The sequence below is a fragment of the Juglans regia genome, chromosome 7 (genome assembly GCF_001411555.2).
Source record: "Juglans regia cultivar Chandler chromosome 7, Walnut 2.0, whole genome shotgun sequence".
Lineage (NCBI taxonomy): Eukaryota > Viridiplantae > Streptophyta > Magnoliopsida > Fagales > Juglandaceae > Juglans > Juglans regia.
The window spans coordinates 29,462,800-29,606,978 of NC_049907.1; the positions used below are offsets into that span (position 1 = coordinate 29,462,800).

At 36.3% G+C, this 144,179-nt stretch overlaps 6 protein-coding genes across 8 annotated transcripts; 3 read left to right on the forward strand and 3 right to left on the reverse strand.

The window, feature by feature from the left end:
• The first annotated feature begins 7,525 nt into the window (after positions 1-7,525).
• Positions 7,526-30,167, forward strand: LOC108987587 (2-isopropylmalate synthase 1, chloroplastic-like). The gene is made up of 12 exons (XM_018960516.2): positions 7,526-8,303; positions 9,064-9,277; positions 9,363-9,443; positions 14,777-14,869; positions 14,947-15,033; positions 25,435-25,535; positions 26,022-26,055; positions 26,155-26,229; positions 28,720-28,803; positions 28,900-29,034; positions 29,381-29,526; positions 29,638-30,167. The coding sequence occupies exons 1-12, from the start codon at positions 7,579-7,581 to the stop codon at positions 29,768-29,770; spliced, it is 1,908 nt and encodes a 635-aa protein (XP_018816061.1). The 5' UTR covers positions 7,526-7,578; the 3' UTR covers positions 29,771-30,167.
• Positions 30,168-39,839: 9,672 nt separating this feature from the next.
• LOC108987594 (PTI1-like tyrosine-protein kinase 1) lies at positions 39,840-46,456 on the forward strand. The gene is made up of 8 exons (XM_018960528.2): positions 39,840-40,094; positions 41,451-41,631; positions 42,759-43,012; positions 43,857-43,983; positions 44,094-44,367; positions 45,425-45,557; positions 45,687-45,773; positions 45,888-46,456. The coding sequence occupies exons 2-8, from the start codon at positions 41,535-41,537 to the stop codon at positions 46,005-46,007; spliced, it is 1,092 nt and encodes a 363-aa protein (XP_018816073.1). The 5' UTR covers positions 39,840-40,094; positions 41,451-41,534; the 3' UTR covers positions 46,008-46,456.
• Positions 46,457-58,231: 11,775 nt separating this feature from the next.
• On the forward strand, positions 58,232-70,864 carry LOC108987593. The gene is made up of 4 exons (XM_018960527.2): positions 58,232-59,376; positions 60,937-61,201; positions 69,443-69,620; positions 70,170-70,864. Exons 1-4 carry the CDS (start codon positions 58,296-58,298, stop codon positions 70,674-70,676), a joined length of 2,031 nt encoding a protein of 676 aa, XP_018816072.1. The 5' UTR covers positions 58,232-58,295; the 3' UTR covers positions 70,677-70,864.
• Positions 70,865-73,969: 3,105 nt separating this feature from the next.
• LOC108987582 lies at positions 73,970-79,776 on the reverse strand. The gene is made up of 2 exons (XM_018960513.1): positions 74,461-79,776; positions 73,970-74,014 (listed from the first exon to the last, which is right to left on the reverse strand). Exons 1-2 carry the CDS (start codon positions 79,774-79,776, stop codon positions 73,970-73,972), a joined length of 5,361 nt encoding a protein of 1,786 aa, XP_018816058.1.
• A 4,682-nt stretch (positions 79,777-84,458) lies between these two features.
• LOC108987589 (vesicle transport protein GOT1-like) lies at positions 84,459-104,922 on the reverse strand. Of its 3 annotated transcripts, none has more exons than XM_018960519.2 (7): positions 104,767-104,922; positions 104,308-104,368; positions 96,298-96,389; positions 96,078-96,158; positions 95,853-95,950; positions 95,685-95,766; positions 84,459-84,693 (listed from the first exon to the last, which is right to left on the reverse strand). In XM_018960519.2, exons 2-7 carry the CDS (start codon positions 104,336-104,338, stop codon positions 84,655-84,657), a joined length of 423 nt encoding a protein of 140 aa, XP_018816064.1. In that variant the 5' UTR covers positions 104,339-104,368; positions 104,767-104,922; the 3' UTR covers positions 84,459-84,654. The 3 variants fall into 3 exon arrangements, with proteins under 3 accessions (XP_018816064.1, XP_018816065.1, XP_018816066.1); XM_018960520.2 differs by having other exon boundaries at positions 104,508-104,875; XM_018960521.2 differs by having other exon boundaries at positions 104,505-104,839.
• A 22,279-nt stretch (positions 104,923-127,201) lies between these two features.
• LOC108987591 lies at positions 127,202-142,453 on the reverse strand. The gene is made up of 7 exons (XM_018960522.2): positions 141,527-142,453; positions 136,777-136,832; positions 136,325-136,434; positions 136,055-136,214; positions 130,550-130,642; positions 129,540-129,671; positions 127,202-127,402 (listed from the first exon to the last, which is right to left on the reverse strand). Exons 1-7 carry the CDS (start codon positions 142,278-142,280, stop codon positions 127,337-127,339), a joined length of 1,371 nt encoding a protein of 456 aa, XP_018816067.1. The 5' UTR covers positions 142,281-142,453; the 3' UTR covers positions 127,202-127,336.
• Positions 142,454-144,179: the final 1,726 nt, after the last annotated feature.

Consider the following 144,179-nt stretch of genomic DNA (forward strand, 5'->3'; position numbering starts at 1 on the left):
CCGTTGACAGTTTGATGTTTAAAGGAAAATGTGTTCAAGAAAATATAAATAAAATCTAAAAGTTGAGAATTTGAAAAAATTCCATATCGCGTTCATCTTGTACAAGAAATTTCCAATTCAGCAAGCTTTCCTTTTGGTAATATAGAAGAGGAATAATAGTCCATATGATCTTGTATGCAGAATTTTCAATTTAAGAGAGTTTATTTATATCTATAATATATATGGGAAAAGTTAATATTAGTTTCGAGAAATATATTAAAAAAGAGCACACTCCACATTGCCTATATACTGTCGAAACTGTTCAGAATAAGCAACCAAGCGAGAACAAATTAATGAATTAAAGTGTAAATTAAACTCTCAATATCATATAAATTCCAAATAAAAAATTGCATATCAATACTAAACCAAAAAAATTAAATCAAATATTTACAGATCTGAAAATTTCCAGAAAAAAAAAATTATTACATAAGATAAATAAGACCTCAAAAAATGATTCTTAAGAACAAATGAACAATTACAGGGAGGACAAAAATATGTTAAAAAATAAAAAGATCAAACAAAACAATGGAAAGCTTAAAAAAAGTAAAAACCTTAAAACTAAATAACAGAGAATTCTAATTCTATCATATTTACATAACACAATTTTTATACTTTCATGTTCACATAACAACACTTGATAGTTAATAAAAAAAAAATTCAAACAAAACAAAGATCAAAGTTTTTTTTATCAAACTGTTATTTCCAATACAAAGAACACAAATGAATAGGATTTTTATCAGATGATGGAATAAGACCAACTTCTTTCATTTGAAAATTATCACTGCGGGCAATTACACTAAAAAACTTCATCATCTCATGAAAATCCTCATTATCTAAATTCATTTTTTTAGAACAAACAGAATAACAAATGTTATGCTTCATCCGATTGCAAGAATATATCATACAACAACCATAACATAGAAACTAAAGCATACACCACGCACAATCCAATTCATCAAACTGTTAATCCAAATAGAAAGAACATAAATAAGGAGGATTTGCATCAGATCATGAAATAACACCATAACAATTTCCTCTTTCATTTGAAGATAAAAAAATAAATCCTTGAAAAAGAAAGACAACAAGAAATCACATGAAAAAAAAAAAACCAACATTGCAACAAAAAATACACAAATGAAAAATATACAAACAGGAAAAAAAGAAAAACAACATCATGTAACCAATATAATAATAATGAGCAATGAAATACAAAAAAAAATTCTCGTGTCTCAGACTGACACTGTCATTAGAGCTGATTGCAACAAACAAAGTGCATCAAAACACTCACTTAAACCGGCTTTTAAAAAAATTAGCTTTAAATCTTAAAAAAACAAAGTAGAATTATCTTTCACGGTATAACAAACAAAAAGAATCCATATATTTCTTCCACAAACAAACAAATATTATCCATTAAATGATAAAAGATCACAGTCTTTTAAGGTAAAAACAAAAAATCATATCTTTCACCAAAACTTCTACAAAAATAAATAAATAATACCGCAAACATGGGACAACCGGACAAAAACCCACTTACCTCTTTTCAGAAGAACGAAGTGCATCATCGACAACGGGAAAAAAAAAATGCAAGTCTTAAAAAAAGAACCATTTGTATCGAATGGCTACAAAACCCCACCTAAACCCTGATTGCCTTCTGTGGAAAGTACCACAGACTGCAAATGGCCATCCAAGTAAGGATTATCCTGCCATATTGATAGGGTCCTATTAAAGCAAAACCTACAGCCTCCCTAAAAAGACCAAACCACCCCTATATAAATAGAAAAACACAACACTGCATTGTATCCAAAAAAAATAACTTCACACAACTCAAACTCCACAAAACAAAATGAATCAAAATGAGTCAAAGTTGAAAAGAAATTCCTTCAAAGAATTAAACCAATCAAGTACATAAATTCAAAGAGAAACAAAAACCAACAACAAAATCACAATTTATAAAAGGAGAAAACACACAAAAAAAGGTAGCTACACGGAGGACGACAAAATCACTATTCATGGCTAGATGTAGATAAATATAGATAAATTAATAATTACATGCAGTGCAGAAAAAGCCAGAAAAATCACAACATGCAAGCAAATAACATACAAAATGAAAGCAAATAAAAAATTAATAACACATGCAGTGCAGAAAAAGCCACAAAAACCACAACATGCAAGCAAATAACATACAAAATGAAAGCAAATAACCAAATAAAAACTGACTTCCATCTAACCACAACTAAAAAAACCTCCGACGCACAACATAAGAATCTACAGGAAAAAAATGAATATATTCACAATTAAAAATAATAAAATAATACAAACAAATTACAAAAGGTTGTAAAAAAAGGGAATACCAACTTGAAATAAAGGTCAAAACCAGTTAGTCATCATAACATCAAATGAACAAAACCATAATTTAAAAAAATAAAAATAATATAAAATAGTTATATACAGGAAATCCATTTATTAAAATCAATTCTATACTATATATTAATTTTATTTATAAATGCAGTCATAAAATTATAACAAAAAATCACTAAAGATTTGTACAGAAATGAAAAAAATTTGCAAACACAATCCTCAAACTAAATAGCCCAAAAATTTACATGCATCGCATAAAATTAATAACGCACACAGTGTATAAAAAGCCAGAAAAATCACAACATATAAGTAAATAACATACAAAAAAAAAAGCAAATAAAATATTAATAACACACATACTGTACAGAAAAAACTACAAAAATCACAACATGCAAGCAAATAACATACAAAAAGAAAACAAATAACCAAACATAAACTGACCTCCATCTAACCATACAACCAAAAAAAACCTCTGACGCACAACATGCAAAAAGATCTTAAATCAGAAGCAAATATTGTCCAATAAAAAAATAAAATCAAATGTAAATCTAAAACAATAAGGCCTCATTTGGATAGCTATTTCAACCCATGATCTCATTCTATCTTATTTCATCTTATTTTATTTCTAAACATCATTAAAATTCAAACACTTTTCAATTTCAAATTTTCAATTTTCTCATCTAATCATTACAACTTTTCTAAACTTCTAAATAAAACATAAAAAATAATTCAACTTTTTCAAATTTTAAAATAAAAATTATATTAAAAAATTATATTCTAACAATATTTTAATTTTATAATATTTTTATTCAATTTTTTTTCTTTCATTTTTTAAAACTTAATAAAATATTAATTTTAAGTTAAAATATTTTATTACTATTCACAAATTCCTTATCTCATGATCTCTGACATCTAAATGAGGCGTAAGAGTCCTGATCCATATATTGTTGATCATCATGATGACCTTCTTAGGAATTGTGGATTTAGAGATTCTTGACTTGGGCTTTTTGGCTTGTTCCAAATGGACATGAGATTCGTCTTGCTCAGTTAAGAAGTTAAAAGGAAAAAAAAACCTATATATATATATATATATATATATGCAGCCTCATTTTTTTTGTATACTCTTCCATGGAATTCATACGCCCAAAGAAATCACTTGAGACTTATACATGGTTGGCAAAGAGAGAATGCCAAAAGCTGGAAAATTGGTAATTATAAGAGATAAATTGTGCTGAGAAATGACATATAGCGAGACTAGGGCCATGGAGTGGACTAGGGCTGGGCTCTGACTCCGACGGAGTCGGAGTGCTCGTTTCCGACCTCCGACTCTGACAAGAGTCGGAGCCAAATTGGAGCTCCGACTCCGACTCCGAACTGGAGTCGGAGTCCGACTCCGAACTGGAGTCGGAGTCCGACTCCGATCGGAGGTCGGAGCTCCGACCTCCTATCGGAGCTCCGACATAAGTCGAGCGAAACTCTTTCAGAGAGGTTCGCTCGACTTCCGCTCGACTTTCGCTCGAGGCTCGACTTCCGCTCGACCTGTCGCTCGAGCAGAACTCTTCCAGAGAGGTTCGCTCGACTTCCGCTCGACATGTCGCTCGAGCCAATGTTCAATACAACGTGTGCTCGACTTGCGCTCGACACCTCGCTCGAGCGCAAGCGTTCAGTAAAAAAAATTTCGGAGTCGGAATCGGAGCTTCTTGGAGCTCCGACTCCGAATAGATATTCGGAGCTACTCCGAATTCCGATGACTCCGAAGAAGTCGGAGTCGGAGTCGGAGCGGAAGTCGGACGGAGTCAGAATTTTCGGAATTTTGCACACCCCTAGAGTGGACGGCGATCGAGCACATAGAAAGCGAGGCATTGAGGGGATCAACTGAGATAGAGTACGGCCTATTAGAGTCTTCGACTTCAAATCTTTGCTATTTTTTTTTTTTAAATGATAGTTATAATCGTGAGTGTGTAAGTGTTGTGTAATCATTTTAAAAAAAATGATAAATAATGAATCCACGTGAAGAAATAATAATTTTTTAATAGTAAATTTAATTTTTTTTTAAATAATTACACAATGCTTGTGTATTCTATGACTATATAAAATATTTCTTTTTTTTTTTTTTTTTTTTAAGTCTAGCTTCTACTCTAAATGGAGTCAAAGTTTCGATATTTTTGCTATATATACGGTAGTTTTTTTATTAGGGAAACTCCACTCCTCCAATATTTATGGCTTGGATAATATATCCATTATATAACACTATATATCTTTTGTAGGGGAAAAAAACTACGAAGTAGAGACTTATAGAGAGATCGATAGTTATTATTGTCCGATCGATATCGTGTGTAATTGGACGAAAGAGACGAATATGGGGTGACATAGTACTCCACCAATGATATAAATAAATAAAAAAATCAGAATGATTTAAACCCTTTTAATTAGCTGTGAGCCGGAATTTACAGGCCAGCGTCATTCATTTATTAGTTCTTAGCGTGCAAACTCTGGCACCCTCGATCTGCGAGAAGCGACGTGTAAACTGATCAGACAAAAACATATGAAGATGTAAAAAAAAAAAAAAAGATAAGACTAATAGATTCATCCAACGGACAGAAATTGCAGCCACAGATCGGGGTGCTATAATATGAAAAGTGGTAGCCCCATAACCCTCGCAGGAGAAACCAAGAAGACGAGGCAGAGAAAAGCACCAAATCTAGGATGTATGAACTTCAAACCCTCTTTTCTTCTTCAATTTGTCCTTCATCATGGGTTCTTCTATGATCTATTGATTTTTACCTGGATTATTTCCACTTATATATATTATTGGGTATGCATTTATTATTATATTGGTCCAGATTAATTAAGTCATGTACATGTGATGTATGGCCTAAGAAACCCTAGTAATTAAACACATTTGATTTTTTTTCCTGAATAGTAGGTTTAGCACTTGGAAAATTGAGCTCAATCGAATATTGTAGAACAGTTATTAATGTTGTTAGCAGGTCATCGTGTTTACTGGGAACTCGAATAGTAGTAATTAATTAATCAAGCAATTATGTAATGTTTCTTTGGACATTGATAGTACTGCAGCTAGCTTGCAAAACTATATATATATAGTACTTAAACAGCAAAAACTTTTGAAAAGAGGGAGGTAGCTAGCTAGGTGTTAGGGTTGTTTGTGTCTGAGAATCAATTCGGTGCAGTAGTACTTCAGATCGGCCTCTAGCTCCTTGCTTGATAGCTACGTACGTATATACTCTTGCCGTCTCCAACAAAAAGTCTGTCTGTCTGTCTCTCTGATCTGTTCCAATATTCTAAAATGTGACGATCGAATTCATTCATGTGGTATATATCCCTTCGACTTCTGCCCCATTTACCAATTTGTCTCGCAAGTGCTCTCTGAGAAATTGAATTGGGTTCATGCAAGCCACCGCCATGACAGATGCACACCGCATTCGGTAACGAGCGGCTTGAAGAGATTACACGTAGCAACTTCCAGAAAAAAGTAGTCAGAATGTATAATATAGATAATTAATTTATAGATTAATATTGGATCGAGATATACATTTGTTTGTCTGTAAGAGGTTGCTTCATTCGTTTATGCTTTGGTTCGGGTTGTTCCGATATTGTAATTGCAATCTTGGTGTCGTGTATAGATAGTACTGATGCGCATGTCTTGTGGCGTGCTGCGCGAATGCATGTAATATTTGGAAGAAGTTGTGTCTTGTTGTTGTTGCTTATGCGCGCATGATTATCGTATCGTAGTCTATATGCTGCCACGTTTTGTAGTTACATGAGTTTTGTATAATATATGTGAATTAATGTATATATACAGCTAGCATTATATAGCACTTTCAATGAAGTTGAACATACAGCTAGCTTACAAAGATTTGGCTTTTACGAAGGAATAATTTGCTCAAGGTATTATTTTTAAAATTTTGAAATAAAATATTATATTATAATAATATTATATTTAATTTTTAATTTTATGTCAGGTGTAATTAAACCACACTTAAGAATTTGGCTGTTACGTAGGCTGTAATCGAAGCAATCTACGGTGAGAGGACTAGTAAAACCTATGATTATAGAAAAAGGCTACTCTGCCTTTCCATTTTGTCTATTTTGTCAACTCTTTTTAATCTTTGGTCAAAAATTTTTTTTTTATTTAGTAATTAAGAAAATGATTTTAAATATATTAGTATATTTTTTTTATTTTTTAAAAATATTTAAATGTATTAAAAAAGGTGAAAAAAAATAAGAGTCAAACATTCAATCCAAACTGAGCCTATGTTTTTTTTTGTTTGTTTTTAAAGTATAAAAAGGAATCTAAGTTATTGTTAATATTTAATCTTTTTATTTTAAATCTTGTTTTCATTAGAATCAATATAGAATGTTAGCATACATTTGTTTTTATTTTATTTTTACAATTGATCTACTCTCACCAACTTCTGAGTAATAGAGATACTAATTATTAATTTTTTTTTTTTTTTATGAGAATCACTACGGTTTTAAAATTCTTATATCAATTTGAAAATGTATTTATAATGAGAATTTCACAATTAATCTTTTAAAAACAAAGTATTAAACGGGAGTGCAAATTGCAATGGGCTGGACTTTGACTGAAATTTAGACAAATTTAATAAGTTCACTATTATAAAAAACAATTCTACTACAGGTACTCATCTTTGGGTATCCGTTGCGATTATTAAAACGAAACCACACCGTTTTAATAATCCTACGTGGACTCTCGGGTACGCCGGGGATGCCCCTCCCGTGTACGAGCAGCATTTTTGTATAAAAAATATTATAATCAATTGAGGATATTTATTGAAAATAATGTTATTTTGTAAATTATTTTATAAAATAATTTATAAATAATTATAAAAATTATATGTGCATATTTTTTAACGGAAATAACTGGGCAATCTAACGAAAAGAACTCTTTTTGCAATTGTAACAGTATTATATGAATAATTTAATTATTCAATAAATATAATATAATAAATAATATAATTTTTTAAATATTAAAATAATAAGATTTTATTTAATTTTTAAATTTTATCTAAAATTATTTTATAGTCTAAATGAATTTTACTGTTCATAAATCTCTGGACTTTTCCTTGGAGGATCCATATTATAAGCATCTTTACTAAGTAGTGCGGCGGCTCTTACCCATTGCATCCCTCAATCACCATGGCCTCCATTTTCACAAACCCCAAATTCTACGCCACAACTCCTGCAACCTCCATTTCCGCTTCCGGTCCCTCCAACCCAACCATCCCGCACCACTCTCTGCTCCATTTCTCCCCCAAACCCTCCTCACACCCTCCTCCTTTCCCCAATGCCTCCGCTAGAAAAGCCGCCGTCTCCTGTTCCCAGCAACACCAAACCCCACCGATAACGGCTACATACCCCACGCCAAAGCGACGCCCCGAATACATCCCCAACCGCATCTCCGACCCCTCCTATGTCCGCATCTTCGACACCACCCTCCGCGATGGCGAGCAGTCCCCCGGTGCCTCCCTCACCTCAAAGGAGAAACTCGACATCGCCCGTCAGCTCTCCAAACTCGGCGTTGACATCATCGAAGCCGGCTTCCCCGCCTCCTCCAAGGACGACTTCGAGGCTGTGAAGGCCATTGCCAAGGAAGTCGGTAATGCAGTCGATAAGGACGGCTACGTTCCGGTCATCTGCGGTCTCTCCCGTTGCAATGAGAAGGATATACGGACGGCGTGGGAGGCGGTGAAGTACGCGAAGCGGCCAAGGATTCATACCTTTATAGCAACCAGTGCTATTCACATGGAATACAAATTGAGGAAGACGAAAACGGAGGTGATTGAGATTGCCAGAAGTATGGTAAAGTTTGCCCGGAGCTTGGGCTGCGAGGATGTCGAGTTTAGTCCCGAAGATGCTGGGAGGTTTGCATGCTTTGGTTCTTGCCCACTTCTATTGTCTGTGACTAATTCTGTGAAGACATTTTGTGCCATAGGCTATGGTATCTATTGGAGTTGTAAAATTATCATTTCTCTGTGCTAATCTTTGTTCCAACTTTTACTAATCGCTCTTTTGACTAATCCCTGGTATACTCCGTACTTGTTGAGATGCAATCCAAGTCCGGAGGTAGTTTCAAAATCGGATTGTGGAATGAAAATAGTGCGTTTGAAATTTTCCGTCAAGAACTCGCTTTTTTTTGTTTCGGAAGCGGGGCAGAAATTAAAAAGGCCATGCTGCTGAAGAACTTATAACTTCCTCGGTAAAGTGCTTGCGGTTTTAACTCAACTCATTTTGAAAAAGCTTAACTTGATTTGTTTTCTACATTTTCTCCTACTGTAAGTTTATTGTGCACGGTTTTCATTCATGGGTAGGAGTTTACGGTTATTGTGATGTTGCTAATGTAGTGCTGGTTCAACTATTTAAAGTAGCATAGAGAGGAATGACAAGTCTTTTCGTTCTTGCCAAAATTCGCCTACCAGGAGAGAGGAAAAAGCCCATGGGTGGTGATGTGTCTCTATTGTTGGCCATTTGCCATTGTATCTAGTATTAGAATGTAACTAGGTGTTTCTGTTGTATACTTCCTATGTACTTGGGCTTCACCTATTACATTGTGTTTAATAAAATTGTAACTAATAAAAAAAAAAAAGAAAATGTAACAATCTTCTGTTTCTTTCAATCTATCAGATCGGACAGGGAGTTTCTGTATGAAATATTGGGTGAAGTTATCAGGGCTGGAGCCACAACTCTAAACATACCTGACACTGTGGGTATTACTGTACCAAGCGAATTTGGAAAACTGATTGCTGACATAAAATCCAATACCCCTGGAATAGAAAATGTTATTATCTCAACTCACTGCCAAAATGATCTTGGACTTTCTACCGCTAACACTGTAGCAGTAAGTCAATCGTTTTCTTTTACTCAATTGATTGACCTGGCAAGACGATCCAATTGTACTAAGATCTAATTTCTTCTTTGTTCAGGGGGCATGTGCAGGTGCAAGGCAGCTGGAGGTAACAATAAATGGCATTGGTGAAAGGGCAGGGAATGCTTCACTTGAGGAGGTTAGTGTCTACTTTGTGTAATGATATAGGCCTGTGTAATCATGTGAACTTTTTCAGAAATGTGAACTTATCTAATTTTTGTAGCGTGGATACGTCTGATAGGGAGCCATATCAACTTATTTGATACTAGTTAGCATGCATGGATTGAAATTATGACATATTTAACTATGGATTAGAATGTATCAAGTGAAAACACGGTAAGTGTTTAATAGACACATTGCTTATAGTGAATCATTGTCATAAAATGAAATTAAAATTAAATGACGTCATTTTCCAATCCCAATTTCCATACATCCTTGTTTACAAGCATCTCTGTCTCCGTCTCTCTCTCTCTCTCCCCACAATAGCTTTTCTCTTGCTCTTTATTCAGTAATTGTTGGGATTTTCTTTTACTTTTGATTTCTTAAATTGATTCCTAGCAAAATTGGATTCTTTTTGTTACCTTATATGTCCTAAGCGTTATAAATCTACTCTCTATCCCTTTTGACTTAATTCTTATGTACTTCCTCACAATTTTTTTCATTAGTCTCAAAACTTGCAAGGCTATGTCAGACTCGAAGTTCTAGAAAAAGAGTAAGAAATCCTAGAAACTTGGGGAGCATGAAGTGATAACTTGTGCTGTGATATTCCTCAAGCTTGTCGGCATGGTTATTTAGCTTTTAACCAGGCAGTATGGCAAGAGATCACACGTAGTGCACAAGATGATTGGGTAGTCAAGGTGTAAGGCAAGAGCCCAGTTATATGTCTTTTTCAAAAAAATCTTTTTGATTGTCATGAATAATTTCAGAGTCTGTAAAATGATTTGACATTCACCTATATATGTACTTATTTTTTTGATAAGCAAGATAAATTGAATTTTCTGATAAATAAGAAATCTTTACAAATAATCCAAGATAAATATTTTGTTGAAGACAAAAAAGGGGGTTACCCCAGTATATAGGAAGTACACAAGAGATTTACATAACTAGCAAAAGGAAAAGATGGTAGAAGTTCTTGCAAATAGAAAATAGAATGAGCAACTCCATATTGAGCTGTTTTCCAATGATTCAAGGTATTAAGAAATAAGGACTTGAGATACATCACCAGCTTTTTGCAATCCTTGAATCTATGCTCATTTCCCCTTCCAAAGATGCCATAATAAGCATGATGGGCTCATCCTCTAGAAAGGTGTGCATTGATGATTACCAAACTATCCTTTCCAATATGGTAGGAGGTCCATAGCAAAGAAGGCATCTCTCAATCTATCCCAAAGAGGCCAAAGATCATATTTCATAGAATTCTAACACCTCACAATGTAAAAGAAGGTGATCCACCAATTCCCCACTCTTTTGTACCATGCAATATCAATGTAATCACTACAATGCCCCACTTCCTCATGTTGTCCAAGGTAGGAATATTTTTTAATGCTGCATTTTCAATGCCATTGAAAACCAGAAGTCCATTTTAAAGAGCTGTTTCACATATCCAAATTCTTCAAAGCGTCATGTGAAATTTTAGTTAAGACAAGTGTTAGGTTCACAAAGAGATGTCATATAAGTAAAGTTCACAAACTGATGTGGTTAAATGTGATGTACCACAACAAGTCATATCAGTTTGTGAACCATACTTCTGTGATATATCTTTGTGAACCAAACATTTATCTTTGGTGAATGGAAGCTCACTAAATAATAAAAAAAAAAAGAATTGACGTAGTGTGAGTGAGAATTTTTAAAATTAAATTTTTAAAATTAAGTGTACATAAGAGTATCCCACGAGTTATTGAAGTTAATCGGTTCCATCTATAACATATTAATAAGGAGAACAAAGAAAAAAAGAACACTCGTTTAGTTGGGTGCTAAGTCCCACATTGGCTATTTATTAGGTGAAACTGAGCTTTATAAATGATTCTTGGGAAGCTTCAGATTGATTCTTCTTTTTAGCGCTTTCCCTGGGTTTTTACAGTGGGTGATAGGGAATGCTATGCTATATTGTACTCTTACAAGATGTCCTTGATGAGGTGTCTCTAGTTAGGTGTCCCCATTGCCGTTTCCACCAGCTCTCTTTCTAGAATATTTTGCCATATTGTAAATGCTCCTTCTATATATTGAAATGAATGGAGTTGGGGCTGGACATATGAAACCAGCTTTTCTTTAACACATTTCTTGTCTTCCATCATTTGGTTGGCAGCCATCATGAGGTGACTTCTTTTTTTTGGTAAAAAATATTTTTTAAAGTTACTTATTGTACCATTCATAAAAACATCTATTTTCACATCTGACATATTCTCAATGGTCCCACCACTTTTACAAAACTCTATTAAACCCCTAACATAATTAAGGGTTTCAGATTGGAACCCTAAACTAATTTAGGGTTCCAATCCGAAACCCTAAAGTCACCAAAACACAAAAACATTAACACAAACATCACAAAACGCATGCACAAATCGAATCTCCACAGCACACAATTCACAAAGACACAATCCCATCCTCCATTTAATCTCATCCTCCCCCCAATCTCCATAACTCAAAAATAAATAAATAAATAAACACTTCGGAGTTTGGATTCGATTAACTTACCTTCGGCGACAGAGATGCAGACGGACGATGATGGCGTAGTGAGTACGATAGACAGACGACGACGAAGATGAGAGAGTGAGAGAGAGTGAGAGTTTTCAGAGACTCTGAGGGAACATAGAAGGGTGCAGGGGGCTCTTAACACTCCACACTCCATACTAGATACAAAACAACGTCGTTTTATGATTAGGATTTTTTTTAATATAAGTACATATATATATATATATACGAGGCGGGGAAAAAGGGGGCGGGGCCCCCTTCGCCCCTCGCCTTTGTTGGAGGCCCCAGATGTGGGCAGGGCCACCCGCCCCCGCATCTGGTGGCACGGAGCCCCACCCCGCCCATGCGGGGCCAGGACTAACGGGGGCTGGGCAGCGGGGTGCAGGGCCGCGCTGCCCACCCCTAGTTGACGTGATCATATGCTTTCTCCATGTCTTGTTTGTAAAGTATCCCGGGTTCTCTAGATTTAAGTTGTCCATCCAAAACTTCATTTGCAATTAAGACTGAATCTAGGATTTGTCTACCTTTGACAAAGGCGTTTTGCAGCTTCAAAATTACCTTTTCCATCACCGTATTCAACTGATTCGCTAATACTTTGGAGTGGATCTTGTAAACCCCCTTAACAAGGCTAATGGGGCGATAGTCTCTAATGTCCACGTACCCCATCTTTTTGGGGATGGGTGCTAGGAAAGTAGCATTAAGGCTTTTTTCAAAGCTGTCATTAGTATGAAAATATTGAAAGACCCGCATCAAGTCGCCCTTGATCACTTCCCAACAAGTTTGGAAAAAACCCATGATAAAACTGTTGGGGCCTAGAACCTTGTCACTAGCCATGCCACAGATTACTTTACTCACTTCTTCCTCCTCAAAAAGGCCTCTGTAACCACCCTGCACACTACTGATCAAGTGTTAAAAAAGTCAAACCATCCTCTTTCGGTCGCCAAGTGTGTTGTTTGGATAGGAGGTGTTGGTAATACTGTTCAATGTGATTCTTGATAACTGATTGATCCTAGGTCATTGCACTATCTGCCATCAACATGTCAATAGTGTTATTTCTCCTATGAGAATTAGCCACCCTATGGAAGAATTTCGTGCACTTATCTCCCTCGAGCCATAACGCCCTTGATTTTTGCTGCCAAGAGATCTCCTCTATTAATGTTACTCTTTCAAGTTCTGTGGCTATCTGGGTTTTGCAGGTTTTCTCAGATTCAGAGAGAGATCTTGCCTTCTCTCCCTCCAACACCTGTAGCTCCTCCAAGAGAGATCGCCTATGTTGCGTCACATTGCTGCCAAAAACTTGTTTATTCCATTGCTTTAAATTTAGTTTTAGTGCTTTTAACTTTCTTGCCATTATGAAGCTCGGCGAGCCTTGGAAATTGTAAGAGGTCCACCATTGTCTAACCTTGCCTACAAAATTGTCAGATTTTTAAAACGAGGGGTGAACAATTACATAAATAAGTACTCAAGCTCTTAAATTGCCCTCGCTGGCTCTTAAAGTCTGCAAATTATTCATTGTAAGGGATCGGCCATCTGATACTGAAAATTTCTCCCTGGCCCATGGTAGTGTCTAAGGCTGCGTTTGGGTAGCCTACATACTTCAGCACTTTCCAAGTATTCTCGTACTATTGGAAATACTCCACATGCCAAACAACTTAAAATACTCTCAATGGGACCCACAAACCCACTTCAATATCTACTCATAACTATTCACAAATATTCACAAATATTTATTACTATTATATATAAATAAAAATAAAATCACTATAATACTTATCACTTTTATATATAAATAAAAAATAAAATCAATAATATTTATCACTATTAAATAAAAATAAAAAATAAAATTACTATAATATTTATCGCTATTAAATATAAATAAAAAATAAAATCACAATAATATTTATCCCTATTAAATATAAAAAAAATAAAATCACTATAATATTTATCATTATTATATATAAATAAAAAAATAAAATCACTATTATATATAAATAAAAAATAAAATTACTATAATATTTAAATAAAAAATAACATTACTATAATATTTATCACTATTATATATATGAAAACAAAATCATTATAATATTTATCATTATTATATATAAAAATAAAATAAAATCACTACAATATTTATTAATATTAAAAAATCACTATAATATGTATTACTAAAAATAAAATCAGTATAATATTTATAAGATCCACACATTTTTTAACTACCTATCAAAAAGTCAACAACTCAACATACTTCATACATCCAAACAACTCAAAATACTCTCAATGGTACCCACAAACTCACTCTAATCTCTACTCATAACTATTTACAAATATTTTCAACACTTCTCAAATATTCTCACTACCCAAACGTACCATAAATTTTGGAAACCTTTCAAACTTTTAGCACTCGATTCTCACATCTTATCATTGAATGGACTTTGATCTGTATTGTATATCCTTTTATGCATTCTTTATTAGCAAATTGAACTGAGTTATAAGACTATGCTGAGTGAGATAAATTTTTTACAATGTTTTTGTCGTCTCATGCATCCTTTTGAAGTGCAATACCTAGGTTAAAGCCTATGAGCTCTAATGCAAATGGCACTTTGTTCCCCTTAAGATTTGCGTGGAGGGCAAGGTTGTGGGTTTAAGATTCTCCAAATGCATTTGTAATTTGCATTGGTTACGTATCCTTATATCCTTTCGTATTGTTTTAACCACTTTTTCTTCTGCATGTGCTACACTATCATTGTTTAAGTTGCTTTAACATGCTTTACAAATATATAGGTTGTGATGACCTTAAAATGCCATGGGGAGGTTCTGTTTGGAGGTCTTTATACTGGGATTAATCCCCGACATATCTATATAACAAGCAAGATGGTAATGTATCAAACACATTACACCTATTTTCTGGTTGATTGAATTCCCTTATGATACTTAATAGCTTAATTGTTTAGGTAGAAGAATACACCGGGATGCATGTGCAGCCACACAAAGCTATTGTTGGTGCTAATGCATTTGCTCATGAAAGTGGTATCCACCAGGTACATATCAACCGATTATCTCTATGAATGTACCTTCTCTGTTGTACATTTTCTTGAAAGTTAGTAGGAAGTTCTAGCAAGCAATCTGTCTTTTCTTAAAGAGTAATGCTACGTACAGTCATGAAATGCGCAAGTGTTGCGCAGTTGTTTTGAAAAAGAGTGAGATCCACTATTAAAAAATTAGTTTTTTTTCCATGTGGGTCCCATATTTACTCATTTCAAAGGGATTGTGTGGCGATTGCACACTCCACGACTGTAAATATCATTTCTCTTTTTGCAATTACATCTGAAGTACTGATTTTTTTTTTTGTCTATTGAGCTGAAATAAAATTTATGAGGCTTCTTGTGTCTCCCTTTCTTTTGAAAAGAGGGCCTTAAAGGTTGGTGTAAGTACAGAAAGATTATGGCATTGGATGTTGGTATCCTCGTAGATGAATTTAATTGGATTTACTAAGGGCTTTTGAAACTTTTCTTTGTCATGGAAACCATTTTTCAATTGAATGTTACAGAGATTGTGCACAACATATTGGTATGGCTGTATTTGTAGTAAATTTATAGCAGACTCCTTTATTATTATTTATAGAAGATTCCTTAGACTACTTGAACACTGGTTATCAAATTGATCAGCCCGGTCAAACTGTCATATCTCATGGCTGCAGATGTTGGACATTTGTAAGTGCACGCACTTTTTCATAATTAAATTAGGATAGAATCAGGCAAGGTGAGTTGCTCTTATGGTACTTCTTCAACCTCAAGCAAGGCAGTTCCAGTAAGGTGCTTGCCTTTAGCATCTTGTCACATTACATTTTTTGCTTTCTTAGAAGACAGTAAAAACCTAGTATATGATGGTTTGATAGTCTCCAAAGAGGGCTAGTTTTGTCCAGTTTGAAGCCATAAAAAAGGTTAGGCGTGTTGGAAATCGGAAAATGAAAAAGATTAGGTGGAACAAAAGACAGTAAAAAGGTGGAGTTGGAATTGTCAATGGACTGTAATTCAAATGATTCTTTATCCTCCAGCAAGAATGTTGAGTGGTGAGGTTGTACAATTGTCTATGGAATTTTGGAACGATTTTATGATGACGGACACATACCATTCCGCTCTGAATTATAAGGGCAGGAAAATTGGTTCGGTACTTGTTGTGATTGCATTAACTTCTTCTCTTGAATTTAGAACTCTAGGGGTTCTTCGTATTAAAAAAGAACTCTCAAGGATTCTTAACTGGAAAACAAAAGTTATTAATTGTTCTTTTATATACATAAAAAAATTAGAGTTTTGGTGCTACTAACATAAACATTCCAAGAGACAGGTAAAAAAGAATTCTGTTAACAAAGATTACATTTTGTTAATTTATTTATAAAACTTAATTGTATCAGATATTGCAAAACCCATAAGCTTCTCAGTTTTTCATAAAATTCTTAATACTAGAAAATGCAACATAAATGAAACTCTCTAATCATAGCATAAGGTTTGGAGCCTTAGATGAGACACAAAATTCTCATTTGATCTCATCCCATCTTATTCTCAAACTTAATTCAAATACAAAATTTTCAAATTAATCATTTCAACTTTTTCAAACTAATCATTAAAACTTTTAAATAAAAACAATTACAACTTTTTCAAATTTCCAAACAAAAATAATATTCTAAAACTATATTATTACAATATTTTAACTTGTATAATATTTTTTATTCAACTTTTTCTCTCTCCTTTCCCAAAATCTAAAAATTACTCAATTCAAACTATCTCATTACTATTCACAAACTATCTTACTATTATTCACAAAATTCTCATCTCATCTCACTTTCCAAACAAGCCCTAAGTCTCGATTTTCAAAGAGCTGAACTTGGGTTGCGGACCCATCATTGAACTCGATACTTGGGATTAGGGGTGAAAATCAACGCCAACCGACATCTGAAGAAATGGGGGAGCAATTGAGTGTAACCGGTCGATGGGGAGGAGGAAACCAATTGAGGCGATTCTCTGGCGGTTCTTGGTCAGAGTTCGGTTCCCCTAGCAGCGATATTCTTCTGAGAGAATAGAGAGAGAGAGAGAGAGAGTTGCAGAGGAGTGACTCGGGGAGAAAGTGACTGGGGAAGAAGACCCCATCTGGAAACGAAGTCCACCCACTTAAGTTTAAGTGGAATTGCGTTGTTTCATACATATTTTTTTTTATGCATTTTGAATAAAACGATGCCGTTTAGTTTAATACCAAACAACGTCATTTCCATTATGTTTTGTATACTTATAGGTGCAAAACGACACCGTTCTACTTAAATTTAAGTGGAACGACGTCATTTTGATTAGGGTATATTAAAAAAAAAAATAGTTTATGATATCGGCCGGTTCAGCGGTCCGGTCTAGCTTCAAACCAAGACCGAACTGCTGAACGTCGGTTCCTTCAAATTTCCATCGCATGCTGGCCAGTTCTCCATCGGTTCCAGCCGGTTCCTGATGCGGCCAGTCAGTGGTGGCCGGTTGCGTCGGTTTCTGTTCACCCCTACCTGGGATGTTTAAAATATAATAACAAACCACTGATAATATACATTTCTATATATATATATATATAAACAAACCATGATTCCACGACTCAGAAAGCAAATATATCACACATTATAATAAATAAGACTTACTTTTACACAATATGCATAAATCTTAACATCATACATAAACATCACATGCAATTCCTCACTACACGTGATTACGCCGTGTGTAAGGGTTGGCGATCTTAAAGATCACAATGCCAATCTACAGCCGTAGGTGGAACCCTATCAAAAGGAAGATGGACATCACTGGATTAACTCAGGTTCCTGTGGGTTAGGTGGCCAATGTGTGCAGCTTTGGCAGGTATTCTGAATTGAAAGGTGTCTTCCTCACCATTAAGTAATTAAGTATATGGGTCTTCCATTGGCAGCCACTTTAAGGCAAAGGCAATATGGGGTGAGATTATTTAGAGATAGAGCTTTGATTGGAGAAGTTGATGTATTTGTCCAAAGGTGGTTCACTTTGGTCAAAAGCAGCTTTTCTAACTTGCCCACATATTTCATGTTTCCTTTTCCACTTTCTACTAGTTTAGCTATGCGCATTGAGAAGATACAATGATAAGATACAATGAGATTCCCAACGGGGTGGATTAGGGGAAGGAGAAAAATACCATTTGATAACTTGTGCCAAGATCTTTTCTCCAATTTTGGAAGGTGGGATGGGGGTTTGTAGTCTGCTTCTATTCAACCATGCTCCATGTGGGGAGATAGTGAACTCCCAATATGGATGCTTGTGGGGAGGATGGTACAAATGAGGTACAAGGGCCGTACGAGGTAGGTTGATGGTAGACCATAAGGAAAGGTTGGGGAAAATTTTCTGTTCATATAGATTTGAGGTGGGAAGTGGATCAAAATCAGGCTCCGGCATGATATATGATGTAGAGATAGGGTCCTTAAGGAAGTGTTTCTGGATGTGTATCGTGTTGCTTGTGCTAAGGATGCTTCTGTGGTGGACAATTTGGAGATTTTGGGTAATACTATTCAATGGAATGTTAACTTCATTAGAACAGCGCAAGATTGGGAGAAGGATGCTTTTAGTGAGTTCTTTACTCTGTTATATTCCACTAAATGTTTTCATGATCAATAAAATTTTTGTTTATCGATAAAAAAAAAATATTCCACTAAATTTGAAGAGGGAGTGAAGACAAGATTCGTTAAGATTTGTTGGGCCCCCTCAAAGAGAGGGTTGTCAAAGTTCATTCTTTCTATAACATTCTCTATCCTCACGATAACAACTCTTCCCGTGGAAAAGCATTTGGTGGACTAAGGCACCTTAGTGAGTAGCATTTTTTTGTTGGACAGCCTCATTTGGGAAAGTTCTCGCAATGGATAATTTAAGGAAGATATATTTATATATATATATATATATACTCATAATAGATTGGTGTTGATGTACTAGAGGAGCAGGGAGTCCATTGATCATCTTCTACATCATTGTGAGATTGAAAGTGCATTGTGGAGTGACTTCTTAAGTCAGGTTAGAATGGGCTGGGTCATGCCTGAAGAATTATGGTTTGAGAAGGCTAGATGGCTGCCCACAAATTGTAGTATTGTGGAAAGTGATTCATCCCTATATTCCTCATTTGGTGTATTTGGAATAAAAGAAATAATCGAATCTTTGAGAACTATGAATGGACAATGGAGGAATTTTTTTTTTTTTTTTATTAGTAAAAGATCAATATTATATATATGAATGAAATAAGCATAGCCCATGTATACAGGAAGTATACGGAAGAACACCTAAATACATTCTACGTACGATAAATTAAAGACAAAAAATCATGAACATTGCCCCCCTGCAATACATTGGCGGAAAGCCAAGACAATAATGTGTGGAACAAATATTTCTTCAACTCGGCCAGCATGCGTTCCTTATCTTCAAAGCAGCGCGCATTCCTTTCCGTCTAAATACACCACATGATGCACGACGGAATCATCTTCCACACCATTGCCACTTGATGACAACCTTGCATCTTCCTCCAACAACCCAACAGGTCCACCACCCTCATAGGCATAACCCAAGCTAAATCAACCATTTGAAAAATCTCATCCCACAACGCCCTTGCTATCTTACAATGTAGTAAGAGATGGTCCACCAATTCTCCATTCTTTCTACACATGTAGCACTACTCCATGACTACACATCCTTTCTTTCTCAAGTTATCCGTGGTCAATATCTTCTCAAGGGCGGCACTCCAAACAAAAAAAACTACTCTAGAAGGCACACGAGACCTCCAAATATTCTTCCAGGGAAATGGAGTATTATCGAGATGTCAAGATGTTATAATACGCCTTCACTGTGCCTAACTTGTGATTGTTAGATCTCCATTTCAAACGATCACGATGTGCTATAGGGGTCCTTGTAGAATATAGTAAACTGAAAAAATCTGCAACAATAGATAATTCCCAGTCATGTAAATCCCTACTAAAGAGAATGTTCCACTGATACGAGCCATGAGAAAATAGTCGCACTTCCGCTACTGACGCCTCCTTATCAACTGCAATACGATATAGAATCGGAAAAGCCCTTTCCAAAGTTTGATCTCCACACCACATGTCCCGCCAAAAACTTATTCGATCGCCCTCACCAATTACAAAACAGATTTGATTTACAAAGCATGGCCACCCCTTCCTTATAAACTTCCATAAATCCACACCATATCCCCCTCTTACTTCGTTGGAACACCACCCTCCCCTAGCGACGCCATATCTAGCATCAACTGTTTTCTTCCATACTGCTCCCTCCTCCAAGTGATATCTCCAAAGCCATTTTCCCAATAAAGTTTTATTAAAAGTCCTCAAGTTACACACTCCCAATCCTCTATTCACAACTGAGACACAAACTGTTTTCCATCTAACCAGATGAAATTCCTCCCCCATGCCTCCCCATAAGAATGCCCTAAATAGTTTCTCCATCCTATTTACCACCCCTGCAGGCATAGGAAATAAAGATAGAAAGTATGTGGGGAGGTTAGTGAGTGTACTCTTAATAAGAGTGAGGCGACCCTCTTTTGATAAATATACCCGTTTCCATCCAGCCAATCTTTTCTCTATCTTCTCCACCACCCCATCCCACATAGCTCTATTCTTAAACGTTGCTCCCAACGGAAGGCCCAGATATTTCATTGGAAAAGAAGACACTTTACATTCCAGCAGGCTTGCTAAACTGAGGATATTAAGAACCGCACCCATAGGAGCCATTTCAGACTTACCTAGATTCACTTTGAGCCCTGACACTGCTTCGAAGCAAAGTAGCAATGTTCGTAGTGTTTGAATTTGGCTATTATCCGCTTCGCAGAAGACTAAAGTATCATCTGCAAAAAGAAGATGTGAAATGATAATAGAGCCACCAGAGCCATTGCCCACCTGAAAACCAGCTAAAAACCCTCCTCCAACAACAGCCTGCATCATCCTACTTAGCGCCTCCATGACTATAACAAATAAAAGTGGGGATAGAGGATCTCCCTGCCGCAAACCCCATGAACTATCAAAAAAACCAGCAGGTGTGCCGTTGACTAGAACTGAGAATCGGGCCGTGGAAATACAATGATGCATCCATGAATTCCATCTAACCCCAAAACCACACCTCTCAAGCAGGTATAAGAGAAATTCTCAGTTCACATGATTATACGCCTTCTCCATGTCAAGCTTGCAAACAACACCTGATCCTCCCTTCCGAAGTCTGTGGTCCAAACACTCATTTGCAATGAGTACCGAATCAAGAATTTGTCTCCCTCGAATAAATGCGTTTTGAGACTTGGAAATGATATGCTCTAGCACTGGGCTAAGCCGGTTGGCCAGGACCTTCGCAATAATCTTATACATGCTACTGATCAGGCTTATTGGACGGAAGTCCTCAATAGTCGAAGCCCTGTGTTTCTTGAGAATGAGAGCAATGAAGGTCGCATTGAGGGATTTTTCAAACTTTTGGAAAGAATGAAATTCATTAAAGACCTGCATTACATCACCTTTCACAATATCCCAACAAGTTTGAAAAAAATCCATTGAGAAACCATCCGGACCCGGTGCTTTATCCTTATTCATACCAGAGATGACCTTGTAAATCTCTTCTTCCGCAAAAGGTTTCTCTATATCACACGCTCTCTGTGAGTCAATTGCCTCAAAAGGCAAGGCATCAAGCTTCGGCCTCCAAGAATCCGATTCTGTGAGAAGGGTCTCGTAATTGTGTACTATATGGGTTTTCTAGCTTGGGAGGGGAAGAAATCACCTGAGAGTCTACTTGAAGCGACTCAATATCATTGTTACGCCGGTGTGAATTAGCCACTTTGTGAAAGAACTTAGTACACCTATCCCCTTCTTTCAACCAAAGGGCCTTGGATTTTTGACGCCATGAAATCTCTTCTGCCAACAGAACTCTTTCCAAGTTTGCCATAACTATAGCTCTTGCAATTCCTCCAACATTGCAGACTTCTGATCGTCAATATGACCAAACACTTCCAAGTTCCACTTCTTCAGGTCTTGTTTCAACGCCTTTAACTTGCCTGCTAGAATGAAACTTGGAGTACCAACAAACTGATATGATGACCACCAAGCACTCACCTTCTCTACAAACCCATCCGCTGATAGCCACATGTTTTCGAATTTGAAATACCGGCGACCCCTGTGAATACCCCCACAGTCTAAAAGAATATGGAAATGATCTGAGCTGACTCGAACTAACTGTTTCTGGCTTACTTCCTGATAGTGGGCTTCCCACGAGGGAGAGACAAGGAATCTATCCAATCTCGACCAAACCCTCCCGTTTGACCAAGTGTACTCTCCTCCTACCAGAGGGAGATCCATGAGATCCAGATCAAAGATAAACTCGGAAAAATCCACCATAGCCACAGAATTTCGGATATGCCCTGAACGTTCGCTAGGAAATCGCGTAATGTTAAAATCACCCCTCAAACACCACGACACTTCCCATAGTGAGTATAAGCCCGCCAACTCCTCCCACAACCTTCTCCTGTCCCTGTCCACATTAGGACCATAGGAACCTGCAAATGCCCATTCCCATCCATCAACTACATTTTTAAACAGCGTCGCAACCGAGAAATCTCCAATACACTCCTCAATCACCTCTACCACTCTTTTATCCCACATTATTAGAACTCCTCCTGAGGCTCCCAAAGAAGCCAAATAAGCCCAACCCACATACGAGCCCCCATAAACTTCGCACAATTCTTCTATCATTGAATTGTAACTTTGTTTCTTGAAAACAAACAACATCACCCTTCCACATCCGCAATAAAGATTTGATAAGAAGGCGTTTATTGCGATCATTGAGCCCACGTACATTCCATGATAAGATCTTAGGCTTTATAAGAAACTTAGATTGCCCCTCCCTTTCAATCTATCCCTTCCTCCACTCCCTTCCTTCGCATCATAGTTAATGGAACAGGTTAGCCGTCTAAGTTCTCTATCCTGCTTTGAAGCTGATTTGGAATGGCTAGCTTCAAGTGCTATAAGAAGGGCCTTGAATTGTTCTTCATAACCTCCAAAAGAAATCCCTATCACTGCTTGAATCTCCTCTACCTTCTTGAAAACCCAATTTGACGGACAACTCCCATATTTAGAGCTGGGAGGAAGTGTACACAGGGGAGTTAGAGAAACCCCCCCCTCTCCAATTCTATCAGAAGAAAATAAAGCCAATTCCGAGCTACAAGTTAAAACTGGTTCACCCCTGGATTCGGTCAAAATTAATTGGTTCACCATTGGTACATGCTCTGACATGTTTGACAGCACAAGCAACGCATCAGAGCCTTACCCCACCTCGTGCGACTGGCTCCGTGTCTTCAAAACCCCAGGCGACAACGACGAGAGATCATCATACGAAGACCCATCCTTTGCCGACACCTCTACCGACTAACCAATCACAGAGCCTATGCATATTGACTGAACAGATTCACCATGATGGTCGACGTTGTCCAGCGGTAGTTTTTGTATCAGTGTGGAGTCCGGCAAAACCCATATCGGCATTGCGGGAGAAGAGCACATTGTCTGGACAATGTCTACCAACTTGCCAACTTCTGTGCCGGAATGTAATGACTGTACAGACTCACCGTGGTAGTCGACGGTGTCCGGCGGAAGTTTCTGTGCCGGTGTGCCGGTGGGGAGTCCGTCAAGATGCATATCGGCGCCGTAGGAGGGATGCTCGTTGTTTGGGCCGAAACATCGTTCTGCACCCGAGACACCCATGCTTTCTTTGGGCCAGACTTCTGTTGACCAGGCCCAGGGCCCATTACGATCCTAGCCTGCACAGGATGAGCCTTACCCACCTGACCCAAACCCATCTTCATAACTTCTTTCCCTTTAACACATCGTTTAAGACTAAGAATATCTTCTAAAAGAAACCCAACCTTCTCCTCCATATCAGCCAACGACCGTAACAATATATCCTCATTTAGCCCCAACAGTTCACTTTCATCTCCCTCCTTTCTTCGCACAATCTCTGTATTGGATGTGTCTGGGACCACTACGTGAGGCAGTACCTTTTGCACCACCTCACGGTACGATCGTGAACCAACAACCATCGACGAAGGAGCACCTCCACCTCCCTTGTGCCCCTTCATCTTGCCTGCCTGAGAAGACACCAGAACACAAGCTCCTCTGTTTCTCCCACTCCAAACAGAGGATGAAAGAGTAAGCTCCTTAATAGTGTCTTCAAATTTCCTCCATCCCTCACCCTTTCTCCCTTCCGGTACCACTATCATACCCCTTCTCTTATCGTGTCCAAACTCCGAAAGGGAAAAAAAACTGCCATTGTGGTTGCTTCCCCTCTGCACCATTAACACTGAGTTTCCTTTCCTATGTGTTCTTAAAAAGTCAGGAGAAACCAAGGGCGCAGCACACTCCTTCACCGTAAAGCCCAACCACCCCAAAGCTTCATGATCCAATGATACATATTTTACCACACGACGGCTACTCTCAGTTATACTCCACCATCTATCATTCTCCTTCCTAAACGAGAATAACTTCTGTTCAATGAAAACATCTCTGCACATTCCCATCGAAACCAACAACAACAAAAAAAACACCAACTCGATAATCACCAAACTGGACTACCAATCTGAACCTAACACCCAACAGAACTACATGCTAAATCACCTCACGGAACTACCACCATTGACAACCCAAACTCCAGAAACAAGAATAGAAAAAAATAAAAAAACCAGGAAAAGCCAAAAGTGCACGGAGAGAAAACTCTTACAGAGCAGTGATGCTGAATAGAAGTCTTTTTATCAGCGTTCTTCTATGGACTGCATCTACCCTGCTTACAATGGTATCTTTTTTTTTTTCTTCTGGATAGATGTCTCTCTTGCATGGTACCTGTATACTGAGGTTGCATATTTTACACTTATTAATAAAGATTTCTTGTAAAAAATCATATAATCAGTTGCTATTAGAAGTCACTATGTTACTTATCTCAGCCGAGGGCCTTTTTGGCAAATCCCGTCTCAGGCAATATGGTGGTTAGTTCCTTAATGATGCCTTTTGACTTTGATTACCGATTTGATTATAACTACAATTTTAGCATGTTGAAGTATTAGCATCATTGCTCTGAGCTTCGACATTGGCACTCCATAATCCATATTCTTAGTTATTGAAGCAGTTTGGATATTTTTAAATTGAAAACTTTGAGAGTTGGATTACATTTAATGGAACAATTTTTGCATGACATTTATACTTTAGTTTGAGGAGGAAGACATAGGTTTAGGCTTTGTTTGGAAAGAAAAACTTTTTAGAAATATATTTTCCTCAATCTGGATTTTTCTTAAACGCCAAAACAATATTTCATCTATTAAGAGAATTGTCCTACACTGTCTCCATTGCCGTGACAAAGCCTTTTATTTTGTAGGATGGAATGCTTAAACACAAAGGCACATACGAGATAATAGCTCCTGAAGATATTGGCTTCGAACGATCCAATGAAGCTGGAATTGTCCTTGGAAAACTTAGGTAGGATGCATTTCAGTGTGCAAAGCTTCTATTCTTGCTGGCTGTAGTAGTTCATTTTTTTTTTATGAGTTGGCTGTAGTAGTTCATTGCTTTCAACTTCTTTAGTTTCCCTTTAAAGAAGTGGAGAACATTGTCATGCCGTGAGTTTTCATAATCATCCTGAGACTGAATGAAGTTTCTCTAAAATTTAATGAAAGCATAAATTAGTTTTTCATCTTTAGCTGGCAAATATTTGTCAGAACACTGTTCTGCTGTTGGGCTATTTGATTCACCCTGTCTAAATTACAAATAAATGATCCCTAAGTGCCAACCACTTCTTTGACATCAGTTCATAGTATTATTTTGCTTACATTCTTTTTTCATTTTGGTTGGTATAGCTATTTTCATGGGTATATCCATCAGAGCTGTTTTCATTGTGAAATTTATTTTCTAATATGATATGGAACTCTCCATTTTTTTTCCCTTCACTGTCTTTTACTGTTACAGTGGACGCCATGCTTTGAAAAAGCGACTTGAAGAGGTACTCTGCTGCTTGCCCCATTGTGCTTGGTTTATTAAATCATAAATCACCTTCTCTCTGTTAGTACGCTTTACCACTTGGTTTATCCTATTGTTTTAGCTTGGTTATGAGCTTGACAATGAGCAACTTGAGGGTATATTTTGGCGCTTCAAAGCAGTAGCTGATCAGAAAAAGGTGAGTAGGAGCAAGTGATAACCTTTTTATTGCTTTTTTGATTCTATAAAATATCAAGTGTGGTGAGCTTCGACTTTTATGCATTTCCATTTATAATTTCTCCTACTACTTATAAAAAAAAAAAAAAATTCTCCTACTAAAATAACCAAAAAAAATTTGAAGTTTAGATTCAGTTCTAGAAATTATAGGAACTGATAAAGAGTTAGCACTGCACAGTGCAGTTTCATCCACTCTATTGTGTCATTATTGGAGCCTAACAGCGGAATGATACAATCCTGTAATAGTTATTTGTGGGGAAAGGTAGATCATTGAATGTTCATTAATGTTGTGATTTTACTGAACAGTCAACTCATTGTCAGTGGTTGAGGCAGGGTAACCCATAATTTAAAGTTCAATGAGGTGGGAAAGGATTACAAGGATTTTTAGATGAAGCAGGTTCTGATAGCTTCTTGACTTTCTAGGTGAAAAAGTTGCTGAGTTGTATAATGTGTTGCAAAATTTTGGACAGCAACCATTTTACAACTTTTGGTGGTCTCATTAAGCTTAGGCCATTCTGAAAAGATGGGATTATGAGAAACAGGTTTTAAGGTTAAAAAATTGAGCACTCTTTCCAACCTACCTACCTATTTTTTATCCTTGTTCACAATCCCTGTGCGTGTGGCAACACATAATGAGAAACTGCATTGTGATTTCCTTTGGAGCGGACTTGGGGATGAATTTAAATTCCATCTAGTCAAGTGGGACAATATATACTCCCCAATCTCTTCTAGTGGCTTGGGAATCAGAAATCTGAGGGTGTTCAACCGGGCTTTACTTGGGAAATGGCTTTAGCGTTATAATATGGTGAAGCTTTATGGAAGTCGGTGATTGACTACAAATATGGAGCTTTGTGGTGGGTTTTGGGGGGGTAAGTGGGGTTTATGGCATAGGTCTATGGAAACACATTAGACGAGGGTGGGGAGTTTTTGTCCAGCATACTAGAATTGTGATGGGAGAAGGCTCAAGAATTAAATTCTGGCACGATATATGGTGTGGAGATCAAGCTCTTAGGGACTCATTCCCCACAGTATTTCATACTTGCATGTGAGAAAGAAGCTTCAGTGGCAGACCTTATAGTGAGGGATGGTGATGTACTACAATGGAATGTGAGCTTCACTAGGGCGGCCCAAGATTGGGAAGTCAACAATTTTGCAGAATTCTTCCAACTCTTATACTCTATGAGACTAAGCAATTAGGGAGTTTGATACTTTGTGGTGGATACCTGCTAGAAAAGGTATTTTTTCAGTTCGCTCTTTCTATAAGGCCCTCACAGAATCGCAAAATAATCTCTTTCCATGGAGAAGAATTTGGAGAAATAAGACCCCTTCTAGGGCGGCATTTTTTGCATGAACAGCTTCTTTGGAAAAGATTTTGACAATGTATAACTTACGGAAGCGCAAGATGATAGTGGTAGAATGGTGTTATATGTGTAAGCAAAGTGGTGAGATTGTGGAGCATCTTCTACCACACTGTGAGATCGCTAGAGCATTATGGGCCGATGTATTCCGACGGGTAGAACTAGCTTGGGTTATGCCTGCTACAGAAGTCGAACTTCTGGCTTGTTGGCCAGACCTCGGCAGTATTCCACAAATCTTAGTTGTGTGGAAGATGATCTCTGTCTGTATTCTATGGTGTATTTGGCAGGAACAAAATGACCGGACGTTCGAAGACAATGGAGCACTCTTTGGAAGAGATTAGATTACTGTTTATTAGAACTCTCTTTCCTTCGGTCAAAGTTGTAGATTTCAATGGCCTCGATTTTCATGCTATTCTTATTTCTATTTCTCCCACCTAAACAGGTGTATTCTCTTGAATACCATTTGTGTACTCGGGCTTTGGCTATTCGTATTAATATAATATAATCGTTTACCTATAAAAAAAAAAAACGTTAAAAAATTGGATGCTCTAATTTTCTTTCTTTTTTTTTGTGGGGTGTGGGTGGGGTGGTTAGACATATTGACTTGAAACCTAGATTCCTTAGGTATTACAGCTAAACTTAGACTCCTCAAGTATTCCAGCTAGCTCGGGATGGGAATCAGATCACATTTGTTTATTTCTTTGGACCTGAAGCTTGATCCTTGTTTATCCTCTTGTGGATCATGTTTAGGATCTCGAATGTCCCCTGGTGTGGTTACGTCGTGGTACTAGATTAATGGTTACCATGCTACCATGTCCTTGTGTGTCTTTATGGATGGGAAAAATTGGCAAGCATTCAGATAGTTGACTGTTGATATTTTATTTGGGTAGTTCTTGGTATATGCCTGTTTACACATGTTACCATGCCCCTGGTGGGGGCGTGGGGGGGATTTATTATTAGAGTTTGCCTTGTGATTTTGTGACTTTTTGAATGTGTAATTCTGCCCCTGTTACCTTGTATACCTGCCATGCGCTCATGGCCTTATTTGTTTCTTATGTAGCGATATGCACTCATATATTATTTACCAATTCCAGAGAGTTACTGATGCTGATTTGAGAGCATTGGTTTCTGATGAAGTTTTTCAGCCAGCAGTTGTTTGGAAACTTCAAGATCTGCAGGTAAATGTAGAATTTTCTTTTGAATGTCGTATGCATTGTCCAATTTGGCTAGACTTCAATGGCATTTTCTCTGATTTACATGAACCTAATACACAGGTTACTTGTGGGACTCTTGGTCTTTCTACGGCAACTGTTAAACTTGTTGATGCTAATGGAAGAGAGCATGTTGGTTGCTCAGTTGGAACAGGGCCAGTAGATTCAGCTTACAAAGCTGTTGATCTTATCGTGAAGGTTTGAGACAAATGTTAAGAAGGTTTTGTGTTTTTCTATAGGTTTTTTTGAACATTGAAAGTTATGCTATTATTCCCAGAAAACACACATATTTGCCTTTAGTATGGAGGTTGGAAAGCATTAGGATTGGTAATTAAGAAAATCCAAAGATGATCCTGAAGAACATGTAATGTATGATACACAAAAACTTGAAAAATCTTCCTTATGAGATTGTTTCTGGGGTACAGTTTAGATATGAGTTTCTTGTGATTTGGAGCCATTTTCGATGGTGATGTTATCGTAGCTGAGTTTCTTGTAGAACAACCTATCATGATCGAATAAGGCTCTTCTTTACATTTTTATGCAGGAGCCTGTAACCCTTCTTGAGTACTCTCTAACTGCAGTCACAGAAGGCATTGATGCAATTGCTACCACCCGCGTTCTAATTCGTGGGGATAACAGTCGCACAACTACTCATGCCCATACTGGAGAAGCAGTTCATCGGACATTTAGGTATGGCGTGTAAACAATGTTTTATCCCCTCCCCCCCTTTTTGCCTTATGTTGGCAGATAAGGCCTTCAATTCAGAGTCAGCACTTAAATGGGTTTTCTCTTCGGTGCCAGTGGGATTGGCGCAGGAATGGATATTGTTGTTTCTAGTGTCAAGGCCTATGTTGGTGCGTTAAATAAGATGTTAGGTTTCAAGGAGAAGTCCCAGGTTAACGATGCAGCAGAGAGAACGGCCATCTCTGCTTGAGGAGCTGTGGAAATTCATCACATTTTGCATGATGCCTACACAAAACTGGTCAGGATCATTAATCAGTGTGATTCTCTCGATGTTTGTACCGTGGTGCATAGAATTTTTGGTATTTTATTTGACTGCTGGATATTTCATTGTGATGTGTTAGTTTCAGTGATAGACCAAGGCAGAGCATTTTGGATTTTCCTTCTTAAATTTATAATTTGTGGTATCTGCAAGTTTTTGGTTGAATTCATAAAAAAGGGTTTGGTTTAAGATTATAGATGACGGTTGCTTGTAATCTAGATTTGCCAAGATAAAAGGGTTTCTTTCTTTTATGTTGATGGGGATGAAATTTTATGTATATTACACGCAGGTATCTTCTTTTTTGGTTAGTGACGTTGCAAGAAATTTGATATTGCTGTATCTGGATTGATATGATGATGATTATGAGTGAATGTGCATATATATATATATATATATGTATGTATGTATGTATGTATGTGTATATGTATGTGTGTGTGTGTGTATATATATATATATATATATATATGTAGATGTGAATATGTTTATAGTTGTAAATATATATTAAAGACAATTCAATTTCATAACCGATGGTTTGTAAAAGCCAAATCTACCAAAAGTTAATATTTTAAAGGCTAAATGTACTTGTATTTTTATTTACAATTTTACTCACAAGATTTATTTTGTTAGTTTTCTTTTGAAATTTTTTGATGATTTTTAGCATATCAATAATTAACATGTAGAGAAGTAAGATTTTTGCAAATTTTTCTAAGTACATTTAGCATTTTCCTTTTAGTTGAAGTGCAAATGATTACCAGGGAGTTCTCATACATTATATCTACCATATCTTTTCCTATTAGAATTGATTAAGTTTTTCTATAATTTTCTAATAGCAGTCTTTACACACCATTTAGGTGAGGTATCATTTAATTTGTAAGATTTAAATTCTAAAATTTGTCTTTTCAATCCAATTATATCATGTAGATAGTGTGGTGTAAATGCATTTAAATAAAATTATTCGGCAAAAAATACAGATAATATGTTGGTGTGTGGAGTAGAGGATGATGATAAATAAAATTTTTCTTCTTCTAATATAAATACATTTTACAATTTAAAGAGATATAACAAGTGAACACTACATATAATGTTAGGGTCTATATTGCCTACCTACTAATCGGCTTGAGCTCATGTTTTGATCGGTCGGAATTTGACTTGATAATCCAAAAGATCGACTCGATTTGATATGCCATGTAAACTATCTTTGTTTTTGAGTTACATGTAAACTATCTATACACCCTCTCAAACTTGTTCGGTTAGAAATATATGCGCGCGCAGGCAAGTATTTCTTGATAAATTTCTGGAAAAACTATTTCCTTCTAAATTAAAGGATTAAATCAATCAATGGGATTAGAATATATTTTTCTGATTATAATTAATGCTTCTAGAACTTTTATATCCAAAGATTCCAAACGACTTTCTTGATTTCTTTTAAAAAAAGAAAATAGGAATACCCAGCAAGTGGTGGATTTATTTATTTATGAGCAAGATAAGATTATAAAGTTGTAATGAGAAAGTATGAGAAATAGAGTAATCTAGGATAATCAAATCAGTATAAAGACAAACTGAAATGAGAAATTTTGAATTTTGAATTTTGAATTTTGAGATAAAGTGAGATGAGATGAGATGGTTTGTGTTTCCAAACAAAACTTTTGTTTCACATCTCGATGCTGGATGTGTAAAATGAGGTAGATCGAGGGATTGGAAAGCCAGCGGGAGGGACGCATGTTGGCGTGGTGGATGATCAGCGATGGTAGAACTTGCTTATTCATGCAACATTCAACAAAAAAAAAAAAATATATTCAGTAACAGTAGTGTGGAATGAAATAAAGATCATATGTACTGTTTCTTAATGTGTTTATTAGTTTGTCAAATCATGTGAGTCCAAATTGAAGAATTTAAAGATCTAAGTTTTTTAATTTTTGGTTAAGGAAATTAATTTTGTTTTCGAGGAAGGTGGGGATAATTTTATCCCACATCCCACCACAATATTAATATTTTCAAAATTTTTATAAGAAATCGCAGAAAATAGTGGGGATAATTTTTATGTAGTGGAGTTGAATCATTGAGTGAGATTATATGGTAGAGGGTGACTATCAAACTTGATAGAATATAAGATCATCTATAAAAAAACATAGTGGTAGTATAAGATTATTATCTTGCCGCGTAGAGATTGAAAAAGAATATTTAAAATACATACTTTGTTAGAGGTATTGATCGAGGTTATATGATAGAAACGATTAATATAAAATATTAGATTTACTTTATAACCAAAATCGGGGTTGTTGATCTTACCTAAGCCTTTTTAATAGATAAATATTGGTAAAGTGAACTTGGTTGACACGTAGATCCATGTTTGCATATTGATAAGTTGCCTTAATATAATCATCGGTCGAACATTTTTAAAACTTTTGTGAAAGGAGTTACGTACGTAGTTGCTTGTCATGCATACGAGAACTTAGGGGTGAAAACTGGCCCCTTTAATGTGGTTTTTGGACAAAATTGACGTTGACCGATGAGAGAAAATTGGGTGAAGCAACCGACCGTAACCGGTCGATAGGGAGGAGGAAACCGATCCGACGATTCTCTGACAATTTTCGGTCGAAGTTAGGTTCCCCCAACGATAAGATTCTTTTGAGAGAATAGAGAGAGAGAGTTGCAGATGAGAGAAAGAGAGAGTTGCAGAGGAGAGAAAGAGAGAGTTGCAGCGCGAGGGAGAAGGTGCCTGGTGAAGAAGAAGACCCCATCTCGAAACGACGCCGTTCAGTTTAAGTGGAACAGCATCATTTCATACATACTTTTTTTTTTCCATACATATTAAATAAAACGACACCGTTTGGTTTAGTACCAAACAGTGTCGTTTCTATTATGTTTTGTATACTTATAGATGCAAAATGACGTCGTTCCACTTAAACTTAAGTGGAATGGTGTTGTTTTGATTATTGTATATTAAAAAAATATATATATATATATATAGTTTTATGTTATCAGTCGGTTTAGCGGTCTAATCCAGCTTCAAATCGAGACCAAATTGCTGAATGTCGGTTTCTTGGAGTTTTCACCGCATGCTGGCCAATTCTCCACCGGTTCCGACCGGTTCTTGACACGGCTAATTGGTTCCCATCAGTGGCGGCCGGTTGCGTCGGTTTTTGTTTAGCCCTACGAGAACTATTTGTTTCATCTTTTTTATTTTTAAGGTGCAAAGTATGAAGAGCGCATAGAGTACTAGTTATACTCTTATCATGCAATTTAAAATAACCATTTACTTAAAGATATCCAATATATCTAGTTGTTATTATCAACAATTATTGTATAAATGGATTCTGTGAAAACTGCCTCTCAAGTGAGGAATGCCGTTGACAATCTGGTTTTCTTGTATTTTTTTTTTTTTTTTGGCCTGAGTGAAAGCACACTTTTCTCTTTGTAGGAGATTCAAGTCACTTAACGGTGGCTTAAGTGTCACACCTTTTTAATATATTATATATGTTTATTTATTTTATTAGTTTTATATTTATATTAAAAATTCTAGGTAATTAAAAATAAAGATAATATTTATTTAAAACTAAGAGTTAACATTTCTTGACGAAATGAAGTAACACTTAGAAAACAATAGATAAGGATCTTCGCCTATCTATATATAAAAACTTGTGATTCTTTATCAGTTATAACAATTCATTATCATAAAAAAAGATAGATTGAAAACCCTTATCCAATACTCTAAAAGAGTAGTGTTATATAACATTTATTATAGTAGTGCACACAATGCACACACTACAATTCACTAATTTCTTTTCTAGATAGATAGTTAAGATGATGTCACAATAGATATACAAAGTGGTTACTCCCAAACAGTGACTTCTTCCAAGATTATTTCTACTCTAAAATACATATTAGAGTTCATCTTCGTTTTTTAATCTTTGACCCAAAGATTTTTTATTCATCAAGGTTTATTTCGATTTGTGTTTGTATTCCTTTCCTTTTGATCTGAAATGTTTAGACTTTGTAAATCAAAAACTTCTGTGAATTTTTTATACTTAAGAGTGGATTTATGTTTTGGGTCTTACGTTCAAACTTTATAAACTGGGTTTAGGTTCAAGATTTGATCTGTTATTTTTTGTACCCATATTTTTTTTAAACTCATCATTTGTGATGATCTGAGATCTTCCTGAAATTGAAATTGAAACTGAAATTGAATTATAGAGCGGTCTGAAGGTTAGAGATGAGTACGAAATACTGTACGAAATGGTCCCTTTTGGTGATAAGATGTTTGGATTTATTTAAAAATAAAAAATAAAAAATTCGAGTGAAGCGATACTGACTTTTCGTGAAATTAGCCATTGTTAATTCATTTCCGGCATCAGATTTGAAAATGTGATTTAAAGGACGATGCTAAAACTCTTGCTCGCTCGCTGTGGTCTCTCCGTTGGTGTTATAGTATGTATTTTTATATATTTTTTTTAAATAATTTTTTATATAAATTTGTTTAATATTTTTTAATATTTTTAAAAAATAAAATAAATTTAAAACATGATTAAAAACACTTCTTTAATTAAAAAATAAAAAAAAAATCATTAAAAAATATTTCTTTAATCACGAAATAAAATAAAAAATAAAAAATATTTTTTTATTTTACTTCGTAATTAAGAAAATAGTTTTTAATAATATTCTAAACTTTTTTTATTTTTTTAAAATATTTAAAATTATTAAAAAAATCTATATAAAAAATAACTTTAAAAAAAAGATGTAAAAAACACATATTAAAACTCCAACAGGAGCTCTAGCGGGAGCACCTACAGGAGCTCCAGCATTATTCTTAAATTAAATCGCTTTGAATTCTTGATTTTTGATTATTTGATGATGTAATATCATACTGAATAAGTATGTTGTGATGTTTAAAAAAAAAATGCCATATCAGAGTATTAAATATTATTGTGTATTGAGAATAACCACAACATCTTATGACATAATAGTATTTTAATATATTTGATTGTATGATGTTATAATGGTATTTTATATTGCAATTAAATCATTATAGTAGTTATTTGGCCCGGGGAGGTAATTTGTATGAAAAATGATGATTTAATTGGAATAAGATAGTGAAAAAGGATATTAGGGAAATGAGATTTCCTATACCATAGGTGCGGGATCTCTTTTTCCTAAATATTTGTAGCACACTAGTCTTATTATATAAAGAAAAATATAAGCAAATCTTGTGCATATTGCAATCTTTACCCATAGGGAGATTTAGATTTGTTTTTGAATTAGAAATTGGTCAATTCAAACTATAGTTATTGTTTGATTTAAAGCATTGATATATGTTCTTAGTTATGTTATTGCAGCTACTATGTCTTCTTTATTAAATAGTGAATCTTCTAATATTCCAATTTTGAATGGGGATAATTTTTCGGACCGAAAAGAAAAGGTTCTTTTAATATTAGGGTGTATGGACTTGGACTTGACACCTCATGTGGATGAACCTCCTATACCCACTTAATCAAGTTCATTGGTAGATAAAAATACCTATGATAGGTGGGAGCGGTCTAACCGATTAAGTCTAATGCTCATCAAGTCACATGTGAGTAAGAGTATTAGAGGTTCAATCCCTAGGTGTGATAAAGTCAAGGACTACATAAAGGCTATTGAAGAGCAATTTGTTAGTTCTGATAAGGCATTGGCTAGCACCCTAATAAACAAATTATCAATTATGAAGCATGGCAAATCCAGAAGCATGCGTGAGCATGTAATGGAAATGAGGGATATTGCAGCCCAACTAAAGTCTTTAGAGATTGAGATCTCAGATTCATTCCTTGTCCATTTCATACTCAACTCTCCTCCTACATAATATGGACCATTTAAGATTTCCTACAACACACATAAAGAAAAATGGTCCATTAATAAAATTTTAACTATGTGTGTACAAGACGAAGAGAGATTGAAACATGAAAATATTGAGAGTGCTCATTTTGTCACTCAAAGGAAGGGACAATGGAAGAAAGGCAAAAGTGCCGGTGTTAATAAGTGGAAGAAGGATGGAAAAGCACCATTTAAACGCTATAGAGACAATGATACATGCTTTTTCTGCAAGAAAAAAGAGTACAAAAAGAAAGATTGCATAAAGTATAAATCATGGCTTGAGAAGAAAGGTAATCTCAATTCTCTTGGGAACTATGAGTCCAATTTTGTAGACTCTCATCATAATACATGGTAGATTGATTCGGGTACCTCAATTCATGTTGTCAATATCATGCAGGGGTTTCTCAACCTAAGGAAACCGATGGAAAGTGAACAAGGCATCTACTCAAGAAATGGGATATATTCGCATGTTGAGGCTGTAGGAACTTTTAGACTTGTTTTGAATAATGGTTATATTTTGGATCTTGAAAACACAGTTTATGTGCCTTCATTTTCTAGAAACTTGGTCTCTACATCTAGATTAGTACCTTTGGGATTTAAATTTAATTTTGTGAATTCAAATGTTTCTGTATTTAAAAACTCCACATTTGTAGGCTCTGAAACCTTGATTAATGGTTTGTATAAATTAAATTTTGATTCTGTTTTTTAAAATAGTTTATTAACTCTGTATGATGAAGTTGGCACTAAACGCAATGTTATTTATGGGTCCTCCTCTATATTATGGTATAGGAGATTGGGACATATCTTCATAAAGAGAATTAAAATATTAGTTAATGATGGAGTCTTAATGACTTTAGACTTCTCTGATTTTGGTATTTGTGTGGATATTCAGACTCAGATTTTGCGGGTTGTCAAGATTCCAGAAAGTCCACTTCAGGGTATGTCTTCATGTTAGCAGGAGGTGCCATATCATGGAAGAGCACCAAACAGAAAATCATTGCATCATCTACTATGGAGGCAGAGTTTATAGCATGCTTTGAAGCAACTTCACAGGCGAAATGGTTGAGGAGTTTTATCACAGGGCTTCAAGTTGTGGATTCAATATGTAAGCCTTTAAGAATTTACTGTGATAATTTGGCAGTAGTTTTCTTTTCTAAGAATAATAAGAGTGAGAGCAAAAGTAAACATATTGACATAAAGTATCTTGCTGTCAGAGAGAGAGTCAAGGACCAAGAAGTCTCAATAGAGCATACAAGTACATTATTTATGATTGAAAATCCCATGACAAAAGGGCTCTCAATAAAAATGTTTTTGAAACATGTAGAGAGCATGGGGTTAATAAGCTCATTTTATGTTTGATTTGATCATTGTATATAGTACTTGTTGTTGTCAAGAATAATATTTTTATTTGTGCACATAAAATATTTGCTCCTGATCTATGATGTATAGACCCAGAATGACTTATAGGAAGTCATTATAAAGAGATATATCACTTATGGAAATTGATTTAGAGAGACTAATACAGTGTAATACATGGAAGGAAATGTTAATATAATAACATAACCGCCATGATTCATGTATTATATATTTCTTCTAAAGGTTATGGTTTGAGTAGTTTTATTTGTGGCCATATTCGATTTTGGTTACCCAGATGATTTTAAATGATTGTCACGTAAGTCAAGTGGGAGAATGAAAGCACATATCTCCTTGTGGGAGACTTAAAGGTGGCTTACGTGCTACATCCTTTCAAATATATTATATATATTTATTTATTTTATTAGTTTTATATTTATATTAAAAACTCTGGGTAATTAAAAATAAAGATAATACTCATTTAAAACCAAGAGTTACATTCCTTGATAGAAGGAAGCAACACTTAGAAAACAGTGGATAAGGGTCTTGGCCTATCTATATATAAAGGCCTGTGATTCTCCATCAGTCACAACAACTCATTATCATAAAGAAAGATAGGCTGAGAACCCCTACCCAATACTCTCCATATAGAAATTGTGAGAGTTCACAATCCAAAAAAAATTGGTTCCAGCAGTGTTCTAACTATTCTTTTATTATTAGATATTCTCCCAAATTCTTACACTAAGTAGTGGTTGTCTTTACCTTGAGATAGTAGACATAGGTTTGTGATCAAGCTCAGACTCATCTCATGAAATCATTTGCAAATAAACAATTTTTAGAATCTTTTATTGAAAAATCACAAACGATTAATAAGATGGATAATATCAAATAATTTATATTCTGTACTATGTGGTTGAGATGCTTATACAACTTTGTGTTTCAATTGTTGCTTGCTTATAGGAGTTAGAGATTGGGATTCTATTAGAAACTGGTAAATATGATTTTTCTTTCGGTTTGGTGGAGAGAATTTTTTATGTGGCTTGGACAAGTCATTAGAGATCATGACCATCCTGTTAGGATTATCCTTAGAACGAGCAAACAGAGCACCAGGGTACGAAGTTTAAATGATAGGGATATGCCTTTAGCTCTAAGGAACCCAGCAGAGTTGAGGTATTGTGTCCATCGATACTTATACAACCTTGTGGTTAGCAAGATGTAAGATTCTCTATGGTGTCATGGATGTCAAATAAATAGATGGACTCAAGTTAGACATTGTGACACTTAAAAAGAATTTTTACAATGTTTTAAGATTTGGCATACCAACTTTTGAAAAGAAAGCTTCACGTTAATGTATATTTCATACTACTTTTTTTCAATATGTATATATATATATATGAAAAATTATTCTCATTGGTTATTATTCACCACCTCACACTCTATGAAAAATACCTCATAACTTATGAAAAATACCTCATAACTTATGAAAAATACTCACACACCCTATGAAAAAACTATAAACGTGGAGTGTGAGATCGAATATTGGTTGATGCATAGTAAATCTCATATACATATATATATATATATATTATATGGGCGTAAATAGGGGCCAATATATATATATATATGTGTGTGTGTGTGGTAGTTTCTCTGTATTTGTCATGCGTGACCGTTTATAGAAAATAAAAATAGACAAGAATTAAACTCTATTCGACAGTAAATTCTAAGTGATAAAAATATATAAAAGTTACATTTTTATTAAATCATCTTAAAAAGAATAGATATTTGGAAATGTAAAAGCAAAATTCTGAAAACACAACTTAGCATCTCCTTAATTTCAATGACAATCTCTTATGGAATAAAATTCATTCATTATCATCTTTGTAATGAACTTATTTGTAATAATTTTCTCAATATAAATTATCAACCTATATTTTAGAAGCTCATCTTTAATTAAAATATTGATATTTTGATGTCACATCAAATATATAATCATATATATATATTTTTATATATTATTTGCGCACTTTAATCATGTGATTAATTAAATAAGTTATTTTATATTTAAAAAATGACACAATTAATTATATTAATAGAATGAATAAAAATACGTAAAAGTAACTGCACATAAAATTTTTATTCATATAAACTTTAGCATCAGTAACAAACATCTTTATTAAACCAGTAGATAATGATGGAGATCAAGAATCTCAAACATGAGTGACAAAGAACAAAATGATGGATATCTCCAACTACTTATCCAATTAAATCCGTATGGTGATCTCAACCAACCACATGCCCACAACATTGAAAAAAATATAAAAAACTATGAGATTTTATTATATTAAATCACGTTAATTTAATTAACTGTATTTTATTTTATAATATTTTTAATCAAATTGATTAGAATTTGAAAAGAAGAGGAAATGAAATACCCACATTCCCTTATATATTTATGTTTTTTAGAATTGTTATAAACACAAATGAATTTTATAAAAATAAATTCATAAACTGACGTACTTCATATAATCCATTAGATTCTCTGATATATTATACATTAATTTATGTGAATTTATATATTTATTTATATATAATTCATTTATAACTAAAATATTTCACTTTTTATAATTATCTTAATAGGAATAACAGTTATCTACAAGCTGCAAAGTTACCGTTACACATTAACAGACTGGAAACAACCGTGTCCATTATTTTCTCCCAACAACGAAACCAAATTACAAAAAAAAAAAAAAAAAAAAAAAAAAGAAGCTTACAACCGTACAACGTCCGTTTTCCAAATCGCAAAGAATGTTAAAAACCTTTTGTGAAGTTCAAATCTGTTTTAAGAAGCAAACGTTAACAAAAAGAGGAAAAGAAAAAGGTTGCGGTAGTCTCTCCCCGCGTTGCCTCTCTGTCTTCTCTTTCTCAACCCCCCACTCCCCTTCCAAAAGCAAAACCAAGCCTCTCTGTATCTACAAAAAAGGAACACAGCGCATCTCCTATCTGCTGGCGACAGAGCGAGAGAGTTGGAGAAGTTAGAGGCTGAGATAAACAAAAGGTATGATTATTTTTTATTTTTTTGTTTTTATATTCTTCAATTTCCTCTCCGATCCAGTTTCTTTTCTGTTATACCTAAATCCTGCAATTTCGGTTCCGATCTGTAGGCCGAACTCTGGCCTAATCTTGGCTTTTCCAATCTGTCATTTCCTCTGTTTTATTTGACTCTTTCCCTTTTCTTTCATTTCATCTATCCCACTATTCAACCCATCTCTGGCTCTGTTCCTTTGTTTTTCTTTTCAAATTTAGGGTTTTCTTTGTGAATTGGAATTTTTATTCTTTGATTCTTTTCCATTGGAATTTTATCGAATTGAGGTTCGCTTGCTTCTGGGTTGTGTTTGAATTTGCGCTGCCATTGGACATATTAAAATTTTTTCTGTGGGTTCTTTATGGAGGGCGGAGATTTTCGTGTGCGTGGTTTAGTGGTAAGGATTAACTCCTCATTTCTTATGCATTCTTTGTAGGATATGTTGAAATTGAAATTATTTTTAACGTTTGTATTTTTTTTTTTTTTATTGATTCGGTATTGGTTTTGTAAAATTTGGTACTTGTGTTGTGTTCTGTGTTGCATTGTAGAATGGGCTAGTAACTTTGTTGAATTATTACGTAGATTTGACTCTTTGATTTAATCCTGGTAGTTCGATGGTCGCCGGGTTTTATCTAAAAAAAAATCCTAATCATTTTTGGATTCAAGTTAACTTTTAAAAGTATTTTCTGATACTAAAATCATTGTTTGTTTTGATGTTCTGGTTAATTAATTTTGATGCCTTTGGATTCTTTCCTTGTAACTGTTTCATAATGTCTACTTTTTGCAATAGCATAATGAATGTTTCACGCCATTCTGGAGTCTATTATATCACTTTTTTCCTAGTAATTGCCGCAAGTTGGATTTGGGATTTTCTTGTTCTTATCAAAAAAAGTTGGATTTGGGATTTTCTTGTATTTGTTAGTTTATTATGTTTAATAACTAGAAGGTGATTTAAGATGAATGTTCATACAATCAAGATGGATATATCAAATGATTTTGAATGTTGGTATGAAGGTAGACTGTAGGCTTTGGAGTCTTAAAGGTAGCTTGTTTATTTATCTTTTTTTTTTAAAAAAAAAAAATCGCAATTTCAGCATAGTGCCATGTTTCCATGTGATGTTCCTCATTATTTCCAGGTTGAGTTTATTTGTCGGTTAATTGCAGACACTGTATCCAAAGCCTCACCCATCTGTACCACTGGCACTGATACTTTATCACTATCCTAGGAAACTATTGGTCCATTGTTCAATATCAGTTGTTTTTGTTTTAGGATTGAATTATTAAGTTAAGATGTGGAATATTTAGTGAATATCTGCTGGCACTATGCAGGCACATGTGCCTCCTCCTGGTTACTTTGTCCGTCTGGAGAATACTAGTTCAGAAGATAGTCTATATCCAAGCAAGAAATCCAGGATGCGTAGGTGGCTCTGCTGTACATGTCAAGTAGAAGAGTCTTACCCCTCGAATGAAATCGAGCACCTGAAGAGTCCAAGGAATCATGCAGATGTTGGTATGTTTCCTTAATTCTAACTCTATGGTTCTGCAAACATGCCCCATGGAAAAAGCAAAACAGAATATTACTTCTAATTTGGTTATATTGATAGAAGGTTAGAATCAATAAGGGTTTTGTTTCTTGGTTTTTATTTATTCCGAATGACTGTCGCTTGTGTAGTTATGTTTCTTACCATATAGAACGAAGTTCCTTAACCTTTTGTGTTCATGAACTTCATAATGTGGGGTGTGCTATTGAATTGGATGTAGCCATTGTCATTGTTATATGAACCTTGTAAATTTTGAACGTTTTCTTTATATTCTTGAATAAGAACAGCTTAGACACATAAGTTGACAAATATTTGTATCATTTTTTAAATTCTCATTGGAATTCTGTTAATTCCGGTGCACATGGTATGAGTTCTGGACCAATTATTGGATCTCTGCTCTCTATTCCACTGCCACTGTCACCACAAAGCATCTGTCACCATCATAATCCTCAGCTGCACGAAGCCTGTCTGCATTATTTGGATTTTGAATGCCATACTTACCATGCTACCTTTACCAAATCACTGCTCTACTTTAGTCGAACGGTTGCCGTAACTTTTAGCAAGCAATTAATTGTGAGCTGGTACTAACTTCCCTGCTAGGTAGAGGACTTAAATATGGAAGGCAGTATTGTAAGTGGCAAAGTGGCCTTGCTCCCATGACCTAATGATACCAACCCATGTCACTTTGATTCTTCAATTTATTTTAATAAAATAGAAACTCTTATAAGAAAACTAACTTCCTTCCAGGGCAGGATCGCCTAGTCTGGGGAGTCTGGTGGTGATTAAAACATCTTCCTATCTTTACATTGCTTTTGAAAGTACTGACAATTTGTTAAAGAAGGCGCTTACATTCTGTAACAGTGTGAAGAATTAATGTTTCTTTCTTTCTTTTTTTAAAAAAATCTGAACTTCTGACTTATATTTCTAGTAGAATGCTAATTATGAATTTTCTTCGGATTACTGGGTATAACTGCATCTGTTGCTGTCTTCTGGTCTTTGGCAAACCTGCCCTCCACTTTTGGCAACTCAGCAGCTGATTTTGCATTCTTGCATTCTTTATCACTGCTTGTATTTCACCTTTTCTCTGCATTTTTAGAGCACCAAAAAGGCGCTAAGGTGGCAGCTCCTGTCAAATCTGAAGTTCATAAGCCAGAACTACCTATTGAAGTGCCTCCTTTGCCTCTAGATGAACTGAAAGAAAAGACTGATAATTTTGGATCGAAGGCCTTGATCGGTGAAGGATCATATGGTAGAGTCTATTTTGCAAATTTAAGTAATGGGAAAACTGTGGCAGTGAAAAAGCTTGATGTTTCATCTGAACCTGAGTCAAATACTGATTTTTTGGCACAGGTATGCATTAATCTCAAGTAAACATAGAATCAGAATGTCTTTATTCGTACAGTAATTTTATCTTGTATTTTTTTTTCTTCTGAGATTAGGGGATTTGACTACCAATTGTCCCGAGTGTTGGTGAAAGTGCACTTGAATGCAAAGTGCCAAGGCCAAAGCACTTCGCTCACCAAAATGGAAGTGCGTTTACAAAAGCATGCTTTAAGTGCGCTTTTCTGTGAGCTTAAAAGCTTAAAGCATAGAAAAGCATGAATTTTTATTTTTATTTTTAAAAAAGTTATAAAATATCAGCTCAAGACCCAGAAAACGAGAGCACAAATATTCGTTGATATAGAAGATCATTTACGTACCATAGGTGCCACATGTGGTATGTGATGTATATGCTCTGAACCCGATATGATAGCCCAAGTTGGCTTTCTAGATGGATTGATAGTCGATTACTTATGAGCTTTTTTTACTAAAAAAGATTACTTATGAGCTTTTTTGGTTATGGCCTTTTTGGTATATTTTGATTCAAACGTGTATTTTAATTTGATTATAGCTACCAAATATCATAGATTTGTATATTTAGTAAAGCACAAGAGAATTATATAAAATGTTATGTTTAGATTTTATGTGATTAGTTGATTTTTATGTTGCATGATACTCTAATTAATTGAGTTAATAGGCTGAATTTTTATGTTTTCACTTAAGTGTGCCTAGAGCTTTCACAAACATTGGTTGTCCCATACTTGGGGCAGGTGGAGGTGCCAACTAGCCTTAGGGCCATTGGCAATTTAATTGGTACATGATTTTGTTTTTAGTTTCTTGACATATCTGACTGCATTGCTATTTTCTATATTAGGTTTCTATGGTTTCAAGATTGAAGCATGGAAATCTTGTTGAGCTGCTTGGTTACTGTGTAGAGGGAAACCTCCGTGTGCTTGCGTATGAATTTGCAACCATGGGATCTTTACATGACATATTGCATGGTATGCACAGCCAGCTCGTTCTACTTCATAATTACAATATATACTTAACGCAACTAAATATTAGAAAGTTGTAAGTGAGACATTTGTGTGATCTGCATTAACAATTTTAGGTAGGAAGGGAGTTCAAGGGGCACAACCAGGTCCAACGCTTGACTGGATGCAGCGTGTTAGAATTGCAGTTGATGCAGCTAGGGGATTGGAATATTTACATGAGAAGGTTCAACCCTCTGTAATTCACAGAGATATCAGATCTAGCAATGTGCTTCTCTTTGAAGACTTTAAAGCCAAGATTGCAGATTTTAACCTTTCAAATCAGGCTCCGGACATGGCTGCTCGCCTCCATTCTACTCGAGTTTTGGGAACCTTCGGTTATCACGCTCCAGAGTAATGCTTCTGAAACTCCTCTATCTTTTGTTTATTTGTTTACAATTTCTTTCCATGGAATGCTTTTTTAAATAGGTTTGTACCATGTTCATATGGGTTATTCCATGTTCATATGCGTCCATTCCCAATTGAGAAACTTTTGCAAAATTTTCCATTTGATTTTGAATGCTCTAAGTTCGGATTGTAGGTTGGAAAATATTCTCTAAGACGAGAATTGATTTAGTTATTCTTAACCTGAATTAACTACTTATCAAAAAAAAAATTATCAACCTGAATTAACATAAGTGCAGTTAATATCTCAAAGCAGTTGAGTGGCAGCATATATATAAGCATGAGGAACATGTCCTATAGTGGTACCATTTTATGTTGTCTCTGTTGTCCTTTTGCCCTAGTGCATGTCCTTAGTTTTTTTCCCCATTTAGATTGGTTTTTTTAGATAAAATAGAAACCAAAGAAAGAATTGTCAGAAGGATAGAGGATTAATAGAAGTTCTTGTGGACAAAAATTTTCCTTATTTAAGGTTTTGGAAACTTAAATATTTATGTTACCCATTTTCAAATTATCTTGAGCAGAACCTAATCATCAAATGACACCTCTTTCATAAAAACTGTTTGTCATCATTAGAAGATTGTTTGATGTAAGCATAAACCAATGTTTAATATGTGTCTGGATGACTTTTGGTTGTCAAGCTGGGGCACTCATGGAAACTTGTTACTCTTTTAATTATTGATTTCAGTGGATCAAACTTCAAACGTGCTGATGAGCTTTAGGCTCCATATATGGATCTTTTTTGGGCTTCCCCCGGCCCGTGGGGGCAGGGGGACCAACACCTAGGTGGGTTTTAAGGCTGTTGCATGTACTGGAGAGCTATGTTCATATAATAGATATAATTGTCTCATCATGCATGGGACTGTTGGGGAATATAATTTAGTGAATTTTTATGTTTATGGACATATCTATACCTTTCCAACTCTTCTAAGGTGTATGTGGCATATGCTTTTCTTAGGATCTTCCAAGTTCATATCGTTCAGGCTTGTTAATTAAAACAATCTTGCAGGTATGCTATGACGGGACAGTTGACTCAGAAGAGTGATGTCTACAGCTTTGGGGTTGTTCTTCTAGAGCTTCTTACTGGGAGGAAACCTGTTGATCATACCATGCCTCGGGGACAACAGAGTCTTGTGACTTGGGTAAGTTTTTTTGTTTAGTTTCTTTTGGTGCTGTCATTTTTAGTTCCCTTCTCTCGTATGTCTGTTTCCCACCATCTCTCTTTTTTAAATCTGGAATGCTTTTACCATGAAACTACTCATTTTTTATAGGCTACTCCAAGGTTGAGCGAAGACAAGGTCAAACAGTGTGTGGATCCAAAACTCAAGGGAGAATATCCTCCTAAAGGAATTGCTAAGGTCTCTCTCTCTCTCTCTCTCTCACACACACACACACACACACAGACCCGAGCTAATCTCTTGTTTCCATTAAGAAATAGTACCTAACAATGTGGTTGTGCTTGGGCAATGCAGCTGGCAGCTGTGGCAGCATTGTGCGTGCAGTATGAAGCTGAGTTCCGGCCAAATATGAGCATTGTTGTCAAGGCTCTGCAGCCACTTCTGAAACCTCCGGCCCCAGCTCCAGAGACTTGAGAAAATAAACTTGGTTTTTCTTTTTTTTGTGTTGCAATTTCTGCATGTGCAGTTTGGTTGAATTTGTCTGCGGATTTCATCAATTTTTTACGGATCTTTTTTTAAATTTTAATGTATGAGATCGAACGGGCAGGACTGGATTGGCCTCATAATTCCCATTGCTAACTTCTCTGTGTTGTTGGTACTGCATTTGGTGCTAAGTCTGCTGGGTCATAAATTAACAAAGGGATTGGGTTTCATGGGTATGCTTATCTCTGGATGTATTTTTTGCCCGTTCGTGTTTGTCGTATAAATGGGCTCTCCTTGTATGTATTGTCTTCTCCTGTTTATTACACCGGTTGAGCTCAGGCTCGACTCAAAGTGGAAATATTGTATTCAGTCTTGTTTCTTGCCGAAATTCGTTTATTTAGAGTAATTATTAGGCGTTTCTGGTGTACCTACATGTGCTATTCTCATTTTATTTGGATGTGTGTCGATTAAAATTGATGCTTATGTAAGCAATTTTAATTACATGAAATGCTGTGACTTATAGAAGCATCATATTATCTGTATTCCGGGAGTATCTAATAACTTTCAGTGTATTGTTGCCTATTTTTCAATGAAAAATGGTACTCTCACCGATAGTTTTTACTGCCAGTTCTTATTGCTGGAATTTTTTATTTTATTTTATTTTTTTATTTTTCTTTTTACTTAGTGATTAAAGAAGTATTTTTTAATAATATTGTGATTTTTTTTATTTTTTTTAAAAAATATTTAAAAGTGTTAAAAAATACATGTTAAAAAAAAATCCAATTAGGTTTAACGGTAGGGAGCTGGGAGTAGTGGACGTAGCACCGTCCTCTCAATATCTAATTGAGTAGAACATGGCAGATCCATGTTAGATAAACAGGCCTAATTAACTATCATACTGCCATTTTTTTCCTTCACTCCGAGTAAACAGTCATGGAAAATGTCGTGCAATCGCTTTGAAAAAGAGTGGAGTCTACTATTAAAAAAGTAATTTCTTTTTATGTAAATTTCGTATTTATTCCCTTTTTTCAAAGTGATTGCACGGCGCTTGCGCACTCATGACTGCAATTATCATTTCTCTTTCCAATATGAGACCAATTATGCAACCTATCATCCCAAATTCAGATATCCACAAACCTCTAAATCCATCAACCACCTTTTTTTTCTGAGACCATTAAGTCCAATGTTCTCATTCAAACATATTACTTGTGCATTGCACAAACCTATTTCTTCCCAACCTCTGTAACCACCTCATCCAGCAAATCCTTCCCTCTAGACACTCTATCATCCCTCACATGAAGCCACAACAAGATCACATGATCCATGAACAATATCTACAAGTTGAAATGCATTTACCTACTTACCAAACATCTACTTCATCCATTGAGCCAAACTTTTGTCTTAGGCACAACGCTGTGTCAGGGGAGTTCAATGCCCTCCTTGGCAAAGAAACATTGTAGCTTGTTCCTCCCCAACTACATAAAAATATCGATGCAAAGTGGATATTTTGCATAAAGTGTTGTCTTGATGGTACTATTGATCTCGAAAAACTCTAACTAGTAGTTAAGGGATTCCACTAGAGCCTCGGGCTGACTATGTCATGAAGTTTAGTCCCTTGCACTCTTGTAGGGTTTGCCACTTTTTGGCTCCAACTCCAACGGAGTTGGAAAGCCCAACTCTGATCACTAACTTCGACCAAATTCGGAGGCCAAGTTGAGTTCTGACTCCGATCAAGAGTGGATTTCGACTCTGATTAGAGCTTCAGAGTTGGAGTTGGAGTTAGAGTTGGAGGTTGGAACTCTAGTTGGAGTTAGGCTTCTTTAGAGTCGTCAACTCGTGGTGGTGTGTAGTGGAAGAGATGCACTGTTTTGGTGATGGTGCTTTCTTTTTGCAGTCCTCTCTCTACTCTTTATAGAAAAATAAAATAAACTACTAGTAGAAAATAGGAAAATATAAAGAAAAGAAAAATCGCTAGAACTAAAAGAAGAAAAAACTAAAGAAAAATTCTATGCATAAGCCTCAAACTCATGCACACCACTTAAAAAATATATGATTGTACTATTTTATCCTCATGTTTCAGATTTCATCATGAGGATAAAATAGTACAATCATATATTTTTTAAGTGGTGTGCAGAATGTGAGGCTTATGTGTAGCACAAAAATAAAATCCAATAAGAGGGGGTCGATGAGTCCAAAGAGAGAGTAAGAAAGGGAGGAATGCGAAAAAAAAAACGAAACGGAGAGAGAAAAAGTACAGAGGGATATAAAGAAGAATTGGAAAGAAGACAGAGAAAAAAAGAGAGCGAGAGTCGAAACACTATAGCTGGGAGATCTGAGTGGAAGAAATGTATTTATTTATTTATTTGTTGATGAAGATAGATGAAAGGATAGTGGACCCCTCAACTATCCTTTGGCCATCACTTGCACCCTTCAAGTTCATGATGGTTCCCAACCACAAAATAGTGCTGCACCGACATTGCTTTTGCATCTAATACTTGGCTTGGCTCTCACTTGACCCGACATTGCTTTTTCTATTAACAAGCTTTCATAGTTCATTGCTTTTTCTATTAACAAGCTTTCATAGTTCATGCATCGAAGACCCGACGTTGCTTTTTCTATTAAAAAGCTTTCATACTTGGCTCTCACTTGGCCATTGCCAAGAGACTTTTTTCGATATTTTAAGCAAACCATCCATCATGGCCTCTTTCCTAAGGACCCAAACCTTTTTATAACATTGATTAGGCCTCGATGACTGATCCTCTACTTTAAGAGACTTTTTTCGATATTTTAATGATCCCTTGCCCATTCCTATATATATATATATATAACTCTTTTTTCACTGTTAGATTTGAACTTTCTTATAAGAATGAGTCCCTCCTCATCTCCAACTTTGTGATAATATTGGTGTTACTAATTTCAATGTTGATCCTACCCTTGACTTCTACATGAAACATATTATTATTGATCTTCACCTTGTCTGTGACCATGTGAACAAAGGCTTGCTAACAGTCTCCCATGTGATAAACTAGCTGATATCTTAACCGTACCTCCATCTCTTCCATGGTTCTAGACTAGACTATTCGAGACTGATCATGTCTCCGACGAAGCCCCCGTCTTGGTGTATTAGAGACTAAGCTTCATCTCATACAGAACCAGCTTTATATAAAAGAAAAGCCATGAGAGTCAATTCACACAAGCAAGAGCACCTAAAAGTGGACCATCGATCCATTAGTGTAGAACCAAATCATAGCATTGGAAGTCTTCTCTCTTGTAAATATTGAAACTCAAAAGTGTGGAAAGACATTGATTCAATATATAGGCTTTGTTTGTACCATTGAATCTAATTTTGTAAATTCTTCGTTAAAATCCCCACCAAGCATTAATAAGCTGGATGAAGTGCGATAGCTTTCAAACACATTTTTGGGAAGTAAGAAGGTAGACAGACACATAGAGAAGATTGATATTATTAGAGCCGAGAATGCTGCCTAAAAGTGTTTGCTTGCTAGTCTTATATTATCATGGTCGGAATTTTTTTATGGTAGATCTTGATAGTTGTCTTTTGAAGTAAAATAGTAGTATAGTACGATGTTAGAGCAAAGAAGACCGATCTTATTAGAGTCGAGGGTCTTACCAAAGATAAATTTTTGGCTTGCTGGCTAGCCTTGTATCTTGGTATGGAATATTTGCTTCATAGATTTTGGTAATTATTTTTTGAAGTAGTAGACATATATATAGTAGGATTGCAAAGAAGACTTACCTTATTAGAGCTGAGTGTAATGCCTAAGAAAATTTTTTACTTCCTAGCCCTTGGTCTAGATTTTGGTAAGTATTTCTTCAAAATCCTTTTTTTTTTTTTTCCCTTCTTCTAGTTACCGTGAGTGCCAATCCCAAGTTTTCTTTTTTGAATGAGAAATTCTATTTGTAATCCTCAAGTGGGGATTGCATGTGCATGCATATTATTAAATGAGAGAAAACATCATTTTAGGAGGGATACTTTTATAATTTTAAAAAATTTTAAAGTTAAAAATAGCCTAGGCTTGCATTGTAGTCCCCATTTGGGGACTGTACCTAGCATTGCTCTTTTTGAATAGCTCTCTCACTGAGAAGACCTATTTATATATATCACTATATTACACAAAGTCACATCTTCGTAAGTTTATTAAAATTCTTTTGTGACTATAATATTTTTTAATAAAAATAACTTCACAATCTGACGTACCACATCAATGAATATCAGTTTGTGAATTCACTTTTGTGAAAGCATTTCTCCTAATTTCTTATAGATTATGGCCATTAGTGAAGAGAAGTTCTCAAGAGAGGAAACCATTGACCAGCATGGATAGTTGAGTTATTGAGAGATACGAATAGATGTAAGAAAGGGGCACCCATAATGGGCACCCCTTCACCTCCTCTTGGGGGTTATGAAGTGGCTTTTAAGCCACTTCATGAGGCTTGATGGCTGGCCCTTAAGCCAGGGGGTTACACTAGAGAGGCTATTTTACATAGTCTCTCCCTCTCTTTAGAGATAACACTTGGATAAACAAGCTCTCTCTAATCACGGCATCTAGGTTGTGGAACGTGTGAGTGTTGCTCTGGTATTACCACGTAGCACACTTCACCATCGAAGATTGTAGATGAACAACGACGCTAGAGAATCCGTAGAACAACTGCACTAGATCCAAAATATTTCCTGTGAGGTAGTATCGCTTCCACTGTATATTCTGATCTAGTATTTCTAACATTGATATCAGAGCAAAAAATTGGTTGTTTCCGATTTATGTTTGGCGTGCATGTTGTGATTTATTTTTCGTGCACGATGAGAATTTTTTTTTTCTCTCTCGATAACCATGGCCACCTGAGAGGTGGTGGTGCACCTCGATGTTAGGCCACACAAGACAACAGCATTGCCATGACAAAGGAGCTACAGTGCTCCAAGAGTGTCATATGAAGCAGCGCAAGGTGGCTTACGGCAGCTGGTGTTGTAGCCGAACCTCGCTACATGCTCCGAACTTGTGCAGCATATCCCACAGTGTTTCGCAACCCATGGTGATGCGGCCGTTGAAAACTAGTGGCCGTGTGAATATTGTTGTGCTCTACTGCAGGTGGTCGCAATGCAGTGATGCTGTGTACGTCTTTGGCGCATCTCTCCAACAAGGGTAGTGCAGCAACTCGCACTGCCGTGCGTAGTGCTGCGCATGAGAGCACTGTAGCCAACGGCACTGCGCCTGCCCAGGGTGCTGTGGCAAACACTGTCGTGCATCAGGCCTAGCGGCAGTTTCTGCCATGAAGGGCTACTTGATAACGCCAAGGAGTGGTAGAGGCTAGAGCTATCGGCAGCACCGTGCTGCATTGCTCATGCCACACGTAGAGGTGTAGTGCAACGCTGCAAGAGGCTCTGCGCAGCACCGGCAGAGTGGTGTTGTGCATAAGCAGTGCCTCAGGAACGCTGTGTGCACCCAGCGGTGCTGCGTGCACAGTGGTGGTGCTGCGCGCTGCCATGGTGCAGTGTGGGCCACAGCTCGGCGACTCTGCCACGGCTACGAAGTGCATCGAGCACTGCAGCGTGGGCGCACCAAGTGGGTGCTGAGCCGTCCATGGCGTCGCGTGCACCAGTTGGGTCATTTTCCATGGTGCTGCTTGCACCGGTTAGGACCGCTGGGTGCATCGCTCGCAGGACATCTGTGCCAAACAGGGCATCACCGCAAAGGGCAGCTCCACCATGGAGATGCACTGCCGCATTGAACAGCGGCATTGCTATTAATGGAGCCACAATGCATCTAATGAAGGCCAATTTTATTTTTTTTTTCCGTTACTGCACTGTAACTGATGCATCGAAGAAAATGAACAGTTTATAACTTTGTGTTATATGTTTACGGGCTGTGAGATGAAAAAGGGCTGAAATGGTTTTCGGCTATAAACTGATTTTTTTTAAATTCGACCCATTTATTTCTTGTTTTTAAAATGCACTACTAGGTAATTTGGGTTGAGCACAGAAGACCCAGGCCTGCTTTGCAGTTGGGCACCTAAGAGGGTGCGGCCCACTCGCAGTCCAAGATCAGGAATTTTTTTTTGACAAAAAAAATGGTGGTATTTTGAACCTAAGAGACCTCACACACAAGAGCTATAAGCTCAACCATTGGGTTAGAGCTTATTGTTAGTGTGTTTGTTGATTTTATTTATTAAATCAGCATGTAATTATGACATATAATATTTATTTTTCTAAAATATTTTTGCATATGGTTATTGAATATATGCATGCCATGAGATTATTCTTGTCACATTTGTTAGGCTTTTTATTTTTATATTATAAATTGCCTACGTTATTATTATTTGTGAATAATAATTATTTAGATCAAATGTGATGTGATTAATTTTGTATATGTATTGTGATTATATGTAATTGTATAAGCTTATTTTATCACTTATATTGTTAGACTATTTTTAAGAATAGTCTTAAATTTTTTAGAATGTGATAAACTAGAGGATTAAGTAGCCCGAGTTTGATTAGTCCATGCTTATTGATTGGCTCAAAATTGATTTCTTTGATCTAGGAAGAAATTATTTTTACATGTGACTAACTCAGTAGATTACTTATCCTAGTGAGAGTATGGTTGAGATTGATTTGAAATTAAATCTCCTATATGATATAAATTTTGCGAAAATTAAGTTAGAAATTAATAATTAAGCATTGAGGCGCAAGAGATGATTAGGAAGCTTAGCGATTTTTCGATCTTGCGACTTGTGTTAATTATTTTTGTTCTGACTTAGATTAACGCGGCAAATTTCTTAGATGTGTGTGCAATTAGATCCACACAGTTTAGTAACTTTGAGATAACCATGAAGAACACCTAGAGATTATTTATGCGACTTAATCGTAGCATTAATCTCCTCCATGAGCAGTAGTTGGAAACGAATAAAGATTATTGTGAGTATCAGATAGTCTTAGACCATCATTATTGTGAAACCTTTGAAAGTTTTAGAATAAAATTGGAAGTGAGCATGGGACGCATACACTACAATGTTTATAGAAGTTGATGAGATCAACTGTCAGATAGCTAAACCACTATTTTGCCTTTGAATCTTGTGGGTGATATCAGAAGTTGCGTATTCTTTTTGTAATGTAAAGATTAATTGCTCCTATATTTGAGGTTGAACATTATAAATCTTGAAGCAACTTAGATTAACTCACATATAAGCACATACCCTCTCTACTTGCTAGTATGTCTGGCAAGTAAGGATATTAAAACTTGAGTGTGCAAGAGTGTTGATGACATTCTTGATTGACACATTTACTTTTTAAAGTTTTTATCAGTGCACCTTTATGTGATATTAGCACTGGTAATCTTGCTCAAGTTTTATTTATCTCTAACGAGAACAAATAGGTTCTTGTAGATATATAAATTTTGGAGCACCCCTTGAGAGTAATGTAATATCAAGCACCTTAGAGGTTTGCATAGTAACTATGGCATAAATCTGAATAATTAGGAACAACTTAATTCAGCCTAAAAATCTTGTTCATGGTTGCACTGATGCAAGATAAGTTTTAGGCTAAGATAATTTTTCGCAAAGTTTTTCTTTTCTCTCCAATAGTGGATTGAAGAATATGAAAAATATTGAGTATTCAAGAAATAAGGATATATAGCTAGTTAGCAGCTAAAACGTCACATACTGCATTTGTTGCACAAAAAGATGTTTTTATTAGCGCTTTTAATGCGATATTTGTGAAGTCTATACCTAATTTGATTTAAGACTTATTAAAAATAGTGGTGTTAGTGAGAATTCCTAGAAGTTTGGAAGTTAGATGGTCACTCATTGACTCAATGGTATTATTTCTTGGGTGGGGAAATGATATACTAAAATATTTTAGGAATTCTCGCTAATGGAGGATGGGTGTAAAGCTTGAGAAATTGAAGATTTTCTCGCTAATGAGATCCCTTTCCTTAGTTTAGAAGAGTCAAAGAGAAAAGGCAATATGAGCATTTTCTATGTGAAAGTTCATATACATGCACACTAAGGACTTTGATAATAAATATATTGTTTCATCATATAAATGCAATCTAAAATTATTTTATGAAAATATATTTTTCAATTAATTTTTTTTTTCGAAATCGCAATCGTATAAGTTATATGATGAGAACAATTATCTCGCAGTTTATTGACCTGCTGAGAATGGTGTTATAAATGAATTATGGCGCAAATCAATTGTTACATCACACTTTGGGTTGATGTAATATGGGGTTGCAACCTTAATTCTGATTTGTTGTCCTTAGATCGAGTTCATTCGCTTTTGAGAAAGGTTGAGTGACTATTTTGTGCAAACGTGAATTCTATTAAAAATCGAGAGGATCTAAGCTTGATCATTTTTTGGTTGAGTCAAGAAAATTATTCTTATTTTAAGCGAGGATGGGGAATTGTGGATTTTTGTAACACTTATTTTTGGAAAGAATGTTTTCATCACGTTTCATTCCACATTACCTTAACCTTAATTTTTTCAAAATTCTTTTTATATAAAATCGCCGAAAATAGTGGGAGTATACATTTGAGTTAAGGTGTACCATTAGTGATAGTGACTCCCAAAAGTTATAAAATATATACGAATTACACGCCATTTTTTTAGTTACATGGTACCATACAAGAATCTAGATAATAGATTGCTAGTCTTACAATATATGCATTATACATGGTACTAACTATTAGCTAGTCAAGTCTTATCTATCCTAACATATGTAATATGTATGATAGCGTATTAGTGATATTATGATGTGTACACATACTAGACTATTAGTCTATAAATATTATTCATAATAATTAACATATACCAATAGAGTATTGAATATAACTATATAAGTTATAATATGAGTATATATGATCACTATATAAATAATACATATTTTTATAACTTGTTTATACTAATCTTAGAGTCGAAAGTACAAGTCAGAGGCGAATCTCGTTGCAGAACCTCAAGTCAAAGTCAGAGGTTAGAGTCAGTCAAGAAAGAACTCTAACTCTTATTCTAATTCCAATAAAAGTGACATTAAAACCTCTGACTTCTATGGTGCGGAGTCAGATAATTGGAGTTTTGCACAACCCTACTACCGCACAGTCAACTACCCTGATTAATTGTTTTTATGAGCAGTTACCCTAATAATTAATTGAAAGCCCCCCACCAATTACTACATAGTATAAGTGGTAATATATGACACAATATGTGAATTCGACACGAAATAAGTTGGCTTTGGTTTGATATAAATGAGTTTGAGTCAAAACTGGTTAACCCAATAAGACATGATTAATAAATATGCCAATAGCTCGAAACCCAAAATCAACCCATATAATATGAATCAATTCTATTTTCAAATTGAAAAAATGTATAATTTTACATGCATTGTTTTGTTGTTGGGATGTATTATTAATATTAGTATTTGACTACTTAATTTCTCAAACTATTAACCTTTTCTTTGTTAATATGTAATTTGATTTTATGAAAATATTAATTTTCTTATATATTATTGATTTGAATATTGATAATAAAATATTTTATCATAAACCTAGTTGTAATTGTGAATGATTTATATAACTATCCATGTATTATATTTGAAATTATAGAGTTATGCTACCTCATGCCCTTTACACTCACACCTTAAATGTGGTCACCAAAGTGGGTATAATTGTTTTTTGTAACATTTCTCCAAAAACAAAACATTACCTAGAGACAAAAAATTTCTCCTTCGGGCTTTGATAAACGTTTGTTTGGTTGTTTCAAACACGGTAGAAGTGCATGAATGGTCAGGCTCCCAAAGCAATAATAACAGATCAAGATCGAGTAATGAAAAGTCCAATTGCTATTGTATTTCCAAATAGTCGTCATATATACTGCCCTTGGCACATCATGTGGAAATTGCCAGAGAAATTGGGAGAACACTCCCAATTCAATGTAGGATTGAAGACTTCCATTTAGAGTTATCTATATGACTCACAAACTTGTGGAGAATTTGAGGATAAATGGGGGCAACTACTTGATACATACAAGCTTGGATCTAATCTTCATTCTGACTTTCATAATTTTTGTCAGTGCTATTTCAATAGGTATCTGTCATTTTGGAATAAGTACTTATTGCATATTGCTCAAAAGATTCAAGTTATTTGAAAAATATTGATCTAGTTATGGGTTCATCCTATTTTAGGATTTTAAAGTTAGATTAAGTACTGAACAATTCTTTTGTTTCTTTATGAACATGTGGTGTAAGCATAGCAAACATGGTTAGAAGTACTAAGCAGCATGAGTACATGAGATTTGAAAACATCTGCACATCCATTGGATGCTAGAAGGGCAAGACATGAGGACATTGAGAGATGAACTAATTTCAATGGACATTAATTTATATGTTGTACTAATTTCAATGAACATTATCTGTGTGGACTCTTAAATTTTCTGTGTGGGTGTGTGAATTTTCTATGTGGGAGCGACTAGGTCCTACTTTATATCCTTGATTGCAAAGTTCATAATCTTGACCTCCTTATTTTGTTAGTCTTGTTGTATTCTTTACCACATGAACAATGGAGTTAATATGATAATTGGGTTCATTTGGTAAGCGATTTCAAGGTCACTTTTGTCGTTTTGGGGTCCATTTTGAGGATAAATGTAGCGGCTTGGATATGCCATTATAAATATAGATTTCCACCTTTTTGTTTTGGTTGGTAAAGTGCTGAGCTTCTCATTTGTATTCCAGACTATATAGTTTGAACTGGAGTTAAATGAAAGTAGTGATGAGTTCATTTCTTTCACTTTGCCCCTTTATTTGTGTAGCTGCAAGTCGAATATAGAGCTTGATGGGAGACTCTCACTACTCATAAAGAGAATGAACATTACTACATATGTTATCTCTTCTGCCCCATCAAATAAGATTGATATCATACCATAGATTTTTTTTTTTTTTTTCATGTCCTGGTAAATCAGGAGATGGTATGTGTAATTTAAGAGCCCCTCCATTTAAGGGTCCCTCAACACTTGAATCTTTACTTGGGAAGTAAAAAAAAAAAGGCTATAAGTTGGATAATTTTGATACAAACAAAAACTCATGCTGCTGAATATATCATTATAGTAATACCGATCAACTTTGTCCATACACTAACAGTAACATTAACAGTTTGATAACATTAACATTAATAACAACAACACCATACATCTTTTTTTTTTTTTTTTAAGTAACACCATACATTTACTGTCCATAAAGTCGTTGACTAGCTATTTACATGTGCCCTATATTGTTGATCCAAACGAACCAAAAACTATTACAATTGATAAAACTCAGTATAGACACAATAATATTCGTGCACACCTATTTTCTACGATTCACTATCGAAGTCCGCTATCAAGCTTGTGAAACTCATTCCCTCTCTCTCTCTCTCTCTCTCTCTCTCTCTCTCTCCCCTTAGTTTATCTTCATTTCTCGGAACTTTATATTCGTGCAACAATACATCATCATCCCTCTTTCGAGTTGTATATTCTCTTATCAAAATTTTCTCCTCTTTCAATTGAAGAGAGAGATTCGAACGGGGGTGGAGGACCAGGAAAACAACCACACTAGGCGGGGTGAGAATTAGTTGATAAACCGTGACGGTTTCACACCAAGTTTGCCATGTCAATAGGTGTGTGGTGTATGGTTTTAGATTGGACTCAGAATAGAATTTCTTGAAATTATATTAATTCGATTAAAAAATAAATATACAGATAAGCTTAACTCATCTATATGAAACATGTTAAATATGTTATATTCAAGTTAATCCAATTAAAATTAATTATTAAACGAATTAAGCGAGTCGTGTCGTATTACCTATTATTTATATGGATCGTGTTAGGATTTAGGGTCAAACTCATTTAATTAAACAGGTTATGTTTGGATTGATCCATATAATCTAGGACAATAATGAGCGTGCCCTCTAGTGCATTTCTAGTTTTTTTTCTTTTTCTTTTAAATATTTTTTAGATATGTTTAAACATTTTAAATAAATATATATATTTACTAGGTGTTACTTTCTTAACTATTGAAAAAAATAAAAAAACGATAATTAAAATAAGAGACTAGATTGCATTTCCTATAATCTAATACTCATAATTACGTTAGGCTAACCCTAGAGAGTCTTTGGCACGAGCAGCCTAAAGTTTCACGTGGGGATCACTCATCCCTCAAAAACTCTGTTTAAAACCCCAACACTCGCCCTGTTCTGCTCTCTTTTAAGGCAGAACCCTCTCTCTCTCTCTCTCTCTCTCTCTGAATCATGGATTCTGATGGATGCTTCGGTTGCAAACAAAGAATCACGGAGATCGGAGACACCCAAGAGTCTCTCACACCATCTCCCCCGTCACTGCAATCGTCCACTCCTCTTTATCCCCAGGAAAATAAAGAAGAGCAAGGGATTGCTGAGAACAAGAAGCTGAGCTTCCTTCCTGACTCCAAGAAGGCAAGCTGTTCTCATCTTGAGGCATCTCAGATCATAACTGAAGAAAATCAAGAACTGGATTTTACTTCTTTTGCTCGACAAAGTCGAGAAGTGTTGGGTTCTTTGGTTTCTGGTAATGGGGGTTTGAGGAAAATGGTCGAGGATTTTGGTCAAGGCGTGGAAAAGATTGAGGATTTCAAAGGAAAGCACGAAAAGGTTGGTTCTGTGAAGGGTGAGGATGAAGAGAGTTTCAAAGAAAGCTCTTCGTCTGGTTTTACTGAAAAGAAAGAGGAGGCCTTTGTGATAAACGAAGTGGGTGCCGAGGTGGGCTCTTCTGTTAAAGAAGTTAACGACGAATCGCCAAAAGAAATGGAATCTCGAAGTCTCTTGGAAGTGAAAAAGAAACAACTTTTGGAGGAGCTTGAAGTTGTGTTGATGGCTGAAGATAAAACGCATTCGGGAAAAGTCTCTGATTTTGAGGGTTCTTTGAAGATTGAAGTAATCGATCAAACGGCATTGATTAAATTCAATGACCACTGTGCAGGGAGGAAAGAGAACAAGGATGTGAAACAAGAAGTGGATGGAAAGAAGGTGAGGAGGTCACGTAGAAAGGCTAAAAAGGATTTCGAGTTGAATGGGAGGCCCAAGAATGTCCTTGTGAAGGGTCAAAATGAAAATGGGTGTAGAAACAATGGGGATGGAACCAAGAAGGTATACTCGAGGAAGGAGATGGAGGCCCTGAGGTTTGTAAATATTGTAGAGCAACGGGAAATCTGGAAAGAGATATACAACATGCTCGGGGCTGCTGTTGCGAGGGAGTACGATGACTTGGCAAGCTCTAAGAATCAGAAGCATATCCACTTGAATCTTGATCCTCGGCCTCGCTTCGCGAAGAAGGAAGGGGCCCCTGCGATTCTCAGTAAGTGCTATTAATTCCTTCACATTTATGGTTGTTTTGTTGTGATGAGTTTCAGTTCACAGCATTTTATTTGAATTGTGAAAACATTATGAATGAACTTGTTTCTGTGGATGCTATGTTTCAATTAATATGAAGGATTGTAGGTCCATTATTTACGCGTTGACTGTAAATTCCCTTGTATCTTGTTAATGTGAACTTTTTTTGTTTGGAATAGTTAGTGGCATCATTATCTTTTGTAGTGTAACGTTGCAATATCAGAAATATGTTAATGACGTTGATGATTCACTAGCTGTGAGAGTTGTACCAGATTACCGTGAGTAATAGAAGTTATTCCTGGCAGCATTTGGAATTTCTAAATTACTTTAAATAGATGTATGAAAATGAAATGTTGCTTCCTAAAATATAATGACCCGAGAGTCAGGAAGAACAGTATAGAAGAAGAACATGTCTGAGGAGGTGAGGACTGGTAACTGGTAAATTTCTTCTTCTAATGGAAGGTCACATTGCTTGCTTTTGAAGATTCCAGCGAGGAACTGTTAATTTTTTTAATACTCTTGGATATTCCTCTGAGGTGCTAACGTAAGGTGTATTTAGATTGTTGTGATCTTCAATATTGAAAGACTTGCCAGTGTTGGGTATGTTAGACCTTGGAAAACCTTTATTAAATTTCTAAACTACAGGTGAAATTCTCAAGGTGGTTCCCAATTATTAGAAATAACTCCCTTTCATCTCCTGGTTGACTTGCAGAAGCTTTAGGTAATAGAAGGATGCGAGATCATTAGTAAGCTGTTTTGGTAAAAAGGAAAGTGATTCTTGTAGAGCCTAAATTTACGACCTCAATTCAAACTTAAATAACTCTTCAGTGGAGATTTGTATTTGTGACTTGTGCTAAGTTCTTCTAGAGTACAAGGTAAGTACATGGTATATGCGGCCACCTCTTCCTAGAATTGTAATAGGGATTGGAAGGTTTCTGGTGTTCCATGTTTCTAATCTCTTTTGGCTGCTGCAGTCTTTCTCTAAAATACCCTGTTCCTGAATTAAAATCTTTCCTCAAGAACTTGTTGAAGATCATAGAGCTTTCTAAGACCTTTTATTTGTGCACCCTTTCTTACTTGGTTTTTAGGCCTGGTTGGTCAATTTGATGGCTCCAATTCTATTGTGCACAGGGATAGTTGCTGCAAGAGGAAGGAATCACATGAATGTCTTTGTGCACTGAAGAATGGCCTACAGGAACCTGCAGAAGAACTATGTGCAACATTTACCATATATGTTCCTGATTTGTAAACTGGGCACATGATGATTGTTGTGTATACGTTGTGTCCAGTCTTGTACATTGCTGTTGATGGGTTTAGGAAAACATTCTTTTGTAAAGGAAAAAAAATAAAAAAGCAATTTGGTTGAGTTGTTTGACTAACCATATGAATCAAAGCAGATGATTTTACTTCTTCACCATTACTTGCATAGATGTCAAACTTAAGCACTTTAATTCTCCTTCTTTCCTCTAGATGATACTTCACGGTATTTAGAACTGTGTTGCTAAAATTTTATGGTGGCTTCCAGGGGAAGCATGTGCTGAAAATATGGATTGTGGCCTTATAAGCATGGAAAATAATGAAACAGAGAGTCTGTTTCTCGTGGATCCCTCTTGTTGTCCGAATGTTAGTGATGGAGATGGCTACACAGGTCTAGAAAAAGAGAACAGTGAAGATGATGACAGTGATGAAGATTTTGCAAGCATACAGAAACCTGCCTTTTCAGTTGAAGGAGAACCCAATTTTGAGTCTGGTCCTCCAGAAGATGGATTAGAATATTTGAGGCGTGTTAGGTAAATCATTTCTTTCTTATTTTTTTTCTTTATGTTTTTCTTTTCAATTTATTTATAGAAGGCTTTTCTTTGAAGAATATACTAAGGCACCTTTTTACTTATCAAATAAATAAATAAATAAACTAAGGTACCTTTGACTTTCGAAAATAAAACTGTTATTATAAAAGATTTCATCTAAAGTCCTTGGATATTTTTCTCTCCGTACACTTCTATGATGGGAGGACTGTTCCGGTCATTTTTGTTGGAACCAATTTTCTATAGCATTTTTATGATTATTCTAGTGTTTCATGACAAACATGGGCTTCCTAAAACACCTTATAATAGAAACAAAGGTATTTATTTTATCGTTGGAGGGGGGAAACCATTGTCATACCACGAAGAGGAGTAGGAAGGTCACTAAGGAGATGGTGCTCAACCATGCCAGTGATTGTTGGTTGGCGAATATGGTCAGAGTGCTCACTATCGGTGGGAAGAAAAACTTTTACAAGACATATTATGATGGGACGACCAAGGCTCTGTTTGCTCATAGGAGTTCTAATGCTTTCGGGTGTTTCTTGGAAGTAACAAACTATTGTGGTGGCAGTGGGGGTCGAGGTCTTCTAGCAATCCCTAAAGGAACATAAGGAAATGGCTAGAAAAGCATGCTTTGTCCATGCATATTCCGGCAAACAAGGCTCTAGCATTCGCTCCATGTCTAGACAGAGTGGTGAACAAGGGGAAAGAGATGGGGAGGCAGGCCAAGTCGTATGTAAAGGCCGTGATGGGTGGAAAGGGTGGCAGTGCCCGGTGGTACATGCTACTCCTTGGCGTTACATCAAGGAGAAAAAACAAAATGGGGTGCATAGCAGGGGAGTGTATCAGCACTGCAAAGAAGTATGGTCGACGTGATGTACCGGAAATAGGGAGTGGAGGTTTGTCCTATGTCTATCCAGCAGAAAGTGAGATGCAGATGGCCTTGTCTGATTTGAAAGAGTAGTTTTTTTGGTGTGAAGGAGGAACTTGGATTATTGAGAAAGGTGGTAGAAGCTATTCTTTGTAAAGTGGACATGGGCTTGGGCCTGGGCCTGGGCCTGGGCCAAGGCCAATGGTATTTTGAAAAAGAAAAAGCCAAGGTGGTAAATGGGTTGAATCCACTCAGGCCCGATAAAGGAAGGGCAAAGATTGGTTTGGGCCGGACAGGCCCAAATCGCTCTCCTAGAATGAAATGGAGGCTAAAACGGACTAGGCCTTCTTTCGAAAAGGGAAGCCACCAATCTTTGCGCTAGCAACACCTGGGATTGTTTCCGGCAGCACTTATGCTGAAGACCTAACGTTAGTACCAACTGAGTCTGTGCAAACTCGTACACCGATGCTCTGTGGGCTGAATTGCGAAACTATGGGAGAGCAACTGTTTTGTGGGGGTGGCACATGCTCGTGTGCTGGTGCTCTCTAGGCTGCCTCCTGTCACCAAGGCGGTAGAAGCTATTCTTTGTAAAGTGGACATGGGCTTGGGCCTGGGCCAAGGCCAATGGTATTTTGAAAAAGAAAAAGCCAAGGTGGTAAATGGGTTGAATCCACTCAGGCCCGATAAAGGAAGGGCAAAGATTGGTTTGGGCCGGACAGGCCCAAATCGCTCTCCTAGAATGAAATGGAGGCTAAAACGGACTAGGCCTTCTTTCGAAAAGGGCTCCACGTCCACATCTGGCCCCGTTGGCCTGTTTCCTGGCCAGGGAAGCCACCAATCTTTGCGCTAGCAACACCTGGGATTGTTTCCGGCAGCACTTATGCTGAAGACCTAACGTTAGTACCAACTGAGTCTGTGCAAACTCGTACACCGATGCTCTGTGGGCTGAATTGCGAAACTATGTGAGAGCAACTGTTTTGTGGGGGTGGCACATGCTCGTGTGCTGGTGCTCTCTAGGCTGCCTCCTGTCACCAAGGTGGAGGAGACAACGGTCCAAATGTCGCTGGGAGGCCTAGAGCATTGTGGGAGGCCATAGAAACTTCCGTCGGAGACTTCTGTGTTGGCGTCTGACTGGCGTGCCGTGCAGTTCATTGTTTCGGCGTTGGAAAATAATTTTGTAGCCGAGAAACAGTTGTCTGTCGTTTGACAGAGTGCATTACCAGTGGGTGAAACCTTTCATATGAAGGGAGAGGTCGAAATGGAAGGAACATTGGTTTTATTTGAGTCTAACAAGGGGGGAGATGCAACCGCTACTAATGATGGTGGCTAAAGGTAGGGAGGATACAAGGAGGGGTAGGTCATTTGTTAAGGTGGAAGAACCCACTCCTCTAAACACTTTTCATCTCAGTGTGTCAAATTGGGTAATCCAAAAAGTTATGGAGATTAAGAACAAGTTTGGGGAGTAAGATGAAATGAGATGATAATTTTGTAAATAGTAGTAAGATAGTTTGTAAATAGTAGTGAGATAGTTTAAGTTAATATGTTATGGGGTTTTGGGAAAGGAGAGAAAAAAAGTTGAATAAAAAATATTATAAAGTTAAAATATTGTTAGAATATAGTTTTTTAATATTATTTTTGTTTGGAGATTTGAAAAAGTTTAATTGTTTTTTATTTTTTGTTTAAAATCTTAGGAAAATTGTAATGATTAGTTTGAAAGTATTTGTGTTTGAGTGATCTATTCCTTAATTCGGCTAAAAAAAGTGGAAGAGAACTTAAGAGGCTTACGTGGGCAATGAATGATTATGTTGGGGAGAAGAGCTGTAACTGGTGGTGTCTCAAGGGGAGGGGTAAGATGGTTGCTTTATAAAGCCAAAAATAATATTATGGAATGTGAGGGGGGCTACATGAACATAATAAACGGCTCGAAATTAGAAATTTACTTCGCCAATAGACAGGAGATATTATTTGCTTACTAGACCAAGTTGGAAGTCATTACTAGAAAACTAGTCTGAAGTTTATGGAGAGGGCAACATGTAGGGTGGTCGTACTTGCCATCTAAAGGAGCATCCGGTGGTGTCCTAATTACGTTCGATAAAAGGGTGGAGGAATGTGTGGGTGATTTCACTATGGCTTGCTCTTTTATGAACTTAGAAGACGGCTTCCAATGGTGGGCATTTGCTGGAGTTTATGACCTGAATATTGATTCAGAGAGAAGGCCATTGTGGGAAGAATTGGTGGGACTTCTTAGTTGGTGGGAGTTACCAAGCTGCATAGGGGGTGACTTTAACGTAACTCGCTTCCCGAGTGAAAGATCGGGTGTGTCCCACATCACTCCCACGATGACGGAGTTTTCTGATTTTATTTCAGAATAGGAGCTTATGGATATTCCATTAAGTGGAGGTACGTTTACTTGGTCCAACAATTGAGAACTCTCATCATGGTTGAGGATTGATAGGCTTTTGTTAACTCCAGACTGGGAGTTACATTTTCCGGATGTAACTCAAAGGAGCTTACCCCAATTATGCTCTTATAACTTCCTCATCATTTTAGATTATGGAGGCATCCAAGTGAGTAAAATGTATTTTAAATTTGAGAATATTTGACGGTTTTGTAGACAGGATTGGACAATGGTGGTCTTTTTACAATTTTCAAGACTCTCCAAGCTTTAATGGCAAGAAAGTTAAAAGTACTAAAATGATATGAAGTTATGGAATGAACAAGTTTTTGGCAATGTGATTCAACAGATGATATAAGATTTGGAGGGCGAGAAGGAGGCAAAAATTCTCTCTGAATCCGAGAGAACTTGCAAGAGCCAGGTAGTCACATAACTTGAAATAGTAACATTGATGGAGGAGATCTCTTGGTGACAAAAATCAATTGCACTATGGCTCAAGGAGGGAGACAAGTGCATGAAATTCTTCCATAGGGTGGCTAATTCTCATCAGAGGAACAATTCTATGGATATGTTGATGATAGATGGGGTAGTTTCCTCGAATCAACTAGTCATCAAGAACCACATCGCGCAGTATTAACACCTACTATCTGAACAGCACACCAGGCGACCGGTGGATGGTATAACTTTTTCAGCATTAGATCAAAAGTGTGTAGGGTGGCTAAAGAGGCATTTTGAAGAAGATGAAGTGTGCAAAGTAATCCGTGGCATGGCTAGTGACAAGGCTATAGGCCTTGACAGTTTTACCATGGGCTTCTTCCAAGCTTGTTGGGAGGTGATTAAGGGTGATTTTATGTGGGTCTTTCAAGATTTTCATACTAATGCTAGATTTGAAAAAAGTCTTAATGCTACCTTCTTATCATTCATTCCCAAAAAGATGGGATCCGCGGATGTTAGAGACTATCGCCCCATTAGCTTTGTGAATGAGGTTTACAAGATTCTCTGAAGTGTTAGCAAATAGATTGAGTTTGGTGATGGAAAAGTTAATTTCGATTATGCAAAATGCATTTGTCAAGGGTAGACAAATCCTAGATTTAGTCTTAATTACAAATGAAGTTTTGGATGGACGACCCAAATCTAGAAAACCAAGTTACTCTTTAATATTAGATATGGAGAAAGCCTATGTTCGCGTCACTTGGAAGTTCTTACTTTATTTACTTGCAAGATGTGGCTTTGGGGAGAAATGGATGAATTGGGTAGAGTATTTGCATCTCTACAGTTCGCTTCTCTATCTTGGTGAATGGTTCACCGGTGGATTTCTTCGACTCATCCCATGGTTTGAGACAGGGGGACCCGTTCTCTCTTACTTTTTTTATGCGTCATGGAAGCTCTCAGTAAGATGGTTTTCTCTACTGTTTCTCAGTAGAGAATGGTGATTATGGCTCCATTGACATTTCTCACCTGCTCTTTGTTGACGATACTCATCTTTTGTGGAGCAAACTTAGAGCATATCCAATTTTTGAGGGCTCTACTACTCTGTCTTGAAGCTGTTTTTAGCTTGAGAGTTATGCCCCATTTGGATACAAAAACACTCTCAACTTATTTCATCTCATCATTACATTTTTTTCAAATTTCTATACAAAATATAATAAACAATTCAACTTTTTAAATTCTCAAAACAATAATAATATTAAAAAATAATAATATTCTACTAATATTTTATTCAACTCATCTAAAACCATCTCATTTTACTATCCAAATGAGCCCTAATTTCTCAAAGTCTAAGACCTCGTTTAGATGTTGAGCTGAGCTGAGCTGAAATGAGTTAAGTTCTTTATGAATAGTAGTGAGTTGAGATGGTAGAGTGAGTTTTATGGGGCCCACCTAAGATGAGTTTAGATGTATTTGGATGATAAGATGAGTTTAAATGTATTTATAGAAAGTTAAAAAAAGTTGTGGGTCCTGCGTATGAAAAGGTATTGAGTTGAAAAAGGTTGTGGGTTAAACGTATAAAAAGGTTTTGAGTTGAGATGAGTTTAGTGATTTGAGAGTTGAGTGTTTGGATGTTAAACTCAATTTAAAATTAGACTGAACCAAGTTCCAAACGGGGCCTGAATTGGTGCCAATGGGAATTGTCCCCAAAGCAGAGTATTTTGCCTCTCTCTTGGGAAATAAGGTATAATCTCTACCCCTGAAGTATCTTGGCTTATCATTGGGTGTTTCCTTTAGGATTTGGAATGGCGTGGTTGAAAAGGTGGAGCACAGATTAGCTTTTTGGAAGGGGTTGTATTTGTCGAAATGTGCTAGGCTCACTTTGAGAAGTTACAATGGGACTTCTTATAGAGTGGATTGGGAGAAGGGTTTAAATTTTATTTGGTTAATTGGTTAGCGATCTGTACTATAATTTATGGGGGGTGGATTGGGGATTCGCAACTTAGGTGCCATTTGGATAGTGAGTTGAGATAAAATTTGAAAGTTGAATAAAATTTTGTTAGAATATTATTTATTATTATTATTATTATTTTAGGATTTGAAAAAATTGAATTGTTTGTTATATTTTGTGTGAGAATTTGAGAAAGTTGTAATGATGAGATAAAACACTTTCACTGTCCAAATGGAGGTACCAACACGAAAGTGGAGCCTTATGGAATTCTGTTATAGATTCACAGTTTGGGGAAGTTTGGAGAGGATGGTACTCGAATGAGGTATGCGATATTCCGAAGACATGAACATGTGGTGGGCGACGACTTTCGTGTCAGATTTTGATATGACAAATGGTGTGGTGAAAAGGATGCAGCAATAACCGATGTCTTGGTCTTTTCTAGTGGCTTCCTCTTAATGGAATGTTGATTCATTAGGGTAGCCCAAGATTGGAAGTTGGAGGCTATCACAGATTTCTATGTGGCATTCTATTTTGTAAGCATGATAGGGAGTACCATCGATAAGATGTGCTGGATGCCCTCCAAGAAAGGTAGATTCACTGTTAGATCATTTTTATTAAGTTCTAATGAGTCCCGGAATGACCATGTTCCCATGGAAGAGTATATGGCAGACGAAAGCTCATTTAAAAGCAGTTTTTTTCGTATGGACAATATCATTGAACAAGATTCTCACCACATATTATTTAAGGAAACGTCAGGTAATGGTGTTGGACTAATATTGCATGTGTAAGAAAAATGGTGAATCAATAAGTCATCTGCTTTTACATTGTGAGGTGGCTAGGACCATGTGGGATGATTTTTTCGTGAGACTTGTCTTGGGTCATGTCTTGTAGATTGTGGACTTCCTTACAAGCTAGAGAGGCCTCCAAGGTAACTCACAAGTGGCAGCAATATGGAGAATAGTTTCTATATGTATTTGTTGATGTATTTGGCTAGGAGAAATGATAGAAGCTTCGAACATCGCGAGAGTGGGCCATTGTTTTATCTTTTATTTTTTTTAAATAGGTGAAGATCCCCCTGTCCACGGGCCATTGTTTGTAATGAGCTAAATGTCCATGATTTCTCCTTTCGATTGAAAAAATCTAATTGGGTGCTTCTCATGTATACTCCTTGTGTACTTGAGCTTTGCCTACTTCATGATTACCTATAAAAAAAAAAAACTGAGGTACAAAGCAATGCCTGAGCATTTATTTGGAACTGGTTTGATTATGTAGGTCCAAACTGGGACCCATATTATTGATGCGTGCTGAATTAATGCGCAACATGACTAGACATGTGCCATAGTTGGCCTCATCTTGCCAGACTCTTGAAATCAAGGCTTTTGGAATTGGAATCAGTCTTGGCATGACTTTGTATCCTTCCTTTTGTTTTTCAACTTCTAAACCTAGTGGTTCAAAGTCCTTAAGATATGGAATATGGTTTCTTACACCTCATTTGAACCCTTAAAACCACCCTTTCCATGCCACTTGCTTGCCAAAGCTATCAAGAATATCTTTGTGTTTATTGGTACATGGTATCCAAATTGGGATACCTTTGCCTCCAATATACCAAATTTAACAACCAGGAAAGAAGAGTGATTCTTTTCCATAATGGTATGCCCAATTACTGTTATTATCTCAGAGATGGTGCAAAGATGAACTCTGAAAACTCTTTAGGGGTGTGGATGCCAGCAATCACGTGTGAAATAAGAATTTTTGTTGACCTAAATAAATTGCATGGGGCCATCATCTTTGACAATCATTTGGGCTCACTTGCTAAAACACTGAAAGGGACCATATCTAAGATCTTACCTTATGGGTTTTGCTATGGCTGGACTAGAGCTGCAAATGGCCTTTAATGGTCCATTATGATGAAATTACATGTTATTTATTTAGTGTGCAAAATATTCCCATTTTTACTTGTATAAAAAAAAAAAAAAAAGGTTAAGACTGCAAAAATCTGACTGTTAGAGGTGGTTAGGTTTTTAGTACAATCACTGTCCTTGTTGCCAGAGCATGTGTCAGAAATCTCAATGTAGTGATTGATATCTATGGAGATATTCCAAATGATTTATTTATAATATTAACTTATGAACTATACACTATGTTGCCTACTAGCCAGCCAAACGTTTTGAATCTTGCGTTTAAAGACTCATATAGGTTGAAGCAGTCGCAACACGTGGGGGAGAGAGTTTTTTTTTTTTTTTTTGATAGAGTGGGGGAGAGAGTTAATTGGTGCACTTTGACCATGTATCGAAATATGTTCCTTTATAGAATTAGTGTATGACAACTATTTTACTACTTTTACACAACTCTTCAGTAAAACTGTTTTTTTTTTTTTCATTTGAATCCGTCAAAGTCAAAACAAAATTCAAATAAATTCAGAAAATAACAATATTTAATTGAAGTGCTGTGTAAAAGTTATAAAATAGTCGCATCTGTATCCATTTTTAATTTTCCCCCCCTTAGATTTAACACTCAATCTTTATGAAAAATGGAGCATTGCAATATTCATATCAGTCTAAAGAATTTTTCTCTCTTGCTTAGGTGGGAAGCTGCTCAGATTCCAAAAGTGAAGGTAGCCAAGTTTGATGGGAGTAAATTTAACAAAGAACAGAGTGTTTATATGCCCCAGATTCCAGATATTGCCCAGTGTCCTGAACATCTACTACCATTGAAACAATGGGAGGATTCATTTCTTGCTGATTTTTCAGAGCTACGGCTGGTAGTTCTTATGGCCTCGGTTTTTCTTTTTTCTTTTTAAATTATGTTTATGTTTTTGTTTCTGGTCTCTTTTTATTTGCTTCTTTGTGTGTCTCTCTTCAGAAGGGGTAAAGCCTGTATCTCTTCATTTCTTCATGAGGCATTGAGGCAGCAATAAGAGTTGTACGAAATTATCTTATATCTAACATTGCAAAATATCTACCCTCGTTCCCTATCTCTTCATGCACATTCCCAGAAACGTACTGCTGCCATTGCCAAAATTGTTTTACTGAAAGGAATGATGCTGTAGAAATAAAGAAAGTTCTATACTCCTTTGGGTTTTGGAAAAATCATGAGATAAGAACTGCCACATATGCTTATGAAATAAAACAACTTCCGGCAGTTTCTTTTGTTATACTTCTCTGAAGGTTTAAAATTGTTAAAATAGCTGCGTTTGGTCATGAATCTTGAATGCATGACTTTTAATTTTCTCAAGGAGTTCTCTATATCTTGAATCATGAATATCATTTGAAAAGAGTAGTTGACTTTTTTTTGTTCTCTTAATTTTCAGGCCCTGTCACGTCTTGAAGGTTCTAGTGAAAAGCTGCAATCTTTGGATAATATTCACAAAACTTTGGATACCGACACTGTCCATTCAAATCAGTCTCATGATTCTTCCAGGCCTCAATGTACTGTCGATGACCCATCAATATTTACTGCTGAAGATGTTGAGAACTCTCAACCTTTGGGATACCCAAAGACTCTTGCTGAAAATTCCGGCCCTTTCTTGTCTGTGATTTTAAGAATGGACTCGGTAACTCGAGTTTCAACATTGAGAAAATGCATAAGCTCAGTAGAGAACATGAATGCTCTGTCAAGAAATGATTGTTTGTGGCTGTTTGCCCTATGTGCTGCTGTTGATACTCCGTTAGATGCTGACACTTGTGCTGCCCTTCGGAGCATGCTTCGGAAGTGCGCTACATTGCGAGCTGTGAAGACTGAACTTGACGATGAGGTTGTAATGCTAAATATTCTGGCCACAGTTGCAGGCAGGTATTTTGGGCAGTCAGGAAGGTGAAATGTCCTGGTAACTATTATCTGTTTTGCTAATCATAAAAGTTTGTTGAGCAAACTGAGACTTAAGGCAATTATTATAAAAGTTTTCTCCCATGCAAGAAGATATAAACATCCAAACTCCTAAACTAACCCTCCAAAATTTCCTAAGTTTCACCAATATATTGCAGTTAGGCGGATTGGTTTTCTCATTTCTCGTATGGAATGATTAGGATATTTTTTATTTTTTATTTTTTGATAAACTGAGATTCCTTGAACCAAATCGACTACTATCCTTGATGTTTAATGTTAACAATTATAAAATGTTAGATACCAAATCGTTATTCACTCTTATCTAGCTGTATGGATGATGGATATCATTTGCTGTGATAATCCAGACTTAGCCAAGTCCTCTTACTTCTATTATTTTTGGCCTTAGTCCAAGAATTTAGCCCACAGAAGATGTTAAGATGGGGAACCTAGTAAGTGACAAAAGCCTTACCTATTTGCTAAAGACAAACGCGCCCAAGCCCACAAGAAGGCTTAAAGAATAGTGATTTTTGACCGTTTAAGAGATTTAAATAAAAACCAAATTAGTGTTTTAAATTATAAAGGAGAGGCCCTTAAGTTTTTCCCAAGCTTCAATCACTTGAGCTTTGGGAAGGGAATTTAGGTTGGACAAGCAACTTGCCACTTGGCAAGCATGCAACCATGCTTCTAGAAGCCGTTTGTAAGAAGGAAAGGAAAAGCCATTTTTGGCCATAGGGAAGAAGTGCCACTTACACACATGAGCTTGAGTCTTGAAGAAGGGAAGAAGGCCAAGGGATTTTCTGTTTTTGAAGAAGCCACATGCCACTTGGCAATCATGCCATATCCTTCCACTAGATTCATTGTATTTGGACCCAAAATGGAAGAAGGAAGGAAGGGATCTCGGGCATGGAAAGGTACTCATACGCCACTTGCCACATGGCATCCATGCATGAGCCCTAGGGACTCTAGAGGATCTAATCATGATGAGGAACATCTAGGGTTTTGGCCATGAGTCTCCACACACCCCTCATCCAAAACATAGGTTCAATGAACCTAGACCATAAAAAGGTGGAAGAAGGGTTTAGGGTTTTCGGCCAGGGCAAGGAATTGCCATTTTTCATCCATGCAAGAAGTGTCTCTTGACATTACCAAGAGAAGCAATGATGAGAGAAGAAGAAGGGGCGGAATTTCGGCCAAGGGAAGAAGCAAGACGCCACATGGGCGCCCATGCACAAAGGGACCCTTTGGTTTCCACATCAGAAGTGATGATAGGAGAGAGAATGATGGGAATTGAGGAAGTCATTTAAGGAGGGCATTAATGGAACCTGCATCCTACCCCCACCGAAGGCACACCAAAGGTCAGTTTGTCCCATTTTCAGATTTTCCTCTCCTCTCCTCTCCTCTCCTCTCTCAATCTTGCCTACCTTAGGGAAAGAAAGTCAAACACTATTTTCCTTCCATCCGACACTCTCTTCGCACAAGCATAGGAAGGAAGCTTCGGACGTCACGTTGGAGAGGTTAGCATGATGAGAATCTTCATGTTTCTATCTCACTCTCTTCTCATGAACACACACGCACTTGCAACGGTTTTTGAGTTGAAGTCGGTTCGGCTTGAGAGAGAGTAAGGGATGTGTGTTATGTCCTTGTCATGAATCTTATGGGATCTATGGAGTATTTGGTTCAATCATGCTTAATCTTATTGAGTGTGGGTTGTCTAGGATTTTCTCAAAAAACCCGAATCATCAATGGCCAAATGAAAATGAAGGAACCCTTATAGAGTTGGGTAACTCACGGCCACCACTAGGGCTTCCATGAAGACACAAGTTAGAAATCCTTGCACATCTTCAAGAACTTTCGGCCATAGAGTTGTTATACACACACTATGCTATTTTCACACAATGCACGTAAGTAACTATTAGGGTTACAAGGATCAATTAGCACCGAACCATTATGAGATTCTACCAAGTAGGGGAAGTACTAACATTGACCTAGGGTTTTTCTTCAAGGCACGAGTCTATGAGGCTTGAGGTAAGGGAAGGGCCACAAAGTGAGAAAAGAAACCCTAGAATTGAATAGGATTAAAACCTAGAACAACACGTGTTTGGTTTGAAGTATTGTTGATTTCGATAAGTCTAATGATTGAAACATTGACTTTTAGCTTGCTTGATCATCAAAAAATAATACTTTCGAAGCTTTGTAAGTTAGCATCTAACTTACTACTGGATAATGTATTTATGTCATGTGTAAACTTTACATTTGATGTTCAAATTGGATTATGGAATTGTTACTTGTCACATGCTATGGTTTATATCTTATACGTGCATGCTATGCTCAAATGTTGCTTATTGATTCAAATGACATGTTTGAAGTTATGAGAAATGGTGTATGCTTTGTTGAGCTTCCATATGTTATACCCAAGTATACGTTTCTACATGTTCTAATTCTTTCAAGTTGTAAAAGTAGAGTACTCTTTGTGTGTGGCATAAGTACGTGAAATTGTTGCATGAAAGTTATATAGTCACATGTCACATGATTTTCGAGTTGTACATTAAAGAAATTGTTTTGTTACGACCCCAAATGCTAGGATGAAGGAATATTCTAGTGGAATTACTCTGTCCATTCTAGAGTGCTTAAATCGGATTGGTAACCTTTGGGTTGACGAATCATAGTCAACGTATTTCGAATAAGTTCTTTTTAAAGGATTTCAGAGCAAAGTAGCACCTAACGCTAATGGGTGCAACACATTGAAAATGTGATGAAGGCAAATTGCGAACTACCGTATCATATGGTCTCTGACGTACTCACACCCCGTTAAGAGGGCTGACAATATAATGCGGTCACTAGCAAGGAGCCCACGATGCATCGGGGAGCCGTGAGGTGTCTACCCACATTGTTATATGGATTAATGGTTATAAGTGATTGATATGAATTGAAAAATGATATTCTTACATAGTTATTTTGTCACTCTGTTACATGATAATTATTGCGAAAAAAACACATACAAGAATGAAATAAGTTTTTGGTCAAATTCATGTCCATGCATTCATACTCATAGTTTGCCTATACATGCTTATATTATCTTCTTGTATGTTATTGGTTTAACTTGCTGAGATTTCTTGAAATCTCACTATGCTAGTTTCCACTACCATTCTCCTGGAACGGTAGAAGTTGTGATAGGTTTAGGTAAAAGTGATAGGAAAATGAAAGGGGGAAGATCCCCCACGAACTAAGGAGGCTCCTAAGAGTCCACAATGCTCTGCGGAGCCAACATTAGTAGAAAGACTAGAGTCAGTCGAGAACTTCATCTGTGAAGTGCTTAAGCTTTTTGTGGACCTGCAAAAGATCATAGAAACGGATAAGGGTAAATAGGACAATGATATTTTGATGGCAACGGTTGTGGTTTAAACCCTCATTTTGTATTTTGAGAGTCTCTGAACAAGTACTTTTGGGATTAATAGTTTTCTTTATTTGGTACCATACTTCAATTGCTCAATCTTTACTTAGATTTGAACTTTTTCTGCTATGATTATTGCATTTTGTTAGAAACATGCTAGGTATATTTCATGTTAATTTTCATGAATGAGGGATGTGTATCATTGAGTTGCATATCTTGACATTTCAGTCTCCATCCAATCCCAAGTGGGGTCGGGGGGTCACATATGCCAATTATTTTTTTTTTTTGAAATCAATGGTCATATTCGTATTGCTTCACCAAACGGTTACACAAGTTCCTTACAAATGATATGCTCAATACAATTTGGAAAGTTTTCAAGGGAAACCAAATCTTCAACACTATTGAGGGCATCTTTGGCCAGCACGTGAGCTGCCATGTTAGCTTCCCTTCTTATGTGACCAATGCTCCAGCCAGGTAAGGACTTCAATATAGCTTTGGCATCTTCGATTATAAGACCACCCTGGCTCCAATCCTTGACAGGCTTTTGCATCTGTTTGACTACCTGTAGTGAATCCCCTTCAAGCACTATATTAGTAAATCCCGTATCCTTGCAAAAGATGATAGCCATCAGCATTGCATAAGCTTCGGCTTTAAACGGGGAGACACTTATAAATCTTCTTGCTCTGATAGTACCTAAGACCATGCCTTGACTGTCTCTGATAATGGCACCGATTCCTAGCACACCCAAAGACACATTTATAGCAGCATCCCAGTTAATTTTGTACTTGCCATCAGGAGGCTTTTTCCAAGAAAGCTTATCTTCAGGGCAGAGATTCACCCCAAGAGGATTAACCTGGTTCTTTGCAACTTTGAACAGTCTTGTGTCTTCATAGGCCTTATGGAGGATAGAGTTAGGGTGTCTTAATTCCTTGCCGTGCACTACCTCATTTCTTCTGTGCCATAGAAGTCTTGTAATTGAGCCTGCCACCTGAAGTTCTGCTTTTGGTAGTTTTTCACTTAGCTGGTCCCATACTTCTCGAAACAAATCATGTTGCATTGCCATTTTCATTACCTTGATACTGACTTGGCCCCATACATCTTGAGCAGCACTACAGCCCCATAAAACATGACCTGTTGTTTCCTCTTCTAGTTGACAGATTGGGCATAAATTGCACTCTCTCAATTTTCTCTGCTTCAGGTTTGCAAAAGTGGGAATAGCTTCGTTACAAGCCCTCCAAAGGAACATTCTAACAGCATTGGGAACCTGCAATTGCCACAAGGATTTCCATGTGCTACTGAGTACATGAACTCTCGAGGGTCCTGCTACTTGTCTTTCCAGGATTTCTCGACGTAGATGATAGGCACTCCTTACAGAGAAAAGGCCATTTCTGGTTCCCTCCCAAGCTAATTTATCCTCTCTATTTCCCAAGCTGATAGGGATAGAATTGATGAGCTCAATCTCCTGCTGGGAGAATAAGCTTTGAAGTAAAGGACCGTTCCATTGTTTTTTATCTGGGATAAATAGATATGCCACCCGTTCCAGCCTTGAGTCCCTGTGTGTGGATGAGAGTAAAGCAATCTTTGGAACCCATCTAGCCTCCCAAATCTTGACTTTATGGCCATTTCCAATTCTCCAGATGAGGCCCTCTTTAAGTAGTTCCAGACCTGCCATCATGCTCCTCCAGACCAGAGATGGTCTACTTCCCACTTTGGCCTCTAACAAGTTTGATGAAGGGAAGTATTTCTGCTTAAGAATTTGGGCAGAAAGTGAGTTTGGGTTGTGGAGGATGCTCCATCCTTGTTTTGCCAAGAGGGCAAGGTTGAAACTGCTGAAGCTTCGAAAACCCAAACCACCTTGGCCTTTACCTCTACTCAAGCTACTCCATTTCACCCATTGAATTTTGGATTGCCCCTCAGTAGAACCCCACCAGAACTTTCTGCATAGTTGGTCCAGCCTTTTGGTGATGGATTGGGGGAGGCGAAAAATGCCCATAGCATAAGTGGGAATGGCCTGCAACACTGACTTGAGTAAAATTTCTTTACCTGCTGCTGAGAGGCAAGTTGTCTTCCAATTTGTAATCTTTGCCCAAGCTTTGTCAATAAGGTTATGAAAGGCAGCTGTTTTGGCTCTGCCAACCATGGAGGGGAGGCCCAGGTATTTTTCAAACGAGCATGAGGATCTGACCCCTGCAATACTCAATATGATTTTCTGGTTTTCAAGAGGAGTGTTCTTGCTGAAGAAGATAGAAGACTTTTCCTTATTAAGAACCTGCCCAGAAGCATTTTCATAGATGCTAAGGATTCTCATCAAATTACTCCACTCAAGAGAGTTAGATTTACAAAAAATTAAGCTGTCATCAGCAAAGAAAAGGTGGCTGACCCTTTGGGGGCCTTTACCCATGGGAACACTCGAGATGCTGCCAATGAGATCAGCCTTCTGAATCATGGCTGAGAGAGCTTCACCACAGAGGATAAAAAGGTAGGGAGATAAAGGATCCCCCTGCCTTAAACCTCTCGAAGGCTTGAAGGGGGTTTGGGCCTCACCATTTAGCAAAATGGAGTATGAAGCTGAGGAGATACAGTTCAGTACGATAGAAATCCATGCCTGATCAAAACCCAATCTGCTCATGACAGAAGAGAGGAACTTCCACTCCACTCGATCGTAGGCTTTGCTAATATCTAGTTTGAGAGCCATGAAGCCAGATTTACTCTTCATTCTAGTAGCCATGGTGTGAAGGGTTTCATAGGCCACCACTATGTTGTTAGAGATTGCTCTACCTGGCACAAAGGCACTTTGATTCAATGAAATTATGTCAGGTAAAACAAGCTTCATTCTGTTGGAGACCATTTTAGCAACAATTTTATAAATGACATTGCATAAGCTTATAGGTCTATAATCATGGACTCTCTTTGGCTCTTTAACCTTAGGAATGAGGGTGATGAATGTCTCATTAACCCCCTCCAACGAGCCTCCACTATTTAATATGTTCAGTGCAAACCTGCATACTTCCTTTCCAAGAATGTCCCAATGGGATTGGTAGAATAAGGCTGGAAAGCCATCAGGGCCTGGGGAACCCATACCCTTCATTTGAAATACAGCTACCTTGACCTCTTCTTCTGTGAACTTCTGTAGAAGCAATTCATTCATCACAGGTGAGACTTTTGGAGACACATCCTCGAGGCACCCTTCTATGTTGTAAGGGTTTGAGCTGGTAAACAGATCCGAGAAGAAACTTGTAAAGACATTCCCAATCTCTTCCTTTTCAGTAATAACACAGTTATTATGATCTAACACTTGGGAGATCTTGTTAGTTTTCCTTCTTTGGGTGGCATGGAGGTGGAAGAATTTTGTGTTTTTATCCCCATTTTGTAACCAGTGTTGCTTGGCCCTCTGTTTCCATTTGAGATCATCTTCTACAAGAGCAGTTTCTAATTCCTTTTGCAACTGTTGGATTGCCTCCACTTGGTTTCCTTGGTTTGAATCCTGCATTTCCTCTAATCTTTTCATTTTGGCTGTAATAGCTTTTGGGGTTCTCATGTTATCAGAAACATTCCACTTCTTTAAAGCAAGACTACACTTCTTAAGTCTTCTATTCATACCTACAGCACCTTCACTTCCCATTGCCATCTCGTTCCAAGCCCTCTTGATTATATTTGAGCATTCAGCCTTCAGATTCCAAGCAGCTTCAAATCTGAAAAGGAAAGGCTTTCCTTGGTTTATAACCTCTTTTGTGCTTACTCGAATGAGAAGTGGGGAGTGGTCAGAGTTCATTGCAGGGAGGACTTGGCAGCATGAATCATTAAACCTATTGAGCCAAGAAGGATTAGCCAATCCTCTATCAAGTTTTTCTTTTGTAAAATCTCTACCTCTTCTATTATTGGACCAGGTAAATTTTGAGCCTCGGGTCAGAAACTGTTTCAAGGAGCATTCCATTATGACCTCTCTAAATTTTTCCATCTGTCTGTAAGGTCTTGTACCACCTCCAGATTTTTCATTTAGGCAGGTTATTTCATTAAAATCACCGCAGCATAACCAAGCCACTTGATTCTCAAGTTTGATAAGTTTCAAAAGATCCCAGCTCATATCCCTTTTAGCAGTTTCAGGATGGCCATAAAAACCAGTTAGCAGCCATGGATTACGGTCACAACCCTCTTTGACATAGGCACTTATGTGCCATCTTGAGTAGTTATAGATCGAGATGTCCAAGGTCCTCTTCCACATCAAGGCCAGCCCTCCACTACTGCCTCTACTATCCACTGCCATGCAGGAGTCAAAATGCAAAATTTTACTAAGTTCTTCAATTCTATTTTTAGAACATTTAGTTTCCATAAAAAACAACATGTTGGGGGACTTGTCCTTAATTAGAAGATTAAGGATGTTAACTGTCCGAGGGTTCCCAAGCCCTCGGCAGTTCCAGCTTATGCAAATCATGGTTGTTGGTGGTGGCTGCCAAGCAGCCACCACCAACTTGTCAGGTTTACCCTCGACACATGCATCCATGTTTTTGTGTTTTTTGCTTGGGTTTCCATTCGACACAGATAAAAGCTCAGGTTCAACTTGCCTTTTGGTGCCACTATGGACCTTGCCTCCAGGGGAAGAGAGAAGGGTAACTTGGGGGGATTTACCTCGAGCTCTATGTTTCCAAGAGGGTTTCCGGGCTACTTTAGACAATTCCTGGATTTGCTGGTTGAAAAAGCTATCCATCGAACTGATATGACCAGCCAGGGAGCTCCCTGGAGAAGCCAGGTCCAACTTGGTGTTGATGTCTAGCTTTGGGATTGACTTTGTAGCTTGATTAGACTCAACATTACCCAGCGCCTCATCCTCTAGACTGACACATTCCTGCTTTGGTAAAGACATTTTACAAGTCTCCATCGGACCAGGGAAAGGGGAAGTGTGTTTGTGATCATTTTGGACCACTGTCACCCAGTGTCCTTTCTGCTCCTCAACTCTACTTTTTTCCTCCCATGACCTGGTCCCTTCATCTCTGGCATAGTGCCTAGCTTCCTGAGTTTCCATTGTTGCCCTTGCCTCTGAGTTTCCCGCCTCCTGGCTGTGTTGGGCTTGATGGTTCTTGGTACCACCATACCGATGAGTATCCGCATCATAACCCTTCAAAGGGTTAGCCCTGAGCCAAGGGCCATACTGATTGTTTGCTTCCAACTTGTTGTAACGCGTAGAACCAGCACACTGCTTTGAATGTAATATGGAACCACATTCAAAGCAGAAAGAAGGGAGTCTTTCATACTTGAATGGGATCCATTTCTGAGACCTATCAACTGTTAATAATCTTCCTCGGATCAGTGGTTTGGTGATGTCCACCTCCACCTTGGCCCTTAAGATACTGCCCCATCCGCATCCCCCGTCATCTGTTTCCACCGCAAGGACCCTTTCCATCCCCGAGAACAGCATCAGACCAATTTCTTTTGACATGCATGCCAATGGCATGTTGTGGGCTTGCACCCAGAACAGCTCTCTCTCGAACTTTATGTCCTTCAGAGGGACTTCTCCATCTACCTCTTGTAAGCAAATCAATGCTCTATCAAAGGACCATGGACGTCCCGCCAGAACTTTTTCTTTATCACGATCATATTGGAACTCCACCAGCATCCTGTTGACTCCCACGTCCTTAAACTGGATCCAGCCTTCTGGTCTCCAAATCTTTGACATGGTAGATTTGAATGCCTGTCGATTGACCATCCTGTCCGCATTGATCAGCATAAGGAGACAACGTTTACCTTTTTCTATGAGTTGTTCTAAGTCGTCCTTCTCCACTTTAACTGAGTCAGCCTCTTTGTCTGTTAGTGAAAAAGCTTCCCAATGCTTTTGTAACTCTTCCTCAATCACTACTGAAACTCTTCGGACCAAGTCCAAGAGGTACCTCTTTGCTGCAGCAAAGACACCCCTCACCTCAGAGAGAGAGGACCCCACTTCACAATTAGCTTTAATTTTATGAAAGTTTGCTACATATGCCAATTATTGAGTTTGTTTGTTTGAAAAAACAAGAGTTGATCTAAAGATTTTTTGGGCAATAATATGTAATACAATGTGATGAAAGTGAGATTGGAATATAATATATAATATTATTTCTGAAGATTTGGTATGATTATCTCGGTAGCAAAAGAAAACATTTTTGTATTACGTATTACTTTAAAATTAACAAAGCAAAAGATGAAAAGGTCCAACTCAGAAGCAGAGGCGATGGCCTAAAACTTTGCAGCTAGCTACATCTTTATGAGGTGGAAGTGGAATCTGATTCCAAGTTGATTTGTTTATGGTGGCAAAATGATTCTGAGTTTATCTGGCCAGTGAAGGATGCATGGGATCAAGCAAAGTCCTTTGCTAACCTCATGTTTATTCATGTACATCATGCGTACTATGAAGTCAACCAGGTGGCAGATGGACTAGCAAAAATTGAAAGGGCAATCAACTGATATCTTGGAACTCCATGACCTTTCTTGCGAATTTAAAGGGTTGTTGAGATTTGACAAATTGGCCTTCCGTATTTGCATTGTAAGTGATGATGACTGTTAGTGGGGAATTTGTGTAATCCCCAACGATTTGAGTAATGTTACGTACAGTCCTAGAGTTTGCAAGCACCACATAATTGTTTTGAAAAAGAGTGAAATCTATCTTTAAAAAATTAATTTATTTTCATGGGAGTCTCATATTTATTCATTTTTTTCAAAAAGATTGCGTGGGACTTGCGCATTCCACGACTGCAAATATCATTTCTCATATGGATGACGTGGTACTTCTAATTTATTGTAACATACCGCAACTAGGGGTGAGCATCGGGCGGTCTGGACCGGACCTGACTGAGGTTGGTCTCGGTCCGAATTTTATAGGATTGAGTTCATTTGGTCTGGTCCACGGTTTAGGGGTTTTTCAGACCGGACTGGACCGAATGTAAATAATATTTATATTTTATAATTTATATATATAATTAATTATATAATTTTCATCTAACCTAATCATATCACTAACTAATATATAATTATACTATATTATAATTATAAATTAAGTATAGACTATAGTTATACAGTTATACTATACTAATATTACTAATATATAGCTATACTATATTACTAATAGTCTAATACTTTATACTAATACTATTATATAGTTATACTAATCATGATTCATAATAACTAATCACTATAGGTCTATAACTATATATATTTACTATTTAGTATCAATGTATTAATATATTCTTTAATGTATTACTAATACTATTAAGTATTAAGAGTTATAGTATAAATTATAATATATGTATAATTTATAAATCTTTAATAGTATGTATAATTAAATATTTTATGCTTATTTATAATAGTATGTTAAGTATGTATTTTCTCAATTATGGATGTAATATGTATGGATAATTAAATTATTTATGCTTATTGCTTCATATACAAAATGTTAAAAGTTGTATATGGCTCAAATTCAATGGCTCATTATGCATTAACATACTTTAAGTTAGTAATAAAGTAATAATTAACATCATCAATATAATTATAACTAAATTGAATCATTATAGTCTATAACTATAATTATAAATTATAACTAAATCACTATAAGTCTAGAGGTCTACTGTCTATATATAGTATTAAATTATTAATATCACTATGAGTCTATGAGACTATGACCATATATTATTATATAGTATTAATATCACTATTAAATTATTAACATAGTATATAGTAATAATAGTATTAGTAATAATTTATATCTATGTATTATTATATAATATATAGTATTAGTATCACTAAATCATTATAATATATATATACACACACTATAAGTCTATATATAGTAGTAACAGTAACACTATAGTCTATAATAGTATAATATATAGTATCAGTATATATTAATATATCATAAGAGTTATAGGATTATAGCATAATGTACGTATAATTGTATAGTATTAATATCACTATAAGTTATAACTATATATACCTAATAGGCTTATAGGCTAATACAATGATTTATTAATCATATTACAAATTTATTGTTTTCTTTTATCATTGTATTTTTTAAGATCAAGTTTTTTTTTAGTATTTTTAGCTAAAAAAATGTATAAAATTTGAAGTGGATCGAAAATAATTGAAATTTAGCAAAAAAAAAAAAAAATCAAATTTAGATGAGTTGAATAGCCAATTTGGAACATGTCCAGACCGAATGGACCGGACCGGTCCTATATATACTTGGTCCGGTCCAGGGTGGAAATCTCTAGACCGAATAGGTCCGATCTAATCCACAAAACTGCCTAAGACCGGACTGGACCGGACCGATATCACCCCTGACCACAACATTAAAAGTACTTGTTAAACATTCATTTTTTATAACATGACATATTAGAATAGGTTGAGAATACCACATGTTTGTATTACGAGGCTAATTATTAAGTGCTTCCTATCCTGTCATGGAATGTCATTTCAATTAATATGGTACTTAAATAAGAAATTTTAATTACATGTCATATAGTGATAGGAAGAGAGCACCACGTTATCCGCACTCCAGGAGTATTTAATAATTGAGAAATTATAAGTATACCGACATTGTTGATGCAATTTCTCGGTGGATTTTCTTGGTGGCCCTTGCATTGTCCTTGATAATTTTCTTATGCAAGTGCAACTGCAGTTTAACAGATCCATGAAAAAAATAGTTGTTCCCTAGCTTGAACAAACCGTCATGGAGGATGGAAATTTTGAGAAAATCATCAAAAACTCAATAAAGAATCTCAACTTAATAAAAACGCACTTCAAGCTTTTGAGCAAGGCCCAAAACCTAAACTTGTAGAAGAAGTAGCCACGAGAGATCAGCCATCTTCTGCTCTGATTACTGGGGTTATCCATCAACATCAAGTTTAAGCTTATCAAGTAATGGAAGAAACAATTTAACAAGAAATGGTTTTTTCAGCTTGAGATGGATTATTTAAAGCTAAAGAGTGTTTCAAAACATGAATATCCTAGGTCGGGGCTTTTTTTTTTTTTTTTTTTTTTTCGTGCTGGCCAAAATTCTAATAAAAGTAAGTGTAGAATCATTGAAGCTAAGGGAGTTACTTGATTTGGTCTTTTAATTTTGTATATAAGCGCGAAAAGAAGATTAAGTGTTACGGAGCAAAGAAAATTAGATGTTTTAGACGATTGAAACCCCAAATGGTCTAATATTTATTGATGTAACATTTCAAATATTAAATTTATCATCATTTAATGTATGAAAGGATTGACATGGCTCAAAGTTTGTCCACCAACAAAGATTATTTGGCAAACAAATCCTAGAATCTACCCACGCAAAGTTGGAAGCTAAAAAGGCTAATTTTGTGGCTAGTTTTTGAGCCAGAGGCCTATAAAAGGGCAAAATCCAATAGAAGCAAGCATCCAGAGATCGTATCAGGATACAAAGTAACGCCCTAACTTAAGCTAGAAATCTAGATATGAAATGTTTGCACATGCCTCCATAGGAGAGTGTGAAAGCTGCCTGTTGCGCAATAGAATACGCACATCAATTTAGATATCGACGTATTTTTCTGGCTTGCCAACTATCGAGAGAATGCAATACATTCCAGATATCACTGACTAGAGGTTGAATGATCCAGTCTGAGATATTTTTAGGATCATTTATTAGTGAGAATTACTCAGTGGACGTGTTGGTTCCCCATATTGGATCATTATATATGTACTGTCTATGCTTCTCTCATCACAAGTAATTAATTAAACACGTAATACTTTCATCTTATCACATGATAACATTAAAAAGTAATGGTTATATTAACACTTTCATTAGTACAATATCACATGATAACTAACCATTCTTTAACAATTCCTAGCTAGTATTAGACTCTGTAGGATGCATCAACATACTATTTTATTGCCTCACCCACCAAACAGCCTCACCTACATGAGATGGGATATTTATAGAGGTTAAGGATAAGACCATGTCACGCAAATTGGACTTTTCTTCCTAAAAATTGAGAAGGCGAAGGATCTTCTTTGAAGAAATCATAATCGCTCACTGTTCTAGTAGCTCCATGGCAACGAATTACCATCACAAAACCATTCAAAACGTGAGAGGCAGCCATAACATAAGGGGCGAATCTATTCTTGGGCCAAGGCATATACAAGGGTAGAGGCACGCACAATGATAAGGTTTGTTACTTTCGAAGTAAAACTATCAACAATCAACAAGGTCTCTCTATTCTCCGAATTCTAAGACCCTAAGCTATTGAAAGATGTACTTTGAAATCAGTCCCTCTGTCTCTAAAAAGAATAAACAACAGCAAAGCTCCCCAATTGATGTGGTGCCACATGCACCACCACAGGGTAGCCAAGTTTGTGATTGAACTTCAAATTCAGCAAAGGCGGTAAAAGGAGACAACCATGGAAAGGTAAAAGATAAAAGGCTTGAATTATGTATTCTTTAAAAAAAATTAGACAAAGCTCATCATCAAGTGAGAATCATTCTCTACAGCCACCATTTCAACTGAATCAAAAAATTGATGGGTCTCAATCCAACCGTATACTACAAGAACTTACAACTGGGCCAGTCTGCAATTTCCCTGAAATATAGATTCCTGGCTTATACGGGTACCCGTCTGCCCCGGTACCGATCAAAGAACTGCAGACAAGAAAAAACAATAGAACACTGAGTTCCAAATTACACTTGAATATAGAATAAAATGGTTCAACTGCCAAGAGTGAAAAGTGTGGACAAATTTGAACCAGACATAAAAGTAATCCATTCCACCAACTGAAGTGAAAACACTTGTACACAGAAGTATTCAAATCTGCTTCATTTAATTAGCATTGTTGTGTGAATGGATGTTCAATGCCCCAATTCTCCAATGATTTTCCACTATTAAAGAGTCCTACAGATTCTTTGTTGGTAGTCAGTGTTGCACCGAAGAGCTCCTTGCAATACCAACCCCGAAATTATTTAGCAGCATAACGGCTTAATGGCCTAATTACATCTAAACATGGAACCCATACACAAAAACACAAACAAATATATATATATACATATTTGATGTCGAGAATCCCGGAGACCGTACAAATGCAACATGTCGTTAACCTGGTTAAACCCCAAACCCATGTAACTCATCCCCAACACACGGATCAGGTAAGTTATTGGTTTTTTACGAATAGAAAGTGACCCCTAGAAAATGTTTGCAGCCAAGAGTTCAAACCTTAGACCTAAAGGGAACATACCACCAAGTCCAAGGCCCATACCACTTGAGCCAAATGTATATTTTTAAGTAAAGTAATCTCACTAAAACTATAAAAGGGTGCAACCGAAATACACGAGAAGTGTACAAGAGAGAGCACCCATCTAACGAGAAGAAAAGAAAAAAGAGTCCATTAAAACTAGGAAATTACAGAGAGGGCAGTTGTTGTGAGCAGCTTTCCAAACAAAATAAAGTGCCCATATCTAAAAAATTATGTATAATAACAAAACAATCATAAAATACAATAAGAAGATTTAAAAAGTAAATTAATATATTTAGCATATTGATACAATTTGTTAAATTATTATGCAACCTAACAATCAAGTGATTGACTAATCACACAAAATTTAAACATAGGATATTTTATAATCTTTATAAAAAAAATATACTTTTTTAATTGGCACCGGGTGTCCAAGAACAAGTCCTGACTAGTCTCGGAGGTGCATAGGCCCTCAGCAAGGAGTTTCTCACAAGTGCACCTTGAGCAATTTAAGGGGAAGTTATCCTAGTCTAATGGCCCCTAGAAATTGTTTGCACCCAAGAGAATTTGAACCTTAAACCTAGAGGGAGCACACCACCAAGACCAAGGTCTTTACCACTTGAGCCAACCCCTAGGGGTTTTTATAAAAAAAATATGCAACCATGATATTTGATAGCCATAGTCAAAATATATCCAAAATGCAATGATCAAAAAAGAAAAAAAAACACAGGTATTCACTTCATGCTAACATTAACAATACAACACAATTAGTAATCATCCTCATCATTAAGTATGAGATCATCTTCATCGTCATCAAAAGATCTGTAACCTCGTCATCTATTTCATCTAAATTAGTTGTACAAATAAACAATATTAGTTAAATCTGATATTTTATGTATTTAAAAAGAAAACACAAGTGCAATTTTTGCCTTTAAGCTCACCAAAAGCACACTTGACTCATGCTTTTGGAAATGCACTTCTTTTTTGGTAAGCAAGGCACTTTGGCCCAACCCTACAACGTGGGTTTTACTCGAGGGTTTTGATGATGAGCCCAGCTCAATGCCCATGGCTTTGTTTGCCACCATGAAGCAGGATGCAACCAAAAGGACTCAGTCAGCTCTCCTAATTCTTAAGTCAAGGGTTAGTGGGACTTGCAAATTGAAGAAACTTAACATGTTCTATCAACTATGTTAAGGGAGTTCTTTCTAGCCAAGGTAGAGGCAAAGGGAGGGGTTCATTGTCTCATACAAAGCCTAAGATTATATTTTGGAATGCGAGACTTGACATGCTCTTGGAAATGCACTTCTTTTGGAAGCCTAAAATTGAAGAGACTTGACATGCTTTTGGAAATGCACTTCTTTTTTGGTAAGCAAGGCACTTTGGCCCAAAACTACAACGTGGGTTTTGCTCAAGGGTTTTGATGATGAGCCCAATGCCCATGGCTTTGCTTGCTGCCTTTGAAGCAGGATGCAACCAGGCACTTTAGCCCAACACTACAACGTGGGTTTTGCTCAAGGGTTGATGATGAGCCCAATGCCCATGGCTTTGTACGCTGCCATTGAAGCAGGATGCAACCAAAAGGACTCAGTCAGCTCTCCTCATTCTAAGTCTAGGATTAGTGGGACTTGCAAATTGGAGCAACTATGACTTTAAGGGAGTTCTTTCTAGCAAAGGTAGAGGCAAAGGGAGGGGTTCATTGTCTCATATGAAGCCTAAGATTTTATTTTGGAATGCGAGGGCTGATTGAGCGGGATAAACAAACGAGGGTTAGGAACCTACATAATGATTGGAAGGCAGATATAGTCTGTTTACATGAAACTAAAATGGAGTTTTCAAAGGCTGTTATAGTGTTGTGCCAATATGTGGGTCTATGAACACGTGGATGGATGTTATCAAGGTTCAGAAAGGGCTTATGAGGAAGTTTTGGCTATGTGGGAATAATTGAGCGGTGGAAAAAATTGAGAAATGTGTAGGGGTATATTAGGTTAGCTTGTTCCTTTAAGAACATCGATGATGACTTTTATGGCAGGTTTTGGGGGTGGGATAAGACACAAAATTCTCATCTCATCTCATCTCATCTCATCATTACACCTTTTTCAAATCCCCATATAAAATATAATAAACAATTCAACTTTTTCAAATCTCAATTCACCTTTCTCAAATCCCAAAACAATAATAATATTAAAACACAATATTTTAAACTCTCAAACAAAACACAAAATTCTCATCTCACCTCCCAAACCTAACCTTAATGGACTTTTGCGGGTATGTCAGTTTTTTTAATTCATCTGTGAACAGTATCTCGCACATGTTCACTTGGTAGAGGGTAGTTTCACATGGTCTACAAATCGAGACCCACCATTTTGGTCTAGAATTGACAATCTCTCTCCTCACTGGGAGACCAATTTCCAGATATTCCACAAACCAGTTTCAAGGTTCTTCATCTTGGGCCTATCATTGCATGTATACATTTTCCATCTCCTGCTTGGTTCACTATACCTTTAATTGGCAAATATATGAAAAATCATTGTTTCCCAAATAATCAAAACCTTTGTTCCCGAGCCTCTATCATGATTACTCTTGATCATATATTTCATACATCATAGAAGATTCTTGACCTGATTGTTTCTGATCTACCTCCCATACACACGCAAGAAATTATAATAACAAGATAATCAAATAGGTGATGCTTTTATGATGATTATAACTGGTTTAACAAAGTCCACCATGCTTGCTACAAAAATACGATCCGTTTTAGTTGAAGAAAGAGAAAGGAAAGGGAAGGCTGCTGGGAAAAAGATAAGATGAATTAGAAATATCCAAAGGCATTCATGAGATATATTACAAATGTATATATAAATTTATTTTTTTAAACTAGTCAATCACCTGAGCAATTATAAAAGACTACTGTATTAAACTGGTCAATCACCTGAGCAAGAATAAAAGAATATTGCATCAAAAAAGAACACTCCAATGCAGTTGAACCTTTTTATATTGATGACTAAAATAAGTATCTTTCCAATTGGCCAGAAACCTTCTTTTCTAATTACAATCAGCAGCCCAGTCAGCAAAAATTTCCTATCAATGCACGAGTCTACACACATGACATGTTTCCAGGAGTACCTGTTTTGTTCGGTTACTGATTTCAAATCCATCACTACAACTACACTAGCATTCCTGAAAGTCTTCACAACTGACACGGGAAGTTGAACCCAACCACTTTGGATACCACAAATCCGAAATAAATAGTAATGCATTTATGGTTTTAAGAGTGCTAAACTATCTCTTGAACTACTAAACCTATAAACGAGAGCTTATGTTAAAGATACGAGTTAATTCATTTACATTTTTGGGAAGGTATCTAAAAAACATTTTCTCTCCTAAAAAATTTTCTCTCCATACACATGCATCTCGTTGCTTCCTATAATGTTTCGTCAATGTTACGTTGATTGGTTCTGAAGTTTTGATGATTATGATGGGTCAATATTTAGAAGTGATTGAATCCAAATGCTTTATTTTGTCAAAACTAGGGACTGGTGGTTTGCGAGTCACGGAGAGAAGCCGGAAAACAGAGCATACGATGACGTTGGGTTACTCTTCAACACAGTGGCTGGGGAAGGTATTAGAGAAGAGTCTAAGCAAGGGGAAGAAAGATGTGTACTCGGCAACACGAGATGGTTTCTGTAGTATTATTGCTCAACGTTGTGCAAATAGGAGAGGGAGATACCTTGAAGTTTCAGAGTATAACCAGGGGGAGGAGGAATATTATATGTATTCCTGAATGAGAGAATGGATGGGGATGGAGGAAGATGAGGGAGGTGGTGTTAGAGCAAGGGAAGGTTGGCTCTAAAGTGGGCAGTTCGACTGGTGGAGGTTATCGGAGTCGTGGTAACGGGGCACTGAGACACCATGCTTGGTCGTATAAGGAGGCCTTGTCTGTGTTATTGCCGAACTTGCGTGAAGATGGTGCGAGAACTACTAACAGAGGGCAAGGGCAGTGGCGTCGGGAAGGCTTGCCGAATCCAAATGGTGCGACGAGCCACCCCCATGGCAGAGCCTCTGCAGTGTGTCAGGAGACGTGGGAAGTCAGAAGGAGGTTGTTGGAAATGCAGGGGCAGTTGTGTGGTTTGTAGAAAGATATGGCTGTAATAGTAGCTTTTGTTGGATCTATTAAGGCAAAGGAAGATACGGGGGAGTTAAAAGGGAAATCTCAAGTTACGGGTCATGGGCCTAGGAACGAGGCCCATAAGAAATTCTCAAAGGGCAAGGGATGGGCTATGCAGCAAAAGAAGGGTGGGCCGTCTCGACCCAATAAACAAAATCTAAATCTCAGCCTGTCTCGGTCTGATGGGGCTGGGCCCTCTAGGCCCAATATGCACAACTCAAATGGGGCTAGGCTGTCTCAGCCCAGGGCCCAAAGCTATGAGCATGGGACAGCCCAGCCCGTTACGCCCGTCGAGGGCCTTAGCCAGTATTTCCCAACCGAGCTGCACAGCCTCAAGTTTGTGCCGGACAACCAACCGACGGCGATGGGTCAGCCGACGATAGCACAGATGACGCCGACGGTGGTAGAGGAGGCTGTTGATGAGGTGTCGCCGGCATTTTGTGCGCAACAGGCTTTGGTGGGTTTCGTTCTCCGCCAAAGGAGGGGCAGAACTCGCCGACGAAGGGAGGTGGGATGTTCTTGGCTCCGGCAGACTTGTCTGTGAAACATTTTGAGGAATTTGAGGTGGCTGAGGAAGAGAAGGACTCGGATGACTTGATGCACTCAGTGGAGGAAAAACTTTTCATCCCTGAGGCTTGCGGGTTGGAGGAGCTTTCAGTGGGGGGTGGGTTTCAGGATAACAAGATGGGGAATCTTATTCCATTGAACTATTATTTCCCAGATCAAGCCTCAGATTGGATAATACATAAAGCAAAGGAAATTCAACATGTGGTGGGGATTGTTTGTGATGGGTATGAGGAGCAGTTCATAGCTTTGTTAACTGCTATGGAAGCTGGACATCGCCAAAATAAGAAGGGGAATCGAAGAAAAATTGAGAATTAAAAAGATTGATGTGGTAGATGAACTCGGAGGGTAGCTTTAGTAGGAATAGGGCAAAAGGGAAGAGGCTGACTGTTTCCCAATGAAACCCAAGATTGTATCTTGGAATGTCCGGGGTCTCAACGAGGTAGAGAAGCGTCTTCGGATTCGGCATTTAATTCGTGAGTGGAAAGCAAAGACAAAGCTAAAAATGATCAATAGAAAGATTGTGCGGAGTTTATGGAGCAATATGTATGTAGATTGGGTATACTTGGCCTCTTCAGGGGCATCGGGAGGAATTGTGGTGATGTGGGATAGGCGAGTGGTGGAGAAAGTGGAGGAATACATAGGGAGATATATGATAGCATGTTCATTTAAATGTGTATCAGATGGTTTTCTATGGGCATTTGTAGGGGTATATGGGTCTAATCAAGATGTCGACAGAAGATTATTGTGGGATGAGCTTGTAGGGGTGCATAGCTGGGGGGAGCTCCCTTGGTGTATTTGGGGGGGGGGACTTCAATGTGGTTCGTTGCTAAAGTGAATGTTTTGGAAGTAGAAGAGTGAGGCCAGCAAGTTTGGAGTTCTCATGGTGTATTTTTTACTTGAATTTGATCAACCTTCCACTTGCAGGACGTTTAGCCACATGGTCGAATAATCAAACCTGGTCCCGATTGGATCGTTTCTTAATCTCACCTGAGCTGGAAAACCATTTTCCGAACGTCTGGCAAATACGTTTGGTACGCCTAGCCTCGGATCATTGGCCTATTTTGCTTGATTGTGGAGGTATTCGCGGTGGTAGAAGGTATTTTAAGTTTGAGAATATGTGGTTGAAGTCTAAAGGTTTTGTGAAAAGAGTCAAACAATGGTGGATTTCGTACCCCATTTCAAAGGTACTCCCAATTTCATTTTTGCAAATAAACTAAAAGCTTTAAAAAGAGACTTAAAGGAGTGAAATCAACAGTCTTTCAGCAATGTAGAGGAAAACAAAAATACGAAGTGGAGGGAAATACAAGATTTAGACAGATTACAAGAAGGGAGACCACTCACTGGGGAGGAGCAAGAACAGAAAACTTTGCTGGCTGCAGATCTTGAAAGAATAATTCTACAAGAAGAGAAGTCATGGTGCCAGAAATCAAGAGCTCTTTGGCTAAAGGAAGGGGACCGGAGCACGAAATTTTTCCATAAAATTGCAAACTCTCATAGAAGAAAAAACACCATTGAGATGCTGAAAACTACGGGGGTCGAGTGCAGAGAAGAAGAGGTAATAAAAGACCACGTGGTTGATTTCTTTGGAGAGCTCCTCACTGAGCAGGTGGGGTGGAGGCCTATTCTGAATGGATTGGTTTTGACACTATTGAGCTGGGGGAAGTTGCTAGAATGGAGAGGGCTTTCGAAGAGGAAGAAGTTTATGATGTAGTAAGGAAAATGGCAAGAGATAAGGCCCCTGGCCCTGATGGGTTCTCTATGGGTTTTTACCAAGATTGTTGGGAGGAGATAAAAGGGGATCTTCTGAATGTGTTTCAGGAGTTTTTCCCTATAGGAAAATTTGAGAAAAGCCTCAATACCACCTTCCTTGCTTTAATCCCTAAAAAGGTAGGGGCCATGGAGATTACAGATTTTCGGCCTATTAGCCTAGTGAATGGGACATACAAGATCATCGCAAAAGTGCTTGCTAATCGTTTAAGTGGAGTCTTGGGGAAGATTGTTATTAAGCCTCAAAATGCCTCAAAATGCCTTTGTGAAGGGTAGATAGATCCTTGAAGCGGCTCTAATTATTAATGAATGTCTGGACAGTAGATTGAAGGCTGGCAACTCAGGGCTTATGTGTAAGTTAGATATGGAAAAGGCGTATGATCATGTTAATTGGGATTTTCTTCTATATCTACTGGGCAGGTGTGGTTTTGGAGAAAGATGGAGGTCTTGGATCAGCTGGTGTATATCCACGGTAAGATTCTCAGTGTTAATCAACAGCAGCCCAGAAGGTTTCTTCCCGAGCTCTCGTGGTTTGAGACAAGGGGATCCATTATCTCCTTTACTTTTTGTTATTGTTATGGAGGCACTAAGCAGGACGATCTCAGCTTTAGTGACTAATAGTTTTATTAGTGGTTTCCAGATTGGATCGTCGAGTAGGATCACTACCATTTCGCATCTACTATTTGCAGACGATAAGCTTATTATGTGTGATGCCGATCCATATCAGTTGAGGGCAGTGAAGGCGTTGCTGCTTTGTTTTGAAGCAGTGTCTGGTTTAAAAGTGAATTATATTAAATCTGAGTTGGTGCTTATTGGAGAAATTCAGAATATGAGGGAGTTGGCTGGCACTCTGCGTTGTAAGATAGCGTCTCTCCCTATGAGTTATTTGGGACTACCACTAGGTATAGCCTCGAGGGCACGCTCTATTTGGGATACAGTGATTGAGAAAGTAGAGAGGAGACTGGCAGGTTGGAAGAGAATGTATTTATCAAAAGGGGGCCGGATTACGCTTATTAAAAGTACGCTCTCTAATCTACTCACTTATTTCTTATCCTTATTCCCTATACCGGCAAGTGTGACGGGTCGTCTTGAGAAGCTACAGAGAGACACTTTGTGGGGGGGCTTAGGCGACGAGTTTAAATTCCATTTAGTTAAGTGGGAGATGGTGTGCCGTCCCATTTCCAATGGCAGTTTGGGTATCAAAAATTTGAGGGTGTTCAATCGGGGGTTATTTGGCAAATAGTTGTGGTGATATATCAAGGAACCAGAAGCCTTATGGAAGACTGTGATTGAGAACAAATATGGTGGTTTAGGGGAGGGTTGGTGTACTAGAGAAGTTAGAGGGGCCTCTGGAATAGGGCTATGGAAACACATTAGAAGAGGGTGGAAGGTTTTCCATTGACACACAAGACTGCAATTGGGTACAGGTTCTAAGATCAGATTTTGGAAGGATGTTTGGTGTACTAATAGTGCTCTACAAAACTTGTTTCCTACACTTTTCTTGATTGCAAATGCTAAAGATGCCATGGTGGCGAAGGTTTTGGAAGTCGTACGAAGGAACATCCACTGGAATATCAATTTCAATCGGGCGACACAGGATTGGGAGATGGGGAGTTTTGTAGGTTTTTATAGTCTCTTGTATTCTTGTCGCCCAAATATCCAGCATACAGACGATCTGTGGTGGTGTCTAGCAAGAAAAGGGGTGTTCACTGTTCGCTCTTTCTACAAGGTACTCACACAAGTTCCTGAGATACAGTTTCCCTGCAGAAAGCTTTGGCGCAATAAGGCTCCTCCCAAAGCTTCTTTCTTTGTGTGGACAGCGTCTTTGGAAAAGATTCTCACTACAGATAATCTGAGAAAAAGAAGCATAATCATTGCAGACTGGTATTGCATGTGTAAAAGAGGGGGTGAGTCGGTGAATCATTTACTTTTACATTGCGAGGTAGCCAGGAATATATGGGATGAGGTGTTTAACAGAATGGACATAGCGTGGGTTATGCCAAGAACCGTGTTGGATGTTTTGGCCTGCTAGACCTCAATTCGAGGTGTGTGACAGATCAAAGCGGTTTGGAAGATGATTCATATCTGTATTATGTGGTGCTTGTGGCAGGAGCGCAATGAGAGGAGTTTTGAAGACAGAGAGATCTATGGCGGAGTTAAAAATGTTATTTTTTAGGACTCTTTATACTTAGGTCATTACTGTGGACTTTAATGGCATGGATTTTCATGAGTTTTTAGTTTCTAATGCTTCTACATAACTAAGGCATATTCTGATTTTGTAATTGACAGTTGATTGGATGAATAAATAGTTATTTTACTTATTAAAAAAAAATTAATTTACATAATGCTCCACTATATTATAACATCTTGAAATTTCATACTGCTTTACTCCTACATATCATAAAAAACATCCATAATGACTAGAGTTACCCCCAATTCAAGTCCAAATGTAAATCCATGAAGTCCTGCATAACTCATAGGACTCATTTTCTCTCTCGTGTAAATGGGCTTCTGTGAGACGAACCACTTGTTCCTTCCTATATGGGCTTCCATGAATACTAAAGCATGGCAAACATTTTATTTTAAAATTTCCAACAGTATAGATTTTCTAACGTCACATTTGGTTCAGGGAATCTAGCATTCCTTTCCGCATCCATATTCCCAGAATGTGATGCCTAGGAATCTATATTCACGTTTGGAACTCAATAGGAATCTGATATTATTCCTTCGAATATGATATTCTCATGTTTCATTTATTACTAAGTATCCTATAGGAATTTGATTAATTACTAAGTATCCTATAGGAATTAATCATCTTTCCCAAAATATCCCTATGTTTTCACTTCAAATGTATAAGACTGGTTGGTACAAAAAATTGGGAAATTAAATAAAATTTATAGAAAATAACGACTTCATACAAACTATGATTTTTCTTTCATTTTTAAAATATGAAATATCTCATTTAAAATATTTTATTTGTTTATTATTTAGAACCAACAAAAACATGTTTGCCTATGTTTTCTATGGAATAAAACAATTACTTGCTTTTACATATAGCATTAAAAAATAATCATAAAGAATTCAACATAAAGAAGCAACTTTTCTTGTGCACCGTTAACTCCAACCAACATATTAAAAAAATACTAGCATAAACCAAGATTTATTTGAAATATATAGCATAGATAAAAAGTGACAACAAAAATATAAGTAAAAAAAACCCTAACGTTTATATAAAATTTCTGTAATTATAAAAATTATCAAGGATATTTTTGTCCATTTGAAATTAAAATATGTTCCCAGAGTAATGGGAATGTCGATTCCCACCTCTCTATTAGGGAATCCACAATCCCATCAAAGGGGGGTTGGGAGGGAATCCAGATTCCCACGTCTAGATTCCATTCACTTAAACGCCTCCATACAGGGTAAATCTTTTAGGATTCCTAAACCGACATTTATTTGAAATATTGCATAGATAAAAAAGTGACAACAAAAATATACGTAAAACAACCCTAACTTTTTAAATAATTTATGTAATTATTATTATTATTATTATGTCGGAGAATAATTTATGTAATTATACCGTTCAAAAAATTTATGTAATTATAAAAATTATCAAGGATATTTTTGTCCATTTGAAATTAAAATACATTGATACTCACCTCTATTAGCGAATCCACAATCCCATTAAAGGGGGTTGGGAGGGAATCCAAATTCCCATGGGCATTTGGATTCCCTTCACTTAAATGCCTCCAAACAGGGTAATCTTTTAGGATTCCCAGGAATCCTAAAAGATTAACCCCACCCCAATAATTCCCCATAACAGTTATAATTTGAGAATTTTTTATATGGAATAACTTAAAACAAAATGCTAATAAGATATATTTCAAGTTTCAAAATTAGCATACCGATCTGACATATGGCTGTTGGATGAACCAACCAAGAACAGGAATCTTTTGCAGGAAAACTGCCAGTGTCGGCCAGAAACCACTGCAAAATATGTTCTATCAACTTCTTGAAATGTATAATGATAAATAAATTACTGCAACAATAACGAAAGTAAGAATCCTACAAACCTAAAGAGTACAATGAACCCGTATGACTCCAAAATCATGCCCAAAATAGGCCATCCTATGACAACTAAGAAGAAGCCAACACCAAATGAAATTGTTCCCTGCAGAATCAAGAAAAACGGAACCAGTGAGAAGACAGGAAGCAATGCGTGTAAACACTGTCATGTGACTCAGTTTTGCTTGTGGATATGTAGGTGCAAGAGGGAGCAGAGAGAGAGAGTATTAAACCTTGAAGTTTTGCCGTTTCATGAAAAATTGCATCGTAGACTTCAGTCCAATGGTCAAAGTCACCCCTGAGAAGAAGAGTATCTGATTAAGTACACAAAAAGTAAGGCAGTGTTAAACATCTATCACTTAAACAACAAAAATTGAGATATATAAAAAATTGGTGAAAAGGAGAAAGGAAAAAGGTGCCTGAGCAAGTAAAAACTAATAACGAGGCACTTACATTTCCCATGGCAAGTAATCCCTTGTCAAAAAAGAAGATAATTCCAAGGAATGAGAAAAATATGCCAAATCCTGTCAATCCTAGTCCAATCTCTGTTCATTTCAAAATTACAAGTATTAGAAGTACAGATATTTAAATAGATTGAAAAGGCACTAGGGACTACTATGATTTTTCAATGAAATATACACACATACTGTAATCAAGGATCGAGATGGTTGTAACAATTGAAATTATGAAAAAAAAAATTGCAACCTTCATTGATCAACCAGTTAAAATTTAATCAAAGCAAATAGCAAGAACTTTTCAGGACTGATTCGAGGTAGTCCATGTGTAACACCCCAAACTTTTGAGGTTTCTATTTTAGGAAAACTAGGGCTACCTTTTAATTAGGATTAAATCTGATATGGTGTCCAATCAGGTTTAATAATCGGGTGTCTAGGATCTAACCATCAGATTGTGGAGGATTAATTTTATAAAGACTTGAAACCAGCTCATGGGATAAATTCATTGAATAAGTGGGTCCATGTTTAATGGATAATAGGTCCATGAACTTTATACAAGGCTTCTTTCAGTAGTTTTGCCCAGCCCGTGAATTTTTAAAGTCTATTTGGATGCTTAATGGTTAAGTTAGCCTTCTCTTGGATTTTGAAATCCGGGCCCTAAAGTATTGAAGTTCGGCCGGGAGATTAAATTGAGACGAGGAGCCCATATTCTATAAGCCTTTTTGCATATTTAACAAGGTTGGCCTGATAAAGGACCAGGCCCATTTGAAATCACTTAGCCTGATAGCCCTTTGGGCATATAAGGACCCTTCCCAACTCAGCCGTGAGAGTCTCCCAGATAAATTGAATGTCCACAACTCTCTCTCTCTCTCCAACTTGATCTCTACCCCTTCTCCCCAAAGTTTCCTGTTTCCTCACAGATCCTTCTTCTCCTATAAAAATCACACAAGGCCCTCTTGTATCCGCCATAAGCTGCCTTTCTTAAGCATTTCTAGTTCCTCCCACAAGCCCAGCTGTAAAGCAAAACACCAACACCAAGAGCCACACAAACCAACTCCACATGGAAGCCCCTCTGCACCAGAGACGCGCTCTATTTTCCCTCTCTCCTTTGTTCACTTTGGACCACTGCACCCTCAAACTTCACCCTATAGCTCTCGGTCAACTCTTTGTAGGTAACTCTTCCTCTATGCGAAAGTCTCTCTCACAGAAATAGCTTGAAGGCTATTAGGAAGTAATTTTCTGCATGTTATATCATTGGGTTACGGACAGATGTATTACATGGTTTTCTTGAGCTGTGGATACCATGGGTTCACGTGTCTTATGACTATGGATTAATATGGTTATGGTCATGGGAAAAGTATTTAAGGTTTATATGTTATTGGTTTGGAAATGGGTGTTACAGGTTGGATAACCCTTATAAGTTATAAGCTGATTAATATGTGTTATAGGGTCATGGTGTTTTAAGTTATGAAAAGGTGAATTATTTAGAGACACATTACAGGCTATTATGTTTAAATATGAGAAGATGAATATAATACCAGATTGAATATTTCAATATTTATCATGGGTTGATTTATTATGGCAACTGTGTGATTATGAAATTGAGTTATAATTTATTTAAAGGCATAACACGGATTGGATGTCACGGGTAGCCTCATTAAGTAAAGTTTCAATCTTTAAATTTGCGGTGCACTTGAGTATATTTTGGCATAACGACATGTTTATAGGTACCAATTGAGGTGTGCATGATTATTTGCATAAAGTTCGAGGTAAATAACCATGATCTCACCCTTATCGCTATTTTATATACGAAACCATGATCGCAATCTTTTACAAAGAAGAAAATATTTTCATAAAATGAAGTGATCATCTTTTTCTAAACTATATGATAATGATATGTAGATGTTTCAATTTATTATTATATATGAATGGCCTATTCTTTGGTAGCCCTTGTTCCATGTACCCATATTGATTATGAAAGCAATGTATGCAACAGAATTTTATTATACTTTTGCATGTGATATTATGTATATATATACTACGCCATGCATGAACGAAAGGAAGGACATGATAAGATATGGCAATGCATGATAGGACAAAACATGACAAGAAAGCATGACAAGAAAGCATGATCATGAATGAGAGTATCACATGTAAGATATGTAATGGCCTATGTTATGATAAGTATGATTGTACCATACAATAAGGGTAGATTGTAATGCCAGGATAGGCACACTCGTAGTGCACCTAATGATGCCACCCTCATGTACGGATCCCCATCCCGAGCCAAGGCCAAAATCAAATGTAAGGATTGCAAACCCTAACTCGAGGAGGTCAACAACGGGTACCGGCCAACAAGGAAAGTGGAACCAAGAGCATATGCTTGCATCTACATATGTATGCATGACTGATAAAGTTTTATATTACATTTTGTTTTCAAAAATGGAAACCCTATGTTATTATATATGTTTATTATGCGATGTGGGGACTTATTGAGTATTCGGCTCACGTTTTGTTTGAATGTTTTTAGAAGTCCTAGGTGAGAATCAATATGACAATGAAGCTGGAAGATGAGACTTGACTTGGGGAGACAAGGCAAAGGCCTAGCAATTTTATTGATAGAAGTAGGCATAACCTAAATACACATGACATATATAAGTGCAACACCTAGTTATGATTGTCTAGAGATACAAGAAAGTCATGGAGATTCAAACCATTGAAATCTATTACAATTGACCAATGAAAGTGTTAAAGACGAAGGTTCTAAGCTCTTCCATTGATAGCTCACAATCTTCAAAGCTTCTTGCAATCCCCTCCCTCCAAAGACATCGCCAAAGACAAGTGGGGATCATCTTCCAAATTGCTGAAGTTCGCAAATTACCACTTAATCCTCTCCAACTCACTAGGAACTCAACTACCCTTCTCGGCATCACCCAAACTAGTCCAACTCTAGGAAAGAAGTTGAACCATAGGGTCACAGCCACCTCACAATGCAGAAGTAAAAGATCCATTGTCTCTCCACTTTTCTCGCACATGCAACACCAATCCGTGATGATTATCCAACGTTTCCTTAGATTATCTATGGTGAGGATCCTTCCCAAGGAGGCTTTCCAAAAGAAAGCTACCTCAGGGTGCCTTGGTCTTCCATGGGAATGGGGTTGCGTTGTGCGTAGTGAGACTTGTAGAGCAGGTTGACAAAGAACTTCCCTTTATGCAAATGACTCCAAACTATCTTGTCTGCCTCTCTCACCCTCACCCTTATGGAATAGCAAGGTTGTAGAACTCAATGAATGGATCTATCTCCCAATCTTGTGCAGCTTTGAAGAATGTGACGTTCCATTGGGGGACTCTAAATGATAGGTCTAGAATATCTACAATGGAAGCATCCTTCGATCTCGCAATTCCAAATATACCTAGATAGGCTTCCTTGAGGGTCCTATCACTACACTAAATGTCATGCCAAAATCTTATTTGGTCCCCCTCCACCCACCTCAAACTAAAAGTGTCTTGATAGAGTTCCCCATCCTCTTCTTATGTGTTTCCAAAGCCCCATTGCATGTGCTCCATCCATTCATTCCAAACCCATCCACCCCAAGTCTCCCCAAATTTTGCACCAATGACTACCCTCCACAGAGCTCCCCTCTCTGGTTGATACCTCCACAACCATTTTCCTAATAAAGCCCTATTGAAAATCAACAAGTCCTGGACTCACAACCCACCTTCTGAAATTGGAGTTCATGCCAAAGGCCATTTCACAAGGTGGCATTTAAACTTAGCATCCATCACCCCCATAAAAATTCTCGTCGCAACCTTTCTAAATAGTGAGCTATCTTAGTGGGAAGTGGAAATAGAGACAAGAAGTAGGTAGGCAAACTGATACAGTGCTTTTTATCAACATAACCCTTCCGCCTTTAGAAAAATACATTCTCTTCCAACTAGCCAATCTTCTCTCTATTTTCTCGATTACTTCATCCCATATAGACATTGATTTAAAAGAGGTGCCCAAAGGGAGACCAAGTTATTTCATTTGCAAAGAGGAGACTTTGCACCCTAGCATGAAAGCCAAGTTCTCCATGTTAGGTACATTACCCACCGAAACCATTTCTGATTTTGCTAGATTCACCTGCAAACCCAAGATTGCTTCAAAGAATAGAAGTGCCCTCAAAGCTCGGATGTGATCTTGGATGGCCTCACAGAACATAATTGTGTCATCTGCGAATAGACGGTGAGATATATCGAGTGTGCCATTGCTTGTTTTGCCCACAATACCTAAAATCATTTTGTTGAAAGCTTCCATTACAAAAACAAAAGGAGATGGAGATAATGGATAACCTTGTCTGAAGCCTCGGGAGCTTTTGAAGAAACCATTTAGTGTACCATTCACCAATGTAGAGAATCAAGAAGATGAGATACAATGCTTGATCCAAGAACGACATCTCACCCCGACACCATAGCGCTCAAGCACGGATAGAGAGAGAGAGGGAAAAAAAAAACTCCAATTCACTCAATCATAGGTTTTTGCCATATCCAACTCGTAAAAAAGCCCCAATATTCCCGACTTAAGCCTAGTATCCAAGCATTCATTAGCAATAAGCACATAATCAAGAATCTACCTCTAACAAAAGCATTTTGAGGCTTTGAAATGAGCTTCTCCGTCACTAGACTCAATCAATTTGCCAATACCTTTGAAAGGATTGTATACATGCCACTCACTAGGCAAATGGGACAATAATCTTTTACCTCTATAACACCTAGTATTTTTGGAATAAGGGTGAGGAAAGTTGCATTGAGACTTTTTTTGAATCTTCAATATTCATGGAACTCATGAAAGACTCTCATGACATCATCTTTAATCACATCCCAACAAGCCTAAAAAAATGCCATAGTAAATCCATCGGGACCTAAAGCTTTCTGATAAGTACTTCCTTCGACTCTTTTTCAATTTTAATAAAGTATGCTTTATTTTAATTTATGGAATATTTTATGTGATACCCCATACTGACTGATAAGGATAGATGGTGTATGGGATCCCACATTGCTTGGAAAAGAGAAGTTCTTACCCTTTATAATAATTTCAATGGGGCTTCAATTGTATTTTTTTTTTTTTGATAAGTAATGGGGCTTCAATTGTATTATTGACTACTCTTTTTAAAGTATAGACCCAGATGTGGCTTGGGCCTCCCTTGGGGCGTTACAAATGGGATTAGAACCTATACCAACAAAAAATATGAGATTTGAGCGGTGCTACCAACAACGGACTAAACAAGAACGTCAAGAATTTAAAGGGGGGAGATTGTGATACCCCAGTATTGAATGATAAGGGCAAGTGGTGTATGGAATCCCATCTGAGCTAAGCTACTTATGGCCCACATTTGTATTCCCCTTTGGATCCAGGAATAGCTGCATGGACTAAATGTCCCAACCAAGCCCAAAACTTACTCTGAATAGTCTTGAAAAAAGCTTACTCTGAATGGTCTTAAATAATGATGGTTTAGATCAGATTCGGTATGTTTAAACCAAAAAATGCTTGGTTTTTATTTTGGTTGTAGGTGTAACCATTCCACTATTAGAAATATAGAAAAAGGAAATAATAGAAAAAGTGCTCCAACATAAAGATCTCCATTAGTACGAAAACCGATTGTAGACAACCACAAACAAACACCAAGAAAAGCAAAATTTAATGGTCCGAGAGCACCCCCTCGAGTAAAAGCTTCCACAGTTGACCAAAATGAGGATCCCAATTTGCATAAGCAATGGGCATTACATGTAAATTTCCAGTACCCATGTCTCAAAATTTCCTTGACAAGCTACATGAACAGATTTCTGATTTTGAAAGTCTGCAGAAAAATTATTGGTAATAGCACAAAATGGGAAGCAAGAATATTTCGATAAGGATGTTTCTCAGAAATATCATGATGATTTTCAAAGTCATGTGCAGTAGCAATATCAAACAAAATGCAACGAAAGGTTGGTCATACGCTAAGCCTAGGCTAAACCTTGGAAATCTTAATGCCACAGAGCCTTTCAAATCCTCCTAGCCATTATCCTACTACAACAATTCTAGCTAAATAGAATGCCCACTAGACTATATAACTCCATAATCAAGGGAAAGAACAAAGTCAACAATTTTGCACCTAAACCTTCTCAACAAACAAGATTTAATCAATCATGTTACCGTACTCCTCCACTATTCAAATTGCAAAGGGCCCCAATTCCAAATTAAAATCCACATCTTAGTTTGAGACTAAGAATGCTCCAATTCTTAGTTGGTTGTATACCACACACAGCCACAAGTCAGGAATCCCGCTCCTTCTCCATCTTTAATATCAATTGTCGGTTTGACTCCCATTCTAGTAGATCCCTTCAAACATCCACTTTCATTAGCACATGTTCCCTTTTCCTCACTATGGCCTCTCTGAAACCTTGGCCTCCGCCTCTTAATACTTCCCCTATCTTCTTTAGACATACCCTCTTCATCACCCTCTTCACTACTTCAGCCTTCAATTCTTACTTTCCAGCGATCTATGGTCAAAGGCCTACCATGGACATGTTTACACAGACACACAATTGTTGGTTTGACTCCCATTCTGGTAGATCCCTTCAAACATCCACTTTCATTAGCACATGTTCCCTTTTCCTCACTATGGCCTCTCTGAAACCTTGGCCTCCGCCTCTTAATACTTCCCCTATCTTCTTTAGACATACCCTCTTCATCACCCTCTTCACTACTTCAGCCTTCAATTCTTACTTTCCAGCGGTCTATGGTCAAAGGCCTACCATGGACATGTTTACACAGACACACAAGTGAATTCCCACGAAAATCCCAACTTTACATTTGAATGGCCCCAATGTAACGGGGACAAACACAACTCAACTTGATGAAACTTTCAAGGCCATTCATGCATGTTAAAATTATCTAAGCTAGAACTACATAAAACCTAGGCAATTTTTCTAGCCTCCAAGCACTTCCAATAATGCCCCAAATAATATCAACATATACAACATTAAACATATTCCTGTGTGTGTCAATAACCAATTACATAAACAGATCTAGCCATACAAATAAGTTAGATACTTATAAAAATAAAAAATAATAATAAAAAATAAAAAAGTGAGATGACTTGGCCACCATATATATATTGAGCCCTACCACAGTCCATCATCATTCTACTTCTGATTCAGAGCCTCTAGGCATAACTTTAAGAACAAAAATGAGAGGCTTATTCAAGCCATCTTGGCATTCTATTTAACTTATAGACAAATATACCTGCAAGGACGTGAGTCCTCTAAGTAATTGCACAATTTTTCTCTATGAAAGAAATGCAACAAGGCCTGCCACCTTCAACAAAGATCAAGCATTTTTTTCCAATAGTCTCTGGACCAAAAGGCATCTCCTACCCCCATAAGCATGTGGAGGGTGAGGTCACCTGTATGAGTTTTATCTAATCGTCTGCCTAAATCACACAGAGAAAAGCACACATGGAAGGTTGGAAAAACTGTAGCTACTGGTTAAAACTCTAGAACGAATGTAATACCGTGATCAATGCTGAAAACCAGGAAAAAATCACGAACCTAATTTCTAAATTACATATTCAGGGTCATAATTATAGAAAAGATCCCCAGCATCTGTTACGTATTAGCAATAAGTCAATGCTGAAAACCAAACTGAAGGAAGTAGTTAATAAACCTTTTGAATCACGGGGCTCGTACAACCTTGGGGAGGTCATATTTATACGTGCAACGATGGCTTTGAGCTACTCGTTCTCAAATGTTATGACATTAATACAATATTTGTTGATACTCCCCCGGGAGGGAGAGGGCTGGGGGGAAGCAGTACATATCATTTCAATATAATATCAAAGTAAATCAAATAAAATCTGCAATTCCAAGCCTTTGATTTCCTTCAAAGCAAGCATACTTTACCAAAAGGAAATCAAAAGCAATAAAAATAGCAATACTGTAGCCAAATAGTACTAAAGAATAAACAAAAATATCAATATGCACTCACTTTTTCGGTCATTCATCTCGAACGAAACCATTTTCAGTGATTCAGAAGTGCCTCGCCTTTGCTGCGCCACAAACGAGAAAATTTAGACTCGAGAAAGAAAAGGCCAAATTGCAATAGACGATTAAAAGAAAAAAATTGAATGAGGGGGTTTGGATTTGAGAATTTCGAGTTCAAAAAAGATCAGGATGTAATAGTACCACCTCGGTGGATCTTAAGAAAAGCGAACGCCAATTGACGGCGAAGATCTTAGGAGGAACTAGAAACGGAGATTTATTGAAGTCCAAAAACGGAGATTTATTGAAGTCCAAAACTCCGTTCGGTTGCGGAGAAAAAATTAGGAAGAGAGAAAGTGGAAACTTAGCCCCTAAGTTTGCTCTTGCTTTCGTTCGTGTTTCTCGGGAAACTAGTAGGAAAGATCAAAGAAATTGCAGAGAGAGCGAAGGGGAAAGGAAGGAGAACCTGTCCGCCTGTCTGAAAAACGTCAGAGCAGGAACCGTTGTGTGAGAGAGAGAGAGAGAGAGAGAGAGAGAGGTGGGGGATCGCGTGAGTTGACACAAATACGTCTAGTATTATTGATAGTATTTTTCTGCTTCAAAGCGAAGGAAATGATGCGGTCCATGTTGTTAAGAAAATATCATTATTATTAAAAGGAAAATGCTGGACCTTACGCTGGGGCTCCGTTAGGGTTCAGAGTGTTTTTATGTGTTTTTTTTTAAATTATTTTTTATATAATTTTTTTTAATAATTTTAAATATTTAGAAGAAATAAAAAAAATCATAATATTATTAAAAAATATTTTCTTAATCATGAAGTAAAATAAGAAAATATTTTTATTTTACTTCGTGATTAAGGAAGTATTTTTTTAATGATTTTTTTTTACTTTTTTATTAAGAAAATGTTTTTTAATAATATTCTAAATTTATTTTATTTTTTTTAAATATTTAAAAATATTAAAAAATTTATATAAAAAATAACTTAAAAAAAACACATCTAAAACAACACTACACCCCCAGCGGGACTGTAGCACTACTCTTATTAAAAATTAATTTTTTTTAGGATGTGATCTTATATTTTATTTATTTTGTTAAAATAATTATGTAATGATTGTATTACAATTATAAATATTTTTTCTTTTTTTATTATTATCGTTATAAATTTTCTTGACTATAATTATTATTGTTATTAGAGTGAAATATGCTATGGATAGTAAATTAATTAATTTATTTTATTAGCAATTTTCTTATTATTATCCATTTAAGTATTCTCCAGTTTCTTTTAAAATGTAGATGTCATACGACAAATAAATCTAGCATATTGATTAAAAAAACAAATGAAGCCACCTAATGGTAAAGAAATGTGAAGGTATTTAGGTGAACAGTCTTGTATACCTTTTTAACAAAAATGAGATATATTTTGTAATGGATTTTGTGAAAGTGTTAATAACCCTAGTCAATTAAGAGCATTCTCATTTGATTTCCCATATCTCCCTCATCCCTATAATTTAAGAAAAATTTTAGTGTTTTGGAGAAAAATCCTCTCCATTCTAATCCTTATTTTGCAGTTTGTGTTTACGGTGTGTACAGTTGTTCCTTATAAAAATCATCTTCATCACAATCCCCATTTTGCGGTTTGTGTTTACAGTGTGTACAGTCGTTCTCCATATATGGGGAACGACTGTACATCTCAATCGCATTCGGTTTGGCCTTCATCCTGCGTCTTCTTCTCTCTCGGTTGGCCCTTCCCTCGCAACACCAACGATCGCAGCCCCTTTCCATAGGCAATTTTTGTAAGTTTGATTTCAGTTTCTTTAAAATCGTTACCGTTTCTCTCTTCCCTCATTTTCTTGTATTTTTCTTGGAATATCTCTCTCCTTCTCTGTTTCCCTCTTCCCCTTTTTCTTCTTCCTGACGTCATGATCAAGGTAAGTATGCAAAAGAAGGTCTTCAACTCTTTCTCTCTGCGTCGGCGATGTCTTCATTGATTGGTTGCCGAGAAAGCTTGCAATGCTTTCACCAACTTCAAATTTTTTTTTTTTTTTGTCACCCTCGTTTACATTTATGATTTTGAGTTTGTTTGAGGAACCTGATTCTCATTTTTTCTTGCGTTGCCATTGATTTCTCTGTATTATTTTAGCTCTATTGACTGTTTAGCTACTGAGAAAGTGATGATGCTCTGACACTGTTTTTTTTTTTTTTTTTTCAATTACTTTGTTTCTCTCATTCCGAAACCTACCATTTTTCTTATCAATCCATTCATTTAGGCTTGGGATTGTAGATTTTTTAGAATGATCTACATTGGATTTTTGGTTGTGTTCACTGTTTGGCTGCCGAGAAAATGATGAGCAATTTCACACGGATTTTTTTTTTAATAAAAAAAGTTTCTCACATTGTTGTCCAACCAATTTTGTTGATCGATTGTTTGTGGTTTGCGATTGTGGCTTTTTTAAGATACTCTGCGGTTAGGGGTGATATTCGGTCGGTCCGGACCGAACCGGACCGAGAATTGTACCAGTCGGTCTCAGTCCGAATTTTATAGGACCGACTTAATTCGGTTCGGTCCACGGTCTATGGGTTTTTCGGACCGGACCAGACCGAATTAAAATTGAAAATATATATATATATTAATTATATAATTCTCATTTAACCTATCACTAACTCACCATTAAATAATTATTAACTAATAGTCTAATACTAATATTTATAATTTTATACTAATACTAATATTTATAATTTTATACTAATATTAATATTTATACTAATAGTCTAGACTTTACTTCTAGTCTTCTATACTCTAATATGGTATATTAAAAAAAAAATACTAATAGTCTAATATAGAGTAAGAGTCTAAGACTATAGTTATAGTTATACTAATATTATAATATAGTTATAACTTATATTAATCATAGATTCATGATTCATAATAACTAATCACTATAAGCCTATAGTATTAATGTATTATTATATAATATCTAGTATTAGTATCACTATATCATTGTAATATAAATATTATAATATAGTTATAACTTGTACTAATTACTAAATCACTATAACTAATATTAGTATATTACTATTTACTAATAGTCTAATACTAATAATATTATATAGTTATAACTTATACTAATCAAGTAATCATGGATTCATGATTCATAATAACTAATTACTATAAGTCTATAGTATTAATGTATTATTATATAATATATAGCATTAGTATCACTATATCATTATAATATATATTACTATTACTATTAGTAATTTAGTATTGGTATAGTCAATAGTTATTTAGTATAATATAAGTATTATATAATATATTATACTAAGTAGTAAGTACCAAGTTACCAACTATATAACTATTATAAGTTATAATAACTTTACCCATATAAGAGTTATAGTATAATAGTATTAATAATTTAATAGCATATTATAAAAGTTATAGTATTATAGCATAATATTTGTATAATAGTATATTATTAATATCACTATAAGTTATAAGTTATAACTATATATACCTAATAGGCTAATAGCCTAATACAATGATTTATTCATCATATAATGATATACAAATTACAATGATTTGTTAATCACATTACAAATTTACATAAACAAAATGTAAAAACTTAAAAGTTTAATAGATGAAAGAATTTATTATTATTATTATTATTATAATATAGCAATTAACATTTAACATCATAAATATAATTATTATTAATTATTTTTTAAAGAGTTAATTAAATAATCCACATTAAGTAGTTTATTTAATTTTAATTTTACTAATTTAAATAATTTTTTTAATTAATTTATATGCTAAAAAGATAAAAGAATCACAAATTTATCAAAATAGCACTGGCGCCGTTTGGATACAAAATGGCACCCAAGCGGTGCCGTTTTAGTCACTGCAGGCGAAAACAATAACTAGGTTGCGCGAAACGGCGTCGTTTCGCGCAACCCAGTTATTTTTTTTCAACTTAACTTCCCTAAAACGACGCTGTTTAGGGTCCAAATTGGACCCAAACGGCACCGTTTCCAAATTGGACCCAAACGGCACCGTTTCAGGGAATATAACTTGAGTAATGCCAGCTGCTTGCTTTCGTCTTCCCCAGAAATTATCTCCACTTTCTTTTTCCCTAATTCCCATCCCGCAGCCCAGCTCCCGCAAACCCTAAGCGCCCTCCCACAGCCCCGCCGTCCCGCCAACCGTAAGCGTCGTGAATCGCAATCCACCCTCTGTCTCAGCACTGCAGAAGGCCCCGATTGCCTAGTTGGTACTCTCTCTCTCTCTCTCTCTCCCAGAACTTAAAATTCATTTTCTTGTGAAATTTGTGATAAAAATGGTTTTGTTTTGCTCTAGCCTCTAGGGAACATCTGCTTGGTTACTTGGTAGAAATAGAATGGTAGTTGATGCTCTACACGGTACATTCGTTACGTTGTGAATCTGTGATAAATACAGATTTTTGCATACACGGTACATTCGTTATGTTGTGAATCTATGATAAATACGTTGTGAATTTTCTCAAGCGTTGTGAATCAGTGCATCACATGCATATACGTGTCCTGTAATTAACAAAAAAAAAAGACAGATTTTTGCCATTAGTGCATCACATCACATGAGCTATCCATTGTACCAAATTATGCTTACATCAATTTTAAGGTGGGGTTTGTCATCTAACCTTCTATTGTTTGAGATTTTATTTTCCATGCTTTGTTGTGCTCAACAAAGCTTTGATAAACTTTTGATACAAACCAATTTGGAGATGAACATGGAACCTTTTGGGATTACTTTATTTCTTAGGATTAAGAGATTGTCCATGGTTAATGTAGCAAAGAGTTGGAATGGATGATTATCTTCTCCGAATATTTCTAAACCAGAGGATGGGTTGAATATAATTGAAATCCAGCTTGAGATTAGTTGCCTAGCAAAGGGTGAGATATTTATGGACCATTTGGACTGTCTCCATAAAGTCCTTGAGAGGGGACAATTGAAAAAAAAAAAAAAAAAAGAGGTTTTCTTCTTCAATGTTACACAGTGGGCAAAGAACTTGATCTTCCTCTAAAGGAAGTAATATTTTTAGAAGGGATTTAGTGGAGAGAATATTATGTTAGCCTGCCACTCTATGTCATACAAGAGTTATCCTATACTTTATAATATTACTTCATTTACAATTTAAATATTAATGGGATTTAGTCTATCAATTCTCAAATAATTCATTTCTTCTAAAAAAAAAACATTACTCGTTAGGCTATCCATGCATTGCAATTTCATCATGTTCTCATCTTATATACCGAGGTGATAAAATAAATTATTGATGGATGATGTTAAATCATAAAAATAAGTTGAAAGTAAAATACAATAAAATATTGGGTTTAAGTTTTATATTGGGTGTTATAACTCAATTGAATATATGTTTAAGTTTATTTTATTTTATTGGTTGAAACTTGAAACTGTCCATTGTTTATTGAACCTCCTTAACTATTAATATTTGTTTTCTAATTATTTTGTCATTTTGTCCTTTTTATAGATGGAGTCTTCTACAAATGATGTGCAAGAGTCAACACCAAACATGCATCCACCCCCACGCCCACCCCCATCCAATGTAAGTGATTAATCAGTTGGTGGGTCACAAAAAGGTAGAGTTAGGTCTTTTGTTTGGGATCACTTTACAAAAATACCAAATGGTGATCCAAGTAAACCTAGGGCTGCATGTAATTATTGTGGTGCTTCGTATGCATGTGATACGAAGACCAATGGTACGAAAAACATGAAGTATCACATTGAGCATCAATGTAAGAAATGTCCGTTTAAGAAGACGGATAAATCCCAGACCACTCTAGGTTGGAAGGTGGAGGGAGGAAGTGGAAGTGGTAGTGGTAGTGGAGGACTTGTGTCTATTGCATTTAGTGTTGAGGCTTGCCGACAAGCCTTAGCCGAGATGATTATTCTTGATGAGTTGCCCTTTAGGCATACTGAAGGGGAGGGTTTTAGGAAATTTATGCTTGTGGTTTGCCCTAAGTGGGTAGGGATTCCATCTCGTATGACGGTTGCCAATGATTGTTTTAATTTGTTTTTGAAGGAAAAATAAAAGTTGAGAAATGCTCTTCGAGGGCAACGAGTTTCCCTCACTACGGATACATGGACATCCGTGCAAAACCTAAACTATATGTGTCTCACAACACATTTTATTGATGATGACTGGAAGTTACACAAAAGGATTCTTTCCTTTTGTTTGGTTGAAAATCACAAGGGTGATACCCTTAGTAAGGGCATAGAGATGTGCTTGCATGATTGGGGGCGACCAAAAATATTTGCACTCACACTTGATAATGCAAGTTCTAATAATGGAGCTGTTTCTTATTTGAAAAAAAAGACAAAGTATAGGAGAGAGACGATCTTGGAACATGAATTCTTGCATGTTCGATGTTGTGCCCACATTTTGAACTTAATCGTTCGTGAGGGGTTAAAAGAGTATGATGAGTCTATTGTGAAGGTGAGAGGTGTTGTGAAGTATGTTAAATCCTCCCCTCAAAGGTGGAGTACATTTAAGAAATGTGTGGAGTTGGAAGATATTCAATCTAAGGGCCTAGTTTGCCTAGATGTACCGACTAGGTGGAATTCCACCTATCTTATGTTGGAGAGGGCTTCAAAATTTAAAAGGGTTTTTGATTGGTTGGAGGAGGAAGATCCGTGCTTCCTTAGTAGTATTGAAGATGACGATGATGACGATGTCGATGATGAAAATGTGGACCATGTGGTGAATACGAGAAAGTCAAAGAAGTTAGGGCCTCCCAATACATCTGATTGGGCGAAGGTTCAGTTGTTTGTGAGGTTTCTTCAATTATTCCATGATGCAACTTTAAAATTCTCTGGGGGTGAATATGTAACTTGTAATATTTTTTTCCCGGAGTTGGTTATTATTAAAGATGCCATTAACATGGAGTGTGAAGAACGAAACCCCATGGTGGGATTAATGGCCACAAATATGAAGAGAAAGTTTGACAAGCATTGAGAGAACTTGAAAAATCAGAATATGTTGCTATATGTTGGTGTTCTTCTTGATCATCGTTACAAGATGAGATATCTTGACTTTAGGTTGGGAAAAATGTATGCACATGATCATACAAAAAAAATTGATTTCAGTTGGAAGGTGAAAAATGCATTTATCCACATATATGAGGCATACAAGGAAATTGAAGAAGGGCATTCTCCTCAGCGCACAAGTTTCCAAAATGAAGATGTAGCTCCTTCAGCTGACAAGGCAGCGAGTAGAAAGGCAAATTTGCTGGCCGAATTTAAGCAACAGTTGCAGTCTGAAGACAGTTTGAAAAGTAAGTCAGAGGTTGATAGATATCTAGCTGAAAAATGTGAGGATGAAGATGATAGTTTTGACCTTCTAATTTGGTGGAAGGTGAATTCAGCTAGATTTCGCGTACTTTCAAAGATTGCACGCGATGTACTTGCAACACCGGTATCTACTGTGGCCTTTGAATCTACATTTAGCACTGCGGGTCGTGTACTTGACCCTTTTCAAAGTAGTTTAAATCCAATGAGTGTTGAGGGTCTCATATGTGCACAAAACTAGCTTCGTTCTTCTTCTAGTCCAATAAGCCTTAGGACTTTAATGGATGAAGTGGAGGAATTTGAGAAGCAGCTGGATGTGGGTATGTAATAAAATTACCTTTGACATCTTTTGTGGTTTATTTTGTTTTATCTTCTATGTTATTATTGTTATGTAACTTTATTTCACTTGTTTTGTTTAAAATTTTTATGGATAGAACTTGTTGGGGATTTGAACTTTGCTGATTCTGTGGAGGCGTCAAATTCAATGTCTATTGGCCTTACTCCTACACCTAATGTTGATTAAAGACTAAAGATGTGAGAAGATTGTTGGTAAGCTAGGCTCTTAAATTATTTCCTGATCTTCATGTGGTATTTTATCAGATTTTAACTACTTTAAATTAATAAGTGGAAACAAAAAAGATGATAGAGTTTCAAGTTCTTCATTTGATCAGTTCCTTCAATTGATTTGATGATATTAGTTGTTGTAGTCGGTCCTTAATCTTTAATAGCCCTATTCATAACGATGGAATAAAAAATTTTCAATTTGTTGCCATATAAATGACTTATTTCTGGACATGATTGATTCAGAAAACTTTACTCATTCCACATGGATCTCATTTTTGTTGCGTGTAAATTTGTATTCAGTATGTGGATATGACATATTGTAACGAACCTTTAGACAATTGTTTAACAAAAGAGGACAGAACCAATGATCTCTAGATTAGATGATGACTCATCCCCCTTTAAATTATGGGTGGAGTGTGAGGTCAGAGATTTAATTTTATATGGCTGCAATGAGTTGTTTTACTTTCATGTTCCAATAATAAGAAATTTTACTATTCTGAATTAGTGCCCCATCCACTAGAGCATGTAGAATTTATAATCTTATTTGTGCGAGACACGAGTATTTTGATCCACAAAACACATATTAATGGGTACTGTTGATCATCAGATATTTCCCAGAAGAAATTCCTCTAGTTGGGGGTACTCCCATTCTATTTACTTGATACTTTGTTGAGTTGATTGTCAGACTTCTATTGTCCTTAGTTGTAATCACATGTGCAGGTTTTATTTCCTTGTTCTATAATTTATATAGTCATAACTATCGAAACTTGTTCTATCATGTTCTTCCTTTAGATGGATTCATGGAAGTATGCTTTTGTAGATATCTCAACTTCATTATAATAAGTTATAACTTTATTAATTTTCTACATTAATGGATATCTCAACTTCATGGCCTCAATCTTTTTAGGATTTACATGACAGGTTAGTTTTTAACATATATTAGTTTTATGGGAAATGATATATATACTTACAACTGTTTTACCGATAAAAAATTAAAAAAAATACTTACGACTGCTTTATAATTATTTTATAATTTCATATTAAATGAAGGGTAATTTTATAAAATTAAAATTTATTATAATGAAGTGACATGCAGCTTCCATATATTGGCTGATTAAGATTGTAAATTTGTAACATGCAGCTTCCATATAATCTTAAAGCATCTCTTTCGGCCTTGCACCCTAGTGAGTGGAATACATATGCTGAACTTGAAGTTGCAAACAAGTGTCTTGAGGAAAGCTATTGTACTATCAGGAAGATATTATCCTTTATGGCCTTATAAATTACCCATTATATGTTAAGTACTTAAGTTATTAAGTTTTAGATTATAATTTGTAATTTGTAATTTGTAATTTGTAGTAATAACTTTTGGAATTTTTTTTTTTGGGTTTTTTTAGTTTTTTATATAGAATAGTTTTTTTATTTTATCATTGTATTTTTCAAGATCAAGCTTTTTTTAGTAGTTTTAGCTAAAAAAAATGTACAAAATTTGAAGTGGGCCGAAAAAAATTGAAATTGGGCAAAAAAAAAATCAGATTTAGATGGGCTGAATGGCCCATTTTAGGCATGTCCAAACCGATTGGACCGACCCTAGACCGGACCAGACCGAAATGGACCGGACCGGACCGGTCCTATATGTGACTTGGTTCGGTCTAGGGTGGACAATTCTTGGACCGAATAGGTCCGGTCCAGTCCACAAAATGGCCCAAGACCGGATCGGACCGGACCGGACCGGACCGAACTCACCCCTATCTGCGGTGGGTTTTTGGCTGTGTTAATTGTTTGGCTGTCGAGAAATTGATGATGCTATCACACAGAATTTTTTTTTAATATGTTTCTCTCATTGCTGTCCAACTATTTTTCTTGAGGAGAATTTGGTGGAGTTTGTGGTTATAGAATTTGTGGGATTTTTGATTTTGAGGAGAATTTGGCGGAGTTTGTGGTTATGGAATTTGTGGGGTTTTTGGTTTTGATGAGAATTTGGTGGAGTTTGTGCTTATAGAATTTGTGGGGTTATTGGATTTTAGGAGAATTTGGTGGAATTTGTGGTTATGGAATGTGATTTATCATTTTTATAGTTATCCATTCATTAAGTTTGTCTATATGTTTTTAACTGTGTTGGGTGAATTTATTGCTTCCCAACATTTATTTTTTTATATCCAAAAAATGCATAGTCAATTCCTTAAACCAATTCAGTTTTATTACTCTTTCCATGAGTAATTTGTTCTGTGTTGTTGGGTCTTTTGCAGTGTTTCGTATCTCTCAGGGGAGAGGGCTGTTATTAGGTTGTGATGTTGGTGTTATAGTGCGGGTTAATTCACAAGTGTTAATAGGACCCCATCAATATGGCGGGGTAATCCTCACCCGGATTGTCATATTGCAGTTTGTGGTACTTTCCACGAAAGGCAATGGACGTTCGGGTGGGGTTTTGCAGCCATTCAATGTGAATGGCTCTTTGCTTATGCATGTTGTCAATATTTCCACCATTCTTAACCCTATTTATTTATATATTTGATATAAATGTACTAGATAAAAATACTTTTATTTAGCATTATTGTGACTTGCATTATTGTTTGGTTGTTGTTTTGTGTGAATATGTGAATTGGTCAGGTTTGTTACATTGCTTTTTGTTGTGTCATTGTTTGAGAAAGTTATATTGTGATAGAAAAGTAATGTGTAAATTAAACCCCCTTAGCTGTGATGATGACAAAGCATGTCGGAGATACATAAAATTTATGGTCATTTCCTCAATGACTAGGTAACCCAAACGACCAACAAGTAGTAGCAACCGGTTGTTATAGTCATGAGAGGGTGGTCAAATTTCGTAGATGTCATCATTTGGTTCCTGAGCCAGTGATGGAAAAATCCCAAACTTCATACTTACGTGTCTAATATTTCAATGCATTTTTAGAGATGAATTCACAAGACCCTAGATATATGTACTTCAACAATCTTCTAAGTAAAGATCCTCAACTAGACCCCACTTACGATGGACAAAGTGGAAACTCTTCTATGATTGTTGATGACTCTCCACCCCTACCCCATAACGATCCTATCGGTGTTAAGAAATCAATCAGGGGTGCGAACTTCACCCCGAAGAAGATAAGTTACTTGTTTCTGCATGGCTTAATTGTAGCCTTTATGCCGTCCAGGGAACAAACCAAAAACCCTCCTAACTTTGGAAATTTTTTTTTGAATACTTCAAGCAATTTAAAGAAACTACAAATGACAGGACCATAAAGCCTTTAATACATCGGTTGTCGGTTATTCAAAAGGCGACAAACAAATTTATGCAAAACTAGCCCACGTTGAAGGGTTGAATCAAAGTGGCAGACCGAGCAAGACAATGTAGAATATCTATACTCTTACTTGTTTTATGAATAATTAATTTTTTTATACATTTAACATAAAGTTTTTTGTTTACATGCAAGTTTTTGACAAGGCCAAGGTTATGTACGTATCGCTAGAGAAATGCTCCTTCCAATTCGAGCATTGTTGGCACCTGTTAAAGGACCAACCTAAATGGTTTTGGCGTTCGACAAAGGAGGATCTAAAGTGAAGGAAGACGATGTCCCATTCCCTAGCCCTGATTCTATGGTCAAACGCTACAGTGGATTCAATTTTTTATCTCGAGGCAGATAATGTGATAGATAATGACGTGATCGAATTGGACCAACCAATGGGAGGGAAAGTTGAGAAAGGAAAACGAAAGGTCCAAGTCACGTCAGCACAGGAGATTGTTGGGCTCAACAAGCTAAAGTATATGCTTTTGGAGGAGTCACGTGCTCAAGAGAAAGAGTATTTTCGCCTCAATGCTAAAAAGATGGAGTATGACAAGGAAAAAAAACTAAATTTCATCCGTTTCGAGGATGAAAGACTGATGTTGGATGCCGAGAAAATGAAAAATGAGAAAGAAAAAGAGCTAAATAAAATTCATTAAGAGGATGAAAGACTGTAGTTGGAGGCGAATAAACTAGAGCTCACCAAGAAGGAAGCAGATCAGCACATTATGATGATGAATGTGAGTGCCATGCTAGGACTGTAGCGGTTATATTTCCAGGAACTGCAGAGGGAAATCATGGTGAGACATAATGCTGCAGCACATTTGGATTAATAAACTTTTTTTTGTAAAAAGTTTATTCTTTTATTTATTTTCTGTTTCAGACAATGATGGATGACAATATTATTGATACTAAGACAGTTTAATTTTTTATTTGGATTGTGTAAATTGATATTTTGAAACAAGGAAATTAGCTATTAAAATTTCTGAAACTATTATAGATTATCTCAAATATAATCATTACTAATATGAAGGAAATACGAATGTAAATTTAATTAACTCAAATATAGTTTATACTAATACGAAGGAAATGCGAATTGAAATTTGATTAACTCAAATATAGTCACTATAACATGAAGGAAATATCAATCAATTATGTGACATGTCTATTGTTGGGAATATAATAGCCATTGAGGTTCAATTATATTTGTTTGGAGCTGATGATGTGCTGAGCTATCTCTAATATGATGATGACGCTTGATGAAGTCCGTAAGCTTAGTTGTATGATTGTGCGACAGTTCCGAAACTTCATCATCAAGTTGATCATACTCAATGTTCAGACCCTCAACATCATCACGCTCGTCTTCAATGATTATATTATGTAGAATAATATATGCATTCATTATATTTGTTAGTTCCTTGACTTTGAAAGGTCCACGAATGATTGCAAATTGTTATTAAAGTACCCCAAATACATGTTCGACATATTTTCTTGCCGATTCTTGTGATTTCACAAAAAATTTCTTCTTATTCCCTTGTGGTGATGGAATTGTCTTCACAAAATTTCATTACTTCGGATAAATACCATCCGCAAGGTAATATCCTATCTGGTAGTGATTGCTATTGATTGTGTAATTGACTGGAGGAGCATGCCCTTTGGCAAGTTTCATGAAAATAGAAGATCTCTCTAGCACATTAATGTTGTTATGTGAACCGGACATACTAAAAAATGTATGACATATCCAGAGATCATATGAAGTAACTGTTTCTAAAATAATAGTTGGTTCACGAATGTGGCCGGAGTACATACATTTCTAGGCTGCGGTACAGTTTTTTCACTTCTAATGCATGCAGTCAATGCTTTCTAACATTCCAGGGAATCTCCATTGTTCACCAACCACAAACAATCGAGCAATATCATTGGTATTTGGAGACCATAAATATTCATATGAAAAAACACTTACTATTTTCTTAGAGAGTTTTTTAAGGCTTTCCATCGCAGTGCTTTCACCAATACGTATGTATTCATCCATAAAATCTCCAGTAACCCCATATACCAGCATTCTAAGTGTTGCGATTATCTTTTGCATAGAAGATAAATCGAGTCTTCCGGCATTATATCTTCTCTGGACGAAGTACGGCTTGTATGACTCTACTTCATTTAGAATAGGGAGAAATAGGGGACGGCTCATCCGAAATCTCATTCGAAATAGATTCGAGGGATATACTGGATTTTCTGCAAAATATGTGCTCATGCCCTTGCATATGATCACGCCGAATAAACTTACGGTGTTGGCGATTGCCACGATGCCTCAATGACTGTCCATTGGCCTTGTCATTAAGAACAATATCCAACTCATCTTCATAGGATAAGTATGTGAATAATTTGCGAAAGAAGGCACGAGTCATTTGATGAAGGGAGCGGGAGATTAAGGGAGACTGTTGAATTTTGGTTCTTTAGATCAAATGAAACTTGAGTTTGTGAGAATGTGAATAAAAGCAGAATGCGTATTTATAGAGAAAGGAAAAAGTTATCGTTACATATAGGACAAAAAATGTTATCGTTTGAGACTAGATAAAAAAAGTTACCGTTAGATAAAAGATAAAGAATATTACCGTTGGAGGTAGGAGTTCAAAATATTACCATTGGAGAAAGTATTCAAAATCTTACCGTTAGAGAAAGGGTTCAAAAATGTTATCATTACAGAAATGAAAAAAAAAAATTTATCATCAATACGTGGCTAGGTATTACCATTAGAGACATTGATAAATAATAGATATTAAAAAATACCATCACGTTAGAAAATGCACATATTAAAAAAAATTACTATTTTTATAATACGCATTTCAGTTCGAAAAATAATACTGTATCCGGCAGTCAAAATAGTATAAGTATTTAGTAGAATGTGATATTTGAAAAGAAGATAATAAGACAAAAGAGTTAGTAGTTAAGATTGTACATGGAAGTGAGAGAAAAAAATAATAAAGAAATAATAGAGAAATATTATTTAATAGAATAGAGATAGGGATGGAGAATGAGATATAGAAGGTTTTTAAAATATGAATAAAATTTAGAGAAAACTTTTAGGGAATGTGATTTTTAGTTAAATTATAGGGAATTTTATGGGGAACCCAATGTGAATGCTCTAACTTATTAACAACTTCAACTAATAAGCTCCTTTCAGTTAAGAATATCAAACTAAAATTAAGATCTTAGCTAACAAAAAAATTAGCACACTCAATTATTGTTGATGTATTTCTTTCATCATGGTCGGATTCCAACAATATGGTTAAATGATTTACAATGATTTTAACTCATGATATAAACAATAAATAAATATAGAAAATAGAAATAAAGATGATGACACCAGGCTTTATGTGGTTTAGTATTAAGGTTTACACACAGAAGACTTTTGAGGGCAAATTTTACTATATTTGATGTTTATAGAAGCTCTCCTAGTCTCAATATACTAGGGGTGGGTAGTGGGCCCTGCACCCAGCTGCCCCGCCCCTACATGGCGGGGCGGGCAATCCCGCTCCGCCCATGCAAGGGTGGGGCCCCCCCGCCCCGCATCTAAGGCCCCTAGCGGGGGCGGGTGGCGGGGAGGGCACAACCCCACCTCGGCCCCTCTTACATTTATATATATATTATATAAACATAAATAAATATTTATATTTTACAAATTGTGTATATATAAATATATATTACAATTTGTTACACTTGTTCACAAAATATGTACTGGTAAATTTAAAAACTAATGCACTACAATTTACACAAAATATGCACTATCAAATTTAAAAATTATATAATTTTTAAATTATAGTCATATTTACAAAATTTAAATTTATAATTTAGGTCTAAAAATGTATTTTTAATTACTTTTAGACTTAGAAATAATTTTTAAACCAAGTAAAATGTAATCTTTTTTTAAGTAGACGGAGGCAGGGCGGATTGGGAATCCACCGCCCACCGGAGTGAGGTATCCGGCCCCTGCATCCCGGGGGCGGGGGTGAGAACCCAACCCCCCGCCCCATGCTGGGTGGAGTGTGGGGAAGGGGTGGGCACGCCCTGTAAGAGTGGGTAGCACCTTTACAATATACTCTTTTTTATAATTATAAAAAGAGAAATTCTATTTGCAGTCCTAAGTCCCTGACTGGGAGACTGCGTGTGCAGTCACATTGATGAATTTAGGTAAAAGGAAAAAAATCATTTTAAAAAGGATATTATTATAATTTTAAATTTTTTTAAAATATAACTGTATAAGTTTGTATGAGCAGTCTCTATTTGGGGACTATATGTAGACTAACTCTTATAAAAATGGATGAAGTCTTGATGTCTTGATTCCTTGAAGCCTCTTTCTCTATCTCCCTACTTCTTGCCTTTTATAGTTGTGTTCTTGCCTTGTTTAGTGGCTTCCCCGTTTTGTAGCAGCTATTCTTCTATTTATGTCACTTCCTTGCCAACTTTTAGGAATTCTTTGGGGCTTTACATGCACAATGGGCCTTTGATTGGGCTATCTAAGCTTTTAAAAGTATTAGTAGTGGTCTAGTTATTTTTTAACTAAAATCTGACTAGAAAATTTATTTTTCTAGTTTAACTAGCCACTTTTCAATAATACTAAATAACAAACTCTCTAAATCTATCAATATTCCATTTAAATATATATTCCATTTTCGTTTATATATTTTAATTCTAATGGTAATTAGAATATTTATTTCCTATTAAAAAAGCGCACATTATTTTCTAATGTTCATATTATTCCAACGAATATTTCTAACGGTCATATTTTTTCAATAGTCATATTTTTTCTAATCGATATATTTTTTTAACAGCTATATTTTTTCAACGATTATATTCTTTCACTACAAAATAGAACATTTCTTCAACAATTTTATTAACTTCAACTCAAGTTTCTTCGTAAAATTATTTTTTTCATTTTCTCTCAATAGATCATTCTTTTTTTCTAATAATGGCACTTCTCGATGCAGATTCTAACAAAGAATTTGAGATAGTGAGACAACTTGTCATGGAAGAAAAATGATCAAATTCATGTGGTTGTTCTAAAAAATCACGCAGATTCATTAGGCGTGATTAATTGCAAGCCCACCAAAAATTTTTTCGCTTCTATCCTCGCAAATACTTTCGAATGAGTCGTTCTCTTTTTCTTTGTATCCAATATGCAGTAGAAGCCCATGAACTTTATTTTATCTAGATATGAGATGGTTTTGGAAGGTTTGCTTTTTTTTTCCATTCAAAAGATTACAGCTGCTCTTAGGATGCTTGCATATGGTGTCACGACTGATTTTATAGATGAATACTTGAAGATTGAGAAGACTACCAAATTAAACAACCTAAATTTTTTTGTTAAAACAGTCATTTCAATTTTTTCTAAAGAGTATTTAAGGAAACCCAACAATGATGACATTGGTAGATTGCTTGCATTTAGTGAGAAACATGGATTTCTAGGTATGTTAAGGAGCATAGATTGTATGCACTAGAAGTGGAAAAACTGTCCAATTGCTTGGCATGGTATATACCCTGGTCATATCCACGAACCAACAATTATTTTAAAAGTAGTGACTTCTTACGATCTATGGATTTGACATGTTTTTTTTTATTACTTGAGTCTAATAATAATATTCAGAATGATATAAAAGTGCTTGATAAATTATTTATACCTCTTACGATCTTCCTCGTTACTAAAATGTGTACCTCATGATTTTTGTCCAATAGGTTCAACCTCAATAACCTCGACTTTGGGTGGAAATAGTTGCTGCTTATTTATTTCATTTGTGGATTCCATGAAAAAGTCATTGTTATTTAGAAGATCTGCGAAGTAGGCATATTGGTGAGTTCTTGAATCCATTCCAATTAGAGATGTATAGTAGGCAAGCTGAGAATATAGAAAAATCTATACTCAGCCATTCTTAGTCATATACACCAACACTTGATAGACAATAATAACAAAGGGAAGTAACTGAATATTTAAGTACTTATAATTTTGTGTACGACTCAAAACATTTTAGCATCCACATATTTAACGTCCAGGCAAATTCTAAAAAATGCATAAATATGTAACCAGAAGCAATCCCATACTGTGTTCATGGGCAAGAATCAACCTGGACAATAATAAAATTCAGCAATACAATGGTTGGAGTAAGGCTTGACCTATGATACTTATGTATTCTGCATAAAAGATGACTATGGGCTTCTAACTAATTTTTTTTAATGTTAACTTGAATAAGTAAGTTTTGCATAAAAATGTGTATACTCAACTCCAACAATACTTATAAACAATATGGGAATGTTGAGGATATGAAGCTACATGCAAACGTGTAAACTCAACTCTAATAGAACTTTGTTGCACAACGTGTAAACAAAATGCCCAATATTGCTGGATTTGAGAAAAAAGTACACAACAATGATAATTTAATAGTCATGTAAGAGATAAACCAAACATAGGGCAGCAATTAAAAAAATAGAGAACAATGTAACTTTGCATAATGTCAATGTAAAAAATGTCCTCCAACAATACTTGCAATTCACACTTGCATAATGCGATTCATCCTTCAAGGCTCTCCAACAATACTTATCTTAAATAATGTCAATGTAAAATTATGGTGTTAGAAGAATTCTAATGTTTGAACTATTGAGAAATTTTTTCCTTTTAACCAGAAATGAGAAATGTACAATTAAAGATGTGGTTGTGCGACAGAGACTCACCTAGAAAAAGAAACAGTCGATAGATCTGAGGTGGTTGGAGTCGTCGGCTTCTCCTAAACGTGGTAGTGGAGTATTGAGAGAGAGAGAGAGAGAGAGAGAGAGAGAGAGAAATTGTTATGTGCTTTTAGATTGAGGCAAATCATGGAGCGGAGGGGAAAGGAAAGAGATCTCGGTATGGGCTTACTGGAGCGGCGCATGTTTGACAAAAGGCGTCTATTAGCGATTTATGTGGCTGCTTGAGTGCTTCCAACCCCTCGTGGCAGTCGACGATAACTTTTGTTAAAACACCCAGTGCTGCTAGAGATGAAGCTTGTGCGAAATGAGAGAGGCAAAAGGGAAATGAAAGAGCGGGAAAAATAAAACAATGAGAAAAAAATGAATGGCCAGCCAATTTCACTGGCTATATTTGGCTAGCCAAAAAGTCCAAGCTAAATTTCGAGCATTGGCATTGGACTAGCCAAATGCCAATACATTTTCATACTTTGGCTAGGCATGAGTAAAATCCTTTACATTGGACTAGCCAAACCACTAAAGCTCAATATAAGAGCTACAGTAAATTAAGCTCCCTTATCATCTTTGGCTAGATACTATTCACTCTCCAAAATAATATTTTAATTATTTCTAATAATCATTATATTTTAATCTTATATAGGTGCACGGGTTTTAAAGTTTTTGACCTATCATACATTATATACATACATTATATACATAAATGTTACTTTCCATGTCCTTTCTGTTTTGTAAGTTCTTATATCCATTTCAAAAATCTATACATTATTTTAATGTCTATATTATCTAATTATTTTAAAGTCTATATTATCCATTTCAAATTTGATAAATAGTATGTTATTTTCTACTTTATTTTATTTCATTTTTCAACAGTATGTAATATATTTTGCCTGGGTTTTGTGGCATGTGGTGGTTGAATCTAGTTTGAAGAAATATATGAAGTGTATTTACAAAATATTAAAAAAATTAAATGTAAAATATTATTAAAATATATAATATTATATTATTATTTTAACTTTAAGATGGCTAGTCCAATGTGGATTTACCTAACTAAAAGTTAATGCTATAGCTAAAACTTGAAGTTCTAGCCAAAATTTAGACTTGGCAGCCAATGCTCTTAGGCCTCGTTTGGTTATACAGTTCAGATGAGATGAGATGACATATTTTGTTGAAAGTTGAATAAAATATTGTTAAAATATAAATTTTTAATATTATTTTTATTTTGAGATTTGAAAAAGTTGAATTGTTAATTATATTTTGTGTAGGAGTTTAGGAAATTTGTAATGATGAGATGAGATTTGATGAAATGATTTTGTGTATCCAAACTGGGCCTTAGTGTTGTTTTACTGAGTTTGCTATGGGGTGTGTTTTGAGCTAGCTAGCTAAACTTTGGTTAGATTTTATTTATTGACTAGCTCATTACAAGTGCTCTAAGTAATTAAGTGGGTTTTATATCTTAATAGTTACAATTCAAACCCTTATAATGCTTGGAGCCTACGACCATAATTTATTGACAAAGGAAATAAGAAAACTAAGTTCATTTATAAAAAGAATAAAGTATTTTTAATTGACAAATTACAAGACAAGAATAAAGTAATTTTAATTGACAAATTATAAAAAGAAAACTAACTTCTTGTCTTGTAGACAACGATGGAGAATTATCTTAAAGAAATGTCTGTCAAATTGCTTGACTCTCAAAGTCTCTCCGGCCTTGAGAGTTGTCAAGGTCGGAGAGTTTGTGATAGTTAAGTAATTAGACTAAAATTTAGACATTTTTTCAAGATCATTTTCCCTCGTTATCTACTCATGATAGGAAACGATTATTTGTATTGTGTGTTTGTATCTTATGTTGTTAAAGTTTCTCAAATTTTTTGTCGTTTCTCTGTTGTGCAGAGTTCATTTCTAAATACTTGCAGTTTTGAAAAACGAAGTTTTATTCAGGTTTTTTTTTAACATTCCATTATTTATATATGAGACCACGGTTTATCTATTCTTTTGTGATATAACTTCTATTTGAGACCACGATTCAGTTTTGTTGTGTTTTTCATTTCTTATATTTTTGCATTTGAATTGTTTTTTTCATAGTTTAAATGTTTAGTTATGTTGTTCCATTCAGATTTGTAACCTATTTGAACATTTCTTGTCTTTTTTATGGTTGAAGATTTTCGTGGATGTTTCTATACATTTTTGTTGTTTGGCATCTTTGTGTTGTCTTCTTTGGTTCGTGCTGGCTTGGTTATGAAATTTGCTTCATTTCTTATCTGCTTTTGATTGCTCTAATTTGTTTATCTTTGCTGCAGGCAAGCTGGAAGTACTGTTTTAGTGGTCTGTTCGTTTAAGGTTTGTTTGTATTATATTAGATGTTTCTATGAATTGAACTTAATTTTGATTCGATATTTAAACAGATTAGATCTTGTTGTTATGTTGAGGTTAGTGTTTTTGATGTAGATGTTTTGATTTGAATATATTTGAGATCTTATGGTGGACATTATGTTTTAATTTTAAATGCATATATTGTAGTTATTCCTAAATTTTTATGTATTTTGTTTATTAGTTTCTGGTTTAATATTGTAATGATTTATGTGTTTGTATATATTTAAGTTGTTATTTTTGTCTAACATGGTTGGAAGTTTTGTTTGGCTGAATGTTAGGGTTTTTATTTTTTTATACTCATTGTTCTCAACACTGTTTGTTGTTGCGTTTGTTTGTTCATAACAAAGTATTGCTTCATTCTTAAATACTTTTGAAATATTAAAATCTTTTATATTATTGTTTTTAATTTTCAATCTATAGTTATATGTTGCAAATATGTATTAACATATTACATAGTTTGTCTTTGTTTTAGAACCTTTTGTTATCAACGGTTATAAAAGAATACCTTACCTAAAAGGCATTGCCTTTTGCATAAATTTCTTTACTTTTATAGCTTTAACTTGCTAATATCTAGTCAGAACTTTCTATGCCTTTGTGTGCTTTTTCATTAAACTTATACGAAAAGACAAGGTTATAGTTTAAGGTTTTGATTAGATTGTTTATAAAAATTATGATTATTTAACTGTGGCTAGAAATAAATAATGTCAAAAAACCATTTATACCCAAGGATGTTGGGTTCAATGAGAGATTTTTATATAATAGAAGAAATTAAGTTGGTGGGCTTTTCTTTTATTCATTCCAAAAAAAATTTTGTATGTAATTTTTACCAATCCTAATAAAAAAAAAATACTCTCATCATTTGTAGTTGCTGGGCATATGTTGAGCTTGATGATGAGACAGGAAAATTAGCTGCAATTATGTTTGGCAAACTTGCAGAGGAGGCATTGGGTTGTACAACAATTGATTTAGTGAATCATACTGGAGAGGTAACTTTTTTCATTTTTGACAAAAAATACTTAATTATACTTTAAGATATCTCTTATGTTTTCTATAAAAGAATTCAACTATATATTACAACAATTAACATATAAACCATAAATAACAACTTCAATTTCTAAACTTAAAAATTCTAATAATATAATTAAATTGCTTATAAAAAACTGTTATTTTTCAGTTTTCAATTTTCTTCTGTGTAAATTATTTATACATTTGTTGATTATTTAATCTTGCTAAATATTTAATATACAGGAGCATTTACCATTTATAGAAATCATGGCATTGCAAGCTTCAGAAAAACAGTGGATGATTCAACTTGCAGCAAATCCAAACAAATTCAACCAACAACAACACAAAATTTCAATGTTGTCTCAATTGGTCCTGTCCAATATGGCCCAGAACTATAATGACGATGGAGAAAAAAACAGATTTATAACTTATCTTGTTATTTAACTTTTTTTAACATTTCTCTAAACAAATTTCTGTAAAACAATCGAAAAACCCAACTAGACAAACGTGCATTGCATGTTGCACCTCCACTAGTTTATATATAAAGCTCGATTGTGCTTAGTACAGAATTTATGTAGGACTTGGCACTTAATGTACCTTCACCTTTGTCACTCTTCCCTAAACCAACGTAGAACTTTGTGATGCATTACAATCTACCGCACTCGAGTCTTTAACATCTTCATCAAGCTATATCGTTATAAGTCACACAACTCAAGGTCCTAGATTTCTACCTAAGAACTGGCTCTAATACCATCCGTAAAAACTCAAGAATGAATCAAGCCACACATGAGTTTATAATCCAAAAGAATTGGTCAAAGTTACAGTCAACACTTCTTTGAAATCATTATAAAGCTTAATTTCTCCTGCCAAAAAACCCCTACGTAGGAATCAACACTCATATACCTCTATCATACTTATTTCACCTTTATCTTGCCTTTCTCATTAGGGGTGCTAACCCGCATGGTGCTGGACGGAGGGGAGGGGGGATGGGTGCAGGCCACCCCTATTTCTCACCCCAATATGGAACTTAGAGGAGCATTATATTAACTATTTTAATATGATATTGCAATTGAGGGCAACAGAGTTAATATGAAAGTGTAGGGTTGGGGAAGAAGGAATGATTAACAAGTTGAGGACATTTATCTTTTTTTGGTTAAACGTAGGGTTCAGAAACCATCAAAGAAAAGGACACTATATTCTATCATTTGAATTCTTCCTCATGCATAAAGTGTAGCAAAGCATTATTCACAATCCTCTGCGAGACATATGAAATGAAAGCTACAAAACATGTGCTGGAGATCCAAGCTGCACTAGTAGAAGAACAATCACATAGAAAACTATTTTACAACAATGTGACAGTACTACTTCATAAAATAAATAAATAAATAAATATTTAGTTTTTTATTTGATTTGATTTTAAACTTTGTTTAACCGCCTTTCATTTTACACAAGATTGTAAAAGGAGTCATAAAAGATATTGTGTGCGCTGCGTGGTTAGAATGTCGTGATGTTGCCAATACCCTGACAAGCCACAGGGTACGTATTAGCCCAACACCCCCACCCAAAAAACAAAAAAATAAATAAATCACAAAAAATAAATCCTCCTAAAATTAGAAGCAAATGAGTGAAGATATTTCCCAATAATAATAATAATAATAAGAGAGATTAACTGTCCAAGATATACAATATACCGCTGTAAGAATTCATCTAGAAGGATATATGATTCTTTACAAATCAATGTGTTGCTACAAAGTTACTTTTCCCGTGTAATTGCTCTCTTGTTGATCGCCAATACCTTCAGGAGAGGGCATCTACATGGTAAAGGTGAAAAGATTAGAGAAACTCGTGACTAAATTAACGCCATAAAAATAAGCTGCAATCGGGTATTAATCAGTTCCATATAGTGTAGTTAGTTACCTAACAATATGCATCTCCAAATCATTCGGTTCAAGGTTCTTTATTTACTTTTCACTACTATATTATCCTTTTTTCTTTTCCTTTTTTATATCTAAGTAAGATGAAAATTTTATTGATACGAATGAAGTTGGCGAAGCCCGTGTACACATGATGTATATAAAAGAACACCTAAATACATTCTAGGAACCAGAAATTAAGAACAGAAATCATGAACACTAGTTCCATTAAGCACAATGGCTGAAAACCATAGCAATAATGTGTGTACAAAAAACTTCTGAAAGTTCCTCCATTGTATGCTCCCTATCTTCAAAGCACCGAGCATTCATTTCCATTCAAATTCACCACATAATGCACAAATGAATCATCTTCCAAACAGCCGCCACTTGGGGACAGCCTTGAATCTCCTTCCAACAAGCTATTAACTCTTCTAAAAATCCATCACCCTCAAAGGCATAACCCAAGGCACACCAACTCTTCTAAATATCTCATCCTACAACACTCTTCTCACCTCACAATGCAGTAATAAGTGATATACTGATTCTCCATTCTTCTTGCACAAATAACACCAATCCATAACAATGAGACCCCGCTTCCTCAAATTGTCCAAAATCTTCCCAAGAGAGGCAGTCCATACGAAAAAAGCTACTTTGGGAGGCACACGAGACCTCCAAATACTCTTCCACGGGAAAGGAACATTACCATGTGATGATAACATTTTGTAATACAATCTCACTGTAAACCGCTTGCTCCCGTTAGGCCTCCACTGCATCCTATCCCCCTGTGCCATTAGACCTCCCATGGAATAAATCAAACTGAAAAATTCTGAAACATTATCCATTTCCCAATCATGAATATCCCTCCTAAATCAAACATCCCACTGATGCGATCCATGGAAAAATACCATCAGATCTGACACAGAAGCATCCCTATTGACAACAATGCGATAGAAGCTGAAAAGCCCTATAGAGAGTGCAATCTTCACACCAAACGTCGTGCCAAAATCTGATTCTAGAGCCCTCGCAAGCAACAAAACAGATTTAAGTGACAAAACTCTTCCAACTCCTCCTAATAAATTTCCATAAGCCCACACCATAATCCCCTCCCCCCCAAAACTTCGATAGAACATCAACCTCCCCAAGCACTTCCATGTCTGTGATCAATAACCTCCTTCCAAAGCGAGTCCCCCTCCAAATGGTACCTCCATAACCATTTCCCCATTAGGGCTTTATTGAATGTCCTCAAGTTGTGCACCCCCAAGCCTCCATAAGAGATTGGAGAACAAACTTTATTCCAATTAACAAGATGGAACTTTTTTTCCTCCCCCCTACTATATTATCTTGTTCCAAGGTAAGGAGTATCTAGAATGAGAGAGCAGATTGTAGGAATAATTCTCATTAAATCGTAGCATAGATACAAGGCAGTATTTATAAATTACAGCAGAATAAACAGGAAAGAATAAATTAAATGCAAACTTCTAAGGAAACTAAATCTCCTAGAATATTCACACATTTACAGCCAATATTCCCCAAGAATCCAGTAAAGTTGACCAGACAGATTTGGAAACTTTCCAACAGAGTATTTCATATTCAATGACAAACATTAGAACATGTGTGCCTGTTACTAATTTTGAAACACTGGTTTGACCCCAAGAATGGTAATGCTGCAACCTTACAAGGAATGCTGCTTGATCCACAAATTGCAAGAACATTTTTCTTTTAGTAAGCATATAATATATAGCAGGTGAAAAAGCAAGTAGTGGAAAAATTTAAACTCAGTGAAAACAATGAAAGATGGTACAGGAGACATTATTTGTCACTCATGGAACCCCTAATTCCCTATAGAAAGCTCGTTGCCCTAGAGCGTGGCAGACATAAAGCTGGAGGGTTATTACAGAGTTCTGAACGTACGCAGCTACCTCTTATCATTGTTCAGAATAATTCGTTATAATAACAACAGCAGTTAAACATCAACAGATGTTCAGGAAATTTAGCATTTACTATATGGAGGCAAGAGAGAAATATAAGGACGCACCAAACCCAGAGCTTCAGTTGCACTTCTACTACTCTCTTCACCGCAAACAGTGATGAGCATATTCAACAGATATTCTCTCTGTTCTACTTTCAAGTGTTTCTCCAGGCCTCGAGCAACCATCTCCATCTCAGGCTGCAGAAACACATCCATCAGGAATAACAAAGAAACCTAGGGATAAACCATCACAAAACTACTGCATTCACAAATGAAATGAATCCTAAGCAAGCACACAAGAATTACCATGAAAATATTTTATCTAGATTGCATTATTATAAATGGAATTTTTCATAGGGCATCAAGAACCTGATTTCCACGGGTAAGAAAACTATTTCTTATAGCATCCCTATCATCCTTTTTAATGTTCAGCAATAAGCCATAGTGATGAAGCACCCAACCATTTAATATGCTCACTATTTAATTTTCCAACAGTATGACCAGAATTATGTAGTCCATCCAACAAGCAGTCCATTTGACCAGGATTTTTCCACCCCTGAAGCTTTAACGCTTCTATGCCATAATAACCTCAGGTTCGACCAATTAGAGACTAACAGGTCAAAGTTGCTATTATGCTTCCACTACGGGGAAAATTCGTGAATGGGCTTGCTTAGAATCATTGTAAGCTACCTAACTGTTAGGAGGAAGTAGGTACAATATACTGAAACAGGTGCCAGAACAGAATACTTGTTCATATGCTCTTATTCTTTTATCTTGACTTAGAAGACCTGCAGTAGAATTGCTAAGAAGCCTTCCGGCACCGAGACCAGATAAACAGAGATAGGTAAAATGAAGATGAGGTAAATATAACTGGGAACTGAGAAGAAATTAAGAGTATGTGGTCCTAATTATCAATGGTCGGAACACTGGCAATTGTGTACAACTAAAAGGCAAAGAATGCCCTTTACTACTGTCATCAAAAGTAAATTCCATAGAAAAAAACACTTAAAAAGGAACAATTAGATAGGGAAATATCTAAAATCGTACAGTAGATATTGGAAAACTATATCACATACAGAGTACTCCTCAGGAGGAAATATCCGCAGGATAAGGCATATCTTTGACAGTTCTAGTTTTTCTTCAGCATGTTTACCTTGAATTTGCAAAGCCTGCAGTCAAATGGATAACAGATAAAACCAAAATTTAGCCAATTAATAAATGAACTAAAAATGTTTATTAAGGATAAATTTTACCAATCTGTCTTGACTCTTGAGGTTGAGGGAAATGTAAGGGGACTGACTACCTATTTCCAGAAACAACACTCAGCTGTGATCCATAATATATATTGACTATCACTCGTGTGCCATGACAAACTGTGACACAAGATTCTTTTTTTTTATTTATTTTAGTTGAATATTAGGGGTGATTTTGTTCACGGGTCGTGTTCGTGTCATGTCAAGTCATGAATATTTGATTATATGGCAACCCGAACACAACTCATTAAGCAAAATGGGTCAGACCTTTAAACTTTAACATGACCCATTTAAATAACGGGTGACATGACACGACCTTTTTAATAATTAATTAGAAATGGGTCAACACGACATGACCCGTTTCAACCCGTTTTATATGAACGGGTTGAATTGACCGCATAACCCATTTGACCTAATTAACATAATTTTACATAAAAGTTAAAAGTTATATTTATTAGTAGACGCAATATTTCAAAAAAAAAAATAAGACTACCTACTAACAAAAATATCAATATTTCTTAAATTTTAACCTATAATAAAACTGATATTACAAACCCAACAATAACAAATATGAGCATAGGTTCAAAATTATAATCCAAACAATAAAAACATATGCATATTGGGGAGTGGGGGCGGCGTAAGAGAATGACAGATGAGTGATAAGTTAGGGTTTTTTAGTTTTTAGGGTTAAGAGGGTATAATTGTAATTTTGAAATAAAATTTAAACGGGTTAAGTGGGTTGGCCCGTTTATTAATTGTGTCTTAACAGGTCAACCCGTTTGACCCAAACCTATTTATATCAAACCCAAACCCGCTAATTTCATATCATGTTTGTATTGGATTCACGGGTCTTGTCACATACTGCCACCCCTATTGAATATCATCCTAATCAGCACAAATAATGATTGCTAAACCAAGAATGGCTACATATCAATTGCAGCATCAAGAGTATGGTGGCATTTTTCAAAATAGAAGGTAATCCCTAATATTTCTCCAAAACTTGAGGGAGGCTAGTGCAGTTTACCCTTATTTTTTTCTAGCTAAATATTGATTTAATATATATATATATAAATATAAAGTAGACATTTTAGTTGGTTTAGATTCAGAAATGAGATGAGATGATTTTAGATGAAAGATGAAAGTTGAAAAAAATATTATTATAATATTATTATTGTTTCGGAATTTGAAAAAGTTGAATTGAGATTTAAAAAAATTGAATTGTTTATTATATTTTGTGTAAGAATTTGGGAAAATTGTAATGACGATATGAGATAGGATGAGATGAGATGAAACACTTTTTGAATCCAAACAAAGCTACCACAAATATTTGTAAGATTGGTAAAAGGGCTGACATTTAGGTTGTTGAACTAAACAATTCTTAGCAACATTCTGATTACATTTCATACTGATATATATTTTTTGATAGGTCAGATTAAACCGATATTACATATAAAGAAAATTCAAATCACAGTAATCCAGTCCCATGATTTGTCAAACCTAAGTTCTTTGGTACCCAAACTTAAGATACGATATAATCACCGCTCTATGGAAGAGTAAAGAACGCCATTGACTATTAACTATGGACAACTTGAGAAAGTGTGGACTTATTGTGATGGATGTATGGAGAATGATTCCTTTATCTCTCATGTGTTGTATTTGGCTTGAAAGGAATGGCTGGAGCGAGAGTGTTCTCTGGATGAGCTTGGAAGTTTCTTTTTCCAAACCTTATTTCTTTGGGATTCTGCTAGTGTATTCAATGGAGCTACCTTTCATGACTTTCTTGTAGGGGTGTAACCAGTTCGGTCCGGTCCGGTCCGGTTTTAGACAAAATTTAGGACCGAACCAGTATATACCGATTTTGCATTTTTCAAAACCGATTACGCCTCGGTAACCCTCCTAAACCGGTACCTCCGGTTTTACCGGTTTTCGATTTTTTTAAAATGTAAAAAATATATAATAAAATGTTAATTCTTATGATAAAATATTATTAATAATTTAATATATATTTTATATTTAAAGCATATGATCAATTAAATTTTCATCTTTAAGATTAAACTTTTATTTTATAAATTATAATAACATTATCTTATATATAATTATATTAATAACATATAATCAAACAATTACAAATAATTATAATCAAATAATTATAATTATAGGAACCGGTTCCGGACCGGACCAGTTCAAAACCGGACCAACCGGTTCGGTCTGGTTTTCCGGTTTAAATTTACACCCCTACTTTCTTGTACAATTTTCTAGCTCTTACCTTGTTACTAGGTGTTCTCATTTGTATGCTTCATGAGTACTTGGGATATGCCTATTTACTTGATTCAGTAAAACTTATTTACCTATAAAAAAACACCCATTCAAATCGTACAAAAATAAATCCAAATAAAATAGGAGAAAAGTAAATCATCACATTCCTTCAAGTTTAGCAGGTCCTTATCATTGTTGAAATTACTGCAACGAGAGAGTAAGTTCTTGATTAAACTCAAATAAACTATTAATCCAAATTAAATTGGGGTCTACAGCATGAAGGGTAGCAAGAATGCTGTTCATGTTTGGAAGATGATTCCTTCTTGTCTCATGTGATGCCTATGGCTTGAAAGGAATGAGAGATGCTTTGAAGACAAAGAACGTTCATTGGGAGAACTTAGGGATTTTCTCTTAAGTACTTTGAATTTGTGGGCTAAACATTTTGTAACGGAAGATAATTTCCAGAATCTGTTTTAGTTTTCCTTTTGTTTTTGGAAAATAGTAGGTATTTCCTTTGTATACGTCCTGTGTACTTGGGCTTATGCCTATTTCTTGGGAATAAAATCTTTTATTTACTTATAAAAAAAAAAAAAAAAAAAAAAAAAAAAGATACCCAAAATGATTGCTCTTTGGCAGCTTCTTCTTTTTTTTTTTTAAGTAAAATTTTATTAATAAGCCCAAGTACACAGGGATATACAGGAGAAAACACCTATCTAGGAAGAAGATATAGATACAAGGATATCATGAACATTAAGCCCATTAAAATCTAAAGCTATTGCCCAGAAAAGAAGTGTGTTGAAACAGAATCTTCTGAGTTCCTCTAACAAGCCTTCCTTGTCTTCAAAGTACCGATCATTCCTATCCCTCTAGATGCACCAAAAAAGGCAAATGGGAACCGTCTTCCATATTGCTACGATTTGTGGGGTACCATGAGTATTTCTCCAGCTGGCTAGAAGATCAACCACCCTCCCTAGCATAACCCAAGCTAACCCAATTCTGCCAAAAAAACCATCCCATAGGGCCCTGGCAACCTCGCAATGAGTAGCAAGTGATCCATAGTCTCCCCACTTTTCCTACCCCTACAGCACCAGTCAATCACAATAATATGATTTTTTTGTCGATCTCCATGGTCAAGATCTTCCCTAAGGCCACTGTCCATACGAAGAAAGCAACCTTTAAAGGTACCTTACTCTTCCAAATGTTCCTCGAAGGGAAGTGGTTATTCTACTTAGTAGTGATGGCCCTATAAAATGAACTAACCAAGAATTTCATTACATCTTATCTACCTCTTGAACCCTTATTCTGGTAGGGCACAAAAACTAAAGAATACGGCAAGAACCCCCCCCCCCCCAACTTCCCAATCATGGGCCGCCCTGAGTAATTGGACGTTCCATCGAATAGAACCACCCAAGGTCTCCAATATCTCTGCCACCGATGGCTCCTCTTTGCACACAATCCTATATGCATAAGGGAAAGTGTTTGCGCCCTATCGCCACACCAAATATCATGCCAAATATTGATCCTAGATCCATCCCCCACTACAAATTTAATTTGAGAGAAAATCACCAAACCCCTTCTAATTCTTTTCCACAAACCCACAACATAAGCACCTTCTGCCTCCAAAGAGCCCCAGCCCCCCAAGTACCACCATATTTGGAGTCTATCACCACCTTCATAATGCCTCCCCCTCTTGATGATAATGTCATAGCCATTTTCCGAGAAGAGCTCGATTGAACATCTTTAGATTTCGGATCCCCAAACCGCCACAAAATATTGTGGAGCATACCTTATCTCCATTGACTAGGTGAAATTTAAATTCTTCACCTAGACCACTCCAAATCCCGTTGGAGCTTCTCTATGCGATTTGCCACCCCAATTGCAATAGGGTACAAAGAGAGAAAATAAGTAGGCAAACTTGAGAGTGTACTCTTGATTAAGGCTCGGTTTGGATTGAGAGGGGCTCTCAACCCATCTCATCTCATTCTATCTCATCATTGCAACTTTTACAAATTCTCACACAAAATATAATAAACAATTCAACTTTTTCAAATCCTAAAACAATAATAATATTCTAACAATATTTTATTCAACTTTCATCTCATCTCAACTCACTATCCAAACCTAACCTAAGGTGATCTGACCACTTTTCGATAAGTATAACCTTTTCCAACTTGCCAACATTTGCTCAATCTTCTCAATCACTTCATTCCATATGGCCTTTGCCTTGAATGTTGCTCCCAGAGGAAAGCCAAGATATTTCATGGGCAGAGAAGACACCTTGCATCCTGGCATTAAGTTGTTGGCATTCCCCACTGAAATCATTTTGGACTTGGAAAGGTTCACCTTTAATCCCGACACAGATTTTGCTCTGTGGCAGCTTTTGAACCTCACATTTTAAGATCCCTCCATCTCTTTTGCTACTTTTGATAAATTTCCACTCAATATGCTCAAGTTTAGATCTATTTTGTCTCAAATCCATAGATTATAAAAAATCCCTTTAAATTTCCGACTTAGAGTTATGAATTGCTCTCATCTCATTAACTAGCACAATATCATCCAAAAAAAGGGAGCATGTTACATTCACTAGGGGAGAGAGAGAGAGAGAGAGAGAGAGAGAGAGAGAGAGAGAGATGACAAACAAAGTATTTTAGCTGAGCCTCTCAAAGCAGAGATCCCAAAAGCAAACGGAAAAGTTCATTCTGGACAAAACTTGGTAATTCCAGCTCCTCAAGAAAAAGATAAAAAAAAATAAAAATCTGGTATTCCTGAAATCCTAACCGTGATGCCGTAAAGGATCAGAATTTCAAAAGTTTTCCAAAATACAATGAAATCTAAAAATTTCCCTGAAGTGAAAAATACTAGTGTCTTTCACATTCCAACACATAGTCCGCACTTTGTGCAAGATAATGTTGAAATACCAGTGACATTCTGAAATGGTAAAAACTCTCCAGGTTTTATTGATATAGTTCATTCCTATTAGAAAGCCTATACTGACAAGAGGCAAAACTTTTGTTCACTCAATTACCACAGCACATCATTATCAAATCATAAGAATGAAAATAGAAAAATTACCCAAGCCTGTAGAAATCGTGAACGTGTACGTGCAGCAACAGCTGCTGAAACGATTCTTGCAGCACGGATTCTTTCAAGCCCAATGTTTTCAGCCAGACCAGCAACAAATTGCGGGGCATCTTCATCATAAATCTGAACAAAGGTGGAGTGACTTGGTACCCTGCAATATTCCTTAATAAGTTACACCACAATGAGAAAATATGTGCAGCAGAAAGGTGGAGGTGACAGCTAGATATACAGTATTTGATTTACACAGGCCTGACAACAAACCTGCTGCAAGAATTTAATACAAAGTCAACGGAAGCACGATAAAAGGAATCACGTGTATTTGTTGTGTCAAAGGAGACCCGTACTCCAGATGTCCTGCATATTTGACGTAACTGCTCACCATACAGGAAAGGAAGAGTACAATGCATTGTGGAAAATCAGTTCATGAAACAAGATATTGTAGTTAAACATTACAATAATTGCAAAAAAAAAAGTTATCCTAGTACAGATGCGAATTCAATTATAGACTGTTTTTGAATTTTGTAAAATGAGTTCAAAAGAAACACAGACAGGAAAAAGAAAAATATCAACCGTTTTCTAAGCAGAGAATATGCATTCATTTTTTTAAAAAAGGATAAAAGTTGAATAGCTTTAAAGAACTTTTCAACCATCATACTAAGTGAAACTATGCATACATATTGGCAATCAAAGGAAAATGTAAAAGAAGCACTGACTTGAACAATATCATCCTCCATTATGTCCTTCCCGCCCATTCTATTGTCGATGATCACTGGAAATCAAGTGGAGGAATTGTGATTTGAAGAATTAAAGCATGACCATAATATCATGACAACTTGAGAAATGCATAACATTTACCAACAAAAAACACTAAGTCCAGCGATAAGATGAAGTTAAGAGAAAATTTACCATACTAATGGACAGAGAAATTCAAAAGACTAGTTTATTGATGCAAACACAAATGACACAGATGCGATAATTCTGATGCACCTAATCTTACACAACAAATAGACAAACTTCACAAAATCACATCTGCCAGCCAATCAACACCTCATTTAGTAAAATTAAGATTCCATAAGACAAGGTTGATGACTCGTGCAACATGCATAAATTTTTTATAAAATATTTTCTTTTATAAGTGCAAAATGACAAGTAAGATAAAATTTTATTACGATCAAGAAAGGTGTTACCCTATACAAGAAGTATACAAGAGATCCTCCAAACTAAGAAAAGGAAAAAGTTCTAAAAATTCTTGAGTAGTAGAAACAGAAAAAGCTCCAGTAGTGTGGAACACTGTCCAATAAAAAAGGGTATTAAAGAAACATGACTTGAGTTCCAACACTAACGTTTCATAATATTCAACACTATGCTCATTTCTTTCTCTCCAAATACATCACAATAAGCACAATGGGGTCATCCTCCGCAAAAGTGTGCACAAATGGCTACAAAACTGCCCCATCTCAAATAGCCAAAAAAATATTCTAGTATGTATATAAGGTGATTCACCTTTTCAGTATTCTTCTTAGGCATGAAACACCAATTACTCCCTATAATACCTCATTTTCTCACATTATTTAGGGTAAGACTCTTCCCTAAGGCCGCTCCAAATGAAGAAATGCACTCACTTCCTTCAAAGTAGTTTCCAAGAAAGTGAGTGCTAACTTTTTTTTTTTAACACTTCTTTCCTCAATGGGTCACAAAACATTTTATCTTCACCATTATGTCCCACCCGACTTGAATACATTCGGTCAAAGGAATGTGAAGAGATCCACCTCCAACTTGTGGGCCTCCCTGGCAAAATTGACACACAACTATATAGAATCATGCAAATTTGTAGTATCTACCAAATAGGCACACTTAAAATGACCTATTCTGAATAACTTCAGTAAGGCATTTTACAAAGATTGGTCACCTCGCCAAACAATATACCAAAAGCAGATCTTGGACCCGCCACTCGCAACAAATCTAGCAAAGTGGAAGAATTCTCCTAATGTTTTCCTAGAGACCAAACCCAAAAACCAGTTTACATAGAGGGGACAGCAACCACCGCCCAAGATTCCACACTTCGTATCCGCTAGCCCCCTCCAAAGGCTCTATCTTTATAGGCATAACACCACCAACATTTCCCCAAGAGAGCACAATCAAATAGGATTAAGGGCTCGTTTGGACACTTGGAGTATCTCATAATTCTATGAATAGTAGTGAAATGGTCTATGAATAGTAGTGACATAATTTGAGTTATGATGTTTTATTGGGAATTGGGAAAGAAGATAGAAAAAGTTGAATAAAAATATTATAAAGTTAAAAATTTGTTTTTTTTTAATATGATTTTTGTTTTGAAGTTTGTAAAAACTGTAACGATTAGATGAAAAAATTAAAGATTTGAAATTGAGGGGAGAGAGAAAATCGTACACATTTTCTCAAGTACATTTTTTTTTTCTCTCACGAATTTTCATCCCGGTGTGTTCATGAATGCTTGAGCGTCTGTGTTTGTTTGGTTGGGAAGAAAAATGGCTTCTTTGAAAACTGTTGTGATTGAACTGAAAACTTTTGAGGTGTTAAGGGAGGGCCGATGGTTGATCCTTACCGAAAGAGAGTGGAAATTTGTGAAAAGCATGAGGTTGGAGTTAGCCATTGCACGGTGGTTTAGCAAAGCCCTAGAGGATGGCGGGAATGATAGGAGGAAAGGGTTTTATGCAGGCCATCGGGAAGGGGACAGGGGCTTCGCGGTATAGAGGTGCACAAATGCTCAAGGTGTTTTCATGGCTCTGGAAGAGCATCGAGGGGGTGGGCGTCGTAACTGCATCTTTGTTCTTGATGGCAGAGACGGTAGGGGATGGTGGAAACTAGTGGAGGTGCTGAGAGAGGTTGTTCATTTTGGTGGGCTGACACCATCTACGACGATGGTAGCACCTCTTCCATTGCCTTTTCAGTCGTATAAGGAGGCTCTCCAACAACCGAGGCCTTTGGTTCTGTCCCGTCAACTAGACAGGAGGGCTGCCAGTGGGGATGCCTTGTTTGTATGTGGCGCCGTTTTAACAGGGACTTAGGGACGTGAGGTTGGTGGCAAGGGGCATGTTGGCCTTCAAAAGGAAATGATCCTGCGGGTAATGGCTGACATGTAAAAGCAGTTGGGGGAATTGCAATGTAACCTCAATTGGATGAAACGGTGCGTTGAGGAGGAGAGAGGGTTGGGAATGGGCTCAGGCTTGGAGGATGGGCTTTCTAATGGGGCAAGCCCCTCTATTTCTAGGGCTAAGTAGACCCACAGGCTACCTATTAAGGGGATTGGAGACAGGCCCATAGGGCGATCCAAGGGCAAGGAGCCTATGGTGCTCTTGGGGGGGTTAGCTGCGGGCCTGACTCAAGGTTTGGGTGGTGGGCCTTTCACGAGCAAGGGCCCCTCCAATGGCCCCAAGCCTTTCTGGTTTGGGGGAGAGAACAAACCCAGCGGATCTGTTTGGAGGCGTTGCGGGGCTTCCTAGCCACCCGCCACAGTGGGCTCTGTTGATGGCGGTGAGTCTCAGCCTTCGGATCCGGCGAAAAGTCTGGAGATCCCGACGAAGGTAACGGAACCCGTTTCCGAGTGCGCAAATCCATGCGACGTGGCTTCTCTCACCTCGGGTGTCTCTGACTTGATGGAACCTATACAGAACAGATTGATGGAGGTTGCTGGACCATCGGCGGCAGCCGTAGCTCCGATGCGACCGCCGGCAACTGTATTTTCTTCTGGGGGGCTCTGATGGAGGTGGCTAGACAGTTTTTGTCACAGCAGATGAGTGGGGAACCTGTACAGAACAATAAATGTCATATTTCAATCCATAACGTTTTTAACACTTTGTCCTCCTTCTAACTGCCTGACGAGAGCTTGAAGTGTAGGGTCATCATTATATGAAGCTTTAATCTCTGTAATCCATGTAGGACGAGGTAAAGAGAAAACGGGAAAATAGGGTGTGTAGCAACATGAAGGTGAAGAGCAAGTCAATGGTAAAAACATAGCATAAGAGCTTTGAAATCCATCTCTTTTGGAAAGGGGTACCAACCCTTTCTTCCAATGAAAACTTCAAGCCCTGGTAATCACTTTTAACTTTAAATGACTTGCCAAAAAAATGGCCTCTCCATTTCCTTACTGAATGAATCAATGCTGAAAGCTCTTTCTCATAAGTAGAAAGAGTGAGGGACCTTCCCTTCAAAGCCTGATTGAGTTAAGCAATGTCCCTATCCTATTGCATTTTTTAATACTACCTCATTAGATGCATCACATTCAACAACAAATGTCTTATTAAAATCAGGTAAGCCCGGCGGCCTTAGTGGGCTTGTAATTGCTGCTTTGAAACTTTGGAAGACCTCAGTTGCAATAGTTTTCAACAAATCCATTAGGGGAGTTGCAAACTGCCTGTAATCCTTGATGAAGTTTTTTGTAGTAACCAGTCATTCGATGTTGATTGTCACTCCTACAAATTTTACTCTGTCCAAATAAGGCCATCAATGCCAACCACAAGGTGGGTAGTAAACTATTTATACCAAAATACAGAATTATCCAATAATGGATTCGTGTTGCATGTGCAGAAGAAGTGGCGAAACAATAGAACATTTGTTTTTACATTGTGAGGTGGCTAGCAATCTTTGGAATGCCATTTTTTGTTTGTTCAGCCTAGATTGGGTCATGCCTCACAATGTGGAGGAAATGTTGGCTTGTTGGAAATATAGGTTCAAATGTTCATTAATTAGAGACCAACAACAGTCAAAACCAGAATCATCTTCCACAAAGCTTATCTCTATGAACATTTGAGCCTACATGGCAACAGTCAAACCCTTTGTTCACAACTAACTTTGCATCTTTCAAGCTTTATACTAAGTGTTTATTATTAGCACCATGGGAGGCTTGGGCCCTTCTGTTTGGCATGGCAGGAAAATCCCGTAGATAATATTTTTTTATTGGCACCGGGTGTCTAAGAACAAAATCCAAACTAATCCCGGGAGTGCACGGGCCCTCGGCAAGGAGTTTCTTATAAGTGCACATCGAGTAATTCAAGGAAAAGTTCCCCCAGTCCAAATGGTCCCTAGAAATTGCTTGCATTCAAGTGTATTCGAACCTTGGACCTGAAGGGAGCATACCACCAAGACCAAGGCCTTTACCAGATCATGAAGAAAATATTAACAATCACAAGGTTAAAATTTACAGGCAGTCCTCTAATTGTATTATAAGTATCCTGCTTTTTTTAGGATTATACTATCTTTTAGCGAGAACGAGAAAAGTGGTTATTTCACTCGACAGAATATTCATGAAAATTCAAACAGTTATAAAATACTTGAATTTCTGACTGCCAGAGTATAGCAGCAAATTCAGCAATTAGCAGTAAATCTAAAATTCAGGCCAACAATAAATCAAACAATTCGACAACCAGAACAAAAATACAAAAATTCCAACAAAGTTATAAAAAAATAAAAAAAAAGAACACTGACCTCGAACCAACCTGTCGGCTTCCCTCTGATACTCCTGCTTATTCATCACAAAACCCGGGGGCGACACCGAAACCGGCCACCATTTCGGTAACTTCTTCTCCAGTGCCCGTACCCGATTCTTCGGAACTCTCTCCGATACTCCCACGTTGGCGCGCAAAGCCGGCGATAGAGGATTGCCGGAAACCCTAAGATTGCTCTCCCCGCTGACCCTCTTTCCAACAACGACTTCTCTTCCCCCAAGGCTCCGGTCCCTGCGCACCACAACCGGTCCGTTCCCGAACCCGGAACGACGCCGAAGAAAGCCCAAGCCCAATTTATACAAAACCGAAAACGAAAAAACCAAAACGAAGCCGCAAACCACTAAACCGCCCACAAACTGAACCGTAGAGCGGCGGCACGAAACGACAAGCCGACGGTCATAGTCGAGGGTGATGAGAGTTTGTAGGTCTTCGTAAGCGTCTCTGGCAGAGGAAAGGAATTCGTGGAGATGGGAGTGCGAGGTTTGGAGGAAAGACGAGGTATGGGAGGTAAGGAGGTTGAGGTCGATGACGGTTTGGAGCGTAGGGTCAGGGGAGGGGTCGGCCGTGGAGGGGTCAGAGAAGAGCCTGGGATTCTTTCGGCGGTGGGTACGACGGCGTCGAGGGGCTGAGAAGGAGCAGGAGAGGTGGAGAGGTATGAGACGGCATTGGTGGCGTAGGAGAGAGAATCCAGAAAGAGAATGAGGAGTGTAGATTAGAGTGTTTGCAGAGTTCATATAGAGATATTGCGTACGGGTTGGCTTTTGTGGATTGCGGGGAGAGGATCTGTGAAGAGTTGTAGGAGTTTGCTGCTGCTGCTGCTGTTGCCTAGAGAGTGGTTTGGTTGGTTCTACGGCTTCACTCTGTCTGTCTCCCACACCTCAATTTCAATAGCTGCAACGATAACTGCCAAACTCACAAGGCATTGACCAGAAAGCGAACAAGACAAAACTTGAGTACAACACTACAGAGGATCAATCATCAAGGCACTGTTTTAGGTTTTTTTTCTCTTGTATTTTGTTTTTTGTTTTTTGTTTTTAAATAACATATAATCTATCACTTTTATCTTTTTATTTAACCACACGGTAATATAAAAGATAATAAATAAAAAATTTCTTTAAATAATACTACTTAGCCATATGAAATTTATTATTTAGATACATTTCTTGACGTGATACCATCATATGAAATCATATATTTAATTAAAAAAATTAAAAACACAAATACAGAAAGATAGAGAGAATCTAAAATTTTAATCTTCTTCTTTCTATATTTTCATATGCCCTTTTAGTCTAAATATAATTTTATATTTTTTTTATAAATTATGTGTCATGTCAAGAGAACTATTTTAGCAGTAAGTTTCAAATAACTCAATAGTAATACTCTTTGAATTTAGATTTTTTTAATATTATTTATTTTTACAGATAAGAAGAAATGAGATAAAAATTAAAAGTTGAATAAAATATTATTAGAATATATTCTTTTAATATTATTTTTATTTTGATATTTGAAAAAGTTGAATTATTTATTTTATTTTATATAAAAATTTAAAAAAAATTTAATGATTAGATTAAATGAGAATGATTGTATAAACAAACAAGGCTAGGGTTTTGCCTTTTTCCTTTGCAAACTATACCTTTCAAAAGAACACAAGCTTTATTCCAAAAATGGCAAAGCAAAAATAATGGAACTACAATTACTTAACAATTCGTTTATAAGCATTCTATATTCGAGTCTGATTGGCTCGCGTCATAAAAAACTCTGCAGATTTTTATTTAGGTTTTCAATTTTATTATAACAATCCTTAAAATTGTAAATAAATAAATAAATAAATAACCAATCGTAGGAATATTATTACTCGACGAAAGGATCATCGCCATAAAGGGCCATTTTCTAAGAAATCTCGCTATGGGATTGCAACAGATTGGACTTGATTGCTTTAGGGGATGAATCTTTCTACACTCTTATCCTACATATTTTACTATCAACCAACAATCTTTTTTTAAAAAATATAGAATAAGATTGCAATGCTTTATTATTCTAGACTTGTTTGCTACTATTATTATTACCATTATCGTTGCTATAACTTCACCCTTTTTATACCACTCTTCTAGATTGGTATAGTTTTCATCTTTTCGACAACAACAATGTAACTTTCATTGTCATTATTCTTATTATCATTACAATCTACGCTATTATCATTATTATTGATATAAAAATGTTATTTTATCTCTTCATTTTGACAGTTCATGTATTTAATTTTTTTTTAATTTTTATTACTTAATAATTAAGTAAGTAATTTTTAATGTTTTGATATATTTTTTATTTTTTAAAAATATTTAAATATGTTTAAAAAATATAAAAATAAAGATTTATACTAGCGGGCATGCCTAACAGTCAAAACCGAACCGCACGCTAGCAATACCTAATATTGATATCACTATGTTTATTGTCGCAAACACCCATACATGTTTCACAATATACTGTTATAGAACACGTCTCACATCCAACGAGTTTAGTTTCAACAAGAACCTAAGTTAAACCTTATCGTTCTCCTTTTTCAATATCATTGTCAAAGTCATCGTCAGGCTCATTTACCATCGATAATATAACTCCTCAAATTACTTAAAGCATTG

Bases quoted from the DNA above. Each gene is read 5' to 3' on its own strand.
- LOC108987591 (XM_018960522.2), bottom strand. From the start codon at position 142,280: ATGAACTCTGCAAACACTCTAATCTACACTCCTCATTCTCTTTCTGGA. The intron at 136,435-136,776 runs GTCAGTGCTTCT...TATGGTGAGCAG, and splicing joins TGGAGGATGATATTGTTCAA to TTACGTCAAATATGCAGGAC. The intron at 129,672-130,549 runs GTATGTGATATA...GTGTTTCTGCAG, and splicing joins TTCCTCCTGAGGAGTACTCT to CCTGAGATGGAGATGGTTGC.
- LOC108987593 (XM_018960527.2), top strand. From the start codon at position 58,296: ATGGATTCTGATGGATGCTTCGGTTGCAAACAAAGAATCACGGAGATC. The intron at 59,377-60,936 runs GTAAGTGCTATT...GGTGGCTTCCAG, and splicing joins AGGGGCCCCTGCGATTCTCA to GGGAAGCATGTGCTGAAAAT. The intron at 61,202-69,442 runs GTAAATCATTTC...TCTCTTGCTTAG, and splicing joins GAATATTTGAGGCGTGTTAG to GTGGGAAGCTGCTCAGATTC.
- LOC108987582 (XM_018960513.1), bottom strand. From the start codon at position 79,776: ATGGTCAATCGACAGGCATTCAAATCTACCATGTCAAAGATTTGGAGA. The intron at 74,015-74,460 runs GTTTCCCTTGAA...GATCTTTTGCAG, and splicing joins TCAATAGTGTTGAAGATTTG to GTCCACAAAAAGCTTAAGCA.
- LOC108987594 (XM_018960528.2), top strand. From the start codon at position 41,535: ATGCGTAGGTGGCTCTGCTGTACATGTCAAGTAGAAGAGTCTTACCCC. The intron at 41,632-42,758 runs GTATGTTTCCTT...CTGCATTTTTAG, and splicing joins AAGGAATCATGCAGATGTTG to AGCACCAAAAAGGCGCTAAG. The intron at 43,984-44,093 runs GTATGCACAGCC...TAACAATTTTAG, and splicing joins TTTACATGACATATTGCATG to GTAGGAAGGGAGTTCAAGGG.
- LOC108987587 (XM_018960516.2), top strand. From the start codon at position 7,579: ATGGCCTCCATTTTCACAAACCCCAAATTCTACGCCACAACTCCTGCA. The intron at 15,034-25,434 runs GTACATATCAAC...TTTATTTTGTAG, and splicing joins ATGAAAGTGGTATCCACCAG to GATGGAATGCTTAAACACAA. The intron at 29,035-29,380 runs GTTTGAGACAAA...ATTTTTATGCAG, and splicing joins CTGTTGATCTTATCGTGAAG to GAGCCTGTAACCCTTCTTGA.
- LOC108987589 (XM_018960519.2), bottom strand. From the start codon at position 104,338: ATGGTTTCGTTCGAGATGAATGACCGAAAAA. The intron at 95,767-95,852 runs GTTTGTAGGATT...CATATTTTGCAG, and splicing joins GGGTTCATTGTACTCTTTAG to TGGTTTCTGGCCGACACTGG. The intron at 84,694-95,684 runs GTATGCTAATTT...TCTTGTCTGCAG, and splicing joins AACAGCCATATGTCAGATCG to TTCTTTGATCGGTACCGGGG.